This window comes from Andrographis paniculata, unplaced genomic scaffold, assembly GCF_009805555.1.
Source record: "Andrographis paniculata isolate CXL003 unplaced genomic scaffold, ASM980555v1 Contig64END, whole genome shotgun sequence".
NCBI classification, from domain to species: domain Eukaryota; kingdom Viridiplantae; phylum Streptophyta; class Magnoliopsida; order Lamiales; family Acanthaceae; genus Andrographis; species Andrographis paniculata.
In genome coordinates this window covers 1,613,561-1,757,739 of record NW_026137600.1, presented here as the reverse complement: position 1 = coordinate 1,757,739, position 144,179 = coordinate 1,613,561, and the positions used below count along the sequence as shown (strand labels likewise).

Here is a 144,179-nt window from a genome sequence, read left to right as displayed (position 1 = left end):
ATAGAGTAGCAATATAATTCTTTCATGAATTTGTCTGGTAGAGTGAAGATTAAATTGATCACATTTATTTATTTATTTATTTCTCATAGATCTCACAAGAACTTCATACTTCACCAGTTAGTTTTTTTTAATGGTCTTGTTTGTTTTTTTGTTATTACATTGTGCTACATCCGTCCAGGCTAATTTATCCTATTTAAATTAGGTAGGATACGAAATTTTAGGTACAATGTAATTAGTGAGTAATTAAGAAATATATTAATAAAAATAATTATAATTTAATAAAAAATATTTTTAAATTAAGATTAAAATGACTAAATAGTTTAATTAAAATAAAAAAAAATTATAAATTATAAATTTTAAAATGCGATTAAAGTGTATAATTGTACTTCGAAAAACAAAAATAATAAATTATGTGGGACGAACGAAAATAGAAATAATTGACAAATTAAATAGGAAGGAAGAAATACATTTCTTCGTTATTCAAATTAGATTTTTTTGTTTTTTTTATTATTATTGTGTGTTTCTTTTATGCATCATCTATCAAGTTGTTTATTTAATTTATTTAGTTATAACAAGGAATAATAAATAAATAATTATATTTTTTATAAAATAATACTCTCTCCGTTCCAATATAATAGTTTTGTTTACTATTTTTGTTCATCTGAAAATAATAGTCTCATTTTCATAAATAACCATATCACCATAAAATTATTTATATTTTTTTTATTATTATTATTACACAATTGTCACTATTTTTACACTAATATATACTCACAAGTCAGCAAAAAAGTCATTTATCCTTATTTTTTACCAGCTACCAATATAATATCAATATTTCTTAAATCTCGTGTCCAACACAATAAAACTATATTTTTGAGACCAACAAAGTATTATTTACTTTAATTAAACACACTCTAAATATTATAATCTTATCCCACAAAGTAAATTCACCCTAAATATTATAATCTTATCCAAATAAATACACTTATGAAACACAAAATAATAGAACTTTTTATATTCTCTCCGTCCTGTTGAAAGATTGTCATTTTTCATTTTCGTTCGTCCTAAAATAAAGTTATTATTTTCTAATTTAGTAATTGTACTACCTATCTAACATAATAAATACCCTTCCAACTTACACTATATTACGTAAATGTCGTTAATTTTATATTACACAATACTAATAGGAGTATTTTCGTCTTTTTCACTGCAATCCATTATAATACTAATATTAAAAAATATACGTGCAAAAAATAAACGATAACCTTGTATCGGAATGGATGAAGTATATATTTTATATACTACTCCCATGTTTACTATTTTTGTTCGTCCCAAAACAATAGTCACATTTTCATAAATAATCATATCACTATAAAACTATCCTTATTTTTTCATTATTATTATACATTTTTTGCTATTTTTAACACTAATACACTCACAAGTCACAAGGGTAAAAAGTTTTTTACACGTACTTTTTATCTGCTGTCAATATAATATCAATATTTTTTAAATTTCGTCGCAAATATAACATAGACTATAATTTTGGTACGGATGATCATAATATACTACTCAATTATTATTTTATTGTATTAAAAGAACAAAATAATGCATATGATTGAAGAAAGAATGTTAGAGAAAGATGACGTAATTAAGCAAGGAAAGACGGTTAAGCAAGCGCAGGACAATTATTAGGTTGTGTTTGTTTGGGGTTTTGAATTTTGAATTGAGATTTGAATAGTAAAAATTTTGAATTTGAATAGTTGTATGATGTGATATAAATAGGTGTTTGATGTGATGTTTTGAATGTAAAATTGATTTTTAGTATAACATAAAAAATAAAAAATAAGTGATTGATTTGATATTTTTTGGGGGAAAAAATTAAATGAACAGTAAGATTTTGCAAATATCTTACAAACGAACACACGCGTAGCTTAGCTTAGCTTTCACGACGTGACAGCGATTTACGTTTTCTCAGCATTACCATTCGCACTAGAAGCGTTAAATACAATAATTGTTTTGTGAAACGCGCTTTCAAGGCTGCCGCCCCCTGTCAGAAAAGGACAACAAAAATACGCGGTGACCGTGTTTGTCTGTAAGCTGATCCTTTATTTTATTACTCCATTCGTCCTGTATAATTTGTTTATATTTTTTATTTTTTTCGTCTCATATAATTTATTTTTTTTAAAAAAAAATTAATTATATACTTTAATTATATTTTAAAATTTTTAATTTTTAATTAAATTATTTAATTATTTTAATCTTAATCTATAATTATTTTACTAAATAATAATTATTTTTACTAATACACTTCTTAATTACTTACTAATTATACTTTACCTAAATTCTCGTGTCTACATTAATACACTCATATTACATGGGACGGAGGGAGTATTATTAATCCATCCGTTCCAAAAAAGTTTGTCTTTTTTTGTTTTCATTTTCGTCCGTTTCTAAATAATTATTTTGTTTTTTTATAAGAAAATTATTCCTACTTTTTAAAATTACACTTAATTATTACTCTACCATATTTTTTAAAATCCTTAAAAAAGTAAAGGTATTTTAGTTTTTACATTCTACTTTATATCCATTTTCAATTAAATATTATCATTCATAAATTCTCGTGTCAACACCCAATAAGACATCTCTTTTGAGACCAGAGAGAATATTATTTTTCTATATAATTTATAAATATTACTTTTTTCATCCGTCTATAAGGGTCATATTTACATTTTTGCGTCATTATATCTAATATTAAAAATATTTTTATATTTGTTCAATTTTTTTATATAAATATCATTCTATTAGTATTATAAGACACTAATAAAAGTATTTTTGCAATTTTTTCTTAATTTGTACTACATTTTGATATAATAATTAATACTCAAATATCAATATGCAAAAAATTATTACATATAAAAATATTCTTTTTTTTAAAAAAAAAATTATTTTTAATCCAACTCAAAATTTCAAAAATATTTAGAAGATATCTAAGTATAAATTAAATTTATATTACTATCTCTTATTGAAATATATCATTTTGATCGTTTAAATAAAAATATCAATTTTATGTAAAGTGCATATAATATCTATAGTGTATTTGTTTATTAAAATTGTTTTAAGAAATATTTTAAATTGTTTGAAGAAATATATATATTTTTTTATGTAAAATATAAAAAATTATATAAATAATATAAAAATAAAAAATACATGTAATATATTAATTTTTTAAATAAATATATTTTTTTAAAAACTGTGGAAAAACACACCCTTAATTATTTATTCAAGAGTTTTCAAAATCTCAAACTAATTCAAAATTTTAAAATACTTCTAACACATATCTAAAATATTAACTTTTTTTAAAAAAAAATTATTATCTCTTGTTCCAATATAATTTTTTTTATCCTCAACACAAAGAGTATCAATTTATTTATTTTTTTTAATTTTTTATTTTTAAATAAGTGCGACTTATAACACATTATAAACATCTTCAAATTTATAATTATTTACATAAGTACCATTAAATTTGATTTTAGTAGAGAAAATAATAGATTTATTTGATTTTGGTTGGTGTTTGAATATTTATTTAGATATTATTTTGATGTGATATTATACGAGAAAAAAAATTAACACTTCCTCCTTCTCGATTGAATGTATTTTTTTTATTTTTTTTAGTAGATTAAGAAACAAACGTATCTTATTAGTTAATGAAAATCTATAATATAATTTTGACATTTTTGTTTTTATATGTAAAAGAAAATGAGATATTTTTAGAAAAGTTAGAAGTATTTTGTATACTGATTACTTTTAGATACTTTTGAATATGATATAGATAAACATAAAAATAATAATATATTGAATTAAAATAAAAAGTATAATATTTTTTCATAAATACGATACATACCGAATAATATTGATTTTTATTTGAAATTAGACAAAAGTAACACACCAATTATTCTTGCATTGTTTTGCAATTTCTTTCTATATTTATTATTTTAATTTATTCAACAACTATATTTAAAAAGGTGTTTATGTTTGGAAGTTTGAATTTTAAGTTGAAATTTAAATAATACTTCATCCGTCCCCAATCTATCTATCTATTTGTTTTTTACACGGATACTTTGTTATGGGACGGACCAAAATAGAAAAATGGATAGATTGTTAAGGGACGGAGGGAGTAAAAAATTTGAATTGAAATAGTTGTATAAAGTGATATAAATAAGTATTTACGTGATAATTTGCATGTAAAATTAATTTTTAGTACAATATAAAAAATAAAAAATAGATATTTTAATTCTATGTCTTTTAGAAAAACAATTGAATAAATAATTAAAATCTTTACAAATCCTCCGAACAAACACACAAATATTTTTAAAACAATATTACAATTTAAAATAAAGATGCTGAAAATTTCCAGGCAACATATCGTTGATCACGTCCCGCGCACGTGACCAGACTTCTTCCTTCCTTCCCTCCCCAACCTCCAACGGCCTATAAATAAATAATACATCCTTTCCTTAATCCCCACAACACTTTATTCATTTCCAATCAAAATTTTAAAAAATCCACAATATGTCTTCCTCCCTATTCTCCTCTCCCTTTCTTCCTCAAATTCCGACAAAATCCACTCTTTCCAGAACCCAAAACTCCTCCGCCGCCGGCGGCGGCGGCGGCTCGGCATCGACGTATAATCCAATGAGAATTTACGCGTCGAGACGAGAACCCCACAACGACTTCCGGATGGTGGACGAGAACATGATCGTTCTCCGCCACCGAATCCGGCAAGTGAAGGCGGCGGAGGCGGAGCCGGGGCGGGAGGCTCCGCCGGAATGGATGGATTGGGAGAAGGAAATGTACCGCGACGGCGCGTACGAATCGATGATATTCGATGTCGTGGCGCGGCTACAGTCGTGTCTCGTCGAGACGAGGCCGAGCTTGGCGCTCGGAATGGCGGCCGTCGTCGCGGTCGGAGTTCCGACGGCGACGGCGGCGGCGGTGGTCGGCTTGCTCCAATTCTTGATAGGATTAGTTCATCATGGTAGTTAGAAATGTGATGGAAATTTGAATTAATGTTTGATTGATTGTTTGATATTTTTAGTTTTTGGGATTCTTTGATTAGATTTCATTCTTTACTTGTGTATTGTTGGACTATGTTTATATACGTTCGCTTCTGATAGTCACAATTATCATTTGCGTTATTTTATTTAATATTAAAAATATTTTTATATTTGTATAATTTTTTTTTTTTACAAATGTCAAGACACTATGGAAAGTATTTTTGTAATTTTTTTTTAATTTATACTATGTTTTGATATAATAATTAATATTAAAAAATTAACCAACAAAAAATAAATAAAATCCTTATAATCGGATAGAGCTGGTATTATTTATTGACAATAATTTTAAGAGATTATATTAAATTATATACTGTATTAAGTTTAATTTAAAGTATTGTATTAAATTCCTAACTTCTATATGATGTGTATTTTTTTAGTTAATTTCTTTTTTTTTTTTCTAATAAATTCTTCAAAAATATTTTAAAAAGAAGAAGAAAGAAAATCCAAGCAAGCAACAAAAAGGAAAAGGAACTTTCAACGGAAAATCAACAAAGTTGGTTATTATTATTATTATTATTATTTTATTTTTTTATTTTTTTTATAATTTGGTAAAACGCGGCTACTATCCAAAAGTGCGCACAGGGTAAATCTTCGATCGAACATAATACTTTACAAACGAGGTCCGACAAGCAAAGTTGATTTTTATTGCCAACATAAGCATATACTCCCTCCATCCCATACCGATATATCCATTTGTTTTTTGCACGAAGTTTTAGAAATATTAATATTATATTGGAATAAAGTAGAAATATAGGTAAAAAGATTAAATTAACCCAGTATTATATGATATAAAAATAATGACATTTGTGTAATATATTGTAAATTTGAAGGATATTTGTAATGTTAGGTAAATAGTACAATTACTAAAAATAAAAAAATAAATACTTTGTTACAAGACAGACCAAAATAGAAAAATTAGACAAATTATTCATATGATTTGAAACTCTACATTATTATTATTATTATTATTATTATATTTTTCTCATCAAACTGTATTAAATTTTCTTATATTTTAGATTTGATTTTGATTATATTATTAATAAGACATTTAAATTTATTTTATTTTATTAAGATATCGAATTAAATATTTATTTATTATATTATATAAAAAAATATATTTTTTAAATTTATTATAACCATCGTATCTAACAATTATTTATATCACATCAAATACTATTTTAATTAAAAATTTTATTATTCTGAAACCTTAAATTCAAATCTAAACTTGACATGAATACTTGTTTGGTTGTACTATGGTGTTTTTGAAAATACTAAAATTTTAAATTAAAAAACTATTTGATTTAATATAAACAAATATTTTTTATGATATTCCAAATTCAAAATAAATTTTAAATGTAATATGTTAAATAAAAATTAATGTATTGAGTGAAATGTTTTCATAAAAGTGGAAATAATTTACTATAAATGTATAGTACAAAAATGATACTCTCTCCGTCTCATATAATATGGGTGTATTCTCGTAGACGAGAGAATTTAAGTAAAGTATAATTAGTAAGTAATTAAGAAATATATTTTAGTAAAAATAATTATAGATTAAGATTAAAATTAAAAATAACTAAATAATTTTATTAAAATTTAAAAAATTCTAAAATTTAAAATGTGATTAAAGTGTAAAATTATATTTAAAAAAATAATAAATTATCTGAAATAGACAAAAATAGAATATAATGACAAATTATGTGAAAGGAGGAGATCAATAAATAAAAAAAAAGTTAAAAAACACGCCCAAACAAATCTCCTATTCTAATAAAATTTTGCTCACCCCTTTTTGTCACTCTTTATAAGAAAAAATGGATCATAGAATTTGTTTGGTTATCGTTTAAAATTAATTTGAAACAAATATTTATATTTAATTTTTTTTTTTCAAAATTATATTAATATTATATTTTATAAAAAAAATAATATATTTTTATTAGACACATTCATATATATATATATATATAAAAGAGATAAATTTGTTATTATTATTGGATTTGGTTGGATTCATTGGGCCATAGATTGGCCTTTATATACAGCTTGGGCTTCGAAATTAAATATTGAGTTTAACTTCTTTTATTGCTTTGAGTTTGGTCCACAATTATTTGAATTTCAAACCCTACTATTATTTTTTTAATCCAAAAATATTCTAACTTTTTACTATTTGGACGGTTCGTCGAAAAGAATTACTCCTTCTGTTCCAAATAAGGTGCAAAATTTATTTTTGTCACGAATTTTTAGGTAGGTAGTATTAAGTATAATAATTTAGAAATTAGGTGATGTGATGGAGAGAAATATATATTTTATTTTTTTATTTGGACGATGCAAGGGGATAAAGTGTGGGGTAGAAATTAAGTATAATTAATTATTTCTTATTTTAAAAATATTGCAAGATGTTTGAGACATATCAAAAAAAAAATGTTGCACGATGTTTGAGAAGGAGGGAGTATTTTTCTTTCTTTTGTAAAGTATGCTATCAAGTATTATTTTAATATTAAACAAAATGTAAGGATTTGTTTCTTTAAACTCAAAACTTAGGTTTCTAGTATTTGAATTTTACGTTTTTCTTTTCACAAAATATTTTATCGTATATTATTTTAATATTAAACTTAAACTAAAAATTTTCCAAAAACATCAACTTTTTCAAACTTTTACGAAAAGACACACTTATAGAATGTGCATATAATAAATCTAAGTAATAGGCTATATTTGCTATATTTTATATTAATATAAAAATTATATCTTTATAAAAAAATTGTTGCATTAGACATTGTTATCACTATCAAAATTTCTTTGATGACGCCCAATAAATTTAGGCCAGTTAAAATCGATGTGAATTGAGTTTCCCGCCCAATTCAAGAAAATATGCTAGCTAGTTTCACAACAAAAGTTAATGTTAAAAAATTCTTTATCCGTTCCATAACTAGGTATTCATTTATTTTTTACACGTAATTTTAGAAATATTAGTATTATATTGGGACGTAGTAGGAATAAAGTAAAAATGACTAAAATAACCTTATTAGTATGATATGATATAAATGTAACGATATTTGTGTAATATCTTATGAGTTGTAAGGGTATTTGTAATATTAGGTAGATAATACAATTACTAAAAAGGAAAATGGATACTTTGTTATGGGACGTACTAAAATAGAAAAATGAATACTTTGTTATGGGACGGAGGGAGTAATAGGAAAATAGGGGGAAAATTGCAAAAAATATCCCACACGTATACCTCATTATCACTTTTGTCCTATATTTATCTCTCTAGCAAAATATATCCCACATATATTCAAAAGTCGTTATTTCTATCCTTTGACCGCGCGTGGCCGCGCGTGATTGCGCGTAAGGGCGCGTGGTGTGAATTTCACGCGCGAGAAAAGGACATAAATAACGACTTTTGTAAACATGTGGGATATATTTTGCCAAGGAGATAAATACAGGACAAAAGTGATAATAGGGTATAAATATGGGATATTTTTTGCAATTTACTCGAAAAATAGGAGCTGGATTATTTTTTACAAATTCTTTTCCTATAATTTTGGCTCATTTTAAATATTTATAAATTTATTTTGTTTACAAGTCTCTCAATCTCTCCACTTTTTTAGAAACAGGGTTCCCCTGTTTTCTTTAGCAAAATTGAATTTTTTTTTTCCTTAATGCCATGAGGTTCACTTTTTTCACATGGTTCGCTCAGTGTGACTTACTTAAAATATAAAAAAAAAAAAAATTGAATTTTTTCTTATCCGTTCGTCTCCTTAGCTCTTGGTCGAGTCAACATTGGGCTATTTTTGGGCTAAATTTGGACTGTTCGATCACTGCTAATATGTCCGGAAGCCCGAAAAATGTATGGAAGTAACACATAGTAAAAAAAATTCAAAGACAACAAAGTTGCGATATTACAATATGCATAGTATAGTTTTACCGGTATTAACACAGTATAGATATGATACAATGATTTATTTTTTTTTCAATGTTACTTTTAATAGGAAGAGATTAAATTTTCAATATTAAACTTAATAAAAACAACCATAGAAAAATTATTGACAGAATAACTATTTAAGCGATCAGTATAGCTTAATATTTTTAAGTTGAATGATTCCACGTAAATATTATTTAAAATATACAATATATATTAATTCAATATATATAATATATATTATTTAATCCTAAAATATTAATTATTTAGCATAAAAAATTATTTTTTTATATTATCAATATAATTTTTTATATTTAATATAAAAAATACATTTATAAACAATACAAATGAACAAATCCAAAATAAATTATGCGAAAATTATATAAGTAATTTCTAATATGTACCATGATTTCTGTATTTTTATTTTTATTTTTTTAACTTCTAAGTTTTTAATTATTCTTTATTTGAAAAGAATATTGTATTTAACCGTTATTCTACTTAAAAAATTTGAAATTTAACAATAAAAGTTTAGCTAAAATCTGATCAATTATATATCATCATAGCAATAAAAAATATCAAAATTACTTGTGATTTTTATTTAATTTCTTGTGCGAGTGTTTTTATTTTTTATTTTTTATTTTTTATTTTTTATTAAGATAGTGGTTAGATTAATGTCACAATGTCTTTGGTAGAGAAAAATAATTTTTTTTTTTTCTTTGATTGTTGGAGTTCGATAATTTAGAGTTTGAAAATTAAAACATTAATTATGTTCATTTAATATTTTTTACTATTTAGTTTTTATAATTTTTTATAAAAACATACTCCTTCCGTCCAGATAGAAAGTATACACATTTCTATTTTGGGACGTCCAATTACAAAGTAAACATTTCATTAAATACCTCATTTTTTTCCACAAATATCATTACTTTACATCACATTATTACTTTTATACCAAAAAACAAGGGCAAAAATGTCATTACACTACTTTTAACTATAATTAAAATACTATTATTTCTTAAATACTGCGCCAAAAATAAATATATACTTTTTTCGTTATTATTTTATTTTACAAAATATCACCGTGTTAAAACAAGTGTTCAAATAAAATTTTAAAAAATAATTGTCAATTCAACACACTAATATTTATTTGCGAATTTCAACTTCATTGAAACTGTCTTTTACTCAATTGATCATATATATCAATGTTCTGCAATATATTGTCTTCTCTTTTAAATAGATTAATCATATAGTTTTCTGTTATATTTTTACTTAAATTTTTTTGTTTACCAAATAAAATAATCATTATTCTCCAAGCTTCCGGCAACCGCTCATCCCAATATAGGTGGGATAAATCGAATTTATTTTCTCCGCAATCAGTTTCTCTCACGAACTCTATACTCTATGAAAAAAATTTGGTTTGGGTTTGATATTAAAATAATGTATGATGAGATGTTTTGTGAGAGAAAAAAATGTATTTTTTTCGAGAAACGCAGAGTCCAAATAGTAAAAACCTGAGGTTTTGGACAAAAGAAAGATACCCTAAATCTAGGAACTAAACTATACAAGAGTCGAAATGCTTTTGAAATAAAATATAAATGCTCCGGGAGGGCAACAAAAATATTGTAGAAGAAAGATTGATATACTACAAAATGATAGACGATATATTTTTGAAGAAAAGAAAACGGACTTTTTACTTTTGTGTGTGAAAATAATAAGATGATACCCTTATTTACAGAGAAGTTTCACCATGGATAAGGTCAAGGTCAAGGTCAAGGTCCAAATCCAGTTTAATCAAATGGGTTGCATGATATTTTAGGAGTTGTGCCAGTGCTAAGCTATCTGAGATTGAATAGAAAAATTAAGGGTGTGTTTGTTTGAGGGATTGGATTTAATTTTTACTATTCATTCCATTTTTTTCCTCCAAAAATATCAAATCAAACACTTATTTTTCATTTTTTTATATTATACTAAAAATCAATTTTACATTCAAAACATCACATCAACACCTATTTATATCACATCATACAACTATTTAAATTCAAAATTTTTACTATTCAAATCCCAAGTCAAAATCCAAACCCCCAAACAAACACACCCTAAATAGATTAATTAGACTATTTAGGTTAACAATATATACATTCTTTTTCAAAAGCCTTCATCCCTCACGCATTTCTTCCTTGTAGCAACCAAACCCTATATAATCTATTTCAATCTCCAAAATCCAAATGTCCACTTCCCCGTTGATATTGGGTCACAGTTCCAGTCGCCGCGTCATCGTCCAAGCCCCTACCTCCGCCACGAGGAGGAACCTTACCTCGTGATCGACCTCTAATAAGAGTAAGCATGACCGTTGATAGATGAATACACAATTGATGAAATGTTGTTAATTAAGAGTAAGTCACAAAATTAAATTTTTTTTTTTATAAATCTAAAGAATGTGGGGAAAAAAAAAAGTTAGATCTTAATATAAAAATAAAAATATGAAGTGAATGAGGACCTAAATATTTTTTTTAATCAATGTTCATATCTTAAAGAAAAAATTAGAAATGAACAATATGAACAATTGAATGTCACTTTAAAAAACGAGATTTTGAGTAATGTGTATGGTAAAAAACTTAATTGTACTCGTCCTAATCATGTGTGTCCAAATAAGACCATTCGCATCCATGGTTAAATAGAGAAACCCTCTCATTCCTAATTGACATAAAATGTGGCATTATTAAAATAAAAAAATATACTCCCTCCGACCTGTAACAAAGTATCTATTTTTCCATTTTAGTCAATTTCAAGTATTCATTTACTTTTTTTTTTTTAGTAACTATACTATCTACCTAACATTACAAATACCCTTACAACTTACAATATATTACACAAATGTCATTACCTTTATATCACACATACTAACAAAGTTATTTTAGTCATTTCTACTTTATTCTCACTATATCTCAATATAATACTAATATTTCTAAAACTACGTACAAAAAGCAAATGGATACTTCTTTTTGGGACGGAGGGAGTATATATTTTGGGTTGCTGCAAAGAGCAACTCAACAAAATCTCCTCATTTTTTCTTTTGTATTTATTTATAAAATTTTTATTTATTTTTTATTTTTATTATATAAAATTTTATTATCTACAAAATAATATATATTAATATATTTTTATTTAAATTTATTTTAAAAATAAATTATATTAACTTGAAAATAAATAAAGGGTGTGCTTGTTTGGGGGATTGGATTTCCAATATACTATTCATCCAATTTTTTCCCCCCTCAAAACATCAAATCAAACACCTATTTTTTATTTTTTATATTAGACTAAAAATTAATTTTACATTCAAAATATCACATCAATACCTATTTATATCACATTATACAACTATTCAAATTCAAAATTTTTATTATTCAAATCCCAACTCAAAATCCAAACCCACAAACAAACACACCCAAAATGTATATAATATTTTGTTGAGTTGAAAAAAAAGGGATGATAATTTGAAAATAGAGGAAAACTTTTAGTTCATTTATTTTGATGTGAATGATCTAAGACCATTTACATTAAAGTTTCTCTCATGTCACCTTTATTTAAAAAAAAAAAAAAACTGTTGTCTATTTCCTTTTCTTCTATATATTTCATTTTATATGGAACATTGGCAGGTGAGAAAATAGTTTATTTTGTATTTTATTTTAAATATATGTCATATTTTAGTATTTTTATATTTTATCAAAAAAAAAAATTTCTATAAAATAATAGTAATATTGATATATTTTATTCAATAAAATTTTAATTAAGTATAACAATTTTAATTATTTGTACGGTTGTATTTGAAATTATTTTTATTTTTTATAAATTATTATATTAAATATATTTTATATATTAATATTTTATCAAATATAAAATTAAAACTTTATTATTTAAAGTATTATAAACTAAAATACTTTAATTATATGGAGGAAAGAAAATTTAAAATTTTTGTAAATAAATTTATTTGATGGAAGTATTAGATTATGAATTTCTGAGATGTGACAGAAATAATATAATATGGAAGAAAAGAGAAAAATAGGAGAAATCCTGGTATAAGTTTATTGATGTAGACTCCATATCTGGTATTTCAACACTATTATTGCCGCGGAGCTGCTCAAATCTAGCGCCATTTCCAACATCAAATTTAGAGTTTGCTACAGTGCAATATTATTTTTGGTGTTGCACTGTAGCAAACGCTATTTTTTTTTTAATTTTTTTTTTAAAATATTATAAATTTAATTTTTATTTTAATTTTTTTTTAAAAAATTTTATTTTAAATTATAAAAATAAAAAGTTGTTTAAAATAATAGGAAAAATTGAATATTTGAAAAATAATAGTAAAAAATAGAGTTATGATTAGAATAAAATTACTGTAGGAATTGCATATTTGGAGTTAAAATTGAATAAATGAAAATGATGGGTTGGAGATTACCTAGATAGCTCCGTCGTACTGTGTTTAACATGTCGCATGCTATGCTATGGTTGATATTGGTGATATTAGTACAATATTTAAGTTTGGCTATCTTATCTTTGGAAAATGGATGTGTTTGACTTTTGATGCATTTGATTACAATTTGGTATTGTTTATTTTTTATTTTTTTTTTTGTTTGTCGATTTTATTCTTTTTTTTTTCTTTTTTTTTTAAAAGTCAGTTCGCTAAGGGTGTGTTTGTTTGGGGGTTTGGATTTTGAGTTGAGATTTGAATAATAAAATTTTTGAATTTGAATAGTTGTATGATGTGATATAAATAGGTGTTGATGTGATGTCTTAAATGTAAAATTGATTTTTAGTATAATATAAAAAATAAAAAATAGGTGTTTGATTCGATATTTTTTGTGGGAAAAAAAAAAAAAAAGATGAATAGTGGATTGAAAATCCAATCTCCCAAACAAACACACCCTTAAATTTATTCTATTTGGACGATTTGGAGTTATTGGCAGGAGTGGATTATGATATAAGTCACTGAATCTCCAAATATTTTAAATAGCACTAATTCTCTGCGCGTATAAATTAATTGTATAAAATAAGACTGAAAAATCAAGACACTGGTCAAACGATGTCTATTTCACAATTTCGAAACATCAAATCATATAATTAACGTTAATTGCAATAATGCGTGAAAAGTCTTATTAATTAATACTAACATTTCAATTTAAGCGTGAAGCTCTAATTTAGAAGTTAATTTGGGAAAAATCGCAATTAATCTTAATTTTTCAAAATTGACGTCAAATTCAATCGATAATCAACAAAAGAAGGTCAAATACATTATTTACTTAATCCTAATCTGTTGGGTTTTTTTTTTTTTTTTTCTTTAATATTGCACCGAATTTTTACTGTGCTAGAAAGGATTGACAAATTCACCCAGCCCAGGTCATAATCACGCCTTAATTGCTGTCTGTATGGTTCTTGGGGACAAGTTATCCCATTTCACTAGGGTGTGTTTTTTTTAGAGGTTTTGGAGAAATTGGACATTGATTTTGATTTTTATTTGAATTTTGAGGTGAGTTTGAATTTATATATATATATATATATTTTTTTTTAGGTCTGGGTTGAATTTGAAGAATTTTGATGTCTATTGATTTGATGGTAATGAATATAATAATATAAATGTGTATTACTTTGTATAATTTTATTATAAATTTATATTATACCTATATATATATTTCTAAATTTTTATTTATTTGTATTATAAAAAATTTTATTCTCTATAAAATTACATATATATTATATATATTTTTTATTAAATTATAATTATTATAATTATTTATATTTATAATTTAAAAAAACTAAAAAAACAAAGATAACAGACGCTGTCAAACGTGTCCCCTCAAACCCTAGACAGCTTAGTTTTGGACTAAATTACTGTACAAACCCCAACAGTCCAATTTTGGACTAGATTACTGTTAAACCCCGACAGCCTAAAATCCCAACAGCCCAGTTTTGGACTGATTTACTGTGTAAACAGTTTTGGGCTTATTTACTGTGTAATCAGCCGGCAGGAGAAACACACCCTAAACTAATAAAAATTACCATTCTCTTACAATATTTATATTATATTTTCTTGCAAATATCAATAATTCAATATAAGTTTATATTATACTCGCTCCGTCTACTTAATAAGTTTACATTTACCTGTGTACTTAGCATTAAAAATATTATTATATTTGTATTATTTTTTATACAAATATCATTGTATATGTATTATAAGACATTAATATAAGTATTTTTTGTCTTTTTCTCTTTATTTGTATTGTGGTTTGATATAATAATTAATATTTAAAGATCAACATGCAAAAAACAAATGTAAACATTCTAAATGGACGGAGGTAGTATTTTTTTATACGATCTTCATGCGCAAATAGAGGTATGTGAAACTGGCATGCCACAAATGGCAATGGACGGAACTCGAACTCGAGACCTAAGATCATCTCCAATTCATAACTTAATTTTGGAGCAGCTACAGTAAAAATGCAATTCATTTACACTAATTTTACTTTAACCACAAATTTTAATTTTTACTCTAAATAATACTCTCTCCGTCCACCAAGAAAGTATACATATTTTTATTTTGGGACGTCCAATTAGAAAGTAAACATTTCATTAAATACTCTACTTTTTCCACAAATACCCTTACTTTACATCACATCATTACTTTTACACAAAAAAGTAAGGACAAAAATGTCATTACACTACTTTTAACTACTCACTATAATTAAAATACTATTTTTTTTTAAACATCGCGTCAAAAGTAAATGTATACATTGTAAGTGGACGGAGGGAGTATATTCTCTATATATTCCTCCATTATACTCCCTCCGTCCGCTTACAATGTTGACATTTACTTTTTGCACGTTGTTTAAGAAATATTGTATTTTAATGATAGTTATGATAAATTTAATGTAAAAAGACCAAAACATCCCCTATATTACTTTTACTTTTTTGCTTTGTAATTAAGTGGTGATTTGGGGTAATATAATTAATGCATTTTACCAAAAAATTAATTAAAGCTAGAGTGTACAAAAAATTAGCAAATTTATAGAATAATTAAGATTACTAGGATAATTACATAATTACTAGAAAAATCACAAAATGCAGAAAATAACTAATGTAATTAGAATTAAAACTACACAATTAAATTTACGGATTTAAAATTAAAATTACACAATTAAATTTACAATTCACGTAATTAAATACAGTGCAGAAATCTTAGTTAAGCTGACAGTGTTCAAATTAATAAAAAGTGTACAAAATTAGAGAAAAAAAACAGTGTACAAATAAAAACTGTACATAATTAGGAAAAAAAAAAGTGTACAAATAAAAAGTGTACAAAACTAGGAAAAAAAATCAGTAGACAAACGTATAACATCATACATTGAGAAGGGAAAATCAGTAGACAACGCGATATATCAGTAGAAATCGCAATAAATCGTTATGGCATCACACAATAAAAATCACAGTGAATATAGATAAAAACCAGTGCCCAAAACAACCTCCAAAACAAATTATTTCCCTCTCAAAGAAGGATAATCATATCACAGTAACATCATGTTAACCTTTCTCATCAAGGAAAAAAATTTCCTCCGTTACCAAATGCACATTTCCCCCTTAAATTACACTATATATACATCATTAAATTCACATATTAAGCTATTCATTTTCACAATGGCTAGAAATATGAAAAAACAAAATTTAGCAGTCAATGATCTTAATAACATTGCACAATTTCTGTTGCAAGGGTCTACCAACGGGAAATCGGTTCATGGGAAAATTACTGAAGCAATTTTAAAGTATAGTGTAAGCAGACAAGTCATCCACAGAATTTGGAAAAGAGCACACGAGCAAATTCAGTCAGGTCAGCCCATATCTTTAAAAAATAAGAAATCAGACCTTCCTCGGGTTAAGAGGAAGGAGTTTGATAAAACTGCTCTACAAAGTATAGCTGTGCACAAGAGAGACACTTATACAAATATTGCTAAAGAGATGAATGTCAGCAAGAGTATTGTCGGGAATCGGGTAAAATCGGGGCTGATCAGGCCACACACCAATGCTATCAAGCCTTCCCTTAACGAGAAAAACAAGATAGAGAGGCTAAAGTTCAGCCTCAACTCACTACAGATTGATAGTGCATCGAAAGTCATCAAATTTCAAAGCATGTCACAAGTTGTGCACGTAGATAAGAAGTGGTTTAATCTTACAAGGGAGACAAAAATATACTATCTACTCCCCGATGAGCCAGAGCCGTACAAGGTCTGTCATAGTAAAAGATTCATTACGAAAGTAATGTTTTTATGTGCAGTTGTTAGACCGATGTATGCTAGTAATGGAGAGTGCATATTCGATGGGAAAATAGACATTTTCCCTTTTACAGAAAAGGTTCCAGCCCAAAGAAATTCAAAGAATAGAACAATTGGGACAATAGTTACAAAACCATTAGAATCCATCACAAAGAAAGTCACAAAGAAACTTTTAATCAACAAGGTATGTTGTTTCACTTTGTATTTCTACAATTAGACTGCCTTATCCCTCAGAAACATTTCATCATTGGGTTATTGATCACAAGTATAAGTCTTCTAATAAAAAATTACGCGAGTAATACTCATTGGTGACTTTATAACAGGTGATACCAGCAATAAAGGAGAAGTGGCCAACCAACAGGGACAAAAATATCACTATTCAACAGGATAATGCAAAGCAGCACATCAATAACTCTGATCTAGATTTCAGATGAGGAGCAAGTGCCGATGGATGGAATATCAATTTGGTGTTTTAAGCACCAAACAGCTCAGACACAAATGTGAATAACTTGGGATGGTTCCGGGCACTGCAATCTTTACAAATTACACAGCCAGGTACCACAGTTGATGACTTACTTGGAGCAGTTCACAAATCATTTGAGCAGCTATCACATACAACTCTAAATTCAGTATTTCTAAGTTTGCAAGCATGTCTTGGTGAGATAATGGCTAATTTTGGATCAAACAATTATAAGATCCCTCACCTAGGAAAAGAGTCTTTGAGAAGGTCAGGGAATCTCCCGGAAGACATTCAAGTTGACAATGAGATGATCAAAGCATGTATTGATCATTTGATGGACTTAAATAAAGTGGAAGGCCTGGAGAACTTTATAACTTCTCTAGAGGAGTTTTAGCAATAGATAAATGCATAGGTGTAGTAAATCATGCTTTTGATGATGGGATAAGTTATTGCTATTGCTATAAAACACCTCTATTTAGAGAGGTTGTTTAAGCAATAACCAATAATCTCTTTTGTAGGATAACTAAATCGATTTGTACGCTCAACAAATCTTTGGATAGGATAATATGCATATGCGGAACATTTTGTATGTCTCTTTCCACAATTTATCATCATAGAGTGTCATCAACCCACTCTCATAAATTAATTGACATTTATTGGGTGCTCTAAGATACTAATCATCATCGAGTAAGGGCTGGAGTGTACAAATTTCAATGCATATGTGGCTACATTACTTTTAAAAGTAAGCCTCCAAATACAAAATGCATCATGTGGCCATCAAAGAGCACAATAAGTAACTTTCATAAGATAATTTTCATCAAGTGGGGCGCAATGCCTACGAATTCAAAGGCACAGTGGTTGCATTACTTTAAAAGTAAGCTTCCAAATACAATATACATTATAGGACCATCAAAGAACATATTCAATACACTCTCAGACGTTAGCCTTCATCAAGGGGGGGGGGGGGGGCAGTGACTATGAATTCAAATGCACAATGGTTGCATTACTTATAAAGTCAGCATCCGATACAACTATGCACGATCGGGACACTCTCGGAAGAAAATCATCGAGTGGAAGCTAGTTATGCAAAAAGTCTTGCACATATATGGTGCATTACTTATAGAGTAAGCCATCCATAAACAATATGCACTACATACAACCAACAACCTATATTGCACATAATCAACACGAAAATCATCATTTCAACCACTAAAATTGAAATTCCCAACTTCAAGTACTCATAAAATAAAAACCATAGAAGGTATACCTCAGAGTACTCAGGCAAGGTGGTCGCAAGAGGACAGTAAATCCTCAGGAATTGAAGGAACACTTCACGGCGGCTACGAGCATTGATTCCAGCTACAAGGGTTTTTTTGGCCATGTCGTTTTGAACAACAACCGGTGACGGACACACAATGGCATCCTCGGAGTTTGGCACAACCCAGCCGGAGTACAGGTGGGAAGATTCCGGCACCTCGGAGGCCAAATATTCTGAGTTTGTACAAAAGTAAGGTATCTCAACAGACAGCCGACGGCCCCCCGTCTCGGAGGTCTCAAGCCCACCGTCGAAGGTCCCGCACGTCTCCGGCACCATGGATCTGTAAAGATCAGAGTCGAAGAGTGAAAGATCGGAATATGGCTTCTCGGGCGACTGCCAAACAAGGACGACGGGCAAAGCCGGAGGAGGATCCATTGATAAATCCTCCGATCGATCGCGATTTGGGCGATTTTGCGCCATTCGGGTGGTCGACGGCGACGGTGGAACCAAGATCTAGAGAGAACGATGAAGACAAAGATCACGAGAGAACCCTAGGAGCGAGAGAGGATCGACGAGAATGAAGAGATTCAAATAATTATTTTAATTTTAGAAATTGTTTTTTGTTTTTAAATATTGTGTTTTATTTTAAAAAATGTGTTTTAGTTTTAATTGTTGGGTTTTATGTTTAATAATTGTATTTTAGTTTTAATTATTGTGTTTAAATGTTAATAATTGTATTTATTTAAGAATAGCTGTACAAATAAATATAATGGTATTTGTGTAAATAAGTGTAAAAGTAAAGGTACGAGTAATATGGGGTGGGGTCCATACTTTCTAAAAAATGAAATATAAACTTTGTAATTGGACATCCTAAAATGAAAAAATGTAAACTTTGTAACCGGACGGAGGGAGTATTATTTTATAATATAACTTTTCATATTTATAAATTACACCAAACTTTAATTTGATTTTATATCATCACTAAAAAATATATAATTCATATTTTATTTATAAAATTATATCACTTTTTAAAAAATAAATTATATATTATTTTCTGAAGAAATAAAATTACATATCACTTTCCAAAAAATAAATTATATATCATTTTCAAAAAATAAAATTATACATTCATTTTAAAAAATAAAATTAAACAATATACACAAAAAATAACAAAAATACACTAAAAATACATAAAATACTCCACTCTTACATTGTACTCCATTTTTTAAGTAATATTGTAGAAATGGGGTTGGGTTGGAGCCCCAACCCCTTCATTTTTACCAACACATTGCATTTATAGTGGATTGGAGATATTTAAGGGTTTGATATCATATTTGATGCTTAATAACCGTCTCACATAAAAATTCAAGTTTTTAAGAAAATACAATTATTAATTTTTATCCGACTGAAGTCTCCAACAATATTAATCTTAGGATCAAACTATTCTTTTTTTTCTTCTATTTTTGCAATTATTTCTATTTATTCTTTTCAAAAATATTACATTTATATATTACATCCAACAAATAAATAATAAGTACTACTCTCTTTGTCTCGTATATTCTACAATATTTTTTATTTTAATTTGTCTCATATACATACAACATTTATAAAATAAAAAATAATTAACTATATTTATCTCATTATATCACTCAAATAAAAACATTAATATACAATTCTCAATCATCAAATCACCTAATTTTCAATTTATTCTATTTAATATTACTCATCTAAATTCCCGTGTGGAACACTATATGTTACATCATATGTGTGACCGAAACAATATTTTTATTTTTTTTAAACATAATGATTACAAATTTAAAATTTTCAAACAAACGCATGTTAAAAACCGAACTTATTCGATCTGAAATTTTTCAGGTTCGGGTTTGGGTATTTCGGGTTTGCAAAAACTCAGATCAACCCGAACCCGAAAAGAAAAAAATGCGTGTCGTGTTTGAGTCGAGTTTCGAGTAGACTTGATAACCCGAAATGTAAAAATCAAGTCGGGTTTCGTATTTCGAATTGACCTGAAATTATTTATTATTATTATTTTTTTGTAATATTTATATTATTTTAAATATAAAATAATATAAAAAATAAATAAAAATGAATTTTTTAGGTTAAGTTTTTTTTTTTTTAAGTCTTCAACTTATTTCGTGTAAAGTTAGTGTCGGGTTTATTTGGATTTCGGGTGACCTAAAACTAAATTAGGTCAACATGAACCCAAATTGAAAGAATTCGTGTCGTATTCGGGTCTAGAATTTCAGGTCAAATTTCGAATTCGGATCAGATTCGATTTGATAGTTTTTTTGTTATCCCATGATCTAACCCGAAACGAATATGATCCGAAAACAAGAATTGACACCTCTACTTAAAAAGATTTAAACAAAAAACTACAAAAGAACAGAGTAGATTAAGGGTTAAGATGTGATATTAGAATAAGTAGATCGCTGGCCTAGTTATGAAATAGGTTAAAGATTTTTTTTCGCTACATTTTTCAAAAAAAAAAAATTAATATAATATACAAATTCATTATTTTTATATTACCAACATAATTTTCTATATTTTTATATAAAAAATTTTATATTCAACAATATCACAAAACAAATACACGGGCTTAAAGATAATATTTTTAATAATAATAATAATAATAATAAAAAGGTACAAGTAAACAAACCTGGATTAGCTGTCTATAATCCGAGTCCGAGGAAACAAAAAAGTAGTTGAGCAGTTTTTTTTTTTATTACTATTATTATAATTATAATTATTATTATTAAGGTAACTGTTTTTTTAGTCCCGTAACTAGACTCTCTTATCATTTTAATCCCGTAAGTGGAGCCTATCGCAAACTAGTCTTATAAGTGAAAATTTTTCGTTATTTTAGTCCTCCGGCGCCGGAGGTGATGTGTCTGCCAGGTGTCGCTGACCTGGCGGACACATGGATTTTTTTTGTCATTTTTAAATTTTTTTAAAAAAATATATTTTTAATTTATTTTAAATTTTATTTGTTTTTTTTTTAATTTTGTCCAATTAAAAAAATAAAAAAAATGAAAAAAAAAATAAAAATCTACGTGTCCGCCAGGTGTCGCTGACATGGCGGGACACCTGGCGGACACGTCACCTCCGGCGAGCCACGCAGGCATCTCCGGCACCGGAGGACTAAAACAGCGAAAATTTTTCACTTATAGGACTAGTTTGCGACAACTCCACTTACAGGATTAAAATAATAAAAGGGTCCAGTTACGGGACTAAAAAAACAGTTTACCATTATTATTATTATTATTATTATTATTATTATTATATCGTATTTAGTTGTATGCTTTCGTAATATGTCATATTTTTCCAATTTAGAATCAACTCGTTGAATCATATATTAGGGTATGTTTCGTAGTTGTGGCACATGTTGATATTATACTTTTAATTTTTATTATTTTTTCAAATTTATATCATTTATTTTTTCTTAAAAAATAGTACTCTCTATGCTATATTTATATATCCGTTTGCTTTTTTTTAAGAAATTTTAAAAATATTAGTATTATATTGAGATAAAGTATAAATAAAAATAAAAAGACTAAATTAACCCTATTAGTATCGTATGATATAAATGTAATGACATTTGTGTAATATATTGTAAATTGGAAGGGTATTTGTAACGTTAGGTAATTACTAAAAAAAAAAATGAATAATTTGTTATGAGACGGAAGGAGTATTATCTATATAATATTTTATTTTTATATTTTATAAATTAATAAATACATATATTTAAAACTATTTATATTATAAATTAATTTATAATACTTATGTTTAAATATATTAGTATATTTTTATTTATTTGTATTATTTAACATTTTATTTCACTACAATATTACATTCATATTTAATACTCCATTTTATTGAAGTATAATTTTAAACATTCAAAATATATTTTAACTTTTTTAATTTAAAATATTTTATATCATAACTTTACTTACAACTAAAAAAAAAAAAAATTAAATTTTCATTTATCACTCACAACTTGTAACCAAAAGCACAATAATTGTTTAAACTCAATTGGTTTAACAATTAAAAGTAGAATTAAAAACACTCTTTAAGGTTTGGATATGATCTATTACTGTTTATTATTATTATTATTATTATTATTATTATTATTATTATTTTATTTTATATTACTATATTATTAAAAAATTTATTCAAAAAATTCAACATTTTTTATAAAAAAAATTATTTTGACTTAAATTTATAAGATTTTCAAGTCTCAATTCGAAATCCATATTAAATTAATACACCCTTAGGGTCAGAGAAATGGAAATAGTCTCATTTCTCTTATTTGTTTGAGTCAGTGAAACTTGAGAAATAAATTGATTTCTCTCTTATATGAAGAGAAATGATATAACGGTATATATGTTTTTAATTTTTTAAAATCTTTTTTTGTACTATCTAATTTTTATATATATTATTTTATTTTATAAAAATCAAATTTAATTTATTGTTAAAGTACTTAAATTTTACGATTTTTTAAGAATTATACTAAAATATAAACATCGTATATAATTTACTATAATTTTTTTTAAAAAAAAAATCACCAAAATTATTTTTCATTAGTTAAAACTTTGTTTTATCCAACTAATTATTTATTCTTGTTTGATCAATTCGTATAACTGCATTGAATTCTTTATTTTACCAAATAAGAAAATTTATCTACTCAATTTTATTTCTTTCTAATTCCATTCTCAATTCTCATTTATCTGTAATTTAATTCTCTATACCAAACGCGACATTAAACTTTATCTATAAATACTCAACTTGATATACACTTTTATGCAGTCAAGTTTGACAAATGCATCGTGCGTCTGTATTTTTATAAAGCTAATGTAAACACATAAAGAATAATATTTATATTATTTAAAATAATGTATAAATCTTTTATTTTTTTATTTTTTTATTTCTACAAAGGATAAAATAAAACTTAAACTAAAATTATAATATTCTCTATTAATTGTAATTTTAAAAGTATTTTAATTAATATACTTTTGGATACTCTCGATCACACATGTAATATTAATATTTCTACATACAAAAATAAATAAATACTTTGAATGTTGATTTTTACAAATTACATATATATAATACTCTTTTTTATATAATATTTAATAAATAATAAAAATAAAATACTTTAATAATATATTTACAATTAAAAAAATAACTAATGATAAAAATTCAAAAACTTCTTAAATATGGTTTGTTTGTTAACTAATTTAATTATCAATACAATTTTCCAATAAATATAATACTCTCTCCGTGAGTTTCATTTTTTATTTTTATCGGTCCTAAAACAAGGGTCTCATTTTATTTTTAATAATTTTACTACTTATATAATATAATAAATACTCTTATAACTTACAGTATATTACATTGACGCTATTATTTTTATATTACACAATACAAATAAAAATATTTTTGTCTTTTTCACTACAAACTAATATAATGATAATATTAAAAAATTTAAGTGCAAAACGTAAATATTACTCATGTTATATGACAAAATAGTATATATTTTATTCTTTCAATAAATTTAATATTAAATAATAAAAAATATTAGTTTTTTTTTTAAAAAATAAATAAATTATCAATACATACAATTATTCATATCTCATATAGAAAATACTTAAAATTAAAATACTCCTTCCATCAACTTTTAATGGTCACATTTACCTTTTGCGTTATTGTATTTAATATTAAAAATATTTTTATTTTGTATAACTTTTTGTACAAATATTTTACTACTAGTATTATAAAATATTAATAAAAATATTTTTGTAATTTTTTTTAATTTATACTCTATTTTAATATAATAATTAATATTAAAAAATCAATATATAAAAAGTAAATGAGAACCGAGGCGGACCCATAAATCCCAATAAAGATAGAGTGATGAGAGAGACAACATTAGGAATTCAATTAAATTTGCCCACTTTGGAAAGTTAGGGCCACTTGTTGATTTGGCTTTTAGTGCCCTCAAAATTAAACCAATAAACTAATAATCAATTCTACGTTAAAGATACGATGATTGTGACATTAATTACTATTAATTAATTAATTATTTATTTATGATATGTTAAATGAATGTGCCGTGGGGCTTCCTCAGTCGGGTCTCTTTAATTATTTCACTATCATTCATCATCCATGCTTACTTTATTTAAAATTTACACATTAAGCCTATGCTTAGACAATATAATTTTGAAAGTTTTGGGTTTCCTATAAATAAAAAAATTAGAGTATACTGATTTTTTTAGTCCCGTAAGTTGACCAGTTATCATTTTAGTCTCGTAAGTGAAATCTGTCGCAAAATAGTCCCATAAGTGAAAAATTTTCGTTGTTTTAGTCCTCCGGTGCCGGAAACGCCTGCGTAGCTCGCCGGAAGTCACGTGTCCGTCGGGTGTCCCGCTAGGTCAGCGACGCCTGACGGACACGTGGATTTTTATTTTTTTTTAATTGAACCAAATAAAAAAATTTTAAAAAAAAAAACAAATAAAATTTAAAATAATTTTTTTAAAAAATTAAAAAATAAAATTCACATGTTCGTCAGGTGTCGCTGACCTGGCGGACACGTGACCTCCGGCGAGACATCCGCACCTGGCGGACACGTGGCCTCCGGCGAGCCACGCGGATGTCTCCGGCGCCGAAGGACTAAAACAACAAAACAATTTCACTTATGGGACTAATTTGCGACAAGCTCCAGGAGTCTAGTTAGGAGACTAAAAAAACAGTTTACCAAAAAATTAATATTTGATATAATATTTTTTTAAAAAATATATATATATATTTGATTTGATATTTTAAAATTTTAAATAATGCCAAAATTTTAAAAATTATCGTATAGAATAGAGCCTAAAGATATGTACACTTTATTTTATTTATTTATTATAATTTTTACTACTACTAAATTTTGCTGCAACTGATTTAGGATCTATCTAAATGTCTTCACACAATAATTTTTTTTTAGTGATACTATTCTTGATAAATATTACTAATATATATATCTATAATATTTTTTTTGTTTTAAAATAATAGTTCAATTTTGTTACTTTTGTCTGTCTCAAAACAATAGTTTTATTTCCATATTTGGTAACTAGTTTCCTATTTTTTTTACAAAATTATCCTTATTCTTTCACAATAATTATATAGATAATACTATTATTTCTTAATTATCGTGAACATATCAAATGTCCATATTGTTTTCAAAGAGAGAAAGTATACACTTACTTACATAATCTATTATATATACTATTAGATTTACTCACAATAAATTACTAATTTAATATAAAATATTATTATTTTTTATATTATCTTTATTATCAGTATGATTCTTTCTATCTAATATAAAAAATTACATCTATTTAAAACACAAAGTAAACACATCCTTGTATTTTTAACACTTTGGACTATTTTACCGTTCACTTTTCTATAAAAATTACATTGAACTGTTTTTTTTTAATATCAAATGAAAGAATTATTTGATCTAAAAACGGCCAAAAAGTTTTTTTTTAAAAAGTAAACAAACCCTTGATAGTTGTAACGATTATATTGTTGGATTTTTTTTTTACTTTATTTAATATATTTTATATTTTATTTTATTTATTTATTTTTTTAAAACATGTACGCTTAATAATAATTTTTATAAAGGGTAAATTATTTTTCTAATCTCGTATGTGAACCTCTTTATAATTTTAGACTTTGAAAGTACTATATCTGAAAATAGTTCCACAAGTAAAGTTTTTTTTGTTAAAATAGTCTTTCGGTGTCGGACTCGCTACGCTGACTCTTCGGTGCTGACGTGACACTGATGCGGCTGACATATCATTTCCACATCAGTGACACGTTGGAGGATCATTTTAGTGAAATTTTTTTACTTGTGCAATTATTTTTAGACAACGTCAATTTAAAGTTCTAAAATGATAAATGAGGCCATATCCGACTAAAAAACAGTTTACCAAAACATTTAATAAAATAAAAAAATTTCACGTGTCGTTGACGTGACATCTATGTAACAATGACACGTCAGCCGCGTCAGCGCCACATCAACAACGACGAACCAGTGTGGCGAGTCCGACACCGGAAAACTATTTTAGCGAAAAATTTTTACTTGTGAGACTAATTTTAAATAAAGTCTATTTAAAAAAAAAAAAAAGAAAAACAGTTTGCCTTTTTAACAATGGAGGCGGGTAGCGTGCTAATTTGTCTGTATTGATTTGAGCAAATTAGCACACTAATACGAAGTAATTAACATTTTTCCTCAAGATAGATAACATATGTTATTTTATATAAAAATATATATCGTGGGAGTTATATATTATGCTATGTTGTATAATTTGTTTATTGTACTAAAATCACAATATATTATAATACCACATAATATTATGAAATGTGATACGTTATACTTCATTCGTCCCATAACTATGTATTCGCTTGTTTTTTGCATGGAGTTTTAAAAATATTAGTATTATATTGAGATATAGTAGGAATAAAGTAGAAATGACTAAAATAACCTTATGAGTATTGTGTGATATAAAAGTAATGACATTTGTGTAATATATTATAAGTTGTAAGGGTATTTGTAATGTTAGGTAGATAGTACAGTTACTAAAAAAAGGAAATGGATACTTTATTACGAGACAGACTAAAATGGAAAAATTGATACTTTGTTATGGGACAGAGAGAGTATATTGTATTAACATATGATATCTGAGTTATGTATTATATTGTGTTGTATAATTTGCTTATTATGTTGAAATCAAAATATATAGTGTCATATGTAATTATATAATGTGTTATTAAAATATATGTAATATACTTATATTAAGATGTACTATTTCAGATATGCGTTACTTTCTTTATAAACATGAGATGATTGAATAAAATCAATATATAATTCAATCAACACTATACATAAAGCTTTTAATAGTACTCTTTTTGTCCCAATACAATAGTTTTGTTTACTATTTTTGTTCGTCCCAAAACAATAATTTTATTTTCATAAATAATCATATCACTATAAAACTACCATTATTTTTTCATTATTATTATAGAATTGTCACTACTTTTTACAATACACTAATAGACTTTTACCCATATTTTTTACCTACTATCAATATAATATTAATATTTCTTAAATTTTGTGTCCAACACAACCAATATTATAGTTTTGGGACGGAGGAAATATATTATATTAAAAAATATCTCACCTTAAATTGTATAAAACTAAAAAGCAACACAAAAATTCTAAATAAGAGTAGTAATTAAGATTTAATATTATTATTATTATTATTATTATTATTACTATATTTTGTGTATTCCACTTTTTATTGCCAAGAAAATGAGACATTAATTAGCAATGAAGTAAAGAATATATGGCTCCACAAGGTTGCTTTTCATTAAAACGAAAAAGAATTGGTGGATAGTTCTTAAAAGAAAATTGGTCCATATAATTTAATTATATATATATATATACACTATAAAAAAATATCAATTTTGTAACGAGAATTTTTCGTTCTTAATTTCACTTTTTCCGTTACTAATGATATTAGAGACGGAATTAAGGATGGAATTACGTTAGCTACGTAAACTTTAGGGACGGAATTCCGTTACAAATATACTATTTTTTTTGTAGTGATATATATATATAACTGTTGAGGACTCCCGTTTGCGGGATATGTAACTAATGTCTTAGTTTCCCTAACAAGTTCGAGCTTTTAGGTGAGACGGTCATTAGCTTCCGACATGGTATCAGAGCCTAGGCTAGGTCTCGAGTTCGAGTCCCGCCCGTCCCCATTTGTGGCATATGCATGTGCAAGTTTCGCAGACCCACTTGCACCTGAGGGGGCGTGTTGAGGACTCCCGTTTGCGGGATATGTAACTAATGTCTTAGTTTCCCTAACAAGTTCGAGCTTTTAGGTGAGACGGTCATTAGTTTCCGACAACGAATACTTAAACCTAGATCGATTTGTTTGATTTTGTATTTGAATTTTAGTTTCATAATTTTTTTTAATGTAATTCATATAAAACGAAATGTATTTTTATTAAAAATTATGTGGACTAAATAGTTAGATTGAAATACAAACTAAACAAACCATGTATAAGATCATTGTACTCAAATACTTATACATTGTAAAATTATAAATCTATAGTTTTGTTCTTTTAATATATACATATTTTTTACTATTTTTTTATTATGCAAATTTTAGATATTTTTTTTTTATAAAAAAATATAGAAGAAAAAAAAGATATTACTTTTTTGTAAAATATTATACTGCATACAAACACAAACACATTCTATAAAGAATAACTTATTGGTGTTGGATGAACTTGTAACCTATTTATGTTTTTCAAAATTCAATTCTCTAAAATAATTCACAATATTAATATTTTTTTTAGTTAAAATATTAATATTTTCGAACTTGGAAATTTACTATTTACAAACATTTATATAATTTTTTAAACCATTATAATAAGGACATGTTTTTTAAAACACTGGCGGTGTATTTATTTGTAAGATTTTGATTTTGAATTTTGGTTTTGAATAGTAAAGTTTTGAATTGAAATAGTTATTTGATGTGATATAAATACATCTTGATGTGATATTTTGAATAATAAATAAAAAATAGATATATAATTTGATATTTTTAGAAAAAAAAAAGTTGCAATAGTGAAACCGAAAATCAATTCGCACAAGTAAACATTTGTTGTTTGGCTGTATTTTCAACTTACTATTTATAAATATTAATATTTTCTAGAAATTATCATCTAATATGCTTGTTTTAAATGTAATATTACATGCAAAAATATTTTCATTCAAAAATTAATAAAACACATATTTATATCATATCAAATAATTATTTTAATTCAAAATTTTACTATTCTCAAAACATACCAAAACACAATCAAATAAATTTCTATTCAAATGTCACAACAAATACATAACTTTTTCTACCATCTTTTTATATATTCACAAACCAACTTAAGATCCAAAATGCTTCGTTTATTTTATCCAATTTATTTATTTATTTTTCTGATAGGCATTCCCAATATATATATATATATATATATAATATTTATATTTCATTCTCTCGTATAAAAGTCACAAATTCAATACAAAATATTATTTTTATATCATCAGCATAATTTCTCGTATGTCACACTAAACAAACAAATTATTAAGTTATTTTATATTACCGACACAATTCTCATTACCGAACATAGAAAAAAAAAACATTTATAAAAAAAAAAAAAAAAATACAAAACAAACACGTCCAAAAGATCTCATTCAACACCTAAATATATCTAATGAAACATGTGTTCTCTATTCATTTTTTTTTACTAGTTCTAAATCTAACTCAAAATTTTAAGACTTCTCAAATAATATTTCTAAATTACATTATAAATATTTACTGTTAAAATACCTAGGTAAATAAATTTTGTTACTGGGTCCCTCACTCATTATTTATATATGGGTAAACTATTTTTTTTAGTCCCGTAACTGGACCCCATATCATTTTAGTTCTGTAAGTGGAGCATATCGCAAAATAGTCCCATAAGTGAAAGATTTTCGCTGTTTTAGTCTTCCGGCGCCGGAGATGCCTGCGTAGCTCGCCGGAGGTGACGTGTCCGCCAAGTGTCGCTGACCTGGCGGACACGTGGATTTTTTTAATTTTTTTTTCATTTTTTAAATTTTTTTTTCAAAACTTATTTTAAATTTTTTTTTTTCATTTTTTTTGTATTATGTTGATTTTGTCTAATTAAAAAAATTGAAAAAATAAAAAAAATAGAAAAAGAAAATATAAATCCACGTGTCCGCCAGGTGTCGCTGACCTGGCGGGACACCTGGCGGATACGTTACCTCCGGCGAGCCACGCGGGCGTCTCCGACGCCGGAGGATTAAAATAACGAAAAATTTTCACTTATGGGACTAGTTTGCGACAAACTCCACTTACGGGACTAAAATGATAAAGGGGTCCAGTTACGGGACTAAAAAAACAGTTTACCCTTTATATATACACGTACACGCAAAACTCATTAATAGTTCTTACAAAAATATGTAAACATATAATAACATGAACAACAGTCACATGCAATGCCATTTCCCAAAATACTAATCAATTTATTGCATCTTACAGAAATTACATCTGATCCATCTCATTATTATTAATCAATCCCAGCCGTCCAAAAACTGTTAACTACTTAACTCTTATAGTCACGAAAAACAAAGAGAAAAAGACTCGATACACAATATTTGGCTACTCAATTCGATTGCCCATTGTCTCACAATGCCGCCAACGCCAAGTAGCACCATACAAAAGTTTTAAAAAATAAAAAATACAAAGTCGAAATTTAGAGGGAAAAGTTATGTTGCAAATTGTAGCTAATTATTTTCTCGATTGGATTTTGGTTGATATTTGCAGATTGTCTGGCGTCGGATGAATTGCAGAAGGAGATTAGACCTTCATGCTTTGAGCCCAAATATTATAAAGGTCTACTTGATTACTGATTCAAAAATTTTTTTGTATTGCTGATGATGGTTTCTGCGATGACATGCTCAACATACGAAGAATTTCTATTTGAAAAGAATCGAGTTAGTTATAACAAAAATTCATAGTGGGACGTGAGGGTTGTAGTTGGATAAAATTATTCTGTGTGTTTGGATAGAATATTGTTGGTGATTGTCGAATATTGGATAGTAAGAATAGAAGAGATAAGTTTGGAGCTGGGGATGAGTTAAGAATATGGGGGGGAGGGGGGCGGTGTTGATTTCTTGTCGAGGGCAACTCGAATTGTATATTTTTATCTTCATATTTCAATATTTTTGATAGTGAATTAAGTTTGGGTTGGAATCTCTAAATGTAGGTTGTTGCAGTCAAATTGGGTTAATAAATGTTTTGTGCTTTATGTTCATATCGTCACCAGTATGCAATGACGGATTAAGCGAGGGGCTCGGGGAGGTTGGAGCCCCCTTGAGCCAACGAGAAAATTTCTACGAGTAGGCATTATATCTCGGGTTTCAGTTTTCAACTCCCTCGATTCTACCCCGCAAATCCCTCAGTGATAATCGCAGTTGCAACCCTCACTCTCTACCCTCCCCTGCCAATTTGCCATGGCCGGTTTGTTCCGGTCTATTGTAATTATGATTTATGATTTTAGTCTAGTAATAATAATTTAATTTGACCCAATCAATATTAATAATTTAATTAAATAAAAATTTGATAAAAGATAATTTTGGCTAAGGGCTCTAGTCAACTTCGCGGTCATAATTTTCCCGCTACAAAATTTGGTAAGATTCGAAGATCATTTCAAGATCAATGGTTCAAAACATATGATTGATTAGAGTAGAAATATCTAAAGATGCCACATATTGTTTATGGTGCTATTTTTCTTTGATGGGCATAAGCATGAGGATATTGCATTTACTGAAATTGGTTTTAGAAAGTAGAAGAAAGCTAGAGAAAAATTCAATAGTCACATCAAGGATCAAAACTAGTTTTCACAATTTTGCTATAACTATGTATGTTGGATGGATATAAAGATCAAAGAAGCAATGTGAATTATGTTATAATGCAAAAAAAAATAAAAATGTAACGGAGGATACTTATCGGACTCGATTGACCGCAGTTGTAAAAGTGATTTGATAAATTTTAGGGTTGGACTTAGTTTTCTGTGGCCATGATGAGTCAACACAATTCATACGCCCTGAGAATTTTCTTGAGTTTTATAAGTAGTATGGTGATAAAAGTGACAAAGTTGGAAAGGTAATTGATTTAAATGATCCAGGAAATAACCAATTGACGTATCCATATATTCAAAAGCAAATTATCAATCCTTGTAGTTCAGAAGTGAGAATTTTATTTTGCTAGAAATTGGGGATAGATGATTTTGATTGATGAAGCTCGAGATAGTTCTATCAAGAAACAAATGTCTTTAAATGTAAAGTTGGTAATGATCTTGGAGAGGTTAAAGAGCGATTTATTGGTGTTGTACATGTTACTGAAACTTCTACACAATCTTTGAAGAATATCATTGATAAATTTATTGCAAAAATGGATTATCACTATCGATGGTTAGAGGTCAAGATTATGATGAGGCTTCTAATATGCATGGAAAATTTAACAGGCTTTAAACCCTCATTTTGAATGAAAATGAACATGCATAATATATTAATTGTTTTGCACATGAACTTCAATAAGTTACTGTTTCTTGTATCAGTCATAATGAGCCTGTAAGCAATTTTTTTGAATATATCTCTATGATTGTAAATATTGTTAGAGCTTCGTTAAGATGAGAGATGAATTGAGGCAACGTCAATTTGATGATTTTACAAGATATGTAGAATTGAGCGATGTTGCTAAAGAAAAGGGAATGAATCAAGAAATGAGTTTTGCTCAAGCCGGTGATACTCATTGGGGTTCTCATTTCAAGACAATCACACGAATTTTTAATTTGTGGAATCCAATGAACATAATGATTGAAATTATAGCTACAGATGACAGTGATGTGAAAAGTCGAGGATTTGTTGTGGAGTTGTTTAACGAGATGAAAAATTTTGAATTTGTTTTGGTAGGTCAATTGATGAGGCATCTATTAGATAAAACAAATTCATTGTCACAAGCTCTTCAACAAAAGAATTAGAATATAAAAAATGCAAATAAAATTAAAAATAAGTTTTTAAAATAATTTTAAAAAATGAAATAAAAAATAAAAAATTCACGTGTCCACCAGTTGTCGCTGACCTGGCGGGACATCTGGCGGATACGTCACCTCCGGCGAGCCATGCGGGCGTCTCCGGCGTCGGAGGACTAAAACAGCAAAAATTTTTCACTTATGGGACTAGTTTGCGAAATGCTTCATTTACGGGACTAAAATAATAAGAGGATCCAATTATGGAACTAAAAAAAACAATTTACAGTAAGAAAATTGAATATATAATGTGATATTTTGTAGAAAATAAAATTACCGATTCCGTCCATTTGAAATATATATTATCATTTTTATTGTCAAAATACATTATAAATATTTAATTTTTTTAAATAGATTTGATCATTTTACATATCATAAACATCTTCAAACTTACACTTAATATTTACGTCAAATTATAACATGAGAACAATTTTTTTTTATATTTTTTTTGTATACAAAAGTCACATAATTTGATAGTTAAATACTACTCCCTCCGTCTTAGATACCGTGTTTGTTACACTGTAGACACGGTATTTTAGGAGGGGTGTAATTAGTAGATAATTAAGAATGTATTAGTGAAAATAATTATTCTATAATATAAATAATTATAAATTAAGATTAAGATAACTAATTAGTTTAATTAAAATTTTAAAAAAATAAAATTAAAAAATTTAAAATGAGATTAAAGTGTGTAATCATTTTCAAAAAAAGGAAAGTGACATGGAATGTGGAACGAACAGAAACGACAACGTGGACATGATATTTGGAACAGAGGGAGTATCATTTTTTAAAACCTATTTCTTTTAGACTCTAATTAATTCTACAATTAAAAATTTGACCCAAGTGTCCTCATGCGCCGGAGTTGCTGGCGTAACGACATTGTGACACATTGAGATTGTGTCGTGACAAACGGACAATGTTTAAGGATTATTTCCACCAAATTTTTAGAACTAATTCAATACAAAATTTACATATGATTCTAAAAAAATTTCTTAAATAGATGTTTATCTGTTATTCATAACACAATATTGTCGCGCCAACAACTTCTGTCATCCTTTTTTTTTTTTTTTTTTTTCTTTTTTTTAAATTATAAAACTAATGCAGAGATCGTCTAATCAATTCAATCAACATATATAATAAAAATATAGTCCAACGTACCATATTTATAAGATAACTTATGTTGTACTATATAAAAAAAAAATATATAATGGATGCTTTATCATATATGCTAATGAGTCTTATCACTATAAAGTTGTTTTGACCCAATCAACATTAAATTCGAGCTCATAAAACTAATTTAATACTCCCTCTGTCCTATTCACGTTTCTTTTCGTTTTATATCTCATGTCATTTTTTTAAAAAAAAAAAAGGAAAAAGAACTACACATTATAATTTCATTTAAAAAATTTTAGTTTAATTTCTAATTTTAATTAAACTAATTAATTATCTTAATTTATTACTCTCTCCGTCTACTTACTATATCCACCTTTTTAATTCTCTATGTCTTTTGCTTATTTTGTCACATTTTGTTTTTAAAAAAGTTACACTTTAAACTTATTTTAAATTTTTTAATTTATGATTTTTAAAATTTTAATTAGACTAATTAATTATCTTAATTTTAATCTATAATTATTTTTACTATACAATAATTATTTTTATTAATATATTCTTAATAATTTACTAATTATACTCTTCTAAAATTTTTGTATCTACAGTAAAGTAGACATTATAGCATGACAAAAAGAATATTATTTATATCAAATAGTAATTATTTAATTAATATATTTTTAATTATTTACTAATTATATTTATTTTAAATTTTCGGATTTACTGTAATCAAATTTGATAGTCGAAATGAAGAAAGTACAAATTTTATAGATAATCTTAAAATGATAGTGGTCACCGTACTGAAATAAATAATACTCTCTTACGTACGGCTCTAATAGTCTCATTTACTTTTTGTCTGTTCATATTTAAATATTATTTATTATATCAAAACATAGTACGAAATAAAAAATTACAAAATACTTTCATTAGTGTTTTATAATTCTAACAAAAGAATATTTGTAAAAAAAAAAAAATTATATAAATACAAAAATATTTTAAATATTAAATATAATAATTCAAAAGTTAAATGTAACCGGGAGTAAGTAAATAAAATAATTTTCCTATTGTTTTGTAATATTTCCATAGAAAGTAAATGTAAATGCTAAAAGAGAAAGAGTCCAAATCCCTTAAAAAGAAATTTGGATATTTAACAAAAAGCAAACCTCCATTGGAGTTGGGAGTCCTTCATAGCCGCCTATGACTCACCTATGGCTACCTAAGCTAACCTCTGCCGTTTCTCTCGTCATTCACACTCCAATCTTCCATGTGAAATCGCCACCGCCTCACCTATACATACATACATATATATATATATATGTCTATATACACGCCCCCAATTAACTTCTACATATTTCATCATTTCCTCTCTGCTGTGTTGTGTTGTGATCATCAGATTCAGAGATGTGGTTTCGTTAATCAGGACAGGGGAGGGAGGAAAAACCTCACTCAGATTTTCCTACTCGAACCAGAAGGAAATGCGACTGCAGAATGATCCATTCAACAATCAACAACATAATCATTCCGCGTTGGACGATTCTTGATCGAGTTTTTACGTTCGATTCTTCTACTGATCGGTACTGATGGAGACGAAGCTCACTTTCGGTTTCGTTGTTGCTTTGATTTCTGTCTCCGTTTTCTTCGATTCTAGTTTTGTTCGTGCTCAATCAGCCTCGGGAGATCCTTTCAACTACATATTTGGTTCGTTGCGTTTCCTTTCGTTTCGATTGATCAATCCCCTTCTCCCTTCTCTGTTTTGGTTTTAATTCCGATTTCTAGGGTTTATGTTCGTTATCGTATCTCTTTGCCGTAATTCTGACTATTTACTGTTTTTCTTTTCTCTGTTAGTAAAGAGTTCCTGTTGCTTTTTGTCTTTTTGTGATTGATACTTATCTTTCTTCGTTTGATTTCTCTTTTCTTGGAAGATATATATATATATATATTTGTATGTATTGACTGTGTTGTGAAAATTCCAACAGATTGTTCAATGTGTTCATCGATTGAAATTGACATTGAAATGAATTGATTTGAATTACTTAGGATTCAATTTCGTATTCGAAACTTTGTTCGATCATTACATTTGATATTGCAGATTGCAATTAGCTCTGTTCATCGATTGAAATTGAAATGAATTGATTTGAATTACTTAGGATTCAATTTCGTGTTCAAAACTTTTTTCGATCATTGCATTTGATATTACAGATTGGAATTAGCTCTGTATCTTTGTTGTATTAATACATTAGTTTGTGTATTTTGTTGTGTTCTTCATATTGTATGTTTTGATCCTTATTTGTGTAGACGAACACAATGCCGGTTCGTGGAAGGACGAAATAATGAGTTCTATAACCCAAGTTCCCGGCCGCGGCGCTGACGATACACCAAAACTTGTATTGGCGGCGAATAGGACAGAGAGGCCCGACATTCTCTCCGAATTTCGAAAATACAGAGGCGGATGGGATATCTCCGATCGACATTATTGGGCTGTAAGCTCGACATTTCTTGCTTTACAATGTTATCATTTTCGCCCCCGGCTAGAGTTTCATCACTTTGTGTCCAGTCTGTCGGATTTACAGGTGCTCCGGTTTTTATTCTTGCCGTATTATGGTTCGTCGTATTTGGAGCCGCGCTTTTGGTTTATTACATCTGTGGGAGGAAGCTCAACATCTGTGGCCAAAGTTCCAGCTGGTCGTCGAAGATTTGCATCATATTTCTCGCTGTCTTTACATCTGCGGCAGTGTAATCTTCTAGAACCATACCTTTTCGTCGAACGAGTATTTATCCATTTTTGGCGCTTATGGCGCATCGAAAATTGAGTGTTGAAATGGGATTTTTCGGGGTTTTACGATGTCGATTTTATTTACCTCGTCTCCAGGACTGGATGCATTTCACTTTCCGTTGGACAAGAAAAATTTCACAAAGAAACATTCGACACCGTGGATTATCTTGTGAACCAGTCGGAGTACACCGTGCACGTGCTGAGAAATGTCACGGGATATCTGTCGCTCGCGAAGAACATCAGCGTCGCGAAGAATTTCCTTCCATCGGATGTCATGGACGACATCGACAGAGTAAATTTGGAACTGGAAAACTCTGCCGATACTTTGGAGGTGAAAACTAACGAGAATTCGGCCGAAATACAGAAAATCTTCGACGCAGTGTATGATCCGTGGCTTGATAGTATTCGTCCATTCTTTGAATCGTTCTCTTGCGCCGTTTAGACTAATTGCGATTTTCTTGTTCTAGAGAATCGGCGCTGATCGCTGTTGCTGTGGGAACGCTTCTTGTATCGATTCTAGGCCTCGGTAAGTATTGTAGATTCGTCTTTTCGATTAATTTGAGTTGGTTTTATTGTGTTCGAGATTAAATTTCGTGTTTTTCTTTTTGTTACAGTGCTGTCGATCTTTCGCCATGGCCACATAATTCACATGTGAGCTATACTACCGATATTTCGACTAGTTTTTAATCGATTTTGCGCGTTTAAAGTTTGCGTTAATATACATATGCAGATTCATCGTTAGCGGATGGCTACTCGTCACAATTACGCTCATCCTCTGTGGAGCTTCGACTATCATCGACAAGTAAGATCGTCTATCCAATTTTGCTCGGTAAATATAAACGCTTTTTTCATTCGATCGTCGTTAAAACAAATCTCGTCTTACTGATTCAGCTCGATATCCGACGCTTGTATGGCCATGGAAGAATGGGTAGAGAATCCGCATTCGGAGACGGCCCTGAGCGACATCCTGCCGTGCGTCGACGAGAGCACGACAAACCAGACCCTGTTCAAGAGCAAACAAGTCATCAACGATATCGTAAACATCGTCAACGAGTTTTTGGGCTCGGTCGCAAACTCGAACCCGAACCCGACCCCGAACCCGTCTTCGTCGTACTACAACCAATCGGGCCCGTCGATACCCCCGCTCTGCTACCCGTACGACTCCGAGCTGCAAGATCGAAACTGCTCGGCACAAGAGCTATCTTTCGACAATGCGACTCTTGTAAGACAATTGAATTTCCCGAGTTTCGATCCTTTCCCATTATATCGATCATCGACTTCTTTTTTTCGCGCAGGCTTGGCGGAGTTACGCTTGCGTTGCGACGGAAGATGGCGTCTGCACCACCACCGGGCGGCTGACTCCCGAGATGTACGCGGAGCTCGTCGCTGCGGTGAACGTCGGGTACGCGCTCGAACACTACGCCCCGCCGTTGCTAAACCTTCGGAACTGTAATTTTGTGCGGGACACGTTCAGAAACATCGCACGGAACTATTGCCCGCCGTTGGAATATTATATCGGCGTCGTGGATGCCGGATTGGCGTTGATCTCGGCCGGGGTGATGATCAGCACCGCCCTGTGGATTGCGCGCGCTGACCGGAATCCGATGCAGGTCGGGAGCGTTTGTTCGGAATCGTCGGCGCCGACGCCGCCGCCGGAGGAGGAGGAGAAGAAGAAGGAGTTGGAGTAATGTAAGATATAGATATATACACATATGTACGTATATACACATATGTACGTATATACGTATAGATAGGAGTGAAGTTTGTTGGCGTATATACTCGGCCAAGCTCGAAGAGTTGTGGGCTGGTTTGCTTATAGCGTTGTTACGTTGTTGTGTGATGGAGTGATTTGTCGTTATATATGACCGTATTCTCTTTTAATTTAGATTTACTTGAAATTGTTCTTAACTTTTATATAGTATCCAAATTTAGTACTCCCTCCGTCCGTACGTGTATGTTACACTATAGACACGGTATTTTAGGAGGAGTATAATCAGTAGATAACTAAGATAGTTTAATTAAAATTAAAAAAAATTAAATTAAAAAATTTAAAATAAAATTAAAGTGTGTAATCATTTTCCAAAAAAGGAAAATGACATGGTATGTGAGACGGATAGAAACGGCAACGTGGACATAATATGTGGGCCAGAGGGAGTATAAATTTTTTTTTTACTTTAAAATTTGCATAATACTTCCTTATATTTTAAAAAATATTAGCATAAAATTCTATCGCCTTGAAACTTCTTTTGTATTATGAGAAAATAATTTTCTATCTATATATTTTGTATGGTGGGAGATTTTGTGCAATATTTTTAAAGTATAAAGAGATGTTATGCAATTTTTTATGTAAAAGTAGAAATTTATACTAAGTTTTGAAATCAAAAAAAAAATTTATACAACATTTTTTTAAAAGTATAATAAGAGGATTTCACGCAATTTTTAAAATAAAAAGAAATTTAGCTGAATTTTAAAACTATAAAAGACTTTTGCCTTAGTTTTATTTATTTATTTTTATAGTACAGTTGTGATTTTTAAATTAGCGGAGTGGATTGGCTTACAATCCACCATTGGCGGGGCGGATAAAAATTTCATCAACCCAACCTAATCCATTGGCGGGTGGCGAGCTAAGCGGACTAGCCCACAAATTTTTTTAAAATATTAATATTATAAATATTTTCGCAACTAATATTTAAAAATAGCTAAAAAAATAGTTTTATTTTAAAATTTAAATAATAAATAAAAAATATAAAAATTCTAAATTCAAAATATTATTAGTTATTGTATTCAAAAAAATAGTAATAAGAAATATTATACAAATAAATTATAATTAATTTTATGAATCTGTGAATAGATTCTAAAATAAAAAATATATATATATATAAAACAATAAGATGGAAGAAAAACAAAACAAATGATGAAAAATCGAGATAAATAAGAGTGACATTGATAATAGTTAGAAAAGAAAAGCAACGTGTATACAATATTGATTAATTTATTTAAGTTAATGATAATATAAATTTTATTTTATTCGTCTTAATTAAAAATATATTTTTTCAGTAGATTAAAATAATAATATATTATTTATTAAATAAAATGTACAAGATGATTTTGATATTTTTTTACTCTTTGTTATTTATAAATTAATTGTATTTATAATTGTATATTTGTAATTTATATAAAATTAAAATATATTACTCCCTCCGTGTTTCTATTTTGGGACGTCCAATTACAAAGTAACCATTTCATTAAATACCTCATTTTTTCCACAAATACCCCTACTTTACATCACATCATTACTTTTATACCAAAAAAGTTAGGGCAAAAAATGTCATTTTACTACTTTTACCTACCAACTATAATTAAAATATTATTATTCCTTAATCTCCACGCCAAAAGTAAATGTATACTTATTTTGTGGACGGAGGGAGTATGATATTAATATTTGATTACTTTTATTATAATTTTTTAATGTGACAGTAAAAACTGATAAAAAAAATACATTTATTTGAGATGGGTGAGTACTAATTATTACATTTACTTAACCCGCGGGCTAATCCACTTTCAACCCACAGCCAATGTCGGTTGGCCCATTTAGGCCCGCATTATAACGGGTTTATAAAATTACAACCCAATCCTCATTAAAAGTGAAGCGAGGCGGGCCAACCCGACGGACTGAAAAATTTTGACGGCTCTAATCACACCATTGACTCTTTAATCTTCTTTCCATCTCTTTGTAATATCAAAAACCAAAATAATTGCTATGTTAGAAATAAGGATGTAGTCTAAGTGGCGAAGCCCTCAACCTGTAGCCTTTAGGTCGGAGGTTTGGTTTGATTCTTACCAACTTAGGTTTTGTAGATATCTTACATCATTTTATTAGATTTTTTCTTTTTGTTATTTTTCTTTTACTACTTACTATATATGTTAATATAAAAAAAGAAATTATGTTAACATGTTTTTTGAATGATGGCAATAGCTTAAAGTATAAACATCTATATCAAAGAAATACCTCAAATTAAAATAGAATTTAACAATAAAAGAAGATAACCCATAAATTTTATTTAGTTTATAGTAAGAAAAAATAAATAAAATGTATAAAGGTGAACATGAAATTATAGATATCATCCAAAGTGTTTTACATATCATCCAAAATGTTTTCCTATAGTACCAATGGTGAAAGAAGGGAGATAGAAAAAATATCAATATGAAAGCTTTATGACCAATACCAATATTCGGGCAAAATAATGATAAAAATTGATTGCAAAATATTGTGAAGTGCAAAGCATCCGAGTTTATATTTGAACATAGTCATTAGCTCACCAATTCGCAAAAGATTTATTTATTTTCGGCGTTAGCTCGCTTATTATGCATATTTATTGTTTATATTTTGAGAGTATTTTAGTTGATTTGATATGAATTCTATTGAATTTGATGCATATTTGAATATTTTACAAATTTTGAAGATAATTAAAGAAATTGATGGAAAATAAAAATAATAGAAAAAAAATATTATTACGACATTTTCAACTCAACGCTATTTATGACACTGGGTTGAAGATTTGGTGCCGGTTGCATTCCAACGCAAATTTTGTTGTGCATGTTGCACTGTAGCAACACCAAGTTTTGGCGTTCCATTCTTTTCTTCTTTTTTTTTTTTCTTTTTTTAAATTTTGTATATTAGTTTATTTATAAGCAAAAATCATTATTGATCCCAATCAAATCATTTTTTTTTTTTCATTTTGGTTCAATTTAAAAATAATTATTACAATTAGTCCCGCACAAAAAATAAATTATCTTTTTTAGTTCATTCGTTAAAATTTTAATGGAATGTGATGACGTGGCCTTAATGAAAGATGACTTGTCATCTAATTCGGATTAAACATGACTGTATTTATCAAAACACGGTCGTATTAAAAAATAAAAAATAAATATTTCCTTTGTATAAGTTTCTTTGTATTTGAAATTGCATTTATTCTTTTTCTCCATAAACCTCTCTAGGAACATATCCTTCCCCTCCTTGAGAAACTTCACCTTCGGCGACGACGACTCTCTCAGCCTCTCCATACTAAGGCCACAACATCACAGTCTCGTTAAAATTTTAACGGAATGATTAAAAATGATAAATTTTTTTTGTGTAACTAATTTTGACAATTATTTTTGAATATGACTAAAAATAAAAATAAAATATTGATTTGATTGAGATCAATAATAATTTTTGCTCTTTATTTATTTTTTTCTATTTTTTTTTTTTTTTTTTGTTATAAAGGATAATATTAATTGTTGATATAAATAAAAGAGATTTAAAATAATATATAAAATCCAATATTTAAAAAATATTTGTTTAAGTAAAAAAATTAAAATTGTGAATTATAGTAAAAATACTGTAACATTTATAATTTTTTAAATTAAAACTGTATACTAAAATTAATCAGTTTGAAAATAACTTTAAAGCCCACAACCCCTAAATCCATTTGTTATTTAAAAAGCCCAAGAATTAAGATTATAAAAATATTAATACAAACAAAAGGGAGGAGACGTGTAGAAGGGGAAGCCAAGCAGCAGAACTTAAAATTTTGATTTAAAATTGAATAGATAAAATTTGTGAGTTGGAGATACCTAAATATATTTTACTTTAGTAAGTTTACCTAAAATAAAAATTCATCGATTGCTATGAGATCGACAAAAATGAAAATTATGTTAATAAGATGGATGAAGAAATCTTTTTACGTTAAATATTGATTTTTACAAGAGAATAAAATATATATATTGAGATCATGTCGGAAAAAAAAAAAAAAATTAGAGTGTGTTTGGCAATTAGCTGATAGCTTTTAGCTGTTAGTTGATTCAATTAGTTGTTAGTTGGTTTGACTAGCTGATTCAATCAGCTGTTTGTATTAAAGTGTTTGGTAAAACAACTGTTTGACGTTAGATGTTTATACATAAAATGACTATTAAGAATATTGATATGTTATTTTTTGAAATATTTAATTTTGTTCATTTTTATTTGAAATTTATGAGAATTTTTGTTATTAAATATTGAAAATTATAAAAATATTTATTTTTATTTTTATTATTTAGATATGAGAAAATTATTTTTACTAAAAAATAATTATTTTTTATTAAAATTATATAAAATATAAAATAATAAATCTTTCATATATATTTTTTTATTATGTTAATTATTGTTATAATATATATAAATAAATTAATAATTTTTGTTTTTTCTATTTGATTTAGTTATTAAAAATTATATATTTTACAAATAAAATAATTTATATGTAATAATTAATAATAGTAATTATTTTAAATTTATAAAAATACAAATATAATTTAATAAATTAAATATATTAAAAATAATTAATAAATACTTCTATAAAAAATATATTTATATGTATAAAATAAATAATTAAGTTTTAAGGGTAAATAAGGAATAAAAAAAATTAAAATGAAAAAACTCTTTCAAAATGCTGGGTAGATGAGTTTTTCAGAAATTAGCTTTCTGGGTCCAAAAAGCTCTTTCAAAAAGCTAATTTACCAAACACTTAAATTAATTTTTTAACTGGTCAAACAGCTAAAAGCTGTTCAATAAGCTAAAAGCTCTTCAAAAAGCTGTTTTTCAAACACCCTCTTAGTGGCAAACAAACCTATATAGGTGTTTTTGTTTGAAAGTTTGAATTTTGAATTCTGATTTAAATAATAAAAAATTTTGAATTAAAATAATAATATGATGTGATATAAATTGATGTTGTCATGATATTTTAAATTTTAAATTAATTTTTAGTATTGTATAAAAAATATATATATTTGATTTTATATTTTTTAAAAAAAAAATTGATAAATAATAAAAAATTATTAAAAAGTTTCAAAAAAACACACCCATAATGTACTTCACCCAGAATTGCTTTTATCATATTTCCTCCGTCCCACGAGAGATAATCATTTTGTTATGGACAAATATTTTAGATAGTATAGATTACTAAGTTGTAATAATGAGTTATGATATTATTTTATTATCTTATATATGAGTCGTGTTGTTGGTATTTTAAATATTTTTAACATTATATTTTAATAAAATATAAGCAATATGAATATTATTTTGTAAATAATAAAATTTTATATAATACCAAATAAATAAAAATATATTTATTTATAATTAACTTAAAATTAATTTTATAAATAGTGAGATATTTTAAATATAAATAAAATTTATTTATTGAGAAGATGGATAAAAAATAAAAAAATTCTGAGTAAATTTTACGTTTAAGAAGTTAAAAATTTAATAAATTAATTTATCATCTTCTAAGATACAGATAAATAAATAAATAAATAAATAGTCCATTAATATTACGAGTTAGATAGAGGGTAGGACGGCGCAAGGCATTTACCAAATTCACTAGGCTGTGTTTGTTTGGGGGATTGAATTCCTAATCCACTATTTATCTTATTTTTTTTCCCCAAAAAATCAAATCAAACACTTATTTTTTATTTTTTATATTATACTAAAAATCAATTTTACATTCAAAACATCACATTAACACTTATTTATATCACATCATACAACTATTCAAATTCAAAATTTTTACTATTTAAATCCCAACTCAAAATCCAATCCCCCAAACAAACACATCCTTATTCAATGTTTTTTAATAATATATTTCATCCGTCCTATATCTATATATTTATTTGTTTTTTTTACGGAGTTTGAAAAATATTAGTATAATATTGGAATAAAATAAAAATAAAAATTTTGTAAGGTTACGTAGATGGTACAATTACTTTAAAGAAAAATGAGTACTTTGTTATAGAACTAACCAAAATGAAAAAATAGATAGATTATTAAAAGACACATATTAAAAATTGATACTACTTATTTTGATGGTGTTAAGGAAGAAAATAATATATAGTCTAAAAGAATCAGAACTTAAATAATTATGTTCAAATAAAAATTTTGGAAAATTTGAGATTTATTATTATTTTTTTTGAAATGATAAATTTTTAAATTATTTTAACAATATAAATTTTAATAAAATATATATTCTTATAAAATATCATATATAAAAATATTATTTAAAATAAACTATAAAATAAAATCAAAACTCAAAAAATCCAATAAAAAATCTGATAATATCTAAGAAAATATAAAATTGGTTAGTATTAATAATATGATACAAAATATTTTATTATAAATAAATATTTGATTTTTTTTTGTAATAAGTATTTGAATTATTTTTTGATATTTTTATAAAAAATATTTTGTATTATTATTTATTATTATTTTTGAAAAATTACAATTAAAAAATAGTATTAAAAGAATGTATACTAGTATAATATAAATAACTAAATATATTATTTCCATTCCAAAATAATTATCTAATTTTGTCATTTTTAATTATCCCAAAACAATAGTCTTATTTTATTTTTAGTAACTAACTCTTCATTTTTTTTACAAAATTATCACCACATTTTCACAATAATTAAAATATTTTAGTATTTTAGAAACACTTTTACATCAACTATCAATATAATACAATTATTTTTTAATTTCCTTGTCCATTAACGGTGTGTTTGTTTGAGGGATTTTGCCAAAAATTCACATTCATCCAAATTTTTCCTCCAAAAACATCATATCAAATACCTATTTTTTATTTTTTATATTATTCAAAAAATCAATTTTATATTCAAACATCACATCAACATCTATTTATATCAGGTCGGTTAAAATTCAAAATTTTTACTATTCAAATCTCAACTCAAAATCCAACCCCCAAACAAACACACCCTAAGTGTCATATTTTATTTTATTTTATTTTTGGGACGGATGGAGTAATACAAGGGTGTGTTTGTTTGGAGGATTTTGTAAGATTTCTAATATTTATTTAATTTTTTTTTCAAAAATATCAAATCAAATACATATTTTTAATTTTTTATATTATTTTAAAAATTAAATATCACATAAACACCGTATCAGGTATTCAAATTTTTTACTATTCAAATCAAATCAAATCCAAACCCCCAAACAAACACACCTAAATAATTTTATAAATTTTTTGTTTAAAATATTTACAATTATACTTATTTATTTTTTTTTAAAAAAGATATAAACAAAAAAAAAATTACAAATAAGTTCATGTTTTAATTTTTTAAAAAAAAAAATTATTGAAAACCAAAAAAAACAAAAACTCACAACCATTTCTCTTTCCCCGTTTCCACTCGAATTCGCTTTCAATTTGACTTACAAAAGTACAACAATTCCTTACCACTGCCGTACAATTCCCGACGCCGTTGCCGGAGTACACTGTCGGAGATTTCAATCTTCATTTTTGCCCTTCTCTGCCTAACTCGTCTTCCATGTCTCCTTCCGCCATTGTCGCTTTTCTATTATTACATACGCTGATTTTCTATAACGGCGCGGCGGGGTTTGAAATTGGGATTGGATCTCGCTCGATTCTCCGATCAATCGACGGCGCCGAATCTGAAAATCTGGATTATGCTGTCGATTTGAATGTCTCCAATTTCGACACTGTCCTAAGGGAAGCCAAAGCTTCGTACGCCATCGTCGAATTCTTTGCTCACTGGTTAGTCAGTCGCTCAGATTTCTGTTTTTGTGCTTAGGACAATTGATATTTCTGTTTGTCGTTTTACTGATTGAGATATCTGAAGAGAAGCTTTCAAAAGACAAATAAAAAACAAACAAACAAACAGGAGTTTCGATTTTTCTCAAGGTTTTTGAATGGTTGCGGTGATGGAGAATTTGTGTGGAATTAACGTTGTCTTGGGCAATATTTATTAGCAAACGATCGAAATCTGCTCAAAATCCAGTCAACATTTCAATATTAAATTGGGATAAATCGGTGTAGTTTTTGGTTCTTCTGACAAGGTCAAAGGATCCTACAAATGTTGTAGTAATGTTCTTACAGTTGGTTGTAATGAATTAGAAGATAACAAATAAGAACATTCGATTATGTAATGAATTTGCACTCTTCTACTTCATGTCTGCATCGAATTTGGATCGAAAATTGGATAGGGGAAGTATGCTTTCGATGAAATGAATCGTAGTAGTGTCGAATTAACCTGGTGCAAGTGCTTCAACATTGTATTACACATAGCCATACTAAGTCATAGTTTTCGAGGTTGTAAGAATATAGTCGGCGCGATTCGACTTCTCTTGTTTCTTTAGCACAGGCATCGGCTGCCGAGTGAATGAGTGAAGAAAATAATAAGTCTGTTTGGTCAGCGTTTTTAGATGATTTTCTAAAATAATATTTTGTATTGAATGATTGATGTTTTATGAGCGGATAATATATATATATTATATTAATGTGTGTGTATTTTGTAATTTTTTTAATAATATTTATGAGGAATTGTTCAATTGAGAAACGCTGAGTGAACAGATTGAATGTTTCTTATGTCCAATTTTGGCATTTTTCAGGTGTCCTGCTTGCAGAAATTACAAGGTATGTCAGGTTTCAAAGCATATGTTTGTTAGTATCCGAAATATTCGGTTCTCACAAAAAAATATTACTCGAATAGCCACAATATGAGAAGATCGCAAAATTGTTTAATGGAGGAGATGCTGCCTATCAGGGGATCATATTGATGACTAGAGTCGATTGTGCATTGAAGGTATTAGTAGCATACTTAACTAAAGTTAAAATTCAGAACGGTAAATTTTTTTTGGGGTAAATACATTAAACATTGTGTGATTTACTAAAAAATCATTACTTTCCGGAAGATCTATCTGTATTTTGTAAAACTTTACATAAAACCTCTTATTAGTCAAATGACAGCCAATTTCGTGTAGAGTTTACAAAGTACAAATTGGCCTTTACGCAATTTTTAAACCATACGGAAGAATGATGGAATTTTTCTTTATATAATGTCATTTGTGCTTTGTTTTGCAAGTGAACCTGCGCTTTTACCGTGAAAACTTTTCAAGTTTTTGCAGCAGTTAAATGATTTTCGATCTGAAGTTTGTTGCAGAATTGCGCCAATACTCCCTCCGTTTTTTAATAAATTATCAATTTTTCCATTTTGGTCCATCCTATAACAAGTATTCATTTTTTAGTAACTGAACTATCTACCTAACATTACAAATACTATTATAATTTACAATATATTACGCAAATACCATTACATTTATATCATACAATATAGTTTAGTATTTTTATCTTTGTTTCTACTATATTCCAATATAATACTAATATTTATAAAATTCCGTACAAAAAGCAAACGGATACATAGATGTGGGACGGAGGGAGTATATGAATATATATATTCCCTCCGTCCTGTAGCAAGGTTGCCATTTGATTTTTGCATCATTATACTTGACAATTAAAATATCCTTATATTTGAATAATTTACTCTAAAAATGTCATTGTATTGGTATTATAATAGACTAATAAATATATTCTTGTATTTTTTTTTTCGATTTGTACCATGTCTTGATATAATAATTAATATTTAAAGATCAACTTGCAAAAAGCCAATGGCAACTGCAGTGGGACCGGAGGGAGTATTTTGATTTCATGGTTCCAAGTTTCTTGAATGTTTCTTGATCGACTTGTTTGAAGCGCAGATAAATACTGCTCTCTGCGACAAATTCTCTGTCGATCATTTCCCTATGCTTTTTTGGGGGCCGCCTTCTAAGTTCGTGTCCGGAAGTTGGAACCCGAAGCAAGAAAATAGTGAAATTCGTTTGATCGAAAATTTTCGAACAGCCGAACTTTTGCTGAATTGGATCAATAAGCAAACCAACAGGTCTGATACTTTACATTCTTATTACATGTTTATGTTAAGTGGAAGCATTTCAGCATTTTTGTATTAAAGCTTGTATAGTTTCGATTTTTATTTTCAGTTCGTATCGTTCGGACGATAGGAAATATGAGATCAATATGCTTCAGATAAACGAGTCTCGTTTCAGACAGGTTAGATTAATCTGCTATTTCATTTTTTACGCTCGATGTGTAACTAAATCAATAAACTCTGCGCCACGATCTTTATCGTTGCATTTTTTAAAAGATTGCGACTGCTGCGCATGATATTGAAGAGGCGACGGCAATTGCTTTCAGAATCATTTTAGACAATAAGGTGAGCAAATTCACGCCATTTTTTTTTGCTTCACTTTTGAATCATATTGTTTTCTTTTAACACATACTTTACTCCGTCGAAATGCACGCTTTTCTGTAGATGATTAAGCCGGAGACTCGTTCTTCACTCTTAAAATTCTTACAAATTTTGGTCGTTCATCATCCCTCCCGAAGGTCGTCATCCATTCTCGTTCTCTTTAGTTATTTTAGTTTCCATGCTTTTGTCCTTTCCGATTTTTCGTCATCTTTGATCTGTATGTTCTTCTGTAGCTGCCGGACGGGAACTGCCGAAATTCTCATTGATTTCGACGATTTTCCAGCCACGAAAAACGAAACCGGGATTTGCGGGAAGGATGTTCCTCGAGGATACTGGGTGGGCATGTCGCAATTCATCATTATACCAAATTGATCTTGATTTTGTTAACCTGACTGTCGATTTATCTTGCAGGAGTTTTGTCGAGGAAGTAAGAACGAGACCCGAGGTTTTAGGTGCGTTGTCGATACATCGTTTGTCCGTCTCGAGCAAGTTTTTGTCGAATCGCTTCTACTGATGTAGGTCTTATCTTTGTAGTTGCGGATTGTGGATTTTATTTCACTCGCTTTCGGTAAGAGTCGCTGACGAAGAAAGCCAGACGGCCTTTACTACAATCTGTGATTTTATCCGTAATTTCTTCGCCTGCCAGGAGTGCCGGCAACATTTTTACAGCATGTGTTCGACGTAAGTTGGACACAAGCTTACGATAACCATTTTTAAGCGCTTTCGATTTAATTCCCTAACGTATCGTTCTTGCAGCGTTTCCAATCCTTTTCAGACACAGCGCGACTTCGCCGTATGGCTGTGGAAAGCCCACAACAAAGTTAACGAGCGTCTTATGAACGAAGAAGTGTCTCTAGGAACGGGCGATCCTGAATTCCCGAAAACTCCGTGGCCTCCGAGACAGCTATGTCCGAAATGCTCGGTTTCGAGAAGCGGCGGGAGTCGGATTGACTGGAACGTCGATGAGGTTTACCGGTTTTTGGTTACTTACTACGGGGAGACTTTACAGTCTCGATACAACGGTAGCAACCGAACGGTAGAAAGGCTAACCGATGATTCGGTGGCTTCGCCAAATGCGGTTATGGTTCCCGTTGGCGCTGCTGCGGCGATTGCCGTTGTGAGCTTCGCATTTGGAGCGTTCGCTTACTTCTGGCATCGGAAGCGAAAAATTCGAAAGTATAAACACGATCCGTACACTTTGAAGACTATTTAGCCATCGAGGTAAAAGGGGCGCATTGAAATTTATAGTACGCGAAGAAAATTCGATTTTTTTGGTAGAGATTTGGTGTACTCGGAAATTCTTCTCCGCGACCATTTCAGGTCGAGGAGAAATCTTGAATTGATGCAGCTTACGGCGTGTATATACAACATTGGTCGAGTTTTCGGAAGCTTCCGATAAGGTAGTCGAGGTTCGGCTTCGAACATCTTTATAGTACAATTGTGTATTTTTTTACTTGTGTGTCGATGTTATAGCGATTGTGCTTACTCTGATTAGTTACAGTGTTAATAGCACACAACACATGAACTGACAACAAATGACAACTTGACCAAATAGTGTATACTATAATACATTTCAGCTACAAAAAAGGTTAACATACTAAAAATATACTTTTTTCTGTCCTAATTCAAAGTACTATTTTTATTATTTTATCTGTCTAACTCAAACGTTTTTTTAGTAAAAGTAATCATACACTGGTATCAAAATATTTTTAATTTTTATTTAAATTATAAATATATTATTATACATACAATAATTTTATATAAAAAGTCAATAGACAATAATGTTAAAATCTATTACACTTTCACTGACCAAGATTCTAAAAGTCTTATTTATTTTTTGTTTATTGATATTTGAATATTAATTATTATATCAAAACATAGTACAAATTAATAAAAAATTGCAAATATACTTTCTTCAGTTTACTAATAGAAATACATTTGTAAAAAAAAATTATAGAATATTTTTAAAATTAATACAATGACACAAAATGTAAATAAATAAGAAGAGAGGGATGGAAGAAGTATGATATAGATTGTTGTAAAATATATGATATAGATAGTATGTGCTGTTTAATTATCTTTTATGTGTTGTTCAGAGCTAATCGAAATGCTACTTCACTTAAATCAGCACCGTAACAATTCCCGTAGATAATTTTATCAACTTCGCCCGCGACTAATTTTAAAAGATGTTTCGATGCGAAACTAAAAGACGGTACGTACATTCATTTGAACATGGAGGTTGGCGACAACGGCGGGGTGTCGAGTTGGTACAAGTTGAAAGCCGGTCCGACGAACCGGAACACAATCCACCCTCCGATCACGATGAAGATGGAGGCGTAAGCGAACTTGTTAAGCCAAAACAAGAGGCCCTTCTCGCCCACGTAGACCTCGACGAGCTTCTCCGTCAATGTCATCGAGTCCCAATCCTTCGGAGCGGGCTTTAATTTAATCTTCTCTGCCGCGCTCTCCGCCTCTTGCTTCCTCCGTTTTCTCGAGCCTCTTTTAAACCGAATTTCGACCGTATTCGGCGGCGTTATCCGCGACTTTGTAGGTGGCGACGACGACCCCGAGTCCTCGCCACCGGAAACGTTGTTATCGTTCCTGTCGCCGCCGTTATTTTGAATCGCCGTTACCGGCGGGATGTATCGAGGATGCCGGAGAGGGTGAGGGGCCTGTGACCGGAAAGTAGTGATTGTCTTTGGGAAAGACAGCATTGTGCGTTGTTTTGTGCTTCAATTCAGATCATACGTATTGAAGAAAAACAGCAACCCTGAAAATTTAATTCGATTATTAGATAGTGAATATCAGATGAAGGCAATAAAACGTGATTCTTGAACAATATTGTTACCTGTGGGAGTGTTTTGCTCGGACCAAGAACCTTGTTTATGGCCTCAGATTTTTGTGTTCGTTGATGGATAAGAACATCAACTGAAAACACGACTTTAGCTTAGTTGTTGGAGAGTCGCATTTATATTTTCCAGCGATTTTATCTTTGTAATGTTTGCAGTTACGGGGGACGGTCAAATTTGCCTTGCATTAATTTTCAGTTACAGTGACTGGAATTGACTGTTTTGTCCTTACTTGTTTCGGGTCCGGTTGAAAAGTATCGGGTTCTGGTGTTTTTAGTGAAAATTGGCTAGAAACCCGTCTAAAATCCGAACCCGGATCCGAATTTGGATCCGGATCCGATATTGGAGGATCTAGCATATTCGTACGCTCTATTCGTTTATAAAAAGGGTTTTTCAGGACGCCCACGGGTATTTCGTTCCTTCAATTCAAACTGTGTCTCGACATTTCTTCGGTTCTGCGTCTTTCGGAAGGGGTGGGTACGCTTGTTTATCTTTCCTTCTAATTAGATTGGTGTTTATATTGATTTCGGTTTTGAATTCTGCGCATACAGTTAATTTTGCGGTGTCGGTTGCTCATTTCTGTGTTAAGGCGACTTGATTTACTTGTAGATCTACTTGAATTTGGGAGTTTTTAGTGTATTCTGTTTTAGACTTATGGATGGCCTTCGACGGTAGTAGAATTCTGCATCTTCTTGTGACCTCGAATTTTTTGTGTTGATTTGTCGTTGGTTGCATAATGGTCTGTGATCGCGTAAGTTGAAATATTGGTCGGAATTCTATGAATTTAGGTTTATTTTCTGGCTGTCTTTTTTCTGTACCTACGTAGAAAGAGATGTTTTTGGATAATCTGTGGTTAGTTTAGAGAGATTAGAATTCTAGGGTATAAAAATATGGTAATTTCTGTAATTTGGTTTACATGGGGAATTTTAATAATTCAGGGAATAATAAGCAGTATAGGGTATTATATGTAGCAGTTTCATTATTCTTCTGTGAATGATACTTTAGATGGCTGTGGCTGTGGATTTTGGGTTTCCAAATTGAATTTGGTAGTTTATGGGCCATGTATCTTGTATAAATGCAATGCTTGGGATTCTAATTATCTTGAAGATGCCGGAAAAATGCTTGAACTGTGTCAGGTTGAAATTTGGGCTTTCAAATTCTATGGGTTAGTTTAAAGTTAATGGAGAAACAATAGGTTTTAACATTGAAGAACATACTGAGATAAATTATAAAAATAAGATGGCTAGAAGATATTGGTGAAAAACTATATGGTGCTTAATGTTGCGATTGTTTTTATGTGTCAATGGAATAAGGGTTTCCAATCACTCTTAACTCTTTTGTTGCTTGAGTCGGCGAAGCTTTCAAATTCGTGGTCAATAATATTCATCTCAGCCTCTTTTTTTTTTTTTTTTTTTTTTTTTAAATTATTATTTTTATTATTATGTTATCTTTAAGTTTTTTTTTAACACTGTTGTTCACTGAAGAATTTATTCATTGAGGTTAGTCACTCTGCAGGCACTAAAGTTGTGAGAAAAGTAGACAAGGCCATTTCTTACGTCATCATGAAGTACTTGGAATACACACCACTTGATCGGTAGGTTTTGAAGATCTTGTAAAACTCTACATTATACTTGTATATCTTATTTTTTAATAGATTATTATATATTTTTTACTATTTTCATTTGATTGTTCATTGATGTTCTAGTGAAAAATTAACCAACAAAAATGCTATGTTTTATTTTATTTTATTTTATTTTTTATTGTCAGAATAAATGACTTCTTGAGTCATGTAAATCTTGGAGAAAGGACCATCAAAGGATGCCTAGAGGCTTACTCTTGTAAGAATTATTTAAATTATGAGTTAGCGGTATGTATGGTGGTGGAGATTAAATTTGATTTTCTTGGCTTTGTGGTTTTCTAGGCAAGCATACAGGAACAGATAAGAGGCTTTCTCTAAGCCTGGAGAATGAGGTGATATGAATAGAACCAAACGATTCTTAATATATCAACTGCCACTATCGGCCTCAATCTCACAGAAATGCCAAACTTCATGTTCTGCTGAGATTTAAAAACTTATATTCGGTGCTTTACCATTACAGATTCTGGACCACCTTGGAAAGTCTTTGGATACCGACTCCTCCTCTCCAGTTGAATATCTATGCAGTCGATCCAGGTTGCTAAAATTAATAAGTACAGCATCTGCTAATTAGCATGTGCAATTTGTGACTCATTCCTTAATATTTACGTCACAGTCGGAAGACAATGATTTATCTGCTTCTTACTCTCCATCACATGTATCCAGATTATGATTTCAGGTAACTCTGTAACTTGTCCTAATTAAATTATTCTGCTAGTTCTTGAAACCGTGCCGGTAAGGAGGATTATGGGTAATGCCACTGTCAGCTTTCTTTGCGTCGTGGCATCCCGCTAAATAATCCTTCCTTAACAGCCTTGGGAGTGTTGTCAGAAGGTTTGACAGACAGTTTAGATTACTGTTGCTCTTATAGGAGCTGAGAGTTCAAGTCTCTCCATTTCCCATCTGTATCATTAAGTGATGTGATTTCTTAACCCTTAGTTTATATCGTTACCCCTTTATGCTTCTCTATATCTGTTCGACTGTTCCCTTTCATTCTACAATCTGCCATCTTTGATTTACCAGTGCAGTGAAAGCTCACGAATTTTTCACCGAGGAAAGCTGGGACAGTGTTAAGCAGATTTTCGATGATTACATGTTTGAAGCCTCAAAGGTACCTTTATATGTCCATAAACAGCTGACAATCTTGATACAGATAGAGTCCTGGGTGAATTTACTGGGTTATGTGTTCTTGAATATGCTCAAATCCTTGCAGTTTTAAATTATGGCTTGGCTTCTGTATGTTATCTTTCCAGGTCAGGTCCAGTAATTGCATTATTTTGCTTCCAGTAATTTCAGGTTTTCATTGGGAATTTTTTGGATTTTTGGTTTGCATCATATTGGAATTTTCTAAATATGGAATTTTGATTTGCTTTGGATCAGTAATTCAGTATACTGAAAATCATAATAAACTCAAAATCTCAAATATATTAAAATATTCATATATTATATTGAAAGTGTATACATATTGCATATTATGTGGGTTTGTATTCGGAATTTTTTTGTATTTAATATTTGTTTGTAATTGTTTAAATATTAGATAATCTTGTCATTGTCATGTGTTTGTTTTACATTTCATTTATTAATAAAATTTATCTAACTAAAAAAGAATTAGATTTTTTAATATATTATACAAGTTCAGAATTTTTAGCTTGGTGCGGATTTTATAATTCAGATTTTCAGACAATTCAGTTTGATTCAAATAATTTTTCTTACACCCCTATTCATTCCCGTGAGATGAGTTCAATGGTGTAACGGTACTTATGTGGGATATTTGTTCTTCACAAGTTGCATATAGCTTGTTTTTCATTCTCAAATTTAGTTTACAAAACCTGACCGAAAATGCTGTGACTTAGCTCCCCAGTTACCCTTTGATTTGGAGTTTTCTAGAAATATTTGTAGTAGAATCCGCATCCTTTTTTTCCATCTCTAAAACTTCGATTGCAGGCATGGCTAGAGGAGAATGAAGTTCCCCTACTCGAGACCTTGTACAAGACCTTAGATGAGGTATTCTCTAATTTCAAATCGAAGAATAAAATGAATGACAATACTATTTCCACACAACCGCTGAGTTCTTACAAAATAGAGCTATATGTTGTTACATGACCATCTCATTTAAAAAATTAAATTGGAAGGATACATATTGTTTATTTATTTATATATGATGGAGTCAAACAACGCACTGGTTATCTGTAGGTTGTGAAGCTAGCCGAATGTGAGATTTATAGTTACAACCCGGAGGCCGAGGCCAATCCCTTCCTTGAAAAAGGATCAATGTAAGAATCATCCATACAAAATTACAAACCACACTAGATGCTTGTTTACTTCCTTTACATTCTTACTCTTGTCATTTTCTCTGCCTTTCAGATGGTCGTACCATTTTTTCTTCTACAACCGAAAGCTCAAGCGCGTCGTGTACTTTAACTTCGGCTGCTTGAGGTATGTTTAGCTCATGCATTCTTGATCCATCAGTTTTAGGCCAGCATCATATTCATTATTAGGGATACTAAAAATACCATACTCTGTATACTGTATCGAATATTTTGATATGCTAGAAAATATCTATGTCGTACCAAAAATTTGATATACTGAAAATATATATCGATACCATACAAATATATGTTGAAAACTCGGTGTATATGGTATCTGTATATGTTTTTTTTACTGAAATATCAAAATTAAAAATAGTTTTATAAATTTAGAGACAATAAAAATTATTACCTCCATCCGACCGGTAAAAAATAATTTTGATATCAATAATACAAAAATTCGATACAGTTTCATACTATGTACTAAAATTTCGGTATTTTTAGTATTTTTGGGTATGCATGGTATTTTGATAATTCGACCCGTACTCATCATACACTCTTTGTCGTCGCAGCAATCTGGTCGGCGACTTTGGCGATGAGTCGAGCTTCGAGGAAGACGACGAAATATTCGAAGGAATGGACATGTAAAGGAGGCTGCTTTAGGTTCCATTGTAGCTACAGAATCCGACTTTATGTTTCTTGTAAAGAAGGGCCTCTTCTTACCCTTTTGTTTCCTGTGTATATTTAGCTAAGTAAATAAAATGATGTCTGAACTTGAGGATGAACTTGATGCTGTAAGAATCTGTGAGATTCGTTTTAGGAGAAAAAAATCAATTAATCATTATCCATACAAGGAAGTTTACAGAATAGGCATGGACTAGGATAGGGTAGGATCATAGGATGATACAGATTTGGGGATTCCTAAGTTAGAAATATGAAAAATGATGGCTCTTCAGTTATTGTATCCAATAGAGGCTTTCGAGATGCTCTGTGTTGATACTCCAGGCGCAATCTGGACCATCCATTTTCGCAGCTTTCTACCAAATTCTCCGTCGCCGGAGCTACTCGGACTGCGTTGTCTCCGGCGGAGGGAGCGGCCGCAACGACGAACACGGCGGCGTCTGCTGGCGTGACGATTGAATTGACTCTCCTCATCGGAAACATGATGTAGAGGCTTCCGAACTCCAAGTCGTCGTCGGCGGCGAGCGGGGAGAATCGGTTCCCGATTTTGACAGATTCGGAATTGGTGAGGAAGTAGGAAGGATAGTCGAGCATGAGATCCGCGGCTTTCACCTGGTGGCGGAACTGGCGGAGCTGGCCGCCGGGGAGAATAACCCTAGCGGAGATGGGGCTTTTGAGTTTGGGAGATGGAATAGCGCAGGAAGTGTAGTTTCCCATGGCGGTGGAATTAAGGTCGGTATTGAATGGCGCAGAATAACTGCGCGCATATATAACGTGGATAGAAGAAGAAGATAGAGAGGGAAAAATGGCGTGTGGCAGTGGAGTAGTGGAATAATGGGAAACTTGCATATCTGCCATTGCCAACTGGAAGTCATGGTAAACGACAGTTGTGGGGGCAAGCAGAGGCTGGCAAACGCGGTCCTGATTTTCCGCTTTGCGGTGGATTTCATTTCATATGGAAAATCATTCTCGCGAATGTCGGCGTCGCCATCATTGGATCGACAGAAGGTACGCCCAATTATCTGGGTTTGTTTATACGAGAATGGATTGGATCTGAGCTTTACAGTCTTCTTCTGTTCTTCACGCAGGACAACCTGTACGCGGATGATGAACTGATGATAGTCTACGCTTTCGTCGATCTCCTTCCTTCCTTCCTTCCTTCCTACAGGTGCAATTTTCGATTCAGAATTTCAGCGAATTGCGAGTTTCATTTAAGTATCCACTGAAACACTGCACTCACTTACCTTTGGTGATTAGGTTTGATCGCCATTGTTAGGTCTGTTTTTCCTTCTAAATTGCTCTCTTCCAAACGGCGTAGACAGCCTGTTCATAGTCTCTTCCTTCCTTCCAACAGGTGCAATTTTCGATTCAGAATTTCATCGAATTGTGAGTTTCATTTCAGTATCCACTGAAGCACTGCACTCACTTACCTTTGGTGATTAGGTTTGATCGCCATTGTTAGATCTGTGTTTCCTTCTGAATTGCTCTTCCAAGCGGCGTAGACATTCTATTCATAGTCTCTTCCTTCCTACAGGTGCAATCTTCGATTCTGAATTTCATCGAATTGCGAGTTTCATTTCAGTATTCACTGAAACACTGCACTCTACTGCACTGCACTCTTACCTTTGGTGATTAGGTTTGATCGCCATTGTTAGGTCTGTGTCTCCTTCTGAATTGCTCTTCCAAACAGCGTAGACAGTCTGTTCATAGTCTCTTCCTTCCTTCCTTCCTACAGGTGCAAATTTTCGATTCAGAATTCCATCAAATTGCGAGTTTCATTTCAGTATTCATCGAAACACTGCACTCACTAAAGCTGAAGTCAAAATCGTTATTCTTTCCCTTTCTTCAGTAGAATCTCCAGTCCCAAGCCCCTACTCAAAACGTTGAGGGGGTAGCCGACAAGAAGGATGAAATCCCCAAATGCCCCAATAAGACTACCTTTCAAGTAATACAGAAAGGGGCGGACAACTATTTTAACTCCCGATGCAGGAGTAGGAATCTAAATCTTACCTTTGGTGATTAGGTTTGATCGCCATTGTTAGGTCTGTTTTTCCTTCCAAATTGCTCTTCCGAACGGCGTAGACAGTCTGTTCATATAGTTCATTGGCTGTTTGGGGATTTGCAGTGAAACTTCCTATTGTGTGAAGTTGCTAGAAAACTATCCTACTAGGGTTTCATGGAATTTAGTTCACTTCACAGAATTTGGATTTACAGCTAAGATGGTTTTTAATAGGAATTCGGGATCTATAATGGTCTTCACAAGGATTTGTTTGATCCATTTGAGCTGCTTTTTTGTGAATGGAAGTATGGTTCTTGAACTAGATCTCTGTAGAATCGAATTATCTTGTCCTAGTAGCTGTGAGATGGTTTAGCTACACATTTCTTGCATACAATGGAGGAGAATCAATTATTCTGACATTCTTGATTCAAGGGTCCTCAACGAGAGTAAGGTTAGAGCTGTAAACGAGCCGAATCTAGTCGAACTTGTCATGTTTGAGTTCGACTCGCGTTTATTCGTTAAAAAATACGAGCTGAAAATTTTGTTTGAGTTCGGCTCGGCTCGTTAAAGAGAATTTTTTATTTAATTTTTAAAAAATAAATTAAATATATTATGTTTATGAAAATATATTTCTTTCGTCTCTTAACTATCTATCAATTTTTTTTATTTTGATCTGTCTCATAACAAACTATCAATTTTATTTTTTTTTAAAGTAATTGTACTATCTACCTGACATTACTTTTATTTCTACTATTTCCTAATATAATACTAATATTTTTAAAATCCTTGCAAAAAGTACATGGATAAATAAATATGAGACTGAGGGAGTATTTACTTATAAAATATAAAATTACTAATTTAATTTTTTAATAAATATTTTCGAACATTCGCGAATAAATTCGAGTTTGTTGGTGAGCATAACAAGCTAAAATTTATGTTTGTATTCGGCTTGTTTAGCTTAACAAATAAGCTCAAATGAACCGATATTTTGAGGGATTGGGTCAGCTGCTATTAGCTCCTATGTAGTACCGTAATATGAGGTTTGTGTTTGTTCATGGGATTATTGACGATAGCTATTGTTGCTTGATTATCTACCATAACGTCAGATTCTTTTGTCTTATACTATGTTAAAGAGCAATTAATTGCTATACAAGGTTTAGATGTCAAGTTAGACATTTATTTTTTAATGTATACGACAATACTTCCAAAAAGATATGTTTTCAAACTTCACTCTATACTCCATTTCCATCACATCCATTGTTATTTGTTCTAATATCATCTCCAATCTATATATAACTTTATTTTTTCAAGAGCTATCTTAAATTTCTCTATTTTTTTCGGGACTTTCATATCCTTTATTTCTACAGACTTAGAAGAATATTTCATTTATATTTATAGTTTATATATTATTTTTTAAATTTACAAATAAGATTCAGTATTTTTCCAGAAATAAGATTCAATATTTTTCCAGACAATTTAAATATAATATATAATTTATAATTATTTTATCATAAGTAATTAATTATAAATATCAATAAACTTTATAAATTAATAAAGATATAAGTTACTATAAATAGCACTTACAAAATTAAAATATAATATACAAAAATAAATTAATTTATAAATAATAAAAACAAAATTAATAAAAAGTAAAATGCTAATGGGACAATAATATAATTTTATAGATAAGTCAGAACACAACAGGTTAAAATTGCAGTGCCTGATGAGCCTTGAAGAATGATATATGCTTCTATATATATCAATCTTTTCTTCTTCCATCAAAGCTTCTGTATTTTCATTTCCTGTTGTGACCACAGAATAAATCACTAGTTAAGCAAGTGTTCTATATGATCTTTACTATAGCATGTTTAATTTCCATTTCATTCCATGATTGATCAAATATATATTTGGATTTGTTCTTTTGGGCTTTAAGAGTGTTAGTACGGGGGATGGTTATGGTGCTCATTGAACAAATCAACATGCGTTATATATACAAACAACACACATTAGTATTATACACCGTACATGTGTATAATAAAGGTATGCGCTGTTTTTTAATAATAATAAATATGCTGTATACAAGTATGTCATGTGTTAAAATCAACTCTTGTGTGTGCTATGTGAGACTATAGCATGTGTGTTAGTTCATGTGCTGTATTTGTATTATATTAACATATACAATGTGTTGTTTGTAGTAATATTGTGTGTTGGCTGTAGTAATATTGTGTGTTGTTGAGACTATGACATGTATGTTTTGTTGATGTGCTGTATTTGTATTATATTAACTTATACATTGCGTTGTTTATAGTAATATTATGTGATATCTAATAGTACACGATGTGCTATTCAGCACTGAATTTTAGCTGCAGCCGTGTTAGTATAGGTTAATTATAGAATAACTTTGTTACATTTTACAGTGGCTTTCTACAGGGACGGCCCTAGCTGGCAAAAAGGGCGCCACACAACGCCCACCATAAATAAGGATCATTATACACATATTTGCAGGAAAACTCCACTATAAGATCCTCAATTGATCGCAGATAGAACCGAGAGGAAGAAGACAATTTGGGTGAAGTGAAGAGTTTGGGCTGAGTCCGGCGGGCCGGGCTAAGAAGTCGGCCAACAAATTATATTTTCGAAGGATCTGTTGGGTTAGATCTCGAATAGCTAAAAAATCCCAACATACTATTTATAATGTTAATTAACCAAATCCCAAATACATATTTATATACATATAGACTTATTACCTGAGTTTGGGGTGTTTCAATGGAAGAATTCCGGTGAGTTTTGATAACCTTAGAGTGAAACAAAGAGAGTTTTCGACGGCAGATTTTTGGTAGATGTCGAGGTTTAGAGTGAAGCACCAGCCTCTGTCTTGCGGCGTGATTACCATGTGCCTTAATTAGAAGTCCCTTCTCCGGTAAAGAACAAGAAGGAAGATCGGAGAAAGAATTGGTAAAATCGAAGTCGATCGGAGGTTATTTGAGTCCGTCGGAGGAGATGACACTGTCCACTGGAGAAGATGATCAACATGCATCGTCAATCTGCCGGAGTTCGAAGCTGTTCGGAGAAGAAGTTGCTGCGCTAATCCGCTTGACATCGATGCCGATTATGCGAGAGATAGATTTGGAGTTAAGTTGTCTCGTTGCTTGAATCGGGAGTCGATTTCATCGTCGTTATTGTTTTTGTTTTTAGTTTACAGTTTGGCCATTATTTTTTTCGATTCGATTTATTATATGGGTTTATTCGATTATTGTTTTCGCTAATTAAAATCGTATTTTGTTTAAGAAGGTTGTTCGATAAATTCAACTATTCAAAATATAAATTCACTTCACAACATTTGACATTAGATCTGTCTAATTTAAAATACATGTACAAATATAATTGAATAGGCTAAAATTTCAAGAATTCTTCCTATGAATATGAATATGTCATATTTGATAATTTTAATAGTTTATATAGTATTTTCATATTTATTATATCAAAACAATTTTTTATAAAAAAAAACTGTTTTTATAATGATTTGGGCTTTTGGCTTTGCTTATTTTTAGGTTAATCCAAAGTCCAAACACACCTTAACTATTTGCAAAAGATTGAAATTCCTTACAAATTTCCTAGCAAATTTCGTTGCAAGGAAAGGCCTTTTACAAGGGAATTTTCCCAAGCAAATTCATAGTTTATTTGTTACAATCAAACCCCTATTTTCGATTTAATTTTTCATTGTTTTCAAGCAAAATCAAAACTTCAAAATCAAGGGTGATTCCGATTTTCGAAGGATTCTGAGCGAAAATAAAATAAAATAAAATATGACCCCTTAAATATATATAAATAATATTTTTTATTTATAATTAAATAAAATAATTTTCTAATATTTTTAAATAAAAAATAGTATAAAAAACTATTTTCAAATTTTGTTTCTACACCACCAAACTTCAATATTTTATATTGACATATATCAAATAAGTTATATGTGTAAAAATTATACATATGTAACATAAATAAATAATGACCTCCCACTCGGGCCCAAGGCCGGCCCTGTTCAAAATATATCTAAGATATTTATAATTAGAAATCTCTCCAATGAATTAATTTCAATTTGTCCAAAAAAGTTTCAGCCATAAGAATACTAGTGATAATTTATTCAGCAAATATATATCTTACCCCACAACTTAATTAAATGTGTAGTCTGTGGAATATAACATTAATGCAAAACACACAAAGTAGTCTTGTTTGCCCAAACTCTACTCCAATCTTATGACTTGTAGTCTTGCATTTTCATTTAAAGATTACTTAGTCTTTGGAAGTGTTCGGAGAAATCACAAGCAGCGGATCGAGGAGCATATGACGGGAATATTGAAGACTAGTTGAAGCAAACTTGCATCTTCAGAGAGACATTCAATACCGAAAAGGTATAAGGGTAAGGGTAAGGGTAATGGTAATGGTAACTTTCTTTCACCCCTCGTTCTGTGCCTGCTGGGATATGAAGCCTGATTATATCTTGAAATATCAGATATGGTTTGGATATTATTGTCGTAGACTTATGCTATAAATATCGATATATTCTCACTTTAACAATTGCTCAGTGCCCAGACATAGATCATTCTGATCGAAGTGAGTAGTAACCAAATTCTTGTGTTCTTGTTTATCTCTTCTTGATTTTTTCGGAATTTCCTCAACAGTGCCATCATCATGCTTTTCAATTTTGATCAAAATCATTCCCAAAAAAATTTAAAACTAGAAAATTCGAACTATTTGTGTAAATATAGTCATCCATGTTTTCTTATCAAGATGCACAAGCTAGCTTGGGATAACATACCCGTGTTGTGTGATCATATGAGACGCCAATCGGATGCCTCGTAGGGTAATAACTAGTTACATCAGCACTTTTCGTCGACAGGTAGTTAAACATGTCGAATTAAAATTCTTATTAGCGACGAACGAGGTGTGTTATAAATCTTACACCAGGACAAAACATTATAGTGATGTTGTGAATGAGATTTATTTTTAGTTAGTTGTTCTATATTTCTTATTTACTTAGATGTTCTTGAGTTTGATATGTATTTTTTTGCCACTTATTCTGCCGACTTTTATTTCTAAAGTGAATAATAAGGAGATGAGGCTGCCCTTGTCCTTCTTAGTCGTAATCATTTCCGGTGATCACAATAATAACAATAGTATGTATACTAATGAATATTTTCATGTAATCATCAATATTCATTGTTCAGAAAAAAAATATATCATTTCGATCAATTATTATTAGCATAAAAAATTATGAAAAGTAAAAATGAAAAAGAAAGACAAAAACACAGATCAACTCAAGAACTTAGGACTGCAATGTATACACACTTATTGATTGGTATTCTCAATTTGTTCAACTCTTCATTAACTCTTACACTTCTATACAGAGAAGTATTCCAATTTCTCCAAAAAGTTTAAGCCATAAGAAATATTGATTATTTATTAATTTCTCAAATATCTTATATATAGTGATGTCAAATGGGGCGGGTTAGCCCCAGACCCTCCTCGGATCTGGTTTTAATAGGGCGGGTTTGGGTCTAAAAAATTTGGTTCGGAGCAGGTTGTGGGTTTTGAGTTTTAGATCCGGCCGGATTTGGGCCGGGTTACGAATTTTACTTAAAACTCGCCCCATTCCGAACCTGGACTCGAATTCGGATTTTTTAATAATTATTATAATTTATTTATATTTTTATACAATATAAATTATACTATTATTTATTTATTTGAAAAAATTTAAATATAAAATAGAACTTTAATTCTAAATCAAATTTATGTTCGCAATTATTTTCCTACAATTCTATTTATAATCGAGACTACTGTTGACCGCCATCACTACGGACTATCGTCAATATTGATTGTTCTTATTTTTAGAACTATAATTTTTTTGGTACATTTTTTTTTAGCGAGATGGGTCTCGGGGTCTGCAAAATCCGTCCCGAATCCGCCCCATTTACATCCTACTTATATATACCCCACAACAAATTAAATGTAGTCTGTGGAATAATTCAAAACAGAAAGTCTTGTTAGCCCAAACTCTACTCAATCTTATGACTTGTATTTCCATTTCTGAGAATTTAGATTTAGAGTTGGGAAGTGAGAATAAGAGAATTGACAACACAAGCAGACAAGAATATGATCATGGGGTAAAAAAAATAAAGTCCATGACTCCATGTTGTAAATGGGAAATATTAATTTCTGTGTTTCCGTATTTCTTATTTATTTAAATGTTCTTGAGTTTGATATGTATTTGCTTGCCGCTGATTCTGCAGACTATTTATTACTTATAAAGTGATAAAGAAGATGAAGCTGCCCTTGCCCTTCTTAGTCATAATCATTTCCTTTGTTGTGTCTCTGAGTGCAACTGTGGTTCTATCGATCTCTTTATCCAAACCTGGCTGCCCGGAAATTTGTGGGAATGTCACCATTCCTTATCCTTTCGGAATTGGTTCCAAATGCAGTGCAAATTCCGACTTTACAATTGTCTGTAAGAACTCCAGCAATACTCAAAAGCCAATCTTGAGCAATGCTGGTAATCTGGAAGTGCTGCAGATCTCTCTAAAAGGTGCAATCATTGTAAACCAGCTTGTGTCGCAGCTAAATTGCTCTTACAAAGACTCAAAACAGCACAGTACTCTACCAATACCACTTCGAGGAAGTCCTTTTTACATCTCATCGATGTATAATGCCTTCTTTACTTTGGGGTGCGAGATAACTGTGTGGCTGCACACCAATATCACTAATGTAGTTGGGGTATGCATGGCTCATTGTAAAAGACATTCAACAGACACCACTTACAATGGCGACAACTGCTGTACTATTACAATTCCTGAGAGACTTCAGGAGCTTCAATTGGAATACCAAAGCACTCCAACGAGCAACAGTACTTTCTGTGGGTATGCCTTCCCTGTAGAAGATAAATGGCTCATTCCAAATAATCTTTGGCTCGTTCCAAATAATCTTTCATCGAATCTATTCGACACAGATTTTGGGTTTGCGCCGCTAGTACTTGAGTGGGAATATTATGATGGTCTAGTTGATGCATCCCCATTAGCTTTATGCAGAGATTTTCAAGATATTTATAATGGAGTTAGTTATGTATCTACATCTAGATATTGCGAGTGTGACAGTGGGTATGAAGGTAACCCATATTTACCTTTGGGATGCACTGATATCGACGAATGTAGCAATGCAACAGTAAAGGAGTACTACTGTGGAGGGGGAACTTGTCGCAACACTAATGGGAGTTTCTATTGCCACCCTAGGGGGAATGAAGGTAACCTATATGTACCCTGGAATGATCGATGGGTTCATCAAAGGTCAGGACACTTAACTCGAATCAAGATAACATTCATTGTTATAGGAAGTGTGATTGGGGTACTCATTTTTGTCGGCTTTGGGGTGTGGAGGATTGGAAAGTTTGTTAGAGAGGCATTAATGGCGATCCGTAGATACATGTATTATAAGCGCAACGGCGGGTTGTTATTGGAGCAACACTTGGCTTCGACTGAGAATGGGCTCGAGAGAACCAAGCTGTTCACTTCAAAGGAGCTCAGAAAAGCTACAGATCATTACAATGAAAATCGTATACTTGGGCGTGGTGGCCAAGGAACCGTCTACAAAGGAATGCTGACAGATGGAAAGATTGTGGCGGTGAAGAAGTCGAAAAAGGTAGATGAAGGTGATCTTGAAGTGTTCATCAACGAGGTTGTTATTCTGTCGCAAATAAACCACAGGAATGTGGTCCGGTTGCTCGGCTGTTGTCTCGAGACTGAAGTACCTCTTCTCGTCTACGAGTTCATCCCCAACGGCACACTCTTCCGCCATATCCATGAGCCGAGCGATGACCTCCCATTAACATGGGAAATGCGTATACGAATTGCATCAGAAGTGGCGGGAGCACTCGCATATTTGCATTCTGCTTCATCTGCACCTATTTATCATCGTGATATCAAGTCGACGAACATACTCCTGGATGAAAAGTACCGTGCCAAGGTTTCGGATTTCGGGGCATCAAGGTCTGTGGCTATTGATCAAACACACATCACTACAAGAGTGTTGGGCACATTCGGTTACTTCGATCCACAGTATTTCCAATCAGGCCAGTTCACAGAAAAGAGCGACGTATACAGTTTTGGCGTGGTCGTGGTTGAGCTCTTGACGGGGGAGAAAGCCGTGACCTCAGCTAGAGCTGAATCGGGAAAGAGTTTAGCCACACATTTCTTGCATACAATGGAGGAGAATAAACTATTCGACATTCTTGATTCAAGAGTCCTCAAAGAGGGTAAGGTAGAAGACATTGTGGCTATTGCTCAACTTGCAAAGAAATGTTTGCGATTGAATGGCAAGAAAAGGCCAACTATGATCGAAGTTGCTGCTACTCTGGAAGGGATTCGTAGAGGCCTGAACGACGACATGGTTTCCGTGCAAAATCTTGATGAAAACAGCATTGATTATCATTCAGCCGAGGTTTCCGACGAGTCTTCTGATCTCTCAGAATGCACAATTACTGCTCAATCATGAGATATTCAAAGTCCATTTCTTGATGAGCCTTGAAGAATTCCAAACCTCTATCTTCCTACATTTCATCTAATGAAATTCCAAAGCTTTTTTTTACTGTCCCCTCTAAATAATAGCAACCCATGTGTTTATATGTGTGTTTATTTTCCATCAAATCTCCAAGGGAGAAGTAAACTTCTTTGTTGTATAATTAAGCATATGAATGTTTTTTTTTACATATTGAGTAATTAATAAGTAAATAAAAAATGTAGTAGTAAAAATAATTATAATTTCATAAAAAATATTATAGATTAAAATTAAAATAACTAAATAGTTTACTTAAAATAAAAAAAATTATAAATTATAAATTTTAAAATGTATAATTATATATATATTTTTTTAAAAAGATAAATTTGGACTATATTCATTAAAAAAAAGCACTTCTATGGAAAATATTATATTTAAAATAATTTTTTTATTTATAATATTACGTAAAATATATATATATATATATGCTTTATGCTTAAAATATTACATTCAATATCTATTTGTAATGAGAAATCTCTTCAATTAATTAATTTCAATTTATCCAAAAAGTTTCAGCCACAAGAATATTGTTATTTATTCCTCAAATATCTTATAATACCCCACAACTGATTAAATGTAGTATGTGGAATAATGCAAAATACGAAGGGTTTGTTATATGTCATTTTCGTCTCTTTGATAGGTGAAAGTTCGGAAAAAGTATGAAAAGCTAGATAATAAAATTTTTTTATAATACAAATAAATAAAAATTAAAAAAATATAATATAAATTTATTATTAAATTATACAAATTACTATACATTTATATTATTATATTCATATCCATCAAATCAATACACATCAAAACTCCTCGAATTCCAATCAAACCCAAACTCAAAAGAAACATCAAAATTTAAATAAAAATCAAACCCAAACCCAAATTTTCCCAAAATCTCCGAAAGAAACACACCCAAAGTCTTGTTAGCCCAAACTCCACTCCATCTTGTGACTTGTATTTCCAATTATGAGTATTTTACATTTAGAGTTGGGAAGTGATAATTAGAGAAGTCACTACAAAGGCAGGAGAGGATATGAGTTTATGTTGCTGTCAAACTATATATGTTTATAAAATTCGTTATTTCTGTTTTTATTCCTCGAATATATTAACCCACAACTTATACTTAGTCTATCGAAAAATATGAAACACGAAAGGTGTTTTTCTTTGGTATTTATATTTTTATGTATTTTTATTGTATTGTACTAAAAATGATAAAAAGTATTATAAGCAATGATATTTATGTACTTATTGACTTTTGTATATTTTTGTTGACTTTTATAATAAAATATCACTCAAAATGTATATTTATTACTTTGCCCTCTTTTGTCAAAGACAAGCTAGCAAACAAAGAAAGACATATACTGACCGTCTAATGTGACTTGGCTTTGTCGAATCTAATATGCAAGTTATAGATTTGACTGAAAGTTTACCAAGTACGCACTCATCAAGAAAAGACTGCGAGGTACTTGTCACTTCTCCCATTGTTTGGTTCATTTTCCCATTTAATATTGCATTTGGTTGGTAAGATTAGTACTCTAATTAATTTTTTTTTTTTTTTTTTTTAATAGTGTTTCTAAATAAATTTGCTATCAGACTCTATTGTATATTTTCCATGGTAAAATGATACAAAATTATGAAATATAGCAATGAGCTAGGGAGAAGAAATAAAGTATGTCAAACATTATTGGATCTTGCAGCAACGAGGAAGAACTTTATGTGATATGTGACAACAATAGAGTAGAAAAAATTACACTCCTCAAAATTTTCATTGAAACTAGAGAGGAAATGAAGAACAGAGCACTCGACATTTTGGGACTTCTTCGCATGTTCTGTATTCACTTCAATCTAATGAAAAAACAATATATAATAACTTTAGGGTAAATTATTTTTTTTAGTCCCACTCTTTTATCATTTTAGTTTTTGGAGGTTGTTTTAAACTAGTCTTGTAAGTAAATTTTTTTTCAGGCAGGTTGGCAGATATAAATTTTAGACTAGTCTTTTTCTAATTTTATTTTTTAATAAATAAAAATTAAATTAAAATTAAAGATATAAAATATATAAAAAATATAATATAAAAATATAAAAATTAAAAAATAAAATTAAAAAATAAAAATTATCCACATATTCGTCAGATCAGCGCCACGTGGCCGATAAGTGGATTAATTATATTTTTTATATTGAAAATAAAAAATATAATATAAAAAATATAATTGAAAAATATACTAATATATAAATTATTAAAAAAAAGTCATATAATTCTGACTTGACGGAAATATGGATAATTTTATTTTTTGTTTTATTTACTTTTAATTTTATATTTTTATATTATATTTTTATTTTTATAATTGTAAATTTTTATATTTAAAAAAATAAAAAATAATAATCCACGTGGCGAACATGTGTAAGTAGCGTTGATCTGGCCGACACGTGTCCGCCGGCCTGCCACGCAGATGTCACCTAGGCATTGAAGACTAAATTAAGACAAACTCCACCTATGAACTAAAATGATAAAAGGTCTGAACTAAAAAATCGGTTTACCTTAACTTTCAAGGACACTTGGGTTGTTGTTATATTATGAGGGAACTTACAGAAACTTTGGTATTGTTGTATGAGATTAATTGCAGGTAGAAAGAGATGCAGCAACTTTAAGGCTCGTCAAGAAATAAAGACTGTTAAAATATATTTAGAAACAATATTTTATATTTATAATAGTTATCTTATTTAAGAGATTTATAAAAAAATTTGTCTTATTTAAACAATTTATATATCATTATAAATATATATCGTATTCTTACAATTGAAATAGATAATTTTAGTTTCATATTATATCATGGTATTAAAGTCAAATTCTCTCCGAGTACATCTATGTCCTGTTATACCCATATATATTTTTATATTTTATTAATGTATCTACTTCTATTCACAGTCATGCTAGCTTATGCTGTTATTTTTATGTCGTTTCCGTGTCTACTACTTCGCTGACAGAGTCTACTTTCGACTCTAACGCCGGTAAGTGTTCTATTTTCGACTCTAACTCTATTAAGAACGAGGGAGTTCGGTTTTCGACTCTAGCTCTGTTGTGACCGAGCAAGTCCTGTTTCCGACTCTAGCTCTATAGAGTGAGCGAGTCCTGTTTTCGATTCTAGTTCCGTTGTGAGCGAACGAGTCATGCTTCCAACTCTAACTGTGTTGAGAGTTCTGCTTGACTTTGATCCAGTAGACCACTACATCACCTTCAGTGAATCTTAGCGAATTCAAATTCGTACATAGAAGATCTCGACTATATTTTTTTCGGTCACTTCTGACAAACTCAAGATCTAGAGTGTTAAAATATATTAAGAAACAATATATTATATATATAATAGTTATCTTATTTAAGAGATTTATATAATTCGTTGTCTTATTTAGACGATTTATATATCATTATAAATATGTACGTATTTCTTATGATTGAAATAGAGAATTTCAGTTTCATATTCTAACAGAGATTATGAATATCTCGTGAGTGAGTAGCAATTGTGTCGACATGTCTGCATTCTGTGATGGATGAGAAATCAGAAGACTCATCAGAAACCTCAACTGAATGGTGATCAAGATGTTGCACGGAAACCATGTCGACCTTCAACCCTCTTCGAATTCCTTCGAGATCAGCAGCAACTTCTTTCATAGTTGGCCTTTTCTTGCCATTCAAGTGGAGACAATCTCTAGCAAGCTCAGAAATAGCCACAATGTCTTCTACTTTACCCTCATTGAGGACCCTTGAATCAAGAATGTCGAATAGTTTATTCTCCTCCATTGTATGCAAGAAATGTGTCGCTAAACTCTTTCCCGATTCAGCTCTAACTGAGGTCACTGCTTTCTCCCCGGTCAAAAGCTCAACCACAACCACGCCAAAACTGTATACGTCGCTCTTTTCTGTGAACTGGCCTGATTGGAAATACTCCGGATCGAAGTAACCAAATGTCCCCAACACTCTTGTAGTGATGTGTGTGTGATCAATGGCCACAGATCTTGAAGTCCCGAAATCTGAAACCTTGGCTCGGTACTTTTCATCCAGGAGTATATTCGTTGACTTGATATCCCGATGATAAATAGGTGCAGATGAAGCAGAGTGCAGATATGCAAGTGCTCCCGCCACTTCTGATGCAATTCGGATACGCATTTCCCATGTTAATGTGAGGTCGTCGCTCGGCTCATGGATATGGCGGAAGAGTGTGCCATTGGGGATGAACTCGTAGACGAGAAGGGGCACTTCAGTCTCGAGACAACAGCCAAGCAGCTGGACCACATTCCTATGGTTTATTTGCGACAGAATAACAACCTCATTGATGAACACTTCAAGATCACCTTCATCTACCTTTTTCGACTTCTTCACAGCCACAATCTTTCCATCAGTCAGCATTCCTTTGTAGACGGTTCCTTGGCCACCACGCCCAAGTATACGATTTTCATTGTAATGATCGGTAGCCCGTGTGAGCTCCTTTGAAGTGAACAGCTTGGTTTTCTCGAGTCCATTTTCAGTCGAAGCCAAGTGCTGCTCCAATAACAACCCGCCGTTGCGCTTATAATTCATGTATCTACGGATGGCCTTTACTACCTCCCCGACAAATTGACCAGTCCTCCACACCCCATAGAGCAGAGTGATTACGCCAATCACACTCCAAATAACAATGAATGCTATCTTGATTCGAGTTCTTGAGCAACCTGAGCTTTGATGATCCCTGGATAAATATGGGTTACCTTCATACCCACTGTCGCAATAGAAACTCCCATTAGTGTTGATACAAGTTCCCCTTCCACGACATCTCTCCTTTAGTGTTGCATTGCTACATTCGTCGACATCAGTGCATCCCCAAGGTAAATATGGATTACCTTCATACCCACTCTTGCACTGGCAATATCCAGATGTCGACATATAACTGTAGTCATCATAAGATCCATCAGAATCTGTGCAAATACTTCCATGGGAAAGACCCATTGGATTATTATACACCCACTCAAGTACTAGAGGTGCAAAGCCAGAATCTGTGTCAAATTGATTCAATAATAGATCGTTCCGGAAGAACCATTTCTCTTGAACAGGGAAAGCATAGCCACAAGTACCATTGCTGATTTGAGTGCCTTGGTTTGCAAATCAGAGCTCCTGAAGCCACTCTTGAATTGGTATCTGGCAGTAGTTTAGACCATTCCAAGTGGAGTCTGTTGAATTTCTTTGGCAAAAGGTCGAGCATTCGCCTTTGCCGATGCCACTGGTGTGAAGCCAGTCTGTTTTTTTGCAGCCCAGATTAACAAAGTCATTATACCTTGATGAGATATAGAGAGGACTACCCAGAAATGATATTGGAGGAGTGTGCTGTGTCGGGTAATCGTAAGAGCAATTCAGCAGCGACAGAAGCTGGTTTACAATGATTGTACCTTTGAGGAAGATCTGCAGCACTTCCAGATTATCAATACTGCTCAAGATTGGCTTTGGAGGATTGGTGGAGTTCTTACAGAAAATTGTAAAGTAGGAATTGGCACTGCATTTCCGAAAGGATAGGGAATGGTTGCATCCCCACATTTTTCTGGGCAGCCATGCTTGGACAAAGAGATTGATTGAGCTACCATTGCATTCAGAGACACAAAGGAAATGATTACGACCAAGAAGGACAAGTGCAGCCTCGTCTCCTTATTTCATCAAACAATATTCTTCAGAATCGACCAGTGGGAACCAAATACCAAAAAGTAGCAGACTGAGAAAAGCAAAAGAAAAGGAGGTAGCCCACCATTACCACAGGGAAACAATACACTTAATTAGTAACTTTGGGGGACGGTTAGAGTGCTGAATTGAAAAAATCAGCACCGTGCACCGGTAATATATACAAATAGCACACAATTTTATTATACAATACATAACAATAGCATGTATTGTAGGTTTATAATTACAAGTGTGTTGAATTTTAAACCTCAGCACCGTAGCCGTTGTCCTGATGTAAAATTTGTAATTTTTGTCCTACAAAACATCTTATTGTCCACCAACCCGCAACCTCCGGCCGAACACACTGGACGAACCATGTGTGGCAGGTGACCCGGAGGTTTTGAGGGTTTGAATTCATGATCTCATGGTCTCGAATCCACCCCACACCACCAGGACATCTTTTACAGAACAGGTAGAAACTATTTTTGGAATTACTTCAAGTCGCGTAAGGTTATTTGCTTCATATGATATTTTGACTCTATTACAGCTTTGGGTTTCATGAAATTCATATCAAAATAAAACAAAACAACACTCAAAATTTAGGCAAAAGTTCGAGCGCATAGAAAATTGGGAGAATATTTGTGTTTTGCAAATTAAGTTTCTAGAGATATGGAGACTATGCATGTTTTCACTATCCGACTTATGTTCACTCTTTGAAGACAAGAGTTATATTACAAATATTAAAGTATCTAATTTCTAAAAGATGTGATATGAAATTTGAATCCAAAATCACCATTTTTTCATTGGAAAAATCAACTCAAATTTTCAATTGATGTGACGCAATTATTTCCTTGAAGTTGTCATTTCAATTTTGAATAAAATTTAAGTTTAGAAAAATTTTACTTTTCAAATAAAATTCAAGAGGCATCCGAATACTTTTAAAAATATATAATTTTTTCATATTGTTGGATTAGATTATAAAACTATTTCATTAGTCATGGGTATGACAAAGAAAAATTAAATTTTTGAAATTTTTGGGAATGTAAAGAAAAAATTTCAAATAAAATCTCCTTCAATTAGTCATGGTCATGACTAAGTCATTGTCCTCGTTTATAATTATATGTTTAACATTATTTATTATTTCATTTATTATTTCATACTTCAACCAATATTGTATAGGCATCCTCGAGCATGCATCGTAAGCAATCATTCCAGAAGATAGTTCAGCATGAAATTTCTCAATCTTTGAATAAATCCAATAATAATAATAAAATAATAAACAATTGTCATGTCAACAAAACACTAGTGCCCTAATGTTTCAAACAGTTAGGATCAATTTGTTAAAATGTTAATCAGAAATGAAACTTTCCCAGACAGTTTCAGTTTTTCATTTGGCCAATTTTATTTCGAATCACTATAAGAAAATATCAATTTTGTAACGAAGTTTTTTCGTTCTTAAATTCACTTTTTTCTTTACTAATGACATTAGAGACGGAATTATGAATGAAATTATGTTAGCTACGTGAACTTTATGGACGAAATTCCGTTCCAAATATAATAGTATTTTTTTTTTTTTTTTTTGTAGTGAATGGTTTTAATTAGCCCAAAATTACATATTAAGCTTTGAACGGGGTGTTTATGCATTTTTTTCTTCTTCAAATTTAATTCTGTTCAGCTGTATTTTTGTAAAACTAAAAGTATCTCTTAAACTTTAGTCTAAATTAACCAGTAATGTCAGTATAACGCAACGCGGACATGTTAAACAGTCAGATACTTCGATATTTTTCATCAGACATTAGAACAAGCGTGGGACTGCAAGTTTTACTACAAGGTAGTGCCAACAAATACTTTTGCCATGAGAGTAGGAAGTGTTATACACAGTGTTGTTAATTAGATTGTTTTTGCAAAAATATGCATCAGCGAAAAATCGAGGCAGTAAAATATATATGATCTAATAAATTGCAGTCCATAGAACAGCATGGTAGTGGTATACTTGATCAAAATTGAAAGCCATTATTGTAGTGAGGCAAATAAACACTACAAAAAAGTAGTATATTTGTAACGGAATTTCGTTCCTAAAGTTCACGTAGCTAACGTAATTTCATCTCTAATTTCGTCTCTAATATCATTAGTAACGGAAAACATGGACTTAAGAACGAAAAAATCTCGTTACAAAATTGATATTTTTTGTAGTGTAAAGAAGGTTACCTTTAGCTGTTTGGTTGTGTATGTAAATTTGGTTTTTCAAGTCTTCAACCCCAGCATATATATTAAGAGAAAAAAAAAAAAAAAAAAAAACCCAGCATATATATTATATACTACACTGCTTATGACTTCTCTAATATAATTATCACTTCCCAACTCTAAATTAAATATAAATATTGAAATGGAAATAATGCTAAGACTTGATCATCAAATGGACTGGCCTTTGGGCTAACAAGACTTTGTGTTCTGCATTATTATTCCAAAGACCACATTTAAGTTGTGGGTCAAGTTATTCAATGAATAGATAATAAGTATCCATATGCATATGGGAGAGACTTTTTGGAGAAATTTAAATTATTTAATAACCATTACTCCATCGTTCTTATTTTAATAAAAATAATTATAGATTAAGAAAACTAAATAGTTTAATAAAGATTAAAAAAATTATAAATTAAAAAATTTAAAATATAAGTAAAATGTATAATCATATTTTTCTGAAAAAAAAGACAAATTATTTTAGATGAATGAAAATAGAAATTAATGACAAATTATGGACGGAGGGAGTATTATTTTATAAAATACTTTGATGAATGGAACCAAAAGTTAACTTTCAAAAGTGTCTGTAATTTATGAGAATAAAATTAAAACCAAGTTTAAAATTCAAAATTTTGTGAAAAATATATTCAAACTAAATCGAATTCTTTGAATTCTGAAAATTCACAATCTGAGTTATCAAATCACAACAAAATTAAAATTTAAAATTTAAAAACTGTATAACATATTAAAAAAATTAAAAATTTCATTTTTTAAATTTATTTAGATAAAATAATTAACAAACAAATAATGCACAACAAATCAAAATACAAACAAAAACATGATCGATGCTTTTGTTATGTAAAAAAAATATATAATAAATACAATTAATACGTGCTTATTTTGAGGGTTAAGTTGACCGCCATTTAATATTACAAATTTTATAACAACAAAGACTTTTTGTACTTTGATTTGTAGTAGCAGTAGAAAATTCAGAACAAAGTCCACACAAAAACCTATTTTGCACTAAAATTAGGTTTTTATTACGATTTTTTATCGCTACAAAAAAAGGTTTTTTTTTAGTGCATAGAGACAAGATCATCTAACAGTTAAATCTTTTTTAAACACATTCGATACAATATACCCCTAAATATAATTTAATATATTACTCTATATGTCATGTAAAAAATTTGATCGGTACAAAAAGTTGGTAAAAGTTTAAAAAAAAAAAAATCCTTTCATAATAGAAAAAGTAGTACTATTGTTTACCAAAAAGAAAAATGATAATAAATTTGGATGACAAAAAAAAAAATGGAAATAAGTTTAGATGACAGAGAGTAGGGGTGAGCATTCGAATTTTCGATTCCAAGTTCGAATTTTTGGCAAAAACTAATCCGAACTGATCCGAAATAACTGAAATCTAAAATCTGAACTAAAAAATCCCAAATGAACCGAACCGAAAAATTCAAAAAAATCCGAAATTCTAAATTTTTTTGTTATTTTTTATAATTTCATATTTTTATAATTGTTTTATAATACTTATATATATAATAAATAAATATAAATATAAAAATATTAAAATATAATTAATAATTTTTAGTTCTTATTTTTATTAAAATATTAATTATATATATATAAGAAAAAATATTATATTTTGGATTTCGGAATGGTTCAGATTTTTAGTATACCGTTTCGAATCGATCCAAAAATTCGAAAAATCTGAACCAAATTTTAAATTTCGATTTGATTCGAATTGAATATTCGGATTTCGGATATTTTGCTCACCCCTAATAGAGAGAGAGAGAGAGAGTATTATATTTTCAATTTCATATTTGCATGAATTTTCAGGTTTATGGATCCAAACTCATCCAAAAATCTAAAACTTAAAAAAAGTTGGAACCGATTTAATCCAGAAATTCCAAACAAAATGTAAATTCCAATTTGGTTTGAATTGAATATTCTAATTTCCCATATTTTGCCCACTTCTACTTACTCCTCAAATATCTTACCCCACAGCTTATATGTAGATAAGTCTGGAAAAATGTGAATCACAAACCATTTGACGACAAGAGCAGCAAAGTCTTGCATTATTTCCATTTATGAGTATTTAGGGTTTGGGAGAAATCATATATATATATGATGGGGTTGAAGACCTGAAGCAAACTTAATTACATGTTCAGATCATACATACAACACAGGGTAAGGGTTGAGGTAACCTTTCTGCTTTTCAATTTTGATCAAAAAATATCATTCTCATTCCGATGTGTCGAGATATTTTAGATATTTAGTTTTAGATTTAATAGATTTAGATTTAGTTTTATGTTGTTTATATTTGAGTTTATCGAATATGTTGCCTATATTTTGGTTATGAATAAAATACAAAAAATTTTCAGTTTACATAAAATATTTTTAGGGGATGGTCAGGGTCCTGATTTGAACCATGCTGATTTTTCAACTCAGCACACAATATTATTACATACACTGTATAACAAAAATATGTTCTGTTTTTTTATAATAACAAGTGTTTTGTATAAGAGTATGTCATCTGCTAAAATCAATTGTTGTGTGTGTTGTATGAGACTATAATATATGTTGTTAGTTCATGTGTTGTATTTGTATTATTATACTTATTAACATATATAATATGTTGTTTGTAAGAATAATGTATGTTGTCAAACAACATACGATGTTCTGTTGAGATTATAACATGTATTATTTGTTCATGTGATGTATTTGTACTATATTAGCATATATAGTGTGTTATATATAGTAATATTATGTTTCTCAAACGGCACACCATGTGTTGTTCAGCACAGTGCTGATTTTTAAAGTGAGCTTGGCCTCGACCGCCATATTTTTAACACCATGGTCATGAAGTTCTTCTGCAATTTATTAAACAAAATCAAATATATTTAATTTCCTGCCTGATTTGTCACTTTTACATATTTTTTGGGAGGCATATTTTTATACCTGTATAACACTTTTACTCACTTTGTAAGACGAGATTATAATCCCTAATTAGCTTGATTAAATATGATAAGATGAACTTTTTATACACATTATTTGGGATTATAAATTACTCCCTCCTTCGTAAGAGGAATTCATTATCCTTGATTATAAGATTATTATCTAAAGTAAATTAACAAGTGATTACTGTATAAAATAATAGAAAAAATTGTTTTTTTACTCTAGTTTCCCTGACTCGATCGAGCCTATATAGGAATAGTCTCATATCTCAGTTTGTTTTGGCGGAGTTGAGTATGTGGCATCGGCGTTGGAGCACACGTGTCCGCCAAATAGGTGGTACTTGGAGGACACTTGTAATTTTTTTTAAAAAAAAAAAAAAAATTAAAATTCACATGTCCGTCAGGTGGCGCTTACTTGGCGAACACGTTTACTCCAGCGGATGCCACATGCCCATCTCCAGGGCCAGAGACCAGTTGTTGCAAAAAAAAATTCATTTACGGGACGATTTCTATACAAGTTTCAGTTCAAAACTAAAATGATAAGAGAGTTTGACTAAAAAAAATCAGTATTCCAAAATAATACAATCAAACAAAAGATGTCTATGCTGTGTTGTACCAACATGACTAGGATGGTATGAACATGTTTGTATTCTTTCATCGGTAAATTTGTAGATTTGTTCGTACATGAATGATGTTTAATCGATTTTTAGGCCAAAGTAATGCTTATTTCATTTTTTTTTTCCTAAAATCACTTTTTTTGTTATTAAAATTACTTTTTTCGTTACTAATAACAACGGAATTAAGGTTAGTTATATGAAATTTATGGATAAAATTCTATTACAAATATATTATTTTTTTGTAGTGTGAGCTATTTCCCTGTTTGCTGGAATTACACTGAAAATGGACTGATGATGGGACTACCAAAAAATCGAGCTTTTGTAGCGAAAAATTGACCTCAACAATATATTGGCGACAAATGGTGGTATTAGTTACGATTTTGGTCGTGTTGAAAAGCCATTTTCTTTTGGCATTCTCAGTCTGCAACTTATTTTAAGAAACAAGGAGATGAGGTTGCCCTTGCTCTTCTTACCGGTAATCATTGCCTTTGTGTCTCGGAATGCAACTGTGGCTCTATCAATCTCTTTGTCGAAGCATGGCTGCCAAGAAAAATGTGGGAATGTCGTCATTCCCTATCCATTTGGAATTGGTTCAGAATGCAGTGCAAACTCCTCATTTACAATTGTTTGTAAGAGCTCTACATATCCCCCGACGCCAATCTTGAGCAGTATTGATAATTTAGAAGTGCTGGAAATCTCCATAGAAGGTACACTAATTGTAAACCAGCCTGTGTCGCCGCTAAATTGCTCTTACAATGGCTCAAAACAGCACAGTATTCTACCAATATCACTTGGGGGAAGTCCTTTCTACATCTCATCGAGGTATAATTCCATGGTTAATTTGGGCTGCGGAAAAACTGTGTGGCTGCTCACCAATGTCATTGGTAAATGCGCGGCTGTTTGTCGAGGAAATTCAGCAGACACCACTTGCGATGGTGTCAACTGCTGCCGGATACCAATTCCAGAGCGACTTCAGGAGCTTCAAATGGTGTACCAAATCACTCAAACCAGAAATGGTACTTTCTGTGGGTATGCCTTCCCTGTTCAAGAGAAATGGTTGTTTCGAAATGATGCAATATATCCACTGGACAGAGATCTCAGATTTGTACCTCTAGTACTTCAGTGGTACGCTTATAATATAGTAGATCGTTCCCCCGAATCTACTTGCATGTATTTTGAAGGACCTAATGATGGAAGCAGTCATGCGTCATCGCCCGTATTTTGCCAGTGCAAGAATGGCTATGAAGGTAATCCATATCTACGTTGGGGATGCACTGATATCGACGAATGCAGCAATGCAACAATAATGACGAGCAACTGTGAAGGGGGAACTTGTGTCAACACTAATGGGAGTTACCAATGCCACTGGAATCAAAGTTCAGGTCGCTTCAATACTCGAATCAAGATACCATTAACTGTGATTGGCACTGTGTTTGGAGCACTCATTTTACTCTATGGGGTGTGGAGGTTTGAAAAATTTCTCGGCCAGGGAATAAACGCTGTTCCTAGATACATGTATTATAAGCGCAATGGTGGGTTGTTATTGGAGCAGCACTTGGCTTCGACTGAAAATGGGCTCGAGAAAACCAAGCTGTTCACTTCAAAGGAGCTCACACTCGCTACAGATCATTACAATGAAAATCGTATACTCGGGCGTGGTGGCCAAGGAACCGTCTACAAAGGAATTCTAAAAGACCGAAAGATTGTGGCTGTGAAGAAGTCGAAAAAGGTAGATGAAGCTGATCTTGAAGTGTTCATCAATGAGGTTGTTATTCTGTCCCAAATAAACCACCGGAATGTGGTCCGGCTGCTTGGCTGTTGTCTGGAGACTGAAGTTCCTCTTCTCGTCTACGAGTTCATCCCCAACGGCACACTCTTCCGCCATATCCATGAGCCGAGCGATGACCTCCCATTAACATGGGAAATGCGTATACGAATTGCATCAGAAGTGGCGGGAGCACTCGCATATTTGCATTCTGCTTCATCTGCACCTATTTATCATCGTGATATCAAGTCGACGAATATACTCCTGGATGAAAAGTACCGTGCCAAGGTTTCAGATTTCGGGGCATCAAGATCAGTCTCGATTGATCAAACACACATCACTACAAGAGTGGTGGGCACATTCGGTTACCTCGATCCAGAGTACTTCCTATCAGGCCAGTTCACAGAAAAGAGCGACGTCTATAGTTTTGGTGTGGTTGTGGTTGAGCTCTTGACTGGGGAGAAACCAGTGCCCTCAGTTAGAGCCGAATCAGGAAAGAATTTAGCGGCACAGTTCTTTCATACAATGGAGGATAATCAATTGTTCGACATTCTTGATTCAAGAGTCCTCAACGAGGGTAAGGTAGACGAGATTGTGGCTATAGCTGAACTTGCAAAGAAATGTTTGTGCTTAAATGGCAGAAAAAGGCCAACTATGAACGAAGTTGCTGCTACTCTGGAAAGGATTCGTAGAGGGTTGAACGACAACATGTATTCCACCACATACCTCGATCACAAAATCGATGAAAACATTTCAATAGAGGTTTCCAATGAGTCCTACGACTTCTCCAAAATCTCCGAATTTGTCGACACAATCACTGCTCAATCATGAAGTATTCATATCAAACATCGTCTTTTATGTCCGTAGTCATATGACATGCATAATATAAACTCCCTCCCTCCCGTTTTTTATCAAGATATATATCGAGCATGTTGATTGGTTTTTCAATCTACAAATTTGGTCGATGTGACCATATTTCCTACAATTGTTACACCAAGGCTTATCATTGATGCTTATCTTTGTGCCAATAGTTCCGATCAACATGATTGAATAATCCAAATAAGCACAATGTTATGAGTTTCCAACATGAGAAAATCTTTGAGTCGTTGGTGTGTTTGTTTGGGGGATTGAATTAAATTTTCACTATTCATCCCATTCCCTCCCTCCCCCCCCCCCCTAAAAAAAAATATCAAATCAAACACCTATTTTTTATTTTTTATATTATACTAAAAATTAATTTTACATTCAAAACATCACATCAACACCTATTTATATCACATAATACAACTATTCAAATTCAAAATTTTCACTATTCAAATTTCAACTCAAAATCCAAACCCCCAAACAAACAAACCCTTAATTTCGACCTCTTGTCTAAATGAGATTAGCTAATTATTACTCCATCCGTCCAATATATGATGTCCTATTTACTGTAGACACGAAAAATAATTACGACACGGTAAGGTGAGATGGAAGAAGTATATTTTAAGCTTTTTAAATTAATTTAATTATAATATAAGGTCATTTTAGTTCAATGGATATTTACAAGCAAATTTTAGATTAATAAATTTGGATTATTTGGAATTTAAAAAATAATAATTTAAACTCATTGCTTGATTATAGGAAAATGTTTTAAGGGCCGTTTGCATTAATTTAAAAAATAAGCCGAAGCTAAATCAGAAGAAGTAGTTCGATTTTATATTTGAATGAATAATTATAAAAGTAATTTTTTATAAAAAAAATTGTTTTGATATAATAAAGTTAAAAGTGCGATTAAAATAACCAAATAGAACATAGTAATGTAAATAATATATTTTATTAAAATTTTCTAATTTATTTAGAATTTTATAAATTATAATTAAACATTTTAAATTATCTAAACTAATTGACAAGATATTTATTAAATTTTATGTATTAATTATGTTTATATTTTTTAATTTTTTATAAAAATTAAAATTAAAAAATTAAAAAAATTTAAATAATAGTATTCTACAAATTATTTTAACTTTAAAAAGTATATTTAAAAATATTAAATATGTACTATATAATTAAAATTTATATTTTTAAATTTTGATATTTTCAATTACATATTTTTAATTAAATTAAAATAAAAATATATAAATTAATAACTAAAATACAATTATATTTAAATTTTATAAATGAATTGTTTTTATTTTACTGTATCTTATTTATTTATTTAATTTTTTTTATTTATTATTATTATTATTATTATTATTATTATTATTATTATTAAAATTGTAATTTAGATAGTAAAATTTCAGAAGTCCGTCCTTCTCAAAAAAGTACATTTGGAGCCTAAAAATTGCTTTTGCTTTTGAAGAGAAGTCAATACAAACAGAAATAAATATTTTTTTTTTTTTTTCGAGGGAAGCCGAAAATACTTTTCAAAAGTCAATCGAAACGGAGTCTAAATAATCCAAGATTTACATTCTTAAATAATAATTTGAAATTTTAGTTATAAATTTGAAATCCATTGCATTTGAACCATAAGGGGTAGTGAGTGGACTTTTAACTAGGATAGCTTTTAACTTTGATCCATCACTATACATGTCTTTTGCATCTTCTTGTATTCATTCACCTTTCATCTTGCATTCTTTTCACTTACAACCTTCCATTGTTAGGAGTGTGAGCGGAAAATTTAAAAGAGCCCCAGAATACACATGGTTCATTCAAGATGATCAAACTTTCACTATCAAGATAATAACACAAAATAGGCTTAATAGCAATTCTAAAGCCTACAACTCTCAATCTCTCAAAAGTCCTCGAAGCAAAACAAGTAAGCCACAACTAAAACAAGTAAGCCACAACTATATATGGTTTTAATTTAGTCTAACGCAACACGGACATGTTAAACAATCAGATACATCCGACATTTTTCATCAGACGTTAGAACAAATGTGCGACTGCAAGTTTTACTACAAGGTAGTGCCAACAAAAACTTTTGCCATGAGAGTAGCAAGAGTTATACACAGTATTGTAATTTAGAGTGTTTTTTTTACAAAAATATGCATCAGCGAAAAATCGATGCAGTAAATATATATGATCTAAATTAGGGATGTCAAATAGAGTGGGTAAACCCCGGACCCGCCCCAGACCCGGTCTTAATGGGACGGGTTCGGGTCTAAAAAATTTGATGCGGGGCGGGTTGTGGATTTTGAATTTTAGATCCGGCCGGGTTCGGGGCGGTTACGGGTTTTACTATAAATCCGCTCCATCCGGACTCGGATCCGAACCCGGATATTTTAATAATTAGTATAATTTATTTATATTTTTATACAATATAAATTATATTATTTTTTATTTAAAAAATTTTAAATATAAAATAGAACTTTAATTCTAAATTAAATTTATGTTCGTATTTGTTTTTCCTACAATTCTCTTTATAATTGGGACTGCTGCGGACCGCCATCACTTATTGTTCTTATTTTTAGAACTATATTTTTTTGGTATTTTGACACATACTTTTTTTTAGTATTAAATTATTTTTTTAAAAAAAAAAACGGATTTGTCGGATTAACCCCGAACCCGGAGGATTCGGGGCGGGACAAGTCCTGGGGCCGGGTTGAAGTGGGGCGGGGCGGATCTTGAGTCCTAATATTTTCTAGCGGGGTGCATCTCGGGGCCTGCAAAACCCATCCCGAACCCGCTCCGTTGACATCCCTAGCCCCTGCATCCCTAGTTGTTTGATTGTGTATGTAAATTTGCTTTTTCAAGTCTTCACATGGGGCGGGTTAGTCCCGGATTCGCTCCAGATCCGGTCTCAATGGGACGAGTTCGAGCCTTAAAAAAATTGGTTCGGAGCGGGTTATGAATTTTGAGTTTTAGACCAGGCCAGATTTGGATCCGAATCCGAATATTTTAACAATATTGTAATTTATTTATATTTATATACAATATAAGTTATATTATTTAGTTATTTAAAAATTTTAAATATAAAATAGAACCTTAATTGTAAATAAAATTTGTGTTTGCATTTGTTTCTCCTGCAATTCTTTTTATAATTTGGACTATTGTTTGTCGTCATCGCTACGAACTATTGTCAATATTTGATTGTTTTTATTTTTAGAACTATAATTTTTTTTTGTTACTTTGAGGCATATTTTTTTTAGTATTAAATTATTTAAAAAAATTATATTTTATTATTTTCTTAAAAAAATGAGTTTGTCGGATTGGCTGGGACAAATCCTAGGGACGAGTTGAAGCGGGATGGGATGGGTTTTAAGTTCTAACATTTTCTAGTGTAGCAGATCTCGGGCCTACAAAATCCGTTCCGAACCCACACAGTTGATATCGTGACTTATGACTTCTCTGGCTATCACTTTCCAACTCTAAATTAAATATAAATATTAAAATAGAAATAATGCAAGACTTGGCCATCAAATGGAGTGGCATTTGGGCTAACAAGACTTTGTGTTTTGCATTATTATTCCAAAGACCACATTTAAGTTGTGGGGTAACTTAGTCAAGTAAAAGATAATATGGGCAAGACTTTTTTTTTGGAAAAATTAAAATTATTTAATTTGAGAGACAAATTGTTATTGATTTTTATAAAATTATAAAAATAAATGATTGAACAATTACTTATTTATTTATTTTATTAAAAAAAAATGTTTGGGATATTTTATGTTTTTTATTGGTATAAAAAAACTTTTTATTAATTTAGGTCTTTATTTAAAATCAAAAATCAGTTTTGGACAAGTGTTTCATTCAAACTTTAAATTAACATATTTTCAAAACGGATTAGGTGCTGATAGTCCAAAAATCAGTACCGTGCTGAAAAATTTTCAACCGTTGGATCTTAATGGTGAAAAGGATAATGAGTTTGATGATAATGAGGTGGATAGTATCAGTAGTGCCGTAGTGGCAGATGCAGAGATGGTGATGAGCTGGGTTTGTTGATGATGGTTATGACAGCAGCACAAAGCAGCTCAGTGGAGAAGCAGGTGGCGGTGGTGGTGATGGTGAAAGAAAAAGAGAACAACAACGGTGGAAGTGGTGGAAGAGAACAGTTGGACGGTGATAGTGATGGTGGTGGAGGTGGCAGCCATGGTGATGGTGAAAGAGAAGGAGAACAACCGCGGTGGAGGTGGTTGAGGAGAACAGTTGGACGGCGATGATGGTGGTGGCGGAGGAGGAGAACAATTGAGCGGCAATGGTGGTGATGGAGGAGGATGAGGCGACCATAGTGACGGTGAAATAGAAAGAGAACAACAGCGGCGGAGGTGGAAGGAGATGAAAATGGCAACAGGAGCGGCGGTGACGGTAGTGGAGGATGAGATGGCGGTGCTTGCGGCAGATTTTAGGCGGCTCAGCACGGTGCTGAGTTTTGGTTGTTCAGCACCGGATCCAAATCCTTTTCAAAATACAAATTATTTTTGTACATTTTTACTAAAAACACAAAAAATATTATATGATTTACCCAAATATTTATTAAAAACTCGAAGGGGAAATTAGAGATTTATATGTTCGAAAACTGTTGAGGCCTTGAAGAATTAGTCCAAAATAAGAAATTTGCAATAAAATGAAATAAAATAGGGAAAAAGGCTCCAAAGAGTAGAAAATTGTTGATGTGAGGTCTTAAACAATTCAGAGTTTGTTGTTCAATTAGTATCAAATGTGTGAATTTTGTCTAATTTTAAATACAAACATTAAAAATATATATATAAAAAATAGTCTTCAAAAGGATTAGAGTGAATTTTGTCGACTTTGTGTTTGTTAGTGATACAATTTTTTATATGTATTATAACAAAAAATATATATATATATATACCGAATTTTAAATTCAGCATTGTGCTGACCAGGACATGGTATTACTTACATACAACACATTCTATATGTTAATATAATACAAATATATCACATGAACAAAAAAACACATGTTATAGTTTAACAGTACATTATGTGTGCTGTCTGACAACACACATTATTATAACAGACAACACATTTTATATGTTAATATAATATGAATATAACACATCAACTAACAAATGTGTGTTGTTTGTACATATAACATGTGCTGAGTTGAAAAATCAGCATAGCACTCTAACTATCCCCATATAATATATATATATATATATATTTATATTTTATCTATTCACAAAGTTCGACACCATTCACTGTACCTAATATAAAAAATACATTCATCCAAAAACGTAACGTGGGTTCTAGTTAATGAAAATAGTAATTCAGCAATGAGTATTTCCAATCCATCAACATATTAATCGATCATGAGATGAAATTGAAATCAAACATTCTGCAGATCACCATCATATAGAACACTTGCTTAACTACTGATTTATTCTGTGGGCACAACAAGAAATGGGAATACAGAAGCTTCGATCGACATTTAGAAGCATATATCATTCTTCAAGGCTCATCAGGCACTCGACTCTTAACCTGTTGTGTGTAATCGGTGATCGAATCGACGTCCGTGCTCGCGTAAACGAACGACGAGAAATCGGATGACTCATCCGAAACCTCGACTGAATGGTTAACTTTGCTGTCGTGTTCGAAATGTTGCATAGAAACCATGTCGTCGTTGAACCCTCTTCGAATTCCGTCAAGATCAGCAGCAACTTCTTTCATAGTCGGCCTTTTCTTGCCATTCAAGTGCAAACATTTTCTAGCAAGTTCAGCAATAGCCGCAATGTCTTCTACATTACCCTCTGTGAGTACTCTCGAATCAAGAATGTCGAATAGTTTATTCTCCTCCATTGTATGCAAGAAATGCGTCGCTAAACTCTTTCCCGATTCAGCTCTAACTGAGGTCACGGCTTTCTCCCCCGTCAAAAGCTCAACTACAACCACGCCAAAACTGTATACGTCGCTCTTTTCCGTGAACTGGCTCGATTGGAAATACTCCGGATCCAGGTAACCGAATGTGCCCAAAATTCTTGTAGTGATGTGTGTTTGATCAATAGAGACCGACCTCGATGCCCCAAAATCCGAAACTTTCGCTCGGTACTTTTCATCCAGGAGTATATTCGTCGACTTGATATCGCGATGATAAATAGGCGCAGACGAAGCAGAGTGCAAGTATGCAAGCGCCCCCGCCACTTCGGACGCAATTCGCATACGCATTTCCCATGTTAATGGAAGATCGTCGCTCGGCTCATGGATATGGCTGAAGAGCGTGCCGTTTGGGATAAACTCGTAGACGAGAAGAGGTACTTCAGTCTCGAGACAACAGCCGAGCAGCCGGACCACATTCCGGTGGTTTATTTGCGACACAATAACAACCTCGTTGATGAACACTTCAAGATCACCTTCATCTACCTTTTTCGACTTCTTCACCGCCACGATCTTTCCATCTGTCAGCATTCCTTTGTAGACGGTTCCTTGGCCGCCACGGCCAAGTATACGATTTTTGTTGTAATGATCTGTAGCTTTTTGGAGCTCTTTTGAAGTGAACAGCTTGGTTTTCTCGAGTCCATTTTCAGTCGACGCCAAGTGCTGCTCCAATAACAACCCGCCGTTGCGCTTATAAAACATGTATCTACGCACGGCCTTTATCGCCTCGGTCACAAATTTTCCGGACCTCCACAAGCCGCAGAGCAAAATGAGCCCCCCGAACACGCTTCCTATAACGATGAATGCAATCTTGATTCGATTTCTTAACTTTCCCGGACTATGATTATCATTGTTGTTGTAGCAGTTGGGACAATTGTCGATGCATCCCTGAGGTAAATATGGATTCCCTTCGTACCCGTCATAACAATCGCAGTATCCAGACGTCGACTCATACGTGTATTCATCAACATCATCGTCGAAAAAAGATGAAAATGAACTTGAGTATCGACTATAATTACTGCAAAGCTTATTAATAATCGAATTTTTGTAGCCGATTCCAGGAGACATGCACAAAAGAAGAAGTGATCTGTCTTGTATATCGCGGCAATAACTTCCGGTCGAAAGTGTATCACTATTATAAGCTTCCCATTCTAATACTATAGGCGCGAATCCAAAATCTTTGTCGAAAGGATTCGACAGATCATTTGTGTGATTGTTAAAATCGATTTGGAGCCATTTCTTGGCGACAGGGAAGGCATAGCCACAGAAAGAACCATTACTTGGCTGAGTGCTTTTGTATGCAAACTGAAGCTCCTGAAGCCTCTCTGGAATGGTTATCCGGCAGCAGCCGACGCCATTACAAGCGGCGTCTGTCAAATTTCTCCGGCAAAAGGCCGTGCATCCGGCAAGGACAGGCGTGGAATTGGAGAGCAGCCAGACAGAGTTTTTGCAGCCTAGATTAACAAAGGAATTATACCTGGATGAGATGTAAAAAGGACTTCCGGAAAGTGATATCGGCAGCGTTTGCTGTGTCGAGTCGTCGGAAGAGCAATTCAGCGGCGACACACGCTGGTTTACGACGATTGTGCCTTTGAGGAAGATCTCCAGCACTTCTAGATTATCAATGCTGCTCAAGATTGGCTTTGGAGGATTGGTTGAGTTGTTGCAGATGATTGTGAATGATGAATTTGCACTGCATTTCGAACCAATTCCGAAAGGATAGGGAATGGTGACATCCCCACATTTTTCCGGGCAGCCATGCTTGGACAAAGAGATTGATTGAGCAACCATGGCTGGAGATAAACACAGAAAGTAAATGGCTACATGTATGAAGGGCAGCTTCATCTCCATGATTAATTTCTTTGAGTGCAGAATCAGTGGATTAAGCCATTGAAATGGTAGAGATTAAAGGGATCATAAGCTTTAACAATAAAGAGCGTTGAATCAAAAGTCTGAATAATTAATTAATTCATCAATGGTAGACTCAGTCATGAGTTTGAATGTTGAAGTTGGAATAATGATTATCTTTTGTTGTTTCCTATGTCACTTTCATCATTTTTTTCCACATTTTTAATAATATATTACAGTGTGCTCTATTTCAATATGCCAAATAAGATAATTGTCTTTTTGCTATAATATATATATATGTGACTTAGGGAGACTTCTAATTAAATTCCTTAATCAAAGTCTATCCCTTTTATTTTCAATAACTCCCCTGTTCCGTCATCATAATTCATTGTCAAACTATGAGTAATTAAAGGTACAAAATTAAATGTAATAATTGGTGGCTAAACCTAATTAATCAATTTTTAAGACCAGAAAAACAGCAGCAGCCATGTAAAAACAGAAAAAGAACAAAGCAGCTACCCAGTTCAACAGTGACGGAACCGGCCGTAACATTTCGGTGAGCAAAATATCGATTTTTTCTATCGATTCTATATTATCTTTTTCAATTTCTTTTGTCACAATAAAAAAAATAAAAAATAAAAAAAAAAGAGAGAGAGAAAGAAAAATTAAATGTTTATGAAAAAAAAATCAACAGATGGATATAATTTTTATTATTTTTAACACTATAAAATAAAAAAATTAAATTTTATTTTATACAATAGAGATTTTTTTCAACAGTGCGATTTTTAGATAAAATTTTGGCATTGGGGGAGGATTTTTTCTCTGTTTTTGTGTGATTTTTATTGGTTTTGTAAAATCAAGATGTATCTGACTTTTCGGACGACGACGGCTTCGGACGAGCAGCCGCGGCACTGCAGCGAACTCCGACGGACTGCACTGGAGACGGGCATCGACATCTTCTCCGAAGACTTTTCGAAGACTTCAACAGTGTTGATATGTTTTAAATATAATTTGTCACTTCGTTGAGTTTTCACGTAGATATCAGTGCCTGGTCGGCAAGTCCGGGGTCAAGAGGGGCAAAGTCTCCCTTACCTGGGTCCGGGGGCGCGGAGTGGCCTCCGACGGTACGCAGTATTGGGCCAACATACTTTATTTATTTAAATAGACTTATGGTTACGAAATAATCCGCCCTCCTCAATAATGTATGTTGTTTATTTTTGCTGGATGTAGTCAACATGGTATTGGTGAACCACGTAAATCTATATCTTTTTACGATTTTCTTTTTTTTTTTTATCCGATCATTAATCCTAATTCGTTCACAACAAACAGTCCACGAACAGCTCCGATCTACTTTCTTTTTGGCGATTCTTCTTTCTTTTTTCACCGGCGTTAGGAACTTCGACGGAAAGGCTCCAAGTTCAATGTGCCCGATGGGTTGAATCGAAAGGGCCAAAAAATGTAGGAAATGGGACAAAAATTAATGGCAAAAATTATTCGCTAGTTGAAAAGTTCATTAATCTCATCGTAACTATAGAAGAAAAGAATATAATTTCTCATACCTAGCATAAAAACACATTTATCTAATAAACACAATCATCCAAGAAACACAATAAACACACCTCTTTGCACAAATATTTTTGAAAATTTTAGTACTACTATTTATCTATAATACTTTTTAATTAATATTATATCAAATAAAATTATTTTTACTCCCTCCGTCCCAACTAATTTGTCCCCTTTAGCTTAGGTACGGAGTTTTAGGTATTGTATAATTAGTAGATAATTAAAAAGTGTATTAGTAAAAATAATTATAATTTAATAAAAATAATTTTATATTAAGATTAACATGACTAAATAGTTTAATTAAAATGAAAAAATTATAAATTATGAATTTTAAAATGCGATTAAAATGTATAATTGTATTTCCGAAAAAAGAAATGACAAATTATGGGATGAATGAAAATAAAAATAATAAACAAATTAAGTAGGACATGGAAGTATTAATTTTCAAATATTTTTAAAAACTTCAAAATTTTAAAAGTCTAAGAATTTGTTCATTTAAGATTTCAAATCTAAACCAATATTATTCATTTTATATGATTTTCAACAAAAATATGCTATTTTCTTTTACAAAATTCCATCAAAATATTACTTCATTAGTCTCAGCTTAAAGTACTTTTTTATTATTTGTGTATGTCCCACTCAAAAATATCAATTTCTATTATATCAAAGTAATCACACACTAACACCAAAATACTTTTCATTTTTACTTAAAATACTTTTCATTTTTACTTAAATTACAAATATATATAATTACATACAATTACTTTATACATAAGTTAAATGGCAAAAATATCCAAACATCTTACACACTTTCAATTTACTATAAAACTCCAAAGGCTCATTTGGATTGAGACAAAGAATATTTAAATCAAAAATTCATTTTAAATTAGTTTCAAATCACAGTCAAACAAACTTTAGTGTAAAGAGTCTTATATTTAAAAGTATATGTACGGAGTGTCGTTCGATTTTGATTTTAAATTAAATATTTGATTCAAATAAGACAAAATAGTAAAAGACCCATGTGATTTTCCGAATTCGCTAAAAATCCCCCTTAGTTTTAAAATTTCAAAAGACTTGTGTTTTACAAAATAGTGCACACTCTCCCCATCTCTAAATTTGACTAACGGACGTTAAATTTTATCATATTTGACCGTTATACCCTATTTATATATATTTTAATTTATTTTTCTCTCTTCTCTTCTTTCTTCTTCTATTCTCCCCAAAGACACCAAATTCTTCCATTTTCTTCATCCCCAAATTCTTCTTCACATGCAGGTTTTTTTTCCTAATTTTTTTCTTCTTCTTTTCCAATTCTTTTTCAGCCCTCGCAGCCTCACCCGTTCTTTCTTTTTTTCTTTTTCTCCAAATTTTTCTTCTTCTTCTTCGTCTACAATTGTTCTTTGAAGAATGAAGAATTGGAAAGTAATAAAAAGAGAAAGAAGACGACGGACAAAAACAGCCGGAGCAGATAAGAAGAAAGAAAGAAAAAAAGGAAGAAAAAAAGAAATAAGAAGAAGAACGGGCTGGACAGATTTTTTCTTTATTTTCTTCCAATTTTCTTTCTTCTTTATTTCTCTTTTTTTCCAATTTTTTTTTCTCCCAATTCTTCTTTTTTCTTTATTTTTCCAACTCAATTATTCTTTCTTCCTCAATTTTTCTTCTACAACCAGCAACACCGATTTTTTTCCCCTCTTCTTAGATTAATTTCAAATTTGGATGTCAAATTGATTTCTTATATATTTGGGTTTGATAAAATAGAAGAAGAAATCGATAGTGAACAATAAATTTGGGATGGATTTTAAATTTGGTTATGTTTAGTGAATTTAAAATAAAAAAAAATGCTGTAAAAAATAGTCATTATGGTATTTTAGTAATTTTAAGAGTATGGAGAAGAACAAGGAAAAAGAAAAATAAGATGTAAAAAATAGTCATTAGAGTATTTTAGTAATTTTATATAAGAATATATCAGTTTATTGATAAAAAATCGTATACTAGGCGCGTGATACACAACCACCGTTAAATCCTAAACGGATGGGATTGTTTTCGCAACATTTTGGAAACCACTTGGAGGTTTTTTGGGTTTTAGAATCACGGGGTGTTTTTTGCTATTTTTCGTTCAAATAATATTTTAATATAAAGCTCACTCTGTCCCATTTCAACGGTCTCTATTTCATTTTTTTGTATGTTTCACTTCAATTGACACGTTTTTATTTTTGGTAAAGTTTTTTAAATCTATATATATTTAACAAATATAAATCAATTTAATTAACTTTATAATAATATATAACATCATATTAGGTAGGAACTACTCAAAATCCATTTTGAGTTTGTTTGGGGATTGGATTTTAAATACACTATTATCTCATTTTTTCTCCCAAAAAATATCAAATCAAACACGTATTTTTTATTGTTTATATTATACTAAAAATCAATTTTACATTCAAAACATTACATCAGCACCTATTTATATCACATCATACAACTATTCAAATTCAAAATTTTTCCTATTCAAATCTCAACTCAAAATCCAAACCCCCAAACAAACACCTCTACCTCAATAAACAAATATTTTTTTATCTACGTTTAAAACTTCACTATTTTTATAAAATTAATTTATCTTAATTATAAATAAATAAATATAATATATTATTTAAAATTTTATTCTTTATAAAATCATATTCATATATAATATTTTATTAAAATATAATATTTAATATATTTAAACATTTGTTTCAAATTTAATTTAATTATAATTTTTATTTTAAAATTATTAACAATAATAGTATAAAAATATAATAAAATAATATTATAATACATTATTATCAACTAATTAAACTATTTTATCTTAAATAATTATGTCATTCAAATAAAATGAATTCTTTCAAATAAGACTGAGAGAATATATTATTAAAATTAATACTTCTTCCGTCCCATTTTTTATGTCTACTTTTTCATTTTATCCCACTTATTTTGTCACTTTTTTTTTTGAAAAATAATTATACACTTTAATTTTATTTTAAAAAATTTAATTTATAATTTTTTAAATTTTAATTATACTAATAAATTATTTTAATCTTAATCTATAATTATTTTTATTATATGATAATTATTTTCATTAATATATTTTTAATTATTTACTAATTATATCCCTCGTAAATTTTCATGTTTACAATAACACGGACAAAATATCCAAAACAAGAGAAAATATTAAAATATATTTGAAATGAAAAAAAAAAACAAACAAACAAACACTTGCAAACTACCCGAATGACCTGCAAAATCAAAATGCAATGCACCGTTAGAATGTAGATTAACTGAGGACGCGCTTTGCAATTAATCATTTATTAATTGCCTTGTGATGCGCGTTGAATTCAACTCTCCAAGTAACACGCTTTTTCAAAAAAAAAAAGTAATAAACACGCTTTTGTCTCTCGGAGTATAAAGCACCTGTTAACCAATCATTCTCTCCGACTCCAACCCGATATATATATATAGAGAGAGAGAGAGAGAGAGAGAGAGAGTCAATAGCAGCGCTTCCACCTCCCTCCCACTTCTCAACCCAAACCCACCGCCATCTCCCAAATCTCCGCCTCAGATCTGTTTCCTAGGTATGGATTCCGGCCTCGGTTCATTGTCAATTCATGTGATTTCGATGGGTTTTATGAGTTTTTCCATTCTCCTGTCTGTCCTCTTTTTGGATCTGAGGCTGATGCGCCTTGGTTCATATATTAGGGTTTCTCTCCAAGCAAATCCGTATCATTGATTTTGTTGAAAATTGATTTCAGATTCCGTTTACTTTCGGACTTGGATTTGCCTAAATATATTTACGAATGATTAACGATTACTTACGCTTTACCTCCACGGAAAATATTTCGGACTTGGATTTGCCTAAATGTTTGCTATTGACACGATTTGGAGTTTTTATTTGTTCCCCTTTTGTTCATGGGTTGTATGAAACGTTAGTATTGTGCTTGTTGCTAACTGATCTTGATCTAATTAAACTTTTGGTTGTTTGTTTTTGTTTGAAATAGTGGTGTTTGGAGTGGTAATTGGCTGTTCTTTTTCCCGAGCTGTTGTGGATATCCTTTCTTGTCATAAGGTAAGAAAACAGATTTAGATTTTCGTTGCATTTTGTGTATTTGAGATTATTATGGATTGTTGATAGAGTTTCTTATTTTTGTTAATTGGCAACTATGGTAAACTACGTCATCTTTGATTTCCCCTGTTCTGAATTCATTCACTGTTTTCTCAATTATATCTGGATATGTTGAAAATTGAAATTTGAAACTGTGTGATGGACATAAGTTTTTTATTCAGCACTTTGTGATATTCATCTATCTGCAAGGATAGCATATTATAGAATGGTCGAATAAATTGAGTTAGAAAGTAATCATAATAGTATTGTGAAGTGAATGGAATTGCTGATGATACATTGTATTTTGTTTGTTTATTGAGACCTTGTAAATTTGTAAGATTAATTCCTTTTCGATGTAGAATTGTTTTTGTATTTCTGTCATTGTTCGAGGTTGTTGGTCATCAAGTGCTTTTGTTGTTAAAGTGTTTTTATCATTGTAAACCTATTTGCACTAGTTTTTTTGGATAGATAGTTATGAAAGTAATTTATGAGGGACTGGTTAGGGTGCTTATTATAGCTAATCAGCGCCATGCCGATTAACCCTAGCCAGCACGTACCAAATAGATAGACACCAAATCACTTCAATTATGTGTTGTTATTTCACGCTTTATGGGTGGACTGTTTCTATATATTTTATGGGTGAGTTCAATGATGTTGTGCGGACTATTGCCATGCGTCGTCAGTTAATGTGCTGCTTTTATATTGTATTAACTCAAATTTTATGCTGTTGATTTATGTTTTGTTTGTTATTATTTAAAGTGTTGTCAGCGCTATACTGAATAATTTTATTCAGCACCCAAATTGCCTCTCATTTATAAAGTATCTTTCGTTTATGTTGATTTTATGATGCTTTTTAATTGTTTCGTGGAGCAAAAACTAACACTGTTCTTTCTCTCTTTGAGATGTACTTCTGGTCATCATCATACCAAATGCAGGTTGAGTTGTGTTTATGGATGCCAAGAAATTTATGCAGTTGGTCGAGGAAAAGAAAAAGAGAGTTTTGGCCAAGCAAGAAGCACCCCTAAAATGGGAACAAAAGCTCGAAGCTGCCGCAAAGGCCAAAGCCGATGCCGAAGCCAAGGCTAACAAGGCAAAGGCTGCCAAGCACAAGAGGAGATCAGTGTCTGTATCGGACACTGGCACAGAGAGCGAAAATTCCGATGATGGAAGAAAGAGGAGTAAGAAGTCTCACAAGAGGCAAAGAAAACACAATCATTCCGACTTGACTGATCACGAAAAGAAAGATAAGAAATCGAGCCGGAAGGCAAATAGACTACCCTCAGATTCTGACTACAGCAGTGATGGATATGACAGTGATTCGGAGGAGAGGAGGAAGAAACATAGTCGCAAGAAACACAGGCATGGCTCGATCTCCGATTCAAGTTCTTCCGACGACTCCAGAAGGCTTCGTACAAAACACCACAAACACAAGCAAAAGCCAAAAAGATCTTCTGATTCTGATGACAACCGCGATGGTTATTACAGTGATTTGGAAGAAAAGAAGAAGAATCACAGCCGCCGTAAGAAACATAGACATGGTTCTTTCTCGGATTCCAGTGCTTCAGACTCTTCGAGCGATGAAAATGACAACGGGTTCAGGAGGAATCATTCTAAGCATCACAGACACCTTCGCCGTTGTAGCCATTCGGAGTCTTCTAACGATGATGACGACAATGGTGTCAAGAAAAGGAGCAAGTCGAGACGGCATAAGCATCACAAGCATTCGAATCTAAGCTCTGCAGATTCTTCAAGTGATGAAGGATACAAAAAAAGTCATCATCACTCGAAACCCCACAAGAAGCATCATCGATCGAAACACAAGCGTAACAGCCGTGACACTCCAGATTCTGATGGATCAAAGCACAGGCAGAGGACAGGCAGATGTAAGGTGAGCTCAAGTGATGTTAATGGTGGAAATCAGGCGCCGGAGGTGGTAAATCGCAATGATGAACGCCGGGAAAATGGTTCCAAGGAGACGGATATGAATGGTTGTGAGGATTGACTGGATCAAAGTACTTGAAGATTTTATATGACCTCCTCGATGACCGGTATGTTTACTCGACATTGCAAGCTCTAATGTTTTTTGTTTTAGCTGCGGATCGAAACTATGTGGTAGTGTGTGTGTCTGACTTAATTTAAATTCGAAGCTCGTTGCCATTTGTGACTTGATATGTGTGTGATCATCGATGATCTTGTTCTGTTGGACTGATGACTGACTGATGATTTTATTATTCTGATTTAGCTCTACTTATTTGTAAGATTTTAGTTTTTGGTTTTGGTTTTGATTTTAAATAGTAAAATTTTGAATTGAAATAATTGTTTCATGTGATATAAATATGTAATAACTTAATGTTTTGAATGTAAAAATTTATTCTAGTGTAATACAAAAAAAAAATAAGTGTTTTATTTGATATTTTAGAGGAAAAAAAGAATTTGAATAGTAAAATCGAAAATGTACGACCATTTAAATATAATTATTTATGTATTAATGTATAATTATTTTTTTTAATTAAAAATGAATATTTTTAATTGAGACATACGAAAATGGTAAAAAATATTTTAATTAGGATGGAGGGAGTATAAAAATAGTCATTAAAGATCAACACCCTATTCTCCATGACTACATTTATTTACCATTCAACAACATAATTTTATTGTAAATTTAGAATATGGTTAAGTGTTTTTTTTTTTTTTTTTTGGTTTGAATTCAGTATGAAAATAATGTATGATAAGATGTCTTTTGAGAAAAGTTATATATATATTTTTTAAAAAAAAAAAAAGAAAAAACAAAATTTGGTGCAAAAAAACACACTTGACAAAAACAGAACACAAGTAAACATACTATTCACATTCTTACAATCATAATGTTTGTAGCTGAGGCTGAGGCTGAAAACAAATGCAGAATATGGAAGGGGTAGAAAACATTTTAGTGAAAATGTTGAAGCAAATACAGCAACTTATACCAAATAAGAGAATTACTTTAAAATAAATACAACATGAAGTGTTCCCTTGTAGGATAGGATATCCCCAATCAAATATATATATATATATATTTTCTACACTAATAATACATCTTTACCCACAACAATGCGCGCCGCGCGCCCATGGAATCTTTGCAAGCATGCGTCTCTATCTGCGTGATAAAATCGATCTTATTCTATAATTTAGCATGATCCTTGTGGACCAGAAGGAGCAAAATGAATGTAGACTGCTAGCATAAAAGTTATGTGTAACATGTTTAAACTTGTGACCGCGACTGTCAGAAGTTCTTCAAAATTTTCTCCCTCGACACTCCATTGGATACAAGAAGAGAAGTTACCTCCTGCAAGAAGACAATAACGAAAACCAAATTGTTATCCTGCAATAAACTCAGTATTAACCAGTCGCAAAACCAAAAATTAAACTATTTTATTTTTAACCATCAACTTTATGCACCTATAGTTTCAATTTAAAATTTTAACTATTTTCAAGCACCTACAAAAATATATGGAGATTTTTTCCTCTCACATCACATCAAACATTAATAGAAAAACTCGAATCCTCAATTGCCCCTAAACATGGTACAGAAGTCATTCACATATGAAATACTCATAAGTTCCTCGACACCAAACAGCTACAAAAGCCTCCATCAAAAGGATAGTGCTTGGAGTAGTCATAGATCGGACGTTTTGGAAAATAGAACAGCAAAATCTCGTTCTTTATGTCTAGACATACATACATAAAATGTTATAAACTACTGACTGTGGTATACGGGGGAAATTTTGACCATGCTCGGATTAAAAAAAGGAGTTATCATCACCATGTTAAATTCCTTTATAATTGAATTGATTCGTCGCCTATAGCAAAACCAAAAGTGAATCCTAATTGTTCCAACTGAAGACCAAATTCTATAACAAATCACATAAATCCCCAGTTATTCCCTTGTTATTTTTTCTGTGGCACCGCGAGAAAATAGACGTAAAACTCAATTAACCAATATACACAGATAGAATCCTAGAAGTTAGCAAAAGATAACTAACAAGAATTTGAACTATATTATGTTGTGTACGAAACTACACAAACCTCAGCCATTTGTCGTTGGCCACAGAGAATGGCACCAGTAGATTGAGGGTTAAAGACTCTCTTCGCTCTAGCAAAAGCAGCCTGAAAAAGAAAGTGTGAATAAATATGAAAAGGGAAAATATAAAGTTCCTTTAAAGCCTATTGTGTTAGTCAACAACCTGCACATAGCCTCGCTCGCCTGTCCAAGTGTAGTCTGGCTTAGACAGCACCGGCACGATATCTACCCCGGAAGATTTCCAGTGTTTAAATCTGTCCTGCAGAAATTTTGAGAGGAAAGAATGCATAAATTTAATGAAGATAACAGCAAACATAAAACAATGTTATCCCCATATATGAGTGTGCCATAGAAGCCATGATATTTACCTGATAGGCCATTCTAAGAAGGTTTCGAGCACCATAATAAAGCCTGACATCTGATCTCTTATCAGCACCAAAGCCTGCCTCAATTAAAGACCTAATTGGGCTATGCATCATCAAGAGACAATAGGTAACAGTACTCCGAAGAAATTCTCATGCATATAAATAACACAAAGGTTGGATAATTGGAAACTATCGTTATGCGACAAATATATAAAATTAAGCAAAATTAATTTTCATGTACAGAGGACATAGAGTATGACATTTACTTATTAAAGTTCAATATGATGCTATTTCGAGAAGGAAAAAGATAAAACAAGGTGATACAAAAGTGAGAAAGCATGCAATCCACAGATAAACACTGAATTTGGAAACAATAGATATAACCTTGTCAAAGTGAGTTTAAGAATGTTAAACACGTATCCGAAGTTTGGTAAAAGCCTATTTGTGTTGTTGATATAGATTTGGGCTTTGTACATTTATCTAGCTATCCATCTAGGATTTGCCTCTTTTTGGTAGAGGATTAGTGTTATCCCAATATAGGATATACTCCTCTATAAAAAGGGTTGTGTTAATGAAAATTCACGACCAGCCATATAAGTTGAATGCATGAGTCATTAAGTCTTCCATCATGTGTCCAGGCTTCTTGCAAGTGTTTAGTTGATAATCAAAACCATCACTATTCCGCATGCATGATTCCTAATAAAAATATACTATTTTTTCTCACAAATCATCACGTTAAAATACTATTTAAACTAAAACTGAAATAAAAAACTCAAACTCAAATCAAAATCAAACAAACCCCTTCTTTCTCCGCCTTGTTTAAGATTAACCTTCAGGCATGCATATGGAGTAAAGAGCTTTTTTAACCAGACAATAGTTGTGGTGGATTTCTCCCTTTATCAACTATTGCAACCAAATTGCTTGTCACTTCATGACAAACTTCATAGAAAACTTCAAATAACATTTTAAAAAAATAATAATAATAATAAAAATAATTTCTTGAAATTCGATGTGTCAAATCCAAATTGCTTTAGACCATTTAGAGACTACATCTAGATCCATCCAAAACACAAACCAAATTTTCCCACTTAACTTCTCAATTTCAACTTTGTCAAAAGACATCTTAGTAATTGAACTATTGATCCAAAATACTCCCAGCGTCCGCCAAATTTATTCTCACTTTCCTTTTTATTCCGTCCACTAAATTTGTCAACATTTAATTATTACTCATTCAACACTTATTTACAACAAATACAATTAACTTTATTACATTCTCTCTTACTTTACTGTTTAACTAAATTTTCAAAAATACCCCCAACTACCTATCACTTTTTCAATAAAATATTTTTTTTTTTTAATTCTTGTGTCAAGCCCAAAATGAGCTAATTTGAATAGACTGAAGGAGTATCTAACTCTAATACCACTTGTCGGGATTTGATTATTGAAAATAAAAATTCCCAAAACCACAAAGTAGCAATGTAGAATAAAATTTGGAAGAAACAAACAAGAGAAATAAACTTGAAAGGGTTAATTTAATTGTTAGGAGATAAAATCAACTCGTCTAAAAAATTATAGCTAGCCTTAATTGTTCATCTGTTCAATCATCTTCATACAGGAAGTCGAAGACTATAAGCACCCTAAATCAACTCAATCATACTCCTACCAATCTACAGGCATAAATCATAACAAAGAGTTTATCAGATTTCGATAACATTAACTAATAAAAAAGGTGATCATATTTACAAAATTAGAACCACCAATTCATTTACAAGAAGCAAGAAGAGTGGAGGTAACATACAATCACAAAATGAACCAACAAAAAGGTCTCTGACATCGAATTTAAAGCTTGAATGTTCAAGTAAATCATAATTACACAGAATTCCAGTAAAAGAATTCATCTTCAGAAATGAGTTCTACACTAAACTAAAATGGTAGCAATTTAGGGCATTCATATTATACCTGATTCCAGATCCTGTGGCGAAAATAAGCACGGTCTGGTATTTATCAGGCGGCGAAATTCGATCAATCTCGAAACCCTTGCCCATGACCGAACTCAATTCCACAACATCGCCTTTCTGTAGCACACACAAACGCTCCGCAGTGGATCCTGGAACCGATTTCACCAAAAATTCAAAAATACCTCTCGACACCGCGGCTGCCGGCGGCGAAGCGATGGCGAAAAACGAAGGTCTGGAGTTAGGATCACGAACACGGAGCTGTAAATACTGGCCGGCTTGGGTATAAGAGCCTGCAAGCTCGGGGGACGCCGAGACGTCGACGGTGATATGAAACAACGATTCAGCGGCGGAGGAGACCTTAACAAGAGGAGCACTGGTCCAGAAGGTGGTGTCTGGACGGGCGGCGGCGGCGGCGGCGAAAGCGAGGGTGCGGCGAGAGAGGTAACGGAGGGTATTGAAATTGGAGAGGGTCATTGGTTAGGGGAGGAGAAATTAGGAAGGGATACCAACATGGAATCCGACGGCGGAAGCGGAGATTCGTGGATTGAGGCCGCTGGCATTTCTTGGTGGATTGTGATGAAGAAGTTTGAATGTGTCGCCGGTGACTTAGAGGGTGGATTTGGAAGGCGGCGCCACCGGACGAATGAATGGGAATGGGCTGCGTTACGATGCGCGCAGGTGCACCTTAATTGCGATGCACACTCCCACGCGTCACATTTTGGTTGGTTGAATTATTTGTCATCCGAAATTCGAATCAAACTAAAATTGATTGAATATTCTATAAATTGTGAATATTAAAAATTCGAATTAATTCGAAATTGAGATATAATATTTCATGTATCGTGTAAATAAAAATTTATGATAAATATAATTAATAAATAATTAAAAATATATTGATAAAAATCATTATTATTTAATAAAATAATTTAATATTAAGATGAAATAACTAATTAGTATCATTAAAATTTAAAAAATTAAATTAAAATTTTTAAATTAAAATTTTTAAAATATCATTAAGGTGAACGCTGTAACTGGGACAAAGAGAATATTTCAACTAAAGTTATGTGTTGAATTTAACATTTGAATTTAATCTTAATCATTTATTTTGATATTGTTTAATTTAATTAAAATGATTAAATATTAATTAAGGGATATGATTAATTCAGCATATTGTTGAATTAATTTGTCCCTCGCCACATGATCCATTTCCAATGTATTTTATTATTATTATATATATTTAATATTTTAATAAAAACATAATATTACATTAAAAATAAGAACTAAAAGTTATTAATTATATTTATTTATATTTAATATATATTTTATACTTATACTCCCTGTCCTACATACGAAAATTTAGGTAAAGTATAATTAGTAAGTAATTAAAAAATATATTAGTAAAAATAATTATTATATAATAAAATTAATTATAGATTAAGATTAAAATAACTAAATAATTTAATTAAGATTAAAATAACTAAATAATTTAATTAAGATTAAAATAACTAAATAGTTTATACCAAAGAAATCATAAACTAATTGTTCTAAATATGAATATCTAGTGGTGTTAATTGTGGGAATTTGGCACTATGTTTAGATATGATGTTTATAGTTTTGAAGATTTTAAAACATAATAAGAAAATTAATATATATTTTTAATAATGAGAAAATTAGGTTAACAATCATATTAGGCTAACCGTGTGTGACATGCAAAACTTAGGGGCGTCGGGGCTTCGAATCCATGACAGTATGGCGAAAATACATATCAAAAGTTACGGTTTTAATATATCGAAATTTTCGATATGGTACCGGTATATACTATTTATACCGAAAATTTTAATTTCAGTACGATACCCGTATATACCGCTTATAACGAAAATTTTGATTTCGGTATGATACCGATTATACCGAAAATATAATTTTAAATTTCAAAATAATTAAAAATAATAATAATAAATATCAAAATTCTCCACCACAAAAATATTATTAAAAAATCAATGAATTTTCAACCGTCTACATATTTTTTTGTTATGATTTTAAAAAATTAATAATTGCTCCCTCCGTTAACATTACAAATAACCTTTCAATTACAATATATTACACAAATATCATTATTTTATATCATACAATACCAACAAAAAAGTATTTTAGTCATTTTCCCTTTATTCCTACTACATTCCAATATTTCTAAAACTTTGTACAAAAGGTATATGGATAGATATCGGACGAAGGGAGTATTATTCATATTAAAATTATTTAATAAAAATAATATCTGTACGGTATCATATCGAAATACCGAACTTTCCGAATATTCATACCGATACCGTACCGAAATTTTCGATATATTGAAATTTTTAGTATTTTTGACACGATACGATACGATAAGTCAGTAAATTTCTGTATCCCTAATCAAGTTATAAGAAGGCGGATTTGGTTAGAGGTAATTTGAGAGGGAATAATCAATCAAACAAAATTTGGTAATTTCGAAATTTTTCCCAAGAAATGTCGTAAATCCATCCGAATCTTCTAGTGGATTTCACCGTAGCTTTTCGATGCAGGGCCATGGCCATGGCCATGGAATCGAGTCTATGGCGTAGATCTTCCTCAATTTCGGCTATGTCCAAAAAGAAGAGCTGAGATTTCCGACGAAAACGTTGAGGGCTTTCTGGTATTTTTCTCCTGAGTATTCATTCTTCCATCGAGCGAAAAATTGGAGGTAAAATGTAGAGAGAAAGAGAAACAATATAACAAAGAGGGGCATAACAGTCCATTTTTGATAAAATTTAATGTTTGTGAAATTTTGAAAAAAAAAATCACAATTAGGTAAATAAATTTTAGAATCATAGGAATTTTTTAACAAATTATAAAAATCACAAAAGAATTCTATATTATTTTAACTAATGATATATACTTCTCCTCCGTCTCAATACAATAATCTTGTTTACCATTTTTGTCCGTCTTAAAACAATAGTCTCATTTTCGTAGATAATCATATCACTGTAAAAACTACTTTTACTTTTTCATTATTATTTAACAATTGTCATTATTTTTTATACTAATACAGCAAAAAAAATTTTTATCAGTACTTTTTACCCGCTGCTAATATAATATCAATATTCTTTAAATTCCGTGTCAAACCCTACTCAGACTATAATTTTGGGACGAAGGAAGTACTATGCATAATTCTTACTGAAATCATTCATTAGTTGTATAGTGTTGAGTAGTTCGATAAATATAAGTATTTATAGAACTTGTGAGAACAAGTAATAATTAAAATTAAAATTATTGTCATTAATTGATGTCAAAATTAATATATAATCAAACCCCTGAATACTTGTGAAAACAATTTTAAATGAATCAGTTTTGCTTATTCAATGGAATTCAGGGTCCAAGGATAAATCCTACTTGAATCTGGACCCAAATTGAATTCGATCACTATATTAATTATATATCAACAATATAAAAATAATAGTAATAATTTCTACCAATACAATTATATTAAAATTACTTTTAAAATTGTATTTATTTATTTATTATAATATCTTTACATAAAATATATTAATTTTAATATATGTTAGTGTTAGGTCCGAACCTACATTCAAATACAGCTTTGAGTTAAATTTCTAAAAATTATACAAAAATATTTCAAGTATATCATATCTATTATTGGGATATAACTCGAGTTGGTACAGATATAGTCAGCTCCGGATATAATTGAATTTGATACCGTTATCTGGCCTAAAATCGTATATTTGAGTCGGGTTTTGAATCCAACTAAACCCGACCCATTGCAATGCCAATGCCTATCAACAAACTACTCAGCCAACAGACCCGACCCATTGCAATGCCAATGCCTATCAACAAACTACTCAGCCAACAGACGTATATCTTGTCGAACTTAATTTGTAAATTATTAAATTCGATAAAAAATTTATTCAGAACCGCGCTCCAAGAGTTGAGTAGCACCTTTCGTCTTAAAAAAAGAAGTGCTTAAACAACAAACCAGCCATCCAAGATGAAATCAAAGTCTTCGTACTTAAAAATTGATGCGTTAAAAATAATGAAAAAGAAAAAAAAAAAAATGCAAAACCGTGTTCTAATCAAGGAAAATGCTTCCAATAGTCAGAAACGTATGCAAGCAAGCAGCAGCAGCAAAATTATACAAGTCCGCCGCCGTCGGAACCACCCATTATTCGGGCCACACAATGTTAAGGGGGGAGGGGGGGGTAGCAATGGCGGGGCACGGCGGGGTGGGGATTCGAGGCACCATGTCTATGATTACATCACTTCCCGCAGTTAAATTACACAAAAACAGCAAGAGATTTCGACCGGTAAAAATGAACTCGAGGTGCTCGCTAAGTCATTGCCTTGAGCTAAATTATTTTCGTAATTATCAGTAAAGTGAAACGACGAAGAAGAAGAAGAAAGCTTTTCGAAAACCTGTCCTCACATAAATGGTATCTAAGCGGCAGATTCCTTTGCTATCTTCTCAGCCTTGGCGATGACCTCTTCGATTCCTCCCACCATGTAAAAAGATTGTTCTGGAAGATCATCATACTTTCCATCGAGGACACCCTGTTGCACAATGAACAGTCGATAATATAAGGCTAAGATGCATTTTTGAATCATCATTTACTTAATCCGTAAGCATTGTTGATTCAGACGAAACTAGAAAAGCGTTGAATCTCGAATATTAAGACACAATTCATCACAGATATAATAAGTTTGTTCACTTAGTATTTTTAATGTATACGACTTCCCCAAAAATTATTATACAAAAACCACAATATATATGATATAATATACAACATATGCATATAACGAGAAATGTCAACAAAACACACAGTCAACAAAATCATACTCCCCTCCCTCCGTCCCGATAATATATCCATACAAAAATTTAGGTAAAGTATAATTAGTAAGTGATTAAAAAAATTGATTAGTAAAAATAATTATAGATTAAAATAACTAAATAATTCAATTAAGATTAAAAAAATATATAAATTATAGAATTAAAAATGTGTGTATAATTATATTTTCAAAAAAAAAAAAATGACAAATTAGGTGGAACGGTCAAAAATATAATATGTTGACATTTTACGTGGGACAAAGGAAGTACAAAAAATCATTTCCTATAATATCACCATTTCACATACCACACAATAAAAATACCTAAAACTATAAACACTAAACAAACACACTCTACAAAGCAATTTATCTCTATATATATTTTCAATTGAAAGCATCACGATCAAAATCTATCTTCCATTAGAAAGGGTTTCGAATCTAAGTCAGACTATCGTGTAACTACCGAATCAGTGTGCCGTAAATGATTTGTACTAGCCTTGCATATGTAATTGCTACAGAAATGCTGTGTGATCCTCTTATGTTTCTTGTTTATAGTTTACTTATTCTTAATCGAGTTTGAATAAGTGCTCGTTGCTATCTATGTAAAACAGATGCGATATATTACGACAGATCTCGACTAGGAATAATTGTTACCTGGAAGCTGTTAATGCTCTCCTTCAGCTCAACATACTTGCCCGGGGCACCCGTGAAAACTTCTGCGACATGGAACGGCTGGCTCAAAAATCGTTGAATCTTTCGAGCACGAGCGACAGTTAGTTTGTCATCTTCACTGAGCTCATCCATTCCGAGAATGGCAATAATATCTTGAAGATTCTTGTAATTCTGAAGAACCTTCTGCACACCACGGGCCGTATTGTAGTGCTCCTCTCCCAATATGTGAGGAGAAAGCATACGAGATGTCGAGTCAAGAGGATCAACAGCAGGATAGATACCAAGCTCGGAAATCTGTAACGATCAACAATGCCAACAATAAAATAAAAGGCATAACTAGGTCTAGCAGTAATATTTAGGCAAAATTGCTTATAACTCATCTATAGTTTTAGAAAGTCATACCATTTTCACTCGTAATTTAAAAGCTGCATAATGACTTTCTCTCGTATTTTAGAAAATATTGTGCAGAATATTTTTGAAAACATTAAACACAATGGACTTTTGTGCAATATTCTCTAAAACACCAGGGAGTTCACGCAATTTCTAAGAAATTATATGCAATATTGTTTCTAAAACACAAGCGAGTATGTGAAGTTTCTAAATCATGAAGGTTGAGTTCTTTTGTGGATTTTACTACAAATTATTCTAATTTTTACTATTCAGATTATTTTTTCCTCTAAAAATATCAAATCAAACAATTATTTTTCTTTTTTTATATTATATTACAAATCTATTTCACATACAAAACATCACATCTAACATCTATTTATATCACATCACTCAACTATTCAAATTAATTTTTTACTATTCAAAAATCCAAACCTACAAACAAACACACCCGAAGGATTATTATTTAGACATTTTAAACTATATGTGAGTTATAAGCAATTTTGTCTAATATATATATCAAATATTTAGCGAAAATTAGCATTACCTGTCTCGATAACACGGTTGTGGCGTCCAAGTGAGCAAAGGTTGTGGCAGGGGCAGGATCCGTCAAGTCGTCGGCTGGCACATAAATAGCTTGGACAGACGTAATGGAACCTTTCCTCGTCGTGGTAATACGCTCTTGAAGACCTCCAAGATCAGTGGCCAAAGTTGGCTGGTAACCGACGGCAGAAGGGATACGCCCAAGCAAGGCCGACACTTCTGAGTTTGCCTGCCAAAGTTCGAAATAAATAAACACAATTAGAACAAATTAAACACTTAAAAAAGAAATAGGCGACCCTCAACAATGAAATTAAAGTGAAACTATACTTGAGTAAAGCGGAAAATGTTGTCAATGAACAGAAGCACGTCCTGCCCTTCTGCATCACGGAAATGTTCAGCAACGGTCAGTCCAGTAAGTCCAACACGGGCACGAGCACCCGGGGGCTCATTCATTTGACCATAGACAAGCGCGCATTTGCTCTCGGCCTGATAACAGGGGAAATTAATTATGAAGCAACAGCAATTAGAAGAAAAATAATCACTAAACGTAAAGTGTCGCTGACCTGCTTATCGCCTAGCTTGATGACACCACTTTCGATCATTTCTCTGTACAAGTCATTGCCCTCCCGAGTACGCTCTCCGACACCAGCAAAGACAGAGAAACCACCTGATTTAAGGAAAATAAACGATGGTAAGATTGAATTACAATAACCATTAATTGTGTTAAAGTTTCTCACAGCAGCCCAAAATTTACTAACCATGAGCTTTTGCAACGTTGTTAATCAGTTCCATGATAAGCACAGTCTTTCCGACACCAGCACCACCAAACAGACCAATTTTTCCTCCTCTTTGGTATGGCGCAAGAAGATCGACAACCTGCACTTGAGCAAAGAACAATTGAGCAAAAAACAATAACAATGGTTTTATATAGACAGGAGTTCTGGAAGTTATAGAAAAATTTGGAAATAATAAAAAGTTGGGTATTTAATACAATGATTTGTGAGAACAAAAAAATATTTGATGTGATTTAGAAAAAAAAAAAAAAAAAAAAAAGTGCCAAAAATTCCAAAAATGTGTCTGTTTAGGGGTTTAGATTTTGAATTTTGGTTTTGAATTAGTAAAAACAATAGTTGTTTGATGTAATAAAATAGGTGATATGTTATGCTTTGAATGTAAAATTGATTTTTAGTACTCTCTCCGTCCCAACTAAAAGTACATTTTTACCATTTTTGTTTGTCACACTAAAAAATATTTATTTTCTATTAGAGTAAAAGTAATCACACTAATACTAAAATACCTTAAATATTTACATATATTATAAATATACTATTACACGTATACATATAGTACAAAGGGCAAAAATGTCAAAACCATTTACATACTTCCACCAACCAACAAAATCTATTATTTCTTAATCTATTGGAAAAATCCAAATGTATACTTTCGACCTGGACGGAGGGAGTATTATTTAGAAAATGAAAAATAACAATTAGATTTGATATTTTTTAGGGAAAAAAGTTGTGAATAGTTAAAATCCTTCAAATAAACACATAAACAGAGCCAATAGCATCTTCGAAAATTTTCAGTGCAGAAAAATAGCAAGAATCTGTACTGGATTTATCGAACAAAACTAGTGATGAGAAATCACCTTGATACCGGTAACAAGAATTTGTTGCTCTGTAGCTTGCTCAACAAAGGCTGGAGCTTCGCGGTGAATGGGTAAAAAGTGCTCAGTCTCTGCATCAATATCCATTCGTTAATAAAGCCGCACACTTCTCTATTCACAAAAAGGATTCTACAACAGAAAAGGCCGTAGAAACTTACTGATGTCGCCTTTCTCATCAATGGGTTCGCCTATGACATTAATGATGCGACCTAGAGTGGCTCTACCAACAGGCACCTACGATTATAATAGTATATGAAATTTCTGAAAGCGCAAACACCATGAATAACTTAAATACCGTAATGCACGACAAGAACAAAGTAAAAAAAGACATTTAAAAAAAAAAAAACGAAAGTATATTGTCAATGCAAAGTATAAATTCCATGGAATACAATATCGAACAACAAAGCAACGAACAATTACATCACAATAACATACAAATGATCACATGGGCAAGAATTTCGAAAATGCCCAAAACAATCACAACATAAATACTCCATCACTCAACCAAAAAAATAAAATAAAATTGTAACATGGAATGCAAAATGACTCCTACATTTCGATGGAATTAGACTGTCAAACACAAATTCAACACTATATGCACTATTTTCTATCTCAAATCATCGTATCAAAATAAAAATTTAGAAAATGACTAGAAATCCAAATTAAAAGTCAATTTCAAAAAAAGACCAAACAAAATCCAAATCAGAAGTTAGAAAATGACTAAAAATTATCACTTGCTAGACAAAGTGAAAAAAACAAAGTCTTTGTTACCAAATCAAAACATTCGAGAAACACCTAATCCACCTCAAAATTCAGATCCAATGTACGAATTTCAGGATCACTATCACGGAATTTAATCAAATCTCAGATAGAACTGAAAATCAGCAACGAATTTCCAATTCAAAACGATCAATTAAACAATGGCTCAGGCTAACCGTAATAGGCGAACCAGTGTTGAGCACGCGCTGACCACGAACCAAACCTTCAGTCCCATCCATGGCGATGCACCTCACCACACTCTCCCCCAAGTGCTGAGCCACCTCCAAAACAAGCCTGATCTGATTGTCCAGAACCTCCAAGGCAGTCAAAATCGGAGGCAAACCCTCATCGAATCTCACATCGACGACGGCACCAATCACCTGGCACACCTTCCCGATCGCACCCTTGCCGGTAAATTCATCAGTAATTTTCCCCCCAGGGCCGCCGCTGGGAGCCGCCTTCGACGGCGGAGGAGTCGCCGCCGCCGCCGCAGAGGTAGCGTATTGGGAAGCAAATCGGTGGAGGAAGTGTCCGGCGGGGGAAGGCCGAGCGCCGGGCCTGGGGGCGGAGGTGAATGGGGATCTGGGACGCCGGGCGGCGGAGGATCGGAGAAACGAGGCTAGGAGCCTCCGGGAAGCCATGGCGGAGGAATTTGTGATCGGAAAAATTCGATTGGGAGAAAAGAGGAGAGATGAAATTGGGTGAGTGGTGAAGTGTAGGGTTTGGTGCGACCAATGAGGTAAATGTGAAGTTAAAGAGAGGGAGAGAGAGAGATGAGAAAAAGCAGGGCAGTAATGGCGGACCCTAAATTGATTTTCACATTTTACTCTCTCCCATTCCACAGTGAAGAAAGAATCGGCAAACGCTACGCTGCACTGTCGGGGGTTTGTTTTCTTGTTTTTTTTTTTTTTTTTTCGTGGCTTTTGGGCTTTAATATGATGTCCTAATCGATCGATTTGGACTATAGTTCAAAAATAAGCTCAGTTTATTTGTTTAGGTTTTATTGGGCTTTAATGTTTTAAAATTCATAGAACTAGGACTTAAAAATGTATTCATTTTAAAAAATTATAGCTTTCTTCTTTCTATGATTTACTTTTAAATTTTTTAAAAATATATTAATACAGTTTTATATATTTATTATTTTTATATTTATAGACAATTTTCTATATTTTATATTTTTTAAAAAAAAATATTCTCTATATTTCATATTAAAAAAAAAAATTCTAACAATTCACAAAACAAACGCACCAATAGATAAAATTATATTAAGGTGAACACATATTAAAATGTAATACTCCATCTGTCTCAATACAATAGTGGTGTTTACTATTTTTGTTCGTCTATTTTCATTTCGATAAATAATCATATCACTGTTAAACTACTTTTACTCTTTCATTATTTTTACATAATTATCACTGTTTTTTACACTAATACACTCACAAAGGGCAAAAAAATCTTTTATCCGTACTTTTTACCCACTAACAATATAATATCAATATTCTTTAAATATCGTGTCAAACACAATCTAAACTATAATTTTGAGACGGGGGAGTAATATTTTAATATTAAAATGAAGTAAATAAAAGTTAAAATTAAAATATTATAAAAAATTTATTAAATGATTGATATAAAAATAGTAAAGTAAATAGAAAAAAAATTTATTACTCTTTCCGTCTCATAATTAGGTATCCATTTATTTTTTGCACCGTAGTTTTAAAAATATTAGTATTATATTGGGATATAATATGAATAAAATAGAAATAACTAAAATAATTTATTAATATGGTGTGATATAAAGGTAATGACATTTGTGTAATATATTGTAAATTGTAAGGGTATTCTAATGTTATGTAGATAGTACAATTATTAAGAAAAGAAATTGATACTTTGTTATACCATTGATTAAAATGAAAAAATAAATAGTTTGTTACGGAACAGATAGAGTATTATTTATTAAAATAGTAATAAAATTACAAGCGAATAAAATTATTTATTATAAATATTGTATATAAATTTGGCACACGTTTCTACGTTATTAAAAAATATATATATGTACGTTACAATATATATAAAAACTTAAATAAAAAAAATATAATTAATAAGTAATTAAAAAATATATTAATAAATATAATTATTATATAATAAAAATAATTATATATTAAAAAATTATAAATTATAAAATTTAAAATATAATTAAAATATATAATTTTTTTTTTTAAAAAAATGTTATTGGACAAACAGAAATAGTATCATTCAATATATATTTATTTTTACATACTCACTGGCGGATCTATGTACCCCACTTGAAATTTTATGTATATTAATTATTTAATTTACTTGTAATTCATATATTCAAATAGCAAATTATATTTATAAATTTATTTTTTAAAATTATTTGAAGAATTGTGATTTTAATAAAAAAAAAATCTTAATTAATTATATAATATATTAATTTTTTTTTCTATTCAAGTTCTAATTTTTCTTTATTTTTATATTACTCTAAAATGTTACAAATAATAATATAATTAAATATTTTTAATGTATAAAAATGCCTAAAAAATAATTATAATTTATCCTTTATATATTATAATAATAATTTATTAATCTATTTGAAAGTACGGTTGGATCCGCCACTGACTATACTCCTTCGTCCATAAATTAACGATCTACTTTAATATCCAACAATTATTGTATTTTTTTATTTTTATACATATAATTTATTTTTATTTTTACTTTATTTATTATTATTTTTTTTATACACAAAATAAAGAGGACAAATTTATATTTTATAACCAAAATTCTAATTGTGATACAAGGAAATATAAAATTGTCAGGAGACTATTAATCTTCAGTATTTCCAAAATTTTGAGCATTAGAGCGATCTGAAAATCCATAAAATCCCGCCTGCTCGAATTCCGATCCTTCTAGTAGCAGAAAGCCCAAAAACCCTACCGGTCCAGAATTTCTAATTCTCCATTTTTGATTCATTGAAGTTGCAGGAACCCTAGCTGAGTCTGAGATTGGCAATTTCGTGGAGAGGCGACATGGGGAAGGCTGAAGACAGAGAGGAACTGAGCGGAGCATTCAACGAGCTCGCGAACGCCGTACGCGATTTTTTTCAGGTTTGAATTTCGTCTCCTCAAATTTGGGTGGGGATTCTGTTGCGGTTTGATAGAGGACTGTGTTCTTCAGGTGTTCGATCATATGCCATTTGCGTCGCTTAAAAAATCTGACTGGAAGGAGGTGATTGAGCTGTCTGATGCACTGTACAGACACGCCACCACAGGTCTCTCTCTCTTCTTCTCCATTTCTTCCATGGCATCTGCTTATGATTTCTTTGCCGCTTTCCTCTTCGCCTTATGAAATTAACAGCTGAACTGTTCTTGAGGAAATTTTGAGAACTGATCTTTGAAGATTATTGATGATGATGAGGATGATGATGAATTTAGTTTATAGTTTATCTGAAACCCTAATTCTTGAGAAGTAGTTAATATGGAGGAATTGTGAGCTCTATGATGATTCTTATGGCGATTTAGGGTTTCCCTGCAGAGATGAATTGCTTCACTTCATTTAGCATTTGATTGTCATGAATCTTGCCGACGAATTATTCGTTCTTTGTAGATTACTAATGTTGTACACCATTTTCGCGAATGATCTACCTTCTTGATGTTGTTGAGTTGTTTAAAGTTTAAACCATTAGCAATGGTAGGTGAAGTTGAAGTTATCATAGAACAAGAAGTCTTAACGCTTTTCAATATGTATTACAGTAAAAGGTAAGAAAACCAGTGTTACCAGAAGGATTTTCGACTGCATAATGAGACTACATTATTGTGTTTTTCGAAAATATTGCACAGAATCCCCTAAAAGAATTTGCATTAGGCTCTCCCTCATGTTTTCGATACTTTGCACATAATCCTCTTTCGTACAAAGTTTTCAAGAACACAAGGCAGATTTGTGCCGTTTCTAAATCAAACTACATAAGTATGTATCGGCACTGTATTATTATTCAGTGGATGAGTTATCAGTGTTTCTCTATGTCTCTGAATGTAGTCGGATTTCTTTGCACGGCGGATACCCCTGGAGTCACTATTCTCAAAGAAGCCATGTCTGCACACATCAATGCATTGCAAAGCTTCCTTTTGGTGTCCCATGGAAGCACGGTGGGTGCAGGACCGACCCTCTTTTCTTGCATTCGTAAAAATTCCAAGCAAGTTGTTGATACCACTCTCATGCTATTAAAGGAAGTAGTCTCCGCATACGGTACCTCCCTCTTCCATTCTCTCTCTTTCTCTTGTGTGTATATGTACGACTTGCCTAAAGACATGGTAAAGAAGTGTTGATTGTTAAGACTAAAATCCCGATATCATTTTCACTTGCCTTGTAAGAATTATGACCTGCCCTTTACATTTTTGTCTCGGCAAAATGTTCTTCTGGCTAAGAATGAAGATGGAGCCTAAAGAAGCAGGTTTTTAGCCCAATTTTGACGGGCCACTTACATTAGAATTTTGATGCTCGAAAACTAGAGGAAAAGTTAGAATTTGATCTTGCTAAAGGTGAGTTTTTTCTTTCAATTAACACACTAATTGTCGAAGAAACTAGAAATGTTCATGTGCTGTGAATATACACGAATCTTTCTATATAATCGCCTGCTAAACTGGTCGCCTAAGTCGTTGATAAGTGTACATAATTCGACTATAGGATTTGTTGATTGTGGCATTTTATCCTGTTTAGTACGGCACCTGTTAATCGGTGCATTGAATCTGCTGTAAATAGGGAGTTTATGTCGTAAAGCAACTCCGGATTCAATCAAATCTATTCTAAAACCGAACTTAAAATTTTTCTACTATATCACAGCCATTTTTACTTGGTTTAAGTTCATCGTGTGGCCTGCAGAAACATGTTCGATTATATCATAATTCAATGGTGTTCGATTTCGAACCATTTCTCCATCGAGCTACTAGTTGATACGACATGAAGTCTTTTAAACTATTGTAATGTTCTTCTGAACAAATTTTCAGGATCAGAGAGTAAATCCCGGAAAGATTCGATCCCACAACTTGTAGGTGTAGCCTGCGAAGCTTGTAACGCAGTGAAAAAGACACCGACAACTAATGTTACAGCTGTGGGACGAGCAATGACAGAAGTTTCAATATCCGTTAAGGATGTCCTCCGGGAATTGAAGGAACTGAAGCCAGCTTCGTACGAACCACCGACCAAATCCTCCGGGGAAACCTCTACTACTAAAACAGAAGATAAATCAAACAACGATGCTGGTTCGTGCGACGGAGATTTGGGGTCGAATTTGTCGCCCGAAGAGATGAAAATCGCCGAGATAGCTACAACAGCCGTCTCCGAATTGCTGGCAGTTATGAAAGAGTTGATTCGATGCATCACTGCAATGCTTCGACGCGAAAACGCCAAACAGAGCTCTGTTTCAGTCGATTCCCTGGAGAAACTCTTGAAGCTCTGCCAGGGAATCAGCGCCGAGGTCGACAACCTCGGAGCGTGTCTTTATCCACCACAAGAAATCCCGGCAATCATTTGGGCCGTGGAAAAGATTTCCCTCTCCGTCGAGGCAACCCAAACAGAGCTGCAAAATCTTAAAGGTTCGACGAAGGATTTCACCCGGGCTTGCGATACATTGAAGAGCTCATTGACACGATTATCACGTGCCATAGGCTCGGAAGGCGACGACGGAAATGTTCTCCGAAAATTGGAGAATCTTGATGTCTGAAATTAGACCGCGTTGCCGGTGTCTGGGGGGGGGGGGGGAGTATATTCTTGTTTTTGTGTAGCTATTGTCCGTAGGTACCGATGTAATATTCCGACATGAATATGGTTCAGACAAAGACTGATGTTTCTGTCCTGAATGATCGCATCGTTAGATACTAAGTAGTGATTCCAACAAAGACTAAATATACTTCCAAGAATTCATTCATGGCCAGACACAAAACTTCCTTTGTAATGTCCAAATGTAGAACTAAGTTCCTATTTTTTGTTGCTATCAAATGTATGGGAATTTTAGTCCTTTCCGCCAGCTGTGTGTCCCTATATATATACACATATAAATATATATGTATATATATAGATGATTAGAATTTTTCTAATTTCCATCAGAAAATTAGAATGGCATGTTTGTCCCACAGTGTAAGTTTCTGTATCACTTACAGAACAGATCAAAAGCCAAAGAAACAGAGCTTTGTTAAGTGTGTTAATGTCATCAATGGGACAAAACTACTGAGCCAAGAGCAAGCTGAGAGCCTGCAGATTCGACAGAATATACCGACGAAGAAGCAGTTCGTCGATCCCTATCGACAGGGGATTATAACGGAAGAGGAAGCACTTTACAGGCAGACGGTGGTCGTAAGATCCTACGAGGTCGGGCCTGATAAAACCGCGACGATAGAAAGCATTCTCAACTTGCTTCAGGTAATAAAAGCTACTGGTTTCTAAAACTATCAATGAGATAGCGATGATCGAAACATGTTTCGATCTTGTTTATGACAGGAAACGGCGCTGAATCATGTCTGGATGTCGGGGCTACTTGGTGATGGATTCGGCGCCACACATGGGATGATGAGAAACAACCTCATTTGGGTCGTTTCGAGGATGCAAGTTCAAGTGGATCACTACCCAATCTGGTACACAACTCGACTATACTAAGTATCCGATTCCAGGACATTAAACTACCTCTACTACACTGACAGTGTTTGTAATGAAAAAACAGGGGAGAGGTGATGGAAATCGACACATGGGTAGGGGCGTCGGGGAAGAATGGGATGAGGAGAGACTGGCTACTCAGGAGTAAAGCTACAGGCGTCGTATTCGCCCGGGGGACAAGGTTAATCACATTTTCTTATTCTTATGTTACTACGGATTCGTATGTAAATCAACTAAAAAGGATTCGGGTTCGCGAACAGTACCTGGGTGATGATGAACAGGCAGACACGGCGTCTTTCCAAAATGCCGGATGAAGTGAGGGCCGAGATATCGCCATGGTTCATTGCAAAACAGGCAATAGAAGAAGACAGCCCTGAGAAAATAGACAAAGTTGGAGAAAATGCTCAATACGAACGTTCAAACTTAAAGGTAAGAAACAAAAACAAAAACAAAAACAAAACCACGTCTATTAGCATTCTAAATGTTAAAATAACTAAGATGGACCTGAAGATACTGTCATTAATGCAGCCGAAAAGAAGCGACTTAGACATGAACAATCATGTGAACAACGTGAAGTACGTTAGATGGATGTTCGAGGTAAAAACTTTCTACTATTGCACTAAGAAATGGGTAAATGAATGAACCTTGACAGTTTCCGAATGAACCGTTTTCAGACCATTCCTGACGAGTTCTTGGAGAGTCATCAGCTGTCGGAAATAATACTAGAGTACCGGAGAGAATGCGGGAGCTCGGACGTGGTGCAGTCGCTAAGCGAGCCTCAAGAAAGTGGCCTGATAAAACCTGGAATTCAGCAATGTAACAGCACTAATGTGAACGGACACAGCTCATTATCGCATACAGGAATTCTCGAGGGAAATGGGCTTCTGGGATTAGTAAATCAGTTACCTCGCAGCTACATTCACCTTCTTCAGTTAAAAGGGGAAACAAAAAATGAAGAAATGGTGAGGGGAAAGACAACATGGAAGAGAAAGCACATTTACCAACCATTTTCAGTTCCCCCGTAAAATGGCGAAGTCAGCAACTAACTTTTCCATGCTTCAAGGTCCTGAGTCGGCGCTAAGGAACAGATTTATTAGGCTGCAAAAACAACTGAAGAAGTGGGAAAAGCAGACTGTATATGTACACAAATAAATGTGAAGGGTGTATGAGCAATGTGTGTGCATATATATATATAATTATACATACAATATATTACAGGACTTGCAGAAAAGATATTAGTGCAGTGTTCGATGCAAGCGTACGATTATTGTAAAATATCCTCACTGAATATATATCATAGCTATGTCATTACATACACTATAAAGCACAAAAAAGAATGATAAATACATAGTCTCCATCTGTATAAGCAAAAATGGTTATTCTAGCTATATAAACTGATCTTTACTGCATTTTAGGATCTAAAAAAGCACATAATCGTTTCCCATGTAAGACAGAGGTTATCTAAACTGCAAAACAAAGAGTGTTTACTATTTACAACAAGTGATAATTACCAAGAAAATGAACAAAAGCTTAATATTTCTAATGACAATGGAAAAATAAATATAATTCTTCGACTTATTCCTGCTTTCTTCTAATTGACCTGTGGAGTTGCCATGACGACCATGCACCCAAGAATGTCACAAGTCCAACCCCAACACCACTCCAGAATATAACCAGCCATTTGGGCATGGGATTAGGAAACAATCCTGGAAGAGAACAAACCATATATTAGATGATTTTGACCAAAAAAAAAAAAAGAAGTATAGAAGTAAGACATGTCCAGGCGACGAAAACAACGTAGTTGGATGTCAAAACTGTAGGAAAATGTACCGTGTCCAAACTTGACACAAATAAGGAGTTCCACAATGCAGATAGCAAGCGAGAGCCAGCAAAAAGATCCCACCTTTTTCATGGGTTTTCTGTTACGGACAAAGTAGTATTGTAGTAAGTGTGAAGCATTAGGAAAACCAAAGTACTTTTATGAATATAGTAAAGCAATGTAGGAGAATGTGCTATTGGGGGAATACCTGTCTTGTAGGTAAGAATTGTACTCGCGGATAGTTGGTATTGCAATTAGCCACCACAGAACCAGCCTGTAAGTAATCAGGGGGTTTCGAGGAGGAATCCAGAGGCAGAACTTCAGAAAAAATGTATTTAGCTCTACTGTCAGTAAAATAATGCACAGGCTGAGAACTTGAACAAATCGAAATGGACCAAGAAAAGGGTGCCATTCATCTTTATCCCATCTAGCAGGCGTAAATTGTCCCAGTGTTCGTTTAACCTGACAGGCACAAAAGATGCAATAAGTGTCTTGTTTTAGATCATAACAAGAAGCCCTCAGGCCTCAGCATTATAGCAAACAAATAGTAGGTTAGCAGTTCTGTCACAAATTTAGAGCTAAAATATACAGATGTAGCATACAGTCCAAGAAAATATAAGCTAAACCAAGCATAACACAGTTAGAAACAGTCTATGGCTCAAACTGCAAAGATGGAGCTGAAAATAAATTACCACTGTTTAAATTAACTGGAAGCTTGAATTTTTCAACATGTAAATGATTAATTGAGTATAGGAAATGGAATCATCTCTAATCCTTGTTTCCTTCAAATTTGTACGCACAAGACAAAATGGTTGCTTAACTTTAGTATGATGTAACTAAAAGTGAGCTAATTATATATTTTGAAAATTTTCACCACGCATCTTGAGAGTGAATATACAGAACAATCAACATTGTACAAATCATGAATAGAGAAGGATATCTGACGATCTAGAGGATATTTCACAAGATCTTTTTAAAAAGTAGCTCATGTTGCAGCATTTAGAATGCAAATATCAAACATTAGGTTGAAGTAAATGAAGCAGATCAACATACTTTGCCCATGATATTTGGCTGCCTGCTTATGCCAACCCACTCATAAGTTTTGCCATCAAAATACCGAACAGTACGCATTCCAGCCCAAATTCCTGCAGAGCATAATTTTAACATGTTAAATAGCACCACAAGAATGTTCAAACATATTGGAATAATTTTTCTAATAAGCATCTTCGACGAAATTATGTTCTCAGTTGTAAGTATGCAACTCAACAATCACAAACACCATTCATTGGGCATTGTATAATTAGAAATAACAGGAACTGAAGGATATTTATCATAGGAATGACAATAATGGACTTAAGATGTTGCTCAATTTTCAAATTTCTCAATTTTTTAAGCTTCCCACCTTCAGATGCTAACAATATATATATCAGGGGGGGTGGGGTGGTGTTGGGGGTTGAGGTTTTTGTTTAATACAACTAATAATTTGGTGAACATATCTAATAGTAATACCAAGCAATGCCCTGGAGACAATTAGCCAAACTGTTTAGGGATATGTACCATCCTTGACACCATGAGCAAATTAAACCAGAGATTACGATTGTCAAATAAAAATAAAACCAGAACTCATAACAGGGGTAAAGAGGAAGCTCAGTGCTCCTACCAAACCAATTGCAGATTAATATATCGAGAATAATGCTGTCCCACCAGCATTCATTGAAATTAGGCAACATGTGGCGGAAGGTGAGCTGAAAAACCAAAGAATAATCATCTCAGCAGACTGCCTCTATATATGACAATTAATATAGTGGCATGAAACTGATAAAAACAGACCTCCATTAACTCAAATCCAATTGAAAGTACCCACAGAAGAGGCTGGTTTCGGATCATTATTGCCTTACCCCACCATCCCAGTATGTGAGCCAGAACAAACTCATCAAAAAGGGTATCCTAAAAATAAATTTAGCACAAGGTTATGTGTATGTATAACAAATAATAAGAAACAGAAGACATGAATATGGGGAAAACTGTACATACATAAACATTCTTAAACCTGCTTGTTGGATTTTCTTCAATGTAAATTCTACAATCAGAGCCATATGATCTTTCTGGAAGTTCTGCATCACATAAATTGGATTATTAAGCATATGCTAATAATATTGTCTGCTTAGAATTGAAACAAAATAATTGTATACATTATCCCAACCAAAACAGAGAACTACGCCTGTTTCAGGAACAAGTAGGAGAAAGACTTACCAATACCAAGATCAGGATGTAGAAGTTTCATAAACTGTCGAGCATCATCCCTTTTCTGGAAATGAGAAAAAATGACATGATGCTTGAAATTTATTGGAGAAAAGCGAACCAATAAAACAAGAAACTAGAAGTGTAAGTATGAAGCAGTTAAGATATATTTCTCAAGAAAGATATAGGAAAATACAACAATAAGTTGGTCAGGCTACATGGATTGTATCCATCTTATTAATACACGACTGTCTGGCTATCCTCTACAATCATATGGCACACAGAAAGCCAAGAATTCTTTTTGTTAATATAGAAGTGAAATGTATATTTCTTGTATCTACTATTTATGCATCTGCATAATCAGTAAACACTTATCCTAGGATGAACAAACAGGAACTAAAGAAAAGCTGTTCCCCTGACGGATTTGCTTTGGAGCTTGCACCTCAAAAATACAAACTTTATGCAGATTTAAAGGGAGGGTTGGGAAAGAAGTGTAATTGATGTTCCGAATTTCTTCACAATATAAAATACTTGGATTACATCAATCAATCACTGGAAACAATAAGCAAAAAAAATCTAACCTGGAAAAGCAAAAATGTTAATGCAACAAGGTAAATAACAGCCATTCCATGGACCAGGCGCCATATTGCCGGATGTGGCCGGATAAGAAGTCTGCCAATGCAAGCATATCAGGTATGGATTATGGGCAGCATGACTTTTCAATATAACGTCAACAAAAAACTGTGATCATGCTCAACAATAATTTGACTAATACTGAAAGATTAACATCACCAAAATGGCGTTTTTAGTTATTAGGAAGCAAATAACCTTTGTAGTTATTAGGAGACAAGTACGGATGTGGAAATAGAATTAATATTTTAAGACTAGGCAGCACGACAAAAAAAATATCAAAGAGTAGAGAAGAGAATAATGCATTGTTATGACAGGCTCAAGTAGATTGAATAGGGGAAAAAGATATGTAAACAACTCACGTAGAAGGAGCTTGTAACAGACTATAAGCAAGAAATACGGCAATCATTGCCCATACACCCCTACAAAGGTAATTATCAGTAGTTAAAATCAATATAAGAAGTGTAACAATGAACATTTTGAAAAAGGCAATATGATATCGCTTGTAGAAAACCTTTTCACAGAGGTAACATCACTTTCTGGACTGCGTTCTGGATCAAGAGCTCCACTTGCCCATCTTGAAAGAATCCCAAATCGAAAATTTTAGAACAAGCGAATTATAAGGAAATTTTCTGAATCACAGAAATAATATATATGAAAACAGAAAACTGAAGCTATCAACTTAAAGCAACGAAAACAATCAAAATTTATATATATGCATACATGATTCCATGATCAACTATAACATATGAACATTGGAGTATGAAAATGCATATACAGGTAAAGATTATACTTACACAAGAAAGCAAGCACCAATCAATAATAAAGTAATGGTGCGCGGCTTGTATGCCCAGGCAGTCCATGGATCAAGCTCATCGTCCATAGTCGATGTACTTACATGGCCGTTTTGAAAAATGACCTGGTCCCTCTGTCTAGCTCTTCTATGACCATTCTCCTCCATAGACCAAAATATCTAGTAGTCGGAGCTCTTGCTGTAAATCAAGATGTCAATTAAAGAGATTAAAAATACTCTGCACAGCTGCCATTAACATCTACAAGAACAAGAAGAAACTAAAAAGATATTCATATAATGTAAATATGGTACAAACAATGCATAATTAAGCAATAAATTTCAAATTCATGAAATAAAAATTTCTCCTCAACTTCATTCTTCATAAACAGTTAAATATCATAATCAGCTACCAAGTGCAAAAGTCCACTCCCCCACACAAGACAAAATTCATAAACATTCCTCAAAATCAGTGATATTAAAAACTTCTCTCAACTTTCAGTCAATTAATTAAAGTACAGCACAGCAGTTCGAACAATAGTACGAATCTAATTAAAACTCAACAGCTCTTTCGCCATTAAATTCTGCAAACAAATATCCTGAAATCGACGTCACTGTCAAACCATAAATCAAACAATACCAAAGGACGATTTCGTACATTCATTCATTGCATGCAAACAAGGAAAGCGACGAAAAACACCACCAGCACTTCAGATTCACCGCAGATTCGATTGCAAGTCCGAAAAAACTCCGATTGAATTTCGTAATGTTTAGAACTTATCATTTGAAAAAAATAATAATTTTAATAATAAATTAAACAGCAAATCGCAATCCCAATAAAACAGAGGAAGCAGGAACAGAAAAGCTAAAAGGAAAACTTTACAGAGACATCATTTTTTTATATACAAAAACAGTCCACCACTCCAAATCATACGTGCACACATCCATACATACACCGGCAAGCACATAGTGGCCAGTGATTCAATCATGCTCAAAATGATTCAGCCATCAAACGTGTCGAGTGATTCACTTTTCAGCTCCTTAGTCTCGCAGACAAAGGCTGACAAAGCGATCCCCAGCACCACGATTGGACGAGAAACGAATCTCAGCCGTCGGATCAGCACCCAGAGTCCCAGACCGATTTTAAGAGAGAGAATAAAACACAAAAGGTATTATTACATACATACATACATGGCTTTACTGTAGGGCAACTCACCCCTCGGAACCAAAATTCTCCTCCGCAGCGGCTTCGTATATCGCCGCGGAAAAGGTGGAGGAAGCTTGATTGTGCGGGAATGGCGGCGGCCGGCGGCAAATAGGCGGTGGCGCCTGAGAAGAGGTACGGCGGTCAAAGCAAATACAGAAAGTTAGAGCAAAATTAAAAATACCTTCGCAAGTAGAGTGTACTGTATTTATACGTGGTGGGGTTTTTAACATATTCCAAACATCAGGGATCGGATCACAATTCGCAATAAATGCAAATAATTTTCTTTATTTAATGTATATAATAAATACTCAATCAAATAAATTCATATATATATATATACACACATATATATATAGTACAAATACGATACTTGTGTTTAGGTGAATGGATTTTTTATTATTAATATAAAAATGACTATTATTTTATTTATTCTACTTTTTTTATTAAAATATTTATTTATTTTAATTTTTTCACCAACTCTAAATGGACGGAAGAGGAGTAATTTTTAATAAAAATATTTCTTTTATAAAATATTGAATCAAAATATTATTTAAATAAAAATTTAAATTAATATTTTATTTTAAATTAATTTCGAACTTCAATCAAACAAACTTCATATTATAATCGGATGTGTTTGTTATATAAGTATATTAATTTTTGAAAAATATATTAAAAATAATAAGCATATGTGATATATTAATATTTTTTTAATAATTGTATGTTTAATTTTTGTTAAAAAAAAAAAGAACAATAATATTTATGTATTGTCTTTTAATTTATGTAAATTGTTTGGGTTCTATTTAGATATGTAATTGAGATTTTGGAGAATTTTTAAATAACAAAAAATAATTTTGATAAAAAAGTGTATTTATTTATTATGATATTTTCTAAACCATAAATTTGTTTGTTTGGTGTTTTAATTTGGTATTTTTTAAGTTATGTATAAAATATCAATTAATAATATAAAAAATAATATTTTATATTAAATTTTTTTTGTAAAATAATAAAATATATATTTCTTTCCTATGAAAGGAAAAATTTTGTTGATTTTATGTGTATAAATGTTTAAATATTAATTATTATATAAATATATAATATAGATTAAAAAAAAAATTCTATTGTCACTTATAATTTATACTTGTAGTGTTAATTATTAAATATAAAAGTATTTTATTATTAATATAATAAGAAGAATACAATAGTAATATTATGTATATTAAAAATTATACTTTATCCGTCCCACTTACCATGTCTATATTGTCATTTTTGTCTGTTACACTGTCATTTTCTTTTTTTTAAAAAAAAAATAATTATCCATCTTAATCTTATTTTAAATTTTTAAATTTATTTTTTTTTAAATTTTAATTAAACTAATTAGTTATCTTAATTTTAATTTATAATGATTTATATTATAAATTAATTATTTTCACTAATATATTCTTAATTATTTACTAATTATATTTATTCTAAATTGTTGTGTCAATCGTGACCAAGATATCCAATGTGGGACGTTAAGTCGTTAATAGTATACGGTAAAAATATACTTCCTCCGTCCAGTTAGAAAGTATATACATTTATATTTTAGGACGTCCAATTACAAAGTAAACATTTTATTAAATACTTCACTTTTTTCACAAATACTCTTACTTTATATTACATCATTATTTTTATACCAAAAAATAAGGGCAAAAATGTCATTACACCACTTTTAACTATCTACTATAATTAAAATGTCAAAAATAAATGTATATTTTATCCATGGCCGGAGGGAGTAATTGAACAAACAAGCCAATGATTAAAATATTTTTTTACTATGTGTACATATAACCTTAATTTATGTTTCCAACAATAATAAATTACAATATTTTATTATTACTCGATTGTCTCGAGATTCGAAACCATTATATCAATTGTAATTTGATTATTATTATTATTATTATAATTATGAAAATTGTGAATTTCCAAAACTACCCCTTTCCCTACTTTCACGTCTCTATTAAATGCTACCCAATTATGCTACGCAATTGATTTGATTTTATCGTTCTATTTTTATTTATTTATTTTTAAAATAATATATATATATATATATAAATATAAAAGGGATCACAAAAGCTACTTTTTATGGGCAACTTTTATGAACGGAAAAGAAGGGCCGTGTCTTGATATATACATATCGAAATGTTATTTTTCAATATGTTTTAGTAATTTTAATTTAAAATAATTTTTTTATATAATAAGTATAACAAAATTGTATTAATGATATAAAAATAATATTTTATGCGTCCCACCTACCATGTCCACATTGCAATTTTTGTCCGTCCCACATCTCATGTTATTTTTTTTAAAAATAATTATACACTTTAATGTCATTTTAAATTTTTCAATTTAATTTCTTTTAGTTTTAATTAAACAAATTTCATTTTTTTACTCTTTTATTAAATTTATTTACTATATTTTTACAAGTCTTTAAAAAATAAATATTATATATATTAATGAAATATTTTGAATGCATTGGTTTGTATTTCTATTTTATTTTTATTATTATTATTATTATTATTATTATTATTATTATTGCGATGTATACATAGTTATAAAAAGTACTATTAATATGAAATGATAATTTAAGAACTAATTGAAAATATCAGTATTTTAATTAGCCATTTCGTGTAATTGAATATAAAAATGTAAAGAATTGGTTAATGAATTTTAAATAGATTTATAGATAATTTATATTAAATTTTAAAATTTAGAAATTTCAAAAAAAAAAAAAAATTGATAGTTTTTTAATTTGTTTTTATTTTTTTATTGAAGGTAATGAGTAATAAAGGTAATGAAATAAGTGATTGTAACATATGCTCTCACAGGAATATATTATACTCCTTCTGTCATGCAAATGTATACTCATTTGACCGGGCACGAGTTTTAATAAAAGTGAATAGTAATTGTTATTTTTTTCTTTTTATAATTAAAAAAAGTACAAAATTGTAATAATTTTTTATTTAAAAAAAACGAGAATATTTTTCGATGACAACCGAAAAAGAAAAATGAGCATGAATTTAAACGACGGAGGAGTAATATTTTTGGAGAATGGTGTGTTTTTTGTATATTAAACAAAAATACTATTTTTGTCTATTTTTAATTTGTTGATTTGGTTTTCTTATTTTAATTTTGATTTATATAGTAAATTTGATGTCATATTTTATGAAATGAAATAAGTATATATATATATATACTTGTATATGAAATAGTGAAGATTATAAAGTAAGGGGTGTGTTTGTTTGGGGGATTGGATTGGATTTACACTGTTCATTCAATTTTTTTCTCCTAAAAACATTAAATCAAACACTTATTTTTTATTTTTTATATTATACTAAAAATTAATTTTACATTCAAAACATCACATCAACACCTATTTATAAATTCAAAATTTTTACTATTCAAATCCCATTTCAAAATCCAAACCCCGAACAAACACACCCTTAATAACAAAATTAAAACCAACTACCAAAAACTAACCTTTTATCTATCTGTTTATTTTATTATTTATATTAATAATTTATGTGCGATAAGTCATATATAAAAACTTTATTGACTATTAAATAAATATAGGAATTATTATTATGTAGGGACCCAAATTTAAAAAAATAATAATAATAAAAAATGATACAATAATTCAGACATTGAGTATATTTTTATAAAAAAATTATTATAAACATGATTTTTTTTATTTATTTTTTTGCATAAACTATATGGGAAAAAATGGACTACCCCTATCTGTTATTTAGGGATCTATTTAATTTTTAAAATTAATTAAAGAACAATGATATTTTATATTTTGATATATAGTATAAGTATAAAAATGTATATTAAAGGAAATTTTGATATCTTTATGTAAAATAAAAGTATGAGATTTTTTTAATATTATAAAATTTACATTTACTAAATAAAGTAGCATATATATGGATTTTACGTTTTTTTGAAAAAATACATTTTTTTTTTCTCATAAAATATCTCATCATACATTATAATATCAAATTTAAATAAAAAAAATTTCAAACTCTATCAAAAGAACATACCCCGACGTATTTTGTATACCGTAGGTAGATTTTAGGAGTAGTATATAATAAATAATTAAAAGATATATTACTAAAAATAATTACAACATGATATAAATAATTATAGATTAAAATTAAAATAACGAATAGATCTAATTAAAATAAAAAAATTATAAAATTTAAAATTTAAAATACGATTAAAATGTAATTATTTTAAAAAATAAATTGAATATGGATGTGTGATGGACAGAGAATTTACTATCAGAATATATTTTTGTAGAAAATATCCAAATAAAAATATTAAATAAAAAATCAAAATAAATAGAATGGCGAACCCTTTGAATATGTTATTTGTAGATGCAATTTTGTTTTGAATTTTTAATATAATAACTAGTTATTCAAATATTTGTTATAAAAATAAATTATATAATAGTGTATTTTAATAAAAAAAATACATAGAATTGATGTTTGATTTTAAACATGGATCTCATTTTGCTAATTTTATAGAAATAAAAATAAAATAAAATATCTTAAATAATTTTTTTTAATAAAAATAAATAAATAAATAATTGATCAAATTAATTTATAGATTTTTTAAAAAAAATCGATAATAATTTATCTCCAAAGAATTTATTAAATTAATGATTGATCAATTATTTATTTATTTATTTTATTAAAAAATACTATTTAATATATTTAGTATTTTTCTTATTTATATAAAAATTTGTATAATTAAATCTATATTTACAATCAAACATTAATTTTGAACAAATATAATATTTTATACACATTTTAATTTAATACATGACATTTCATGCAATAAGTAAAGCATAGTGAGATTTCGATTTTGTATTTTGGTTTTAGATAGTAAAATTTTGAATTGAAATAGTTGTTTGATGTGATATAAATATGTACTGACGTGATTTGTTTTAATGTAAAATTAAATTTTAGTGTAATATACTCCCTCCGTCCCTTAAATATGTATCCATTTGCTTTTTGCACGTAATTTAAAGTATATTAGTATTATATTGATATGTAGTAGAAATAATATGGAAATGACGAAAATAACCTTATTAGTATGGTGTGATATAAATATAATGTCATTTGTGTAATACTCCCTCCGTCCAACCATAGAGTATACATATTTCTATTTTTTTACGTCCAAATACAAAGTAATCATTTAATTAAATACCATTTTTTTTTCCACAAATACTCTTAATTTACATCGCATCACTACTTTTATACCAAAAAGTAAGGGCAAAAATGTTATTACACAACTTTTACCTACCCACCATAATTAAAATACTATTATTTCTTAAACTCCGCTCCGAAAGTAAATGTATACTTATTGTTTGGATGGAGGAAGTATATTGTAAGTTGTAAGAATATTTCTAATGCTAGGTAGATAGTACATGTACTTTTGAAAATGATTACTTTGTCATAAGACGAACTAAAATAAAAAAAATAAATAATTTGTTATGGGACAGTAATAAATAAAAATTAGATGTTTGATTATATATTTTTTTTGAAAAAAAAATTATTGAAATAGTAAAATCAAACTCAAACTAACACAATAGTGTCATATAATTTGCCATATTAAAAATAATTTTAAAGTTAAAAACTGAATGATATTAAAGTAACACAAAAAAGAGCACGCCTTGATTGATTTAGATATACACTAATAATATGATAGTGGATTGGGTGATGATTTAATTGCAATAATTGCAATACTAATTCCGAATATTATTAGTTATTTTTATTTTATTTTTTTAAAGACTGCACGGCTATTTTTATTTTTTTTTTAAAAAAATATATAATTTCTGTAATTTTTTATTCTATTATATTAGTCTTTATGATAAAATATTGTACTTTTTTGGTTTCAATCCAAATAGATTATTTAGAATTTTGTAATAAATTTAAAAACAATTATTTTTATTAATTAGTGAAATGATAAAACTCTAAATTTAGATAATATAAATGATTATATAAATATATAATATTAATTTTATAATTATTAATTTAAACAAGTTCAGAACGAGTTTTTGATCAAATATGTAGTCCTCCCGGATTAGATTAGATTTAAATTTTCAAAACATATAACCCGTCCACACATGGTTCGCCTAGTGTGTTTTTCTCCTTGGGCCTGGTTTGCAGGGTATTAGGTTCGATCAGGGATTTACTCGGTGCGCACTTTCGGGTAGCGGCTGCGGATTCCCACGTCGTCCAATATATATATATATATATATAAACAAGATCTAAGTTACAAAACTCTCACTAAAACTCCAAACACACAAGTCACATAATCAATTAAAATATAATGATCTTTCTTATCAAATACAAATGCAATTCTCTTTTCAAGCAAGATTGTGCTCGGATGTAAATTAAGTCACATATTAGAAAATTGAAAGAAGAAATTCCACTAGTATAAGATCAATGGGATCAAGTTCAAAAAATAAATTTTTGTAAACATGGTTCAAAATCGACAATATCATACTAGTGTTGAATTAGCTCAATTCTATTGAGTAATTCCTGGCATGTTCCTCACAAAACTTGATTGAAAAGCTCTCACTCTCTTTTAAAATCAAATATAAAACTTGATACACTTTAAAAAGTTCATAAGATGAAAAGAATTGTTTTTTAGAACTTTATTCTCATTATGCATAGCATTGAATGTAGATATGTCAAAATAGGTTAGTGAGGCGGATTGCACCACAACCCATCCTAACTCGCTAATAAGCGGGTTGTTTGCGAGCTAATCCGCAGCGGGGCGGATCAAAATTTCATCAGCCCAACCCAACCCACCGGCGGATGGCGAGCTAAGCGGGCAAGCACACGGGCTTTTTAAAAATATTAAAAAAATATTAATATTATAAATATTTTTCGTAATTAATGAGTGTATAATATACTTTGACCTCTTTGTTAAGGACACGGTATTTTAGGTAGTGTAGATTAGTAAATTATTAATAATAAGTTATGATATTATTTTATTATTTTTATATGGGTAGTGTTGTTGGTATTTTAAATATTTTTTAGCATTATATTAATAAAATATATACAATATGGATATCATTTTATAGAGAATAAAATTTTATATAATACAAATAAATAAAAAATAATTTATTTATTTATAATTAACTTAAAACTAATTTTATTAAAAATAAGAAGTTTTAAATAAATATAAAAATATTTATTTATTAAGGAGAGAGATAGAAATAAATGAGTTTTGAGTAGGCCCTACTACGTGTAAGATGTTAGAAATTTAATTAAATTGATTTATATTTGTTAAATATGTTTAAAATGAATAAATTTACTAAAAATAGAAATAGGTCATCTTTAATGGGACGGAAAAAAAAAAATTGGATCATCTGTCGCGGGACGGAGTGAGTATTAGTTTTTGAAAAAATATGTTAAAAAAGTTTTTGTTAAAGAAACAAACCATATGTGTTTGGTACCCAATTTAAGGAGGCACCCTACTTATAAAATATTGATTGTTCATCGTAAAGCTATTAACATGCCGAGTCGAACTGAGCCAAAATTTAAGTATTCGTTAACGTTGACAAATAAGGCTCGTGTTCGTTCATTAAATTTTCGAGCTCGTTCGTAGTGTTCGCGCTCGACTTGTTAAGAATTTTTTTTGTTTGAGCTCGTGTTCGTGTTCGGCTCGTTTAGGCTCGATTAAACTCGTTCGAGTTCGTTCGAACTTGTTTGTCTTTTTTTAAAAATAATTTATATATAAATTATAAAGAAAATTTAAAATTATTTTTATTTATATATTTTAAATTAATATTTGATTTATTTATAAAGTATAATTTTATATGTATATAATATTTATAATAAATATATTATTTAAACGAATCGTTCGCGAACATTCGCGAACGAAGCTCGGACTCGATCATTAACCAAACGAGCCTGTTTATGTTGTTCGACTCAGTTTGTTAACGTTCCCGAACGAACTTTAACCTAGCCGAGTCAAGCCGAGTTCACGAACGGCTCAGTTCGTTTAACAACTCTAGTTCATCGTATTAGATCAAAATTTGATGGTCTAGATTGAAGGAGGTAGGATTATCATTTTGATTTTTAACAAGTTACTGGGTTTCCTAAATCTCATTCATTATTCACCCTCTTCGTTTCTTACCTTCGGCTAGAGTAAAAACCTTCCCTTGTCCGCGTTCTTCAGATTGTCTTTTTTAACTGTCATTGCCCTTGTTCAACTCTCCATCGTTGTTCTTCGTATCGACGAGGCCGAGTGCATTTGTTGAAGCGACATTCAATCTCACAGCTCTTCGTATTTAAGTTTCGATAAGTTTTATCTTTCATATCATCTTTAATGGTTTCAAACATAACATAAGTTAAAATTTTCTCTAATTCCATCCTAATTAAGCTAAATCGTTATTCTTTTTGTTCAATATTTATTTAAAACATAAATAAATGTTGAATGAAGAATAATAGTTAGGTATTGAATATTTGACTTTGTCAAAATTAGTAATTGAATAAATTCGACGGACGGACGAAAGAATAAAAGTAAAAGTAAATTTGACGAACGGATGGAGGGAGTATACAATAAAAATTTAAATTTAAAACAAGCATATTAATAAATACTCTTTCTGTCCTAATTTAAAGTAGTTTTTTACCATTTTCGTCAATCTCACTTTAAAGTATCCTTTTTTATTTTAGAAAAAATAATTATACATGAATATCATAATACAATTAACTTTTATTTAAATTACTAGCATATTATTACACATACAAATACTTTATACATAAAGTCAAAAAGCAAAAATGTAAAAAATTCTTATACACTTTCACTGACTAATAAAATAATATTTCCTCTGTCCCAATACAATAGTATTGTTTATCATTTTTTTCCGTGCCGAAACAATAGTTTTTTTTCCATAAATAACAATATCACCATAAAACTATCCATACTTTTTCATTTTTATTACACAATTGTCACTATTCTTTACATTAATACACTCACAAAGGAAAAAAGATCTTTTATTTGTACTTTTTACCCACTATTAATATAATATTAATATTTTTTAAATTTTGTGTCCAACTTAATTAAGACTATATTAATGAGAGGGAGGGAGTATTATTTTTTAAAATTTATTACAAAACCCGAAAAATCCCTTTGATTTGATACGGGAAGTAGCACAAATTACTTGTAATTTGATACTGTTAAGGTCAAAGTAATTATTATCACATATTTTTATAGTTTTGCTTTTTAAAAAAGGTGATGTTATATAATAAGATTGTCATCAAAATTATAAAACTCTAACAATGATTACATAGATCATATATATCAAAGAGATGCTCTCATTTTCCGCGGGAGATCGGCTGCGGATTTTTACGTTATTAAAAAAAAAAAAAAAGTCTAATTAACACTACATAATTCACAAGTTACACATATTTTTCAATTTTTATTATATAATTTTCAATAATTTTTTTATAAAAAATCCATTTTAGCATATTATTTGATCGTCCTCTACAAATGTGTCATTTTTTTTTATAAAAAAAATATATATATTTTTATTTCCTAAGTAACACCCCAACAGTTACATATATTTACAGCAGGATAATTCAATAATTTTTTTCTTTTTCGTTTTTTTTTAAAGAAGGATAATGTCTTTTCATAAAAAGCAATTATTTTTTATATATTAAACATTATTATTATTTTTAATCTTTATAAAAAAAATAGGACGTATTCTTTTGTAAAAAGAACCCTATATTTTTTTTTTAAAAAAATTAATATATTATATATATTCATGATTTTTATATTTTTTATACAAAATTTTATATTTCACATAAAAAAGAAATTATTTTTTGAAATCATTTCACAAAATAAACACACAAATTATTACATTTCTTCTTCTAGAGTTTTGTTTTTATTTTTAAATTTGTAAAAAATACATAAATCAAATTTCAAAAAATTAATTTTTTTTTTCTCATTAAAGATCATATCTAATCATTATTTAAATACAAACTAAACGTACCAATTGCTTTACTATTTTTAAATTTATTTAATTTTCTACTATACAATTTTATTATTATTCTTAAATCGAAAATTTATATTCCCTCCGTATTATATCATGGTTTCGTTTATGTCCGTTCCATATTTTATGTTATTCTTTTTTAAAATAATAATTAGATACTTTAATCACATATTAGATTTTTAAATTTATAGTTTTAATTATACTAATTAGTTATTTTAATATTAATTTATATTTACTTTTATTATATTGTAATTATTTTTATTAATATATTTTTAATTATTTACTAATAAAAATTCTTCTTAAATTCTCGGGTTTGTTTGTTTAATATTTTGGTTTGATGTATATTTTTTCATGTAACATATAAAAAAAATTGTGTAAATAATATAAAAATAATATTTTATGTTAAATGTTAAATTTTTTATAAAATGATAAAATATATTACTTCCGTCCGGCTTTAAGAGTCTCGTTTACTTTTTGCGTATTAATATTTGAATATTAATTATTTTATCAAAATATAGTACAAATTAAGAAAAAAATTTACAAAAATACTCAATTAGTATCTTATAATACACATAGAATAACATTTATAAAAAAATTATACAAATTTAATGTTAAATACACTAACGCAAAAGATAAATGTGACCCTTACAGGTGAATGAAGAAAGTAGTATATTATATATATTGGAAATCGTATCGAAAAAAAAAAAAAGGTGAAAAAACAAACCCTTAGTATCTACTTTAACACATTATATGACATCAAATAATTTATTTTCACTTTCCTCTATTCCCTAAAATGAAATAGAGTCAAAACATTAATAAAATTTATGTATTTTTTTTTAACTATAATTCTAAAAATATTTATTATTTTTTTTTCAAAAAAATATCTTTAATAAAATCATATTCATAATTTTTCTATCATAATTTTTATTATATTATTTTACCATAAAAATATATATTACTATTTTTAAAATATAATGTTAAAATAATGTTTAAACACAATTTTACAATAAAATAGTATTATATAACAACTTTAAATTTAATTAACATTTAAATTCAAGATTTATTATATTAATATATTATGATATTTGATGAAAAAATATTAAAATTTATGATTTAGATATTTGTTTTATTTATTAAAAAAATTTCTTCAAAAATAAAAATAAAATTGAATTTTAATTTAATTTGTTTTTTTACATTGCTTTTTTTTTTAAAAAAAATATTATTTGAACATAAAATATTATACCCAAAATAAAAATCAATATCAAATTCAAATAAAAATTTCAAATATTATATAAAAATTGAGTCTAAATATTTTAAATGTAATATCTTGAGAAAAATAATAATTTTTACAAGAAAATAATATAGTAAAATTTGAGATAAAAAATACTAATATAATACAAATTGAGATATAACATAAATTTTATGTTATTTTATTTTAAAAAATTAGGAAGTAAATAAAATAAAAATTAAAAAATAGATAAATTATTTTCTCTCATTTCATGTGGCAATCTTTTATTGGATAGAACAAAAAGAATAGAAAAAATAAGAACTGAGAATTTGATGCCACATATTATATATATATATATACACACATAGTACTACTACTACCAAAAAACATAAAAATAAAAAAAAAAAAAAAAAAATCTTCTTAATAAAATTATAGTACTTCATTATTATGAAAATACATGTTGTCTGGTGGGCTTTGTGTAATAATGATGCATGGCCAGCTTGGAAACCTAAAGCCTATTTGTCTGCTATACAAATAAATACAACCAAACATATATACAATGGATTTGTTCCCATGTTATTTTGTATAAGGCTATTTTAGTAATTTTCTTTTTATTTTGTTTAGAGTTGTTACTTACACAAATTGAGCCGTTGGTGAACTTGGCTCGGTTCGACTCGTTTAAAGTTCGTTCGCGAACGTTAACGAGTCGAGCCGAACAACATAAACAGGCTCGTTTGATTAACGAACGAGCTCGAACTTTGTTCGCGAACGTTCGTTTAAATAATATATTTATTATAAATATTATATATATATATAAAATTGTAATTTATAAATAAGTAAAATATTAATTTAAAATATATAAATAAAATAATTTTAAATTTTCTTTATAATTTATATATAATTTTTTTTAAAAAAAAAGTATATTCGATCATGATTTTATTTTATAATATCAAAACTAATGAAATAGAAAAATATGGATGTTTAGTTTAATTAGTAAATTGAATGCGATATGTTCTAAAAAAACAATGTATTTTTATAATAAAGATGGTGTAAAAGACATTAGGAAAAATAAATAAATTAAAACTAAAGAGAGAAAAAAGAAATTTAGGGTTTTTTTTTGGAATTTATTTTTTTTTAATATTATGTATAATGATGCAAAAGTAAAATCAAATTTATTAAGTGGATGGAGAAAGTACATAATTACTTTTTTTTTTTTTGGAAAAAAAAAATCCTCAAAACTTAAAATACAATACATATGAAAAATTATACTATTTCATGTGCCTTAATTCAAAGTAATTTTTTTACTATTTTCGTTTATACTATTCAAAAGTAATTTTTTTTCTTTTTTAAGTAAAAAATATCAAATTTTTTTACACATTTTCACTAATTAATAAAATAATACTATTTTTTAATATATTATAAAACCCCAAATTACTCATTTAAAAAGAAACGAATAGAATATAATATACTAAAAGAGCGCTGCATCCTTATTACTCATTTTGTGCGAAGTAATTATGCTATTTTTTTTTTATTAACATAATTCATTTATAATAAATAATTTTATTACTTCTATTTTAATAAATAATTTATTATTTCTTTAGTAAATTTTTTATCATAATATATTTTACTTTTTTGATCTATCTCATTTTTTACCGTAAAATATTATTATTTTTTAGTTTCCGTATTAAGTACTGTGAGATAAGTAACCAGCATAAAAGGAGTATTAATTTTTCTCTAATTATACAAACGTTTGTTTGTTTAATTTGTATTTGATTTGAATTTTTTTATTTAAATTTTGAAATGTGTTTTGTTATACTTTCCGTTCCACACTGGGTGTCTTGGTTACCATAGACACAAGAATTTAAGATAAATATAATTAGTTGATAATTAAAAATGTATTAGTAAAAATAATTAACTTATAATATAAATCATTATAGATTAAGATTAAGATGACTAATTATTTTAATTAAAATAAAAAAATTTAAATTATAAAATTTAAAATGAGATTAAGATGCGTAATCATTTTCCAAAAAATAAAAGTGACATGAGATATGAGACTGACAAAAACGACAATATGAATATGGTAGGTGGGATGGAGGGAGTAATATTTTAAATATATATATATGTACTCTCTCCGTCCCATAACAAACTATCCATTTCTTTTTTTAGTAAGTGTACTATCTACCTAACATTACAAATACCCTTACAATTTACAATATATTACACAAATGTCATTACCTTTATATTACACAATACTAATAAGGTTATTTTAGTCATTTCTACTTTATTCCTACTATATCTTAATATGATTCTAATATTTTTAAAATTATGTGCAAAAAGACAAACGGATACTTAGTTATGGGACGAAAAAAATATTATATTTCAGTAAAAATTATCAAAAATTGAATAATAAAAAATAAATTTAACATCAAAACTAAACACATCGTGATAGTAACAGGTGACTTTAGGTGAAAGTTAAAAATTTATCGAAATATAAAAAAAAAAACATAAACGTAAAAATCTAGTTTCACAGGGATCGATAGATATGAAAAAAAAATAATTGAGGAATAATTTAACAAACATAAAAAACCAAACGATGCAAATGCCAAGATGTGACTGACTTCCTTGTGATATTTTTTTGGGTTTGTTATTTAAATAAAAAAAATATATATGTATATTTTTAATAAATATATTTAATTGTTATTTGAAATTGATTTAAATAAATTTTTGATTTAAGTTTTATATCTCAGAATTGCGTCAAAAATATAAAATATACTCCCTCCGTCCTATAACAAAATATTTATTTTTTTTCATTTTAGTCTGTCCATTAACAAAATATTTATTTATTTTTTTAGTAAATGAACTATATACCTAACATTACAAATATACTTACAATATACAATATATTACACAAATGTCATTACTTTTATATCAGACATATTAATAAAGTTATTTTAGTCATTTCTACTTTATTCTTACTTCTAAAACTACGTGCAAAAAACAAATTGATATCTTGGGACAAAGAGAGTAGTATTATTTTAGGTTGAATATTTGACTTTTTTATTTTTTGTAATAATTTTTTGACTTTTTATAATGAACATTTTGATTTTTTACTTTTGTATAAAATATTTTGTATTTATTATCATTATTTTTTGGAAATCACAATTAAAAAATAATGCTGGGAGAACATAACAATTTTATAAGAGAAAATAACGAGTTTTTTTTTTAAAAAAAAGAATTATACACGATTTTCAATTTATATATTTTACTTTTTCACAAAAATTAATATTCAATATAAATTATTATTTTTATATTAACGATACAATTTTTGAATTCTTTGTGCTTTATATTAAAAAAATTCAAATCAAAATAATAAACAAATAAACCCAACCTATATGATTAAAAATTGTAAAAAATAAATAATATAGTATTAATTTTAATTTAAAATTATTAAAAAGCAAACTCACATCTTCTTTTTTCATGCATCAATTGATATCTTTTTTTCTGAAAAAAAAAAATTAAATAATAGTAGTATCAATATTTTATTAATTGGGAATACAAAAATATCCTTGTGCCCTTGCTTTTTAGTCTATATGTATTTTGATTTAAATATAAAATATTATGATATTATATAATAATAATAATAATAATAAGTTAAAAGGTAATTTTATTGTAATGCGGAGACACATTTTTTATATAACGTGCAATATTTAATTTTCGGTACAAAAATTTAAGGAGATAGTATTAAATAGAAAAAGTTGAATATTAAGTAATGTGATGAAATAAAATGTATATTTATTTATTTATTTTTATTTAAATGATATGACGAAATAAAATATAATTAATTATTTTTTAGAATGAAAATATTGTAAAATATTTTGGACAAACAAATATATACTCATATATTGTAAAGTATTTGGAGGGAAGGGAGTAAAATAGTAATACAATATATTAGAGAAAGAGAATAATTTTATCTTAAAAATAATTAAAATTATTTTATTAAAATAATATTACTATTTTTATAATTTTCAATAACTAATAATAAATATTCTAACAAATCCTATATATTAAAAGAATATTTCTTAAATACATAAATGTATATATATATATATACTTAATTTCATTGTATTTTTATAAACTAATTTATATAAAATTTGTTTTTATAAAATTATGTCTACTCATTTTGTATTTCTTTAATATGTGTTTTTTATAAAAAATAATATAAGTTGAATAATTATTTTTTGTGACGAAATAAAATGGTTTATTCACCCAATTTATTTTTAGTGGCATGATTCCGTATATATATTACTCTTTTTATTTAAATTCAAAATATTCATTTCTTACTATTTTTGCCCATTTTACTTAAATTTTTTTTTTGAAGTAAAAGTAATCATACGTTAATATTAAAATACCTTTAACTATTATTTACATTACAAACATATCATTATATTGTAATTAATTTATACATAAAGCCAACGAAAAAAAATATCAAAATATCTTGCACACCTTCACTAATCTCAAAAGATCCATTTAGAGTGGGACCGATGAAGTATAAACAATACAATTTATACATATTAACATAATATATATACTATTCACAAAAAAAAAAAGTAAAAATTAATAATTAATATAAAATATAATTTTTATATTATCAACATTATTCTCCATATTTAACATAAAAAAAAAATAAACTGATCTAAAAATACAAATATATATATTGTGTAAGTGTGTATAAATAATATATTGTTAATAATATTTATCCAAAAATTGTGTTGTCCAAAAAAAATATTAAGTGAACAAACTCTATTTCTACTTTGAGTATATTTTTATTAAAATATAAATTTTAAAATTTTAAAGTATAGGACTATTTTAAATTCATCTTTAATAAAAAAATTATGAGTTTATTTATACAATAAGTTTTTCTACTGACACAATATATATAATATATTTAATTTAAAATATTATTATTTTTTATATTAAAAATACAATTTTTTATATCTCACATTATAAAATACTCCAAAACTAAAATACTCCCTCTGTCTCAAAATTATAGTTTGGATTGTGTTTGACACGAGATTTAAGAAATATTAATATTATATTGATATTGAATAAAAAGTACATGTAAAAGACTTTTGTCTTTCTGAGTGTATTAATGTAAAAAGTAGTGGCAAATATGTAATAATAACGAAAAAGTATGCTTAATTTAACAGTGATATGATTATTTATGGAAATAAGACTATTATTTTTGAACAGACAAAAAATGGTAAACAAAACTATTGTATTGGGACGGAAGGAGCACCCTCTCCATCCATTTATGACATTTTATACATTTATTTTTTTATACAAATATTAAAAAATAACATATTTAAATAATAATTGATGATATTTTTTGTATAAGAAACTTTTTGGACTGCACATTTGATTGTGGTATAATAGTATTGACAGAAATAAATTTAAGTTACAAAGTATTTATAATGTATAATCTCTTTCCGATTCATTGAAAGGTTTTTATTTTTGTTCGTCCCAAAACAAGGATTACCATTTTCTAACTTAGTAATCATACTACCACCTAAAATAATAAATATTCTTTCAACTTACACTATATTATACAAATGTCATTATTTTTATATTATACAATATTAATAAGGGTATTTTTATCCTTTTTCACTATAATATAATATAATACTAATATTTATCTTTCCACGGGACGGAGGGAGTAGGTGTGTTTGTTTGGGGGTTTGAATTTTGAGTTGAGATTTGAATAGTAAATATTTTGAATTTGAATAATTATATGATGTGATATAAATAAGTGTTGATGTGATGTTTTGAATGTAAAATTGATTTTTAACATAATATAAAAAATAAAAAATAAATATTTGATTTGATGTTTTTGGAAAAAATAAAATAAAATGAATAGTATATTTAAAATCCAATCTCTCAAACAAACACACCCTAAAATATAATAGAGTGTGTTTGTTTGGGGTTTGGATTTTGAGTTGGGATTTGAATAGTAAAAATTTTGAATTTGAATAGTTTTCTGATGTGATATAAATAGGTGTTTGATGTGATGTTTTGAATATAAAATTAATTTTTAGTATAATATAAAAAATAAAAAATAGATGTTTGATTTGATATTTTTGAGGAAAAAAATAGGATGAATAGTGTATTTAAAATCCAATCCCAAAACAAACACAACCTATATATATATATCTTGTGATTAACATGATGAAAACAATAAAGTAGATAAGATTTGTCAGTCCAAAATTTTTAATATATATTTTATTCTCTCTCATAAGTAAATATTTAATATAAAAATATTATTTTTTATATTATTGATATAATTTTATATATCTCATATTTTAAAAAGAAATTCAAATTAAAACATTAAATATGATTATAATTTAAAATTAATTTAAAATTAAACGTTAATTTAAGTTTTGATTTAATATTAAATAAAATAATATATTTTTATTAAAAACAATGTACATCAAATATTATTGATTTCAGTTTAAAATCATAAAACAATAAACACATAGCTTATAAAAGAAGAAATTGAGTACATTAAATCAATACTCACTTTCTTTCTGGTTATCAACACAAAATATTCTCATTATTTTAAATAAAATAATATTATACTTTTATATTTAAAAAAATTATTATTATTTATTTTTATTAAAAATTTTGTTCGATTAAATGAGTATATAGTCGCAACGGAAAAATATACAAAATCATTTTCAAAGAATAGTTCCGTAAAATTTCATTAGTTTTCTTTTTTTAAATTAGTGACATTTATGTGACATTAAGTTACGGAACAAATTTTTTTTTAAAAATACATTTATGTGACATAAGTTACAAAATAATATCATTAGCTGAATTCAAATCAATACAAAACCAATTTTGTAGAATAGTTCTGTAGAATTTCGTTTGTGACTATTTTTTTTAAAAAAATTGTGACATTTATGTGATAATAAGTTACAGAACAATAAATTTACACACCAACTTAACTATCTACAATATTAATTTTTGTTTGTTTTTATATTTTAATTATATATTATTGGTTATATTCATTGAACGAATAGTAAAAAAAGTACTTTAAAGTAGGACATGCGAAAATAGTAAAAAAGTACACTTTGAATTGACATGGAGAAAATATTAAATTATGTAATTAAATTGACGAGAAGTATGGTCGAAACACGTAAATACCGGCAAGCCACAAACATCCGTCTGCCTGGATTGAAAACAAACATGGACACAAACACGTTCGGGCTTGAAGCTCAAGGCTCGGGTCGTAAGTCGAGGGGCTTGGTAAATACTTGAATTGAGGAGGCCAACTTTTGTTTCGAAGTCTAATGTCCAATTCAAAAATATTACTCCCTCCGTCATCCAAATTTATTTTTATTTTTCTTTTTTAGTTGTCATTCAAATTTATTCTCATTTCATTTTTTAGTAACAAAATACCATTTTTTTTTCACTTGTCATTTTTTTTATCCAAAATAATAAAAATTTCTATTTTTACCTATTTTTCTTAAAATTTATGCATATGTATCTGGTCAAATGAGCACACAATTAAATGACTGATGGGACATTTATTTTGTCTCGGGACAAGCCCAGATAAAAATCCAAAGAGAAATCTGAGGAAGTTGGCCGATTCTATCTAAATTCAAATTTATCTCTTATAAGCTCTGTTCATATTGATTAACAATAGATATTACAGTATTATGATCAAATTATTTTTATACTCCATCCGTCCCGAATATTTGTCCGGTTTACTATAGATATGAGAATTTAAAAGAGGTATAATTAGTAAATAATTAAAAATATATTAGTAAAAATAATTATAGATTAAAATTAAAAAAATTGATTAGTATAATTAAAATTTAAAAAATTATAAATTAAAAGTTTTAAAATAAAATTAAAGTGTATAATTATTTTCTAAAAAAGAAAAGTCACAAAATAAATGAGACGGACGAAAATGGAAATATGAACATGAAAAGTGAGTCTAAATCTTTCTTAAAATTAGTAGAATCAAGAGAGTTTTGAATGATATTTTAATAAATAAAAATAAGAATCATAATAATCGATAATTATATGAGAACTATGGGTTTGTTTATACAAATACTTTTCAACACAATTTTCAATATATATTTTATTCTCTCACAAAATTCAACGTTCAATATAAATTATTAATTTTTTATTACCGATACTTTTCCTTATACCTCACGTTAAAATAAAAATTTCGAATCAAAAACACTAAACAAACAAAACACTATATAAATTATAAATAGAATGAAACTATTTAAGCTGAACAACTTAAATGATTTTTTTTTTTACGATTTAATTTTTATACATTTTTTATAAAAGTACATTATTTTTTTTTTATTATTATAAAGTATTATTTTCCAATTATCATTAAATAAAAATCACCAATCCTACGTACAATATTTATTGGTAAACAGCAATACTTTTTAGATTTATTATTAAGAATATTTTTTAGATTTATTGTTTTTTAGATTATTAATAATATTAAAAATACACAATGAGGGGTCCCCATAATTTTAATGTTTAGGGTGGTGACTATTGAGGTGATAGGCATTGGTGGTACGTCTAGCGTAGCTTTATATCCATATCATTATCTTTCTATCTTATATACGGCTCCCAGTCTCATAATTATATATCTATTTACTTTTTGTATGAAGTTTTAAAAATATTAGTATTTTCTTGTCCTAATGCAATAGTTTATTTATCATTTTTATCTGTCCCAAAATAACAGTCCAATTTCCATAAATAATCATATCACTATAAAATTATCCATACTTTTTCATTATTATT

General features: G+C 30.0%; 15 protein-coding genes and 1 pseudogene across 65 annotated transcripts; 10 read left to right on the top strand and 6 right to left on the bottom strand.

The window, feature by feature from the left end:
- Positions 1-4,535: 4,535 nt before the first annotated feature.
- LOC127261847 (uncharacterized) lies at positions 4,536-5,172 on the top strand. Its single transcript, XM_051290269.1, has one exon. The coding sequence runs from the start codon at positions 4,570-4,572 to the stop codon at positions 5,041-5,043; it is 474 nt and encodes a 157-aa protein (XP_051146226.1). The 5' UTR covers positions 4,536-4,569; the 3' UTR covers positions 5,044-5,172.
- An 11,544-nt stretch (positions 5,173-16,716) lies between these two features.
- Positions 16,717-17,782, top strand: LOC127261677 (uncharacterized). Its single transcript, XM_051289973.1, has 2 exons — positions 16,717-17,532; positions 17,672-17,782. The coding sequence occupies exons 1-2, from the start codon at positions 16,717-16,719 to the stop codon at positions 17,780-17,782; spliced, it is 927 nt and encodes a 308-aa protein (XP_051145930.1).
- Positions 17,783-36,093: 18,311 nt separating this feature from the next.
- On the top strand, positions 36,094-39,545 carry LOC127261920 (uncharacterized). The gene is made up of 9 exons (XM_051290359.1): positions 36,094-36,589; positions 37,187-37,371; positions 37,446-37,624; positions 37,761-38,045; positions 38,132-38,190; positions 38,279-38,315; positions 38,395-38,466; positions 38,556-38,886; positions 38,960-39,545. Exons 1-9 carry the CDS (start codon positions 36,472-36,474, stop codon positions 39,350-39,352), a joined length of 1,659 nt encoding a protein of 552 aa, XP_051146316.1. The 5' UTR covers positions 36,094-36,471; the 3' UTR covers positions 39,353-39,545.
- Positions 39,546-46,899: 7,354 nt separating this feature from the next.
- LOC127261608 (sulfhydryl oxidase 1-like) lies at positions 46,900-51,366 on the top strand. Its single transcript, XM_051289879.1, has 11 exons — positions 46,900-47,239; positions 48,094-48,118; positions 48,195-48,287; positions 49,240-49,421; positions 49,519-49,588; positions 49,683-49,751; positions 49,851-49,924; positions 50,021-50,123; positions 50,199-50,239; positions 50,322-50,468; positions 50,544-51,366. The coding sequence occupies exons 1-11, from the start codon at positions 47,013-47,015 to the stop codon at positions 50,998-51,000; spliced, it is 1,488 nt and encodes a 495-aa protein (XP_051145836.1). The 5' UTR covers positions 46,900-47,012; the 3' UTR covers positions 51,001-51,366.
- Positions 51,367-51,798: 432 nt separating this feature from the next.
- LOC127261785 (uncharacterized) lies at positions 51,799-52,733 on the bottom strand. Of its 2 annotated transcripts, none has more exons than XM_051290186.1 (2): positions 52,636-52,733; positions 51,799-52,517 (listed from the first exon to the last, which is right to left on the bottom strand). In XM_051290186.1, the coding sequence occupies exon 2, from the start codon at positions 52,499-52,501 to the stop codon at positions 52,010-52,012; it is 492 nt and encodes a 163-aa protein (XP_051146143.1). In that variant the 5' UTR covers positions 52,502-52,517; positions 52,636-52,733; the 3' UTR covers positions 51,799-52,009. The 2 variants fall into 2 exon arrangements, with proteins under 2 accessions (XP_051146143.1, XP_051146142.1); XM_051290185.1 differs by having other exon boundaries at positions 51,799-52,557; positions 52,636-52,726.
- A 302-nt stretch (positions 52,734-53,035) lies between these two features.
- LOC127261710 (uncharacterized) lies at positions 53,036-62,604 on the top strand. 35 transcript variants are annotated; one of them, XM_051290040.1, is made up of 15 exons: positions 53,036-53,109; positions 54,152-54,230; positions 54,404-54,474; positions 54,558-54,607; positions 54,736-54,809; positions 54,889-54,951; positions 55,296-55,383; positions 56,217-56,276; positions 56,466-56,545; positions 56,637-56,708; positions 57,151-58,267; positions 58,348-58,427; positions 58,517-58,613; positions 58,703-58,793; positions 61,676-62,604. In XM_051290040.1, the coding sequence occupies exons 2-11, from the start codon at positions 54,199-54,201 to the stop codon at positions 57,224-57,226; spliced, it is 666 nt and encodes a 221-aa protein (XP_051145997.1). In that variant the 5' UTR covers positions 53,036-53,109; positions 54,152-54,198; the 3' UTR covers positions 57,227-58,267; positions 58,348-58,427; positions 58,517-58,613; positions 58,703-58,793; positions 61,676-62,604. The 35 variants fall into 35 exon arrangements, with proteins under 35 accessions (XP_051145997.1, XP_051145993.1, XP_051145985.1 ...); XM_051290036.1 differs by lacking the exon at positions 61,676-62,604 and adding an exon at positions 59,109-59,675; XM_051290028.1 differs by lacking the exon at positions 61,676-62,604 and adding an exon at positions 58,995-59,675.
- Positions 62,605-63,454: 850 nt separating this feature from the next.
- LOC127261826 (wall-associated receptor kinase-like 2) lies at positions 63,455-68,010 on the top strand. 4 transcript variants are annotated; one of them, XM_051290234.1, is made up of 2 exons: positions 63,455-63,667; positions 65,546-68,010. In XM_051290234.1, the coding sequence occupies exon 2, from the start codon at positions 65,577-65,579 to the stop codon at positions 67,794-67,796; it is 2,220 nt and encodes a 739-aa protein (XP_051146191.1). In that variant the 5' UTR covers positions 63,455-63,667; positions 65,546-65,576; the 3' UTR covers positions 67,797-68,010. The 4 variants fall into 4 exon arrangements, with proteins under 4 accessions (XP_051146191.1, XP_051146190.1, XP_051146192.1 ...); XM_051290233.1 differs by having other exon boundaries at positions 63,455-63,675; XM_051290235.1 differs by having other exon boundaries at positions 63,455-63,693.
- A 3,242-nt stretch (positions 68,011-71,252) lies between these two features.
- On the bottom strand, positions 71,253-73,699 carry LOC127261629 (wall-associated receptor kinase-like 22; annotated as a pseudogene).
- Positions 73,700-77,798: 4,099 nt separating this feature from the next.
- On the top strand, positions 77,799-82,027 carry LOC127261820 (wall-associated receptor kinase-like 5). 2 transcript variants are annotated; one of them, XM_051290225.1, is made up of 2 exons: positions 77,799-77,967; positions 79,597-82,027. In XM_051290225.1, the coding sequence occupies exon 2, from the start codon at positions 79,800-79,802 to the stop codon at positions 81,945-81,947; it is 2,148 nt and encodes a 715-aa protein (XP_051146182.1). In that variant the 5' UTR covers positions 77,799-77,967; positions 79,597-79,799; the 3' UTR covers positions 81,948-82,027. The 2 variants fall into 2 exon arrangements, with proteins under 2 accessions (XP_051146182.1, XP_051146183.1); XM_051290226.1 differs by having other exon boundaries at positions 77,799-77,979.
- Positions 82,028-87,205: 5,178 nt separating this feature from the next.
- Positions 87,206-89,884, bottom strand: LOC127261919 (wall-associated receptor kinase-like 1). Its single transcript, XM_051290358.1, has one exon. It carries the CDS (start codon positions 89,775-89,777, stop codon positions 87,504-87,506), a length of 2,274 nt encoding a protein of 757 aa, XP_051146315.1. The 5' UTR covers positions 89,778-89,884; the 3' UTR covers positions 87,206-87,503.
- Positions 89,885-94,810: 4,926 nt separating this feature from the next.
- LOC127261763 (uncharacterized) lies at positions 94,811-97,719 on the top strand. Of its 2 annotated transcripts, none has more exons than XM_051290136.1 (3): positions 94,811-94,945; positions 95,369-95,436; positions 96,408-97,719. In XM_051290136.1, exon 3 carries the CDS (start codon positions 96,422-96,424, stop codon positions 97,472-97,474), a length of 1,053 nt encoding a protein of 350 aa, XP_051146093.1. In that variant the 5' UTR covers positions 94,811-94,945; positions 95,369-95,436; positions 96,408-96,421; the 3' UTR covers positions 97,475-97,719. The 2 variants fall into 2 exon arrangements, with proteins under 2 accessions (XP_051146093.1, XP_051146092.1); XM_051290135.1 differs by having other exon boundaries at positions 96,375-97,719.
- A 579-nt stretch (positions 97,720-98,298) lies between these two features.
- On the bottom strand, positions 98,299-102,536 carry LOC127261650 (fruit protein pKIWI502-like). Of its 2 annotated transcripts, none has more exons than XM_051289940.1 (5): positions 101,854-102,536; positions 99,898-99,988; positions 99,693-99,788; positions 99,535-99,615; positions 98,299-98,794 (listed from the first exon to the last, which is right to left on the bottom strand). In XM_051289940.1, the coding sequence occupies exons 1-5, from the start codon at positions 102,324-102,326 to the stop codon at positions 98,732-98,734; spliced, it is 804 nt and encodes a 267-aa protein (XP_051145897.1). In that variant the 5' UTR covers positions 102,327-102,536; the 3' UTR covers positions 98,299-98,731. The 2 variants fall into 2 exon arrangements, with proteins under 2 accessions (XP_051145897.1, XP_051145896.1); XM_051289939.1 differs by having other exon boundaries at positions 98,303-98,794; positions 99,898-99,997; positions 101,854-102,534.
- A 3,398-nt stretch (positions 102,537-105,934) lies between these two features.
- On the bottom strand, positions 105,935-111,531 carry LOC127261649 (ATP synthase subunit beta, mitochondrial-like). Its single transcript, XM_051289938.1, has 9 exons — positions 110,904-111,531; positions 110,127-110,202; positions 109,951-110,039; positions 109,061-109,178; positions 108,866-108,969; positions 108,630-108,788; positions 108,307-108,531; positions 107,355-107,666; positions 105,935-106,427 (listed from the first exon to the last, which is right to left on the bottom strand). The coding sequence occupies exons 1-9, from the start codon at positions 111,366-111,368 to the stop codon at positions 106,314-106,316; spliced, it is 1,662 nt and encodes a 553-aa protein (XP_051145895.1). The 5' UTR covers positions 111,369-111,531; the 3' UTR covers positions 105,935-106,313.
- Positions 111,532-113,569: 2,038 nt separating this feature from the next.
- Positions 113,570-116,619, top strand: LOC127261746 (uncharacterized). Its single transcript, XM_051290106.1, has 4 exons — positions 113,570-113,849; positions 113,920-114,013; positions 114,778-114,987; positions 115,746-116,619. The coding sequence occupies exons 1-4, from the start codon at positions 113,772-113,774 to the stop codon at positions 116,459-116,461; spliced, it is 1,098 nt and encodes a 365-aa protein (XP_051146063.1). The 5' UTR covers positions 113,570-113,771; the 3' UTR covers positions 116,462-116,619.
- Positions 114,924-124,332, bottom strand: LOC127261744 (CDP-diacylglycerol--serine O-phosphatidyltransferase 1-like). 10 transcript variants are annotated; one of them, XM_051290099.1, is made up of 17 exons: positions 124,084-124,245; positions 122,875-123,069; positions 122,592-122,654; positions 122,440-122,499; positions 122,029-122,119; positions 121,460-121,514; positions 121,241-121,320; positions 121,037-121,153; positions 120,867-120,951; positions 120,260-120,351; positions 119,415-119,668; positions 119,218-119,306; positions 118,393-119,093; positions 118,294-118,313; positions 118,032-118,188; positions 117,651-117,760; positions 114,924-115,041 (listed from the first exon to the last, which is right to left on the bottom strand). In XM_051290099.1, exons 2-13 carry the CDS (start codon positions 123,036-123,038, stop codon positions 118,963-118,965), a joined length of 1,281 nt encoding a protein of 426 aa, XP_051146056.1. In that variant the 5' UTR covers positions 123,039-123,069; positions 124,084-124,245; the 3' UTR covers positions 114,924-115,041; positions 117,651-117,760; positions 118,032-118,188; positions 118,294-118,313; positions 118,393-118,962. The 10 variants fall into 10 exon arrangements, with proteins under 10 accessions (XP_051146056.1, XP_051146052.1, XP_051146055.1 ...); XM_051290095.1 differs by adding an exon at positions 124,256-124,332 and having other exon boundaries at positions 118,032-119,093; positions 124,084-124,196; XM_051290098.1 differs by having other exon boundaries at positions 118,294-119,093.
- Positions 116,769-118,412, top strand: LOC127261747 (palmitoyl-acyl carrier protein thioesterase, chloroplastic-like). The gene is made up of 6 exons (XM_051290107.1): positions 116,769-117,156; positions 117,235-117,368; positions 117,455-117,568; positions 117,648-117,816; positions 117,916-117,984; positions 118,062-118,412. The coding sequence occupies exons 1-6, from the start codon at positions 116,854-116,856 to the stop codon at positions 118,410-118,412; spliced, it is 1,140 nt and encodes a 379-aa protein (XP_051146064.1). The 5' UTR covers positions 116,769-116,853.
- Positions 124,333-144,179: the final 19,847 nt, after the last annotated feature.

Bases quoted from the DNA above. Each gene is read 5' to 3' on its own strand.
- LOC127261649 (XM_051289938.1), bottom strand. From the start codon at position 111,368: ATGGCTTCCCGGAGGCTCCTAGCCTCGTTTCTCCGATCCTCCGCCGCC. The intron at 108,789-108,865 runs GTCAGCGACACT...CCCTGTTATCAG, and splicing joins TCAAGCTAGGCGATAAGCAG to GCCGAGAGCAAATGCGCGCT. The intron at 108,532-108,629 runs GTATAGTTTCAC...GAACTTTGGCAG, and splicing joins ACATTTTCCGCTTTACTCAA to GCAAACTCAGAAGTGTCGGC.
- LOC127261608 (XM_051289879.1), top strand. From the start codon at position 47,013: ATGTCTCCTTCCGCCATTGTCGCTTTTCTATTATTACATACGCTGATT. The intron at 48,119-48,194 runs GTATGTCAGGTT...TTACTCGAATAG, and splicing joins CTGCTTGCAGAAATTACAAG to CCACAATATGAGAAGATCGC. The intron at 48,288-49,239 runs GTATTAGTAGCA...TTTGAAGCGCAG, and splicing joins GAGTCGATTGTGCATTGAAG to ATAAATACTGCTCTCTGCGA.
- LOC127261847 (XM_051290269.1), top strand. From the start codon at position 4,570: ATGTCTTCCTCCCTATTCTCCTCTCCCTTTCTTCCTCAAATTCCGACA.
- LOC127261919 (XM_051290358.1), bottom strand. From the start codon at position 89,777: ATGGAGATGAAGCTGCCCTTCATACATGTAGCCATTTACTTTCTGTGT.
- LOC127261820 (XM_051290225.1), top strand. From the start codon at position 79,800: ATGAGGTTGCCCTTGCTCTTCTTACCGGTAATCATTGCCTTTGTGTCT.
- LOC127261747 (XM_051290107.1), top strand. From the start codon at position 116,854: ATGGCATGTTTGTCCCACAGTGTAAGTTTCTGTATCACTTACAGAACA. The intron at 117,569-117,647 runs GTTAATCACATT...GTTCGCGAACAG, and splicing joins GTATTCGCCCGGGGGACAAG to TACCTGGGTGATGATGAACA. The intron at 117,985-118,061 runs GTAAAAACTTTC...AACCGTTTTCAG, and splicing joins ACGTTAGATGGATGTTCGAG to ACCATTCCTGACGAGTTCTT.
- LOC127261650 (XM_051289939.1), bottom strand. From the start codon at position 102,326: ATGACCCTCTCCAATTTCAATACCCTCCGTTACCTCTCTCGCCGCACC. The intron at 99,789-99,897 runs GTAAATATCATG...AAATTTCTGCAG, and splicing joins TTCTTAGAATGGCCTATCAG to GACAGATTTAAACACTGGAA. The intron at 99,616-99,692 runs GTTGTTGACTAA...TTTCTTTTTCAG, and splicing joins GCGAGCGAGGCTATGTGCAG to GCTGCTTTTGCTAGAGCGAA.
- LOC127261677 (XM_051289973.1), top strand. From the start codon at position 16,717: ATGGCTAGAAATATGAAAAAACAAAATTTAGCAGTCAATGATCTTAAT. The intron at 17,533-17,671 runs GTATGTTGTTTC...ACTTTATAACAG, and splicing joins AGAAACTTTTAATCAACAAG to GTGATACCAGCAATAAAGGA.
- LOC127261920 (XM_051290359.1), top strand. From the start codon at position 36,472: ATGGAGACGAAGCTCACTTTCGGTTTCGTTGTTGCTTTGATTTCTGTC. The intron at 37,372-37,445 runs GTAAGCTCGACA...CTTTGTGTCCAG, and splicing joins CCGATCGACATTATTGGGCT to TCTGTCGGATTTACAGGTGC. The intron at 38,887-38,959 runs GTAAGACAATTG...TTTTTCGCGCAG, and splicing joins CTTTCGACAATGCGACTCTT to GCTTGGCGGAGTTACGCTTG.
- LOC127261763 (XM_051290136.1), top strand. From the start codon at position 96,422: ATGGATGCCAAGAAATTTATGCAGTTGGTCGAGGAAAAGAAAAAGAGA.
- LOC127261785 (XM_051290186.1), bottom strand. From the start codon at position 52,501: ATGCTGTCTTTCCCAAAGACAATCACTACTTTCCGGTCACAGGCCCCT.
- LOC127261746 (XM_051290106.1), top strand. From the start codon at position 113,772: ATGGGGAAGGCTGAAGACAGAGAGGAACTGAGCGGAGCATTCAACGAG. The intron at 113,850-113,919 runs GTTTGAATTTCG...TGTGTTCTTCAG, and splicing joins CCGTACGCGATTTTTTTCAG to GTGTTCGATCATATGCCATT. The intron at 114,014-114,777 runs GTCTCTCTCTCT...CTCTGAATGTAG, and splicing joins GTACAGACACGCCACCACAG to TCGGATTTCTTTGCACGGCG.
- LOC127261744 (XM_051290095.1), bottom strand. From the start codon at position 123,038: ATGGAGGAGAATGGTCATAGAAGAGCTAGACAGAGGGACCAGGTCATT. The intron at 120,352-120,866 runs GTAGGAGCACTG...TATGCTCTGCAG, and splicing joins ATTAATCTGCAATTGGTTTG to GAATTTGGGCTGGAATGCGT. The intron at 119,307-119,414 runs GTATTCCCCCAA...TGTCCGTAACAG, and splicing joins AATTCTTACCTACAAGACAG to AAAACCCATGAAAAAGGTGG.
- LOC127261710 (XM_051290045.1), top strand. From the start codon at position 54,199: ATGAAGTACTTGGAATACACACCACTTGATCG. The intron at 54,475-54,557 runs GTAAGAATTATT...GTGGTTTTCTAG, and splicing joins ATGCCTAGAGGCTTACTCTT to GCAAGCATACAGGAACAGAT. The intron at 56,277-56,465 runs GTATTCTCTAAT...GGTTATCTGTAG, and splicing joins TGTACAAGACCTTAGATGAG to GTTGTGAAGCTAGCCGAATG.